At 33.1% G+C, this 124,078-nt stretch overlaps 9 protein-coding genes and 3 long non-coding RNA genes across 13 annotated transcripts; 7 read left to right on the top strand and 5 right to left on the bottom strand.

The window, feature by feature from the left end:
- Positions 1-1,059: 1,059 nt before the first annotated feature.
- LOC122586012 (protein MIZU-KUSSEI 1-like) lies at positions 1,060-2,005 on the bottom strand. The gene has a single exon (XM_043758128.1). It carries the CDS (start codon positions 1,915-1,917, stop codon positions 1,207-1,209), a length of 711 nt encoding a protein of 236 aa, XP_043614063.1. The 5' UTR covers positions 1,918-2,005; the 3' UTR covers positions 1,060-1,206.
- A 4,106-nt stretch (positions 2,006-6,111) lies between these two features.
- On the top strand, positions 6,112-10,027 carry LOC122578425 (RHOMBOID-like protein 2). The gene is made up of 5 exons (XM_043750389.1): positions 6,112-6,741; positions 7,686-7,849; positions 8,712-8,875; positions 9,081-9,331; positions 9,753-10,027. Exons 1-5 carry the CDS (start codon positions 6,431-6,433, stop codon positions 9,865-9,867), a joined length of 1,005 nt encoding a protein of 334 aa, XP_043606324.1. The 5' UTR covers positions 6,112-6,430; the 3' UTR covers positions 9,868-10,027.
- A 1,080-nt stretch (positions 10,028-11,107) lies between these two features.
- On the bottom strand, positions 11,108-14,953 carry LOC122594146 (protein IQ-DOMAIN 22-like). The gene is made up of 4 exons (XM_043766621.1): positions 14,588-14,953; positions 12,031-12,234; positions 11,839-11,916; positions 11,108-11,760 (listed from the first exon to the last, which is right to left on the bottom strand). The coding sequence occupies exons 1-4, from the start codon at positions 14,951-14,953 to the stop codon at positions 11,140-11,142; spliced, it is 1,269 nt and encodes a 422-aa protein (XP_043622556.1). The 3' UTR covers positions 11,108-11,139.
- A 15,936-nt stretch (positions 14,954-30,889) lies between these two features.
- On the top strand, positions 30,890-33,119 carry LOC122581086 (scarecrow-like protein 28). Its single transcript, XM_043753237.1, has one exon. The coding sequence runs from the start codon at positions 30,922-30,924 to the stop codon at positions 32,836-32,838; it is 1,917 nt and encodes a 638-aa protein (XP_043609172.1). The 5' UTR covers positions 30,890-30,921; the 3' UTR covers positions 32,839-33,119.
- A 20,257-nt stretch (positions 33,120-53,376) lies between these two features.
- On the top strand, positions 53,377-57,548 carry LOC122607726 (protein Mpv17). 2 transcript variants are annotated; one of them, XM_043780763.1, is made up of 6 exons: positions 53,377-53,711; positions 53,947-54,099; positions 54,392-54,524; positions 54,617-54,656; positions 55,572-55,725; positions 57,237-57,548. In XM_043780763.1, exons 1-5 carry the CDS (start codon positions 53,448-53,450, stop codon positions 55,657-55,659), a joined length of 678 nt encoding a protein of 225 aa, XP_043636698.1. In that variant the 5' UTR covers positions 53,377-53,447; the 3' UTR covers positions 55,660-55,725; positions 57,237-57,548. The 2 variants fall into 2 exon arrangements, with proteins under 2 accessions (XP_043636698.1, XP_043636691.1); XM_043780756.1 differs by having other exon boundaries at positions 53,378-53,711; positions 57,339-57,548.
- A 12,269-nt stretch (positions 57,549-69,817) lies between these two features.
- On the top strand, positions 69,818-71,686 carry LOC122585840 (F-box protein PP2-A13-like). The gene is made up of 3 exons (XM_043757964.1): positions 69,818-70,204; positions 70,930-71,048; positions 71,148-71,686. Exons 1-3 carry the CDS (start codon positions 69,818-69,820, stop codon positions 71,539-71,541), a joined length of 900 nt encoding a protein of 299 aa, XP_043613899.1. The 3' UTR covers positions 71,542-71,686.
- Positions 69,963-75,260, bottom strand: LOC122585841. Its single transcript, XR_006321793.1, has 5 exons — positions 75,114-75,260; positions 74,173-74,253; positions 73,923-74,076; positions 73,310-73,440; positions 69,963-70,040 (listed from the first exon to the last, which is right to left on the bottom strand). It is a non-coding gene; the product is annotated as an uncharacterized LOC122585841 (long non-coding RNA).
- Positions 75,261-78,826: 3,566 nt separating this feature from the next.
- LOC122596606 lies at positions 78,827-80,606 on the bottom strand. The gene is made up of 3 exons (XR_006323345.1): positions 80,411-80,606; positions 79,633-79,688; positions 78,827-79,231 (listed from the first exon to the last, which is right to left on the bottom strand). It is a non-coding gene; the product is annotated as an uncharacterized LOC122596606 (long non-coding RNA).
- Positions 80,607-81,707: 1,101 nt separating this feature from the next.
- LOC122580716 (lysophospholipid acyltransferase 1-like) lies at positions 81,708-86,343 on the top strand. The gene is made up of 8 exons (XM_043752957.1): positions 81,708-82,085; positions 84,210-84,265; positions 84,521-84,741; positions 84,823-85,228; positions 85,370-85,455; positions 85,622-85,685; positions 85,803-85,921; positions 86,010-86,343. The coding sequence occupies exons 1-8, from the start codon at positions 81,787-81,789 to the stop codon at positions 86,145-86,147; spliced, it is 1,389 nt and encodes a 462-aa protein (XP_043608892.1). The 5' UTR covers positions 81,708-81,786; the 3' UTR covers positions 86,148-86,343.
- Positions 86,344-92,311: 5,968 nt separating this feature from the next.
- LOC122604442 (BAG family molecular chaperone regulator 1-like) lies at positions 92,312-95,031 on the top strand. Its single transcript, XM_043777338.1, has 4 exons — positions 92,312-92,877; positions 93,942-94,198; positions 94,317-94,463; positions 94,582-95,031. Exons 1-4 carry the CDS (start codon positions 92,631-92,633, stop codon positions 94,798-94,800), a joined length of 870 nt encoding a protein of 289 aa, XP_043633273.1. The 5' UTR covers positions 92,312-92,630; the 3' UTR covers positions 94,801-95,031.
- A 2,377-nt stretch (positions 95,032-97,408) lies between these two features.
- LOC122585027 lies at positions 97,409-109,365 on the bottom strand. Its single transcript, XR_006321641.1, has 13 exons — positions 109,213-109,365; positions 107,504-107,587; positions 106,864-107,050; positions 106,743-106,797; positions 106,191-106,317; positions 105,903-106,055; positions 104,985-105,267; positions 104,251-104,309; positions 103,446-103,538; positions 102,110-102,158; positions 101,872-102,012; positions 99,087-99,481; positions 97,409-98,165 (listed from the first exon to the last, which is right to left on the bottom strand). It is a non-coding gene; the product is annotated as an uncharacterized LOC122585027 (long non-coding RNA).
- Positions 109,366-118,628: 9,263 nt separating this feature from the next.
- Positions 118,629-119,446, top strand: LOC122585185 (ethylene-responsive transcription factor ERF025-like). Its single transcript, XM_043757294.1, has one exon. The coding sequence runs from the start codon at positions 118,756-118,758 to the stop codon at positions 119,293-119,295; it is 540 nt and encodes a 179-aa protein (XP_043613229.1). The 5' UTR covers positions 118,629-118,755; the 3' UTR covers positions 119,296-119,446.
- The last annotated feature ends 4,632 nt before the right edge of the window (positions 119,447-124,078 follow it).

Here is a 124,078-nt window from a genome sequence, read left to right as displayed (position 1 = left end):
GGTCCAGAAATGAAACTTAATTATCCTTGACATATATACTCGTTGATTATATCAAATAATGTGCGTTGTTCCCTCACCTTCCAGAAATATTTTCCTTACTACAAACCCATAAACATCATGTAACATAATTTTTCCTTCACGGGTTTGCTTAGCATTTAGAGAGGAATTTCTTCTTGACGGGTTACTTTCAATTTAGGAGGTGGTTGTTTTCCATGATAATTTTAGAGAATTTTATATTAATCTGTATTACGAGTTCACTTAATATTGTTGTGCATTATATATTGCGTTACATTCTTCCTTAGTGCTTGGCTGCTTGCCCACTTCATAATAATGATGATGTCAAAATATGAGATACTCAGTAGTCAAGACTCGAGCAGCATTATAAAATGGCAATACACGGAAAGTTTATCAAGGGAAACGAGTATTGTCTTTTAGGGGATACATCGTATCCATAGCTTTAATAATTGGCAATCTGCCTACTCAAAGTACAGGGATTAAAATCATTAAGCATGTTACAATTTTCCAAAATAAGTAATCTGTTACAACTGGGTTTGATTTGGATCAGTGAAGTAATTTCAACGAGATCAATCACGTGAAAGCGCGATTGGGGAAGAGACTGAATCATTAATTGGGGTTTTGAATTTGCAAAGTGTGTTTGTGCAAAATCGGAATCATTGAATGTATGTCATTCCTTTGAAAACTCTGTCATTTCTCAAATGTCATTTAATCCATAAAAAAAACAGGCCATCCATCCATTCATTCAATAAATGGTAGAATTCAATCAAGATCATATGTGATAATAAAAGCATTGGGGCATAGCAACCTTGTGAATATATGTAACCATCTTGTTTTCTTTTTTGTTTCTTGTGGGATTATCGATCAATAAATAAATATAAATACATCTATATATATATATATTTACATAAATAGAAACTTTACCACCAAGGTAGAAGATCCACAACAATTAAGGGGAAAAAATTTTTTCTCTCAATAATGATCTTCAAATCTTTGTTGTAACAACATTATATTAATTAACAACGTAATTTGTGTGTCTTATGATAATCTTGGATCTTAAAAGTGAAATATTCTTCGTGCTACATTTCGGTTGAATCCCTTCGATCTCCTAAAATATTTATGAAAAATTCTTGAATTATATTACAAAGTTAACATTGAAAATTAATATCAACTCATTTGATAATCCAATATTTATACCCTTACAAAGAATATACTTAATTCTAGCCCATTATTTCGATCCGGGCTCATCATATAAAGTGTTTCCGAATCCTTACACCCCACCACACGATCAAAATGCGCCCTAACATATGCCATGTCACTATTTGGGCCTTCGACCTCAGGATTTCCTGGCAACATTCCGGCACCCATCGATACCATCCGGAGCATCTCAATGATACGCAAGTCATCCGTTGTCGCCTCTCGTTTCACCCCATTCCCACCCTTCTTTCCATTACAAAACACTTTCCATGACGGTTCGTCAACAATCTTTATCTTCTCCTTGTCGGGCCTTTTTTCACATTCTAACACTATTCGAACCAACCCTTTACCCATTTCTCTTTGTAACATGGTTGTTTCGAGCCCGAGTTCCAAAATTAACATAGGAAATGTCCCGGGGGTTTCTTGTATTGAAAGGCTAACAAGGCCTTTTTTGTACCCAAAAAGTGTTCCAGTAACATGATTACTGGAACAACTTTCTCGGTGTTTGTTTAGCAGAACACCGGTAGACAATTTTAATGCGGATGGGTTGATGACCGGGAGGGAATGAAAAACAGAACGAACAACTCGGAAAACCTTTTGTTTGTTTTTCTTTATAGACCGAGATTTAGACGGTGGAGCGGGTGGTGGAGGCGGTTGTGATATTGGTGTTGTCATGCCATTGCTAGGATTCCTTGGCTCTCCCATTGCCGAACACCCCTCCTAGATTGGAGATTTCCATGGCTTGACACACCAACAGATAGAATTAGGTTGTTTTTATGTATTTTTGTCTTCATAAAACTAGTAGCTGAAAATATGGGTAGGTTGTCAAATGAAAGTATATATTTGTGGCTTGTCTTGTTTGTTTTAATTTGAGGGCTATAATTTTAAAAGAGCTTTAAAAAAATGCCAAATTGGTTAATCTAAGCCACAAATCGTGTGTTTTTTTTTTTTTTATCGAGCAACCCTACCTTGAAATGTGCTCATAAGGTCAGCTTTTAGCAAAGTATAAACTCGATCTTAGAACTAAGGTTAAAATATAAAACAAATTAACAAATACGATTTTTACTTTATCTTGAAATGAATTCATGCTGTGACGTTTTGTTATTATGAGTTCTCACACGTACGTTTTAATATGTTATTTTATGGCGTTCATTCTATTGATATCTTGTGAAATACAAATTGTTTAGTCTCCATTCGATTAGATGCCTCGAGCCCTCGATGCTTCCAAAATTCACATGCTATATCCTACTTTTGAGGTCCATGCGGGTATCTACGCTTTATTTCAAATGATAAAATAGTTTTTTAAAAGACCAACTAAACAATTATATCCCGAACATCGTACAGGGTGCCAATGGCTAAAAGTTACGGTCAGTTAGCCAAATCCAGTTGAACAGAGCCCAGGCCTGTTAGTCCTACAATACAGGGAAAATTAAACCCGGCCATCAACCCACCCGTACGTAAACATGACGACAAATTAATAGTAAAACTCACAAACCGTCCACTTGGAGACACGGCTACAAACTAATGATAACATACTTTCAAAAGCAAGAATCAAACATGTTTAGTTGTTTACCTTAATCTTTCCAAATGGAGGGATCGCCTAAACAATATTTGTTGGTTGGCCGATTGCCCCTTTTTGACCCCATTATAATAATTTAATAGTTGAATTGGTTTATACATTTTTTTTGTTATTAAAGTTAAGGTTAGTAAGCCAATTGGAAAGTTTTAAACAAACAAATAAATAAATTTTCCCACCACAACCTCAACGTTTAGCTGCACTACAAGTCTACTACCCTTTTATTTCATTGTTAAAATCCATCCTCTAAAAAAACGAGAATGTAATTATTAAGTACTATACATTTATATATACGAGAGCAAGTACCTGCGCGTTGCGGCAGTGAGATGGTGATGGTGATGGTGATAGGTCATAGAAGATGATATGTCATAGAGTGTCATAGCCAAATATCTTAGTCGTACGGGCTCCGACCTCAGATTTAAAAATTCGTCGAAAGTATATCGAATGACATCTCTAATGAAAGAGCATGAAATTTTAAGAACATCTATACAATTTTTATAATTTATCGATGTACGGTTTTTTAGATAAAAGATTTTGAAAGAATTAGAGGAATAAAATTATTTATGGAGGAGAGGGAAAGTTGTATGCATTGATGTATGGTACATCATGCATTAATATGTGTATATTGTTGAAATTGAATGTTGAAAGTTGAAAAGTGGATTTGTTTTAATATAGTATAGATATGTGATTCGATATACTTTCGACGAATCTTTAAATCCGATAATGGAGTCCGTACGACTAAGGCATTTGGCTATGAAACTCTATGACTTATCACACTTTATGACCTATCACCCTCATCATTTTATCGCCACAACGCGCAGGTACTTGCTCTCCTATTTATAATCACATTAAATATAGCTTTTAAGTCCCTCACAAACTGTTATTAAATTAGATATATCAAGTGTAACAGCGTGTTATGAACTTATGATATGCATGGATGGAATATGATTTTTGTTGATAGTTCTTGTTGGAATTGAATGAACTTGATCAGATCCTATATGAATTGCACACAAAGTGACTTTAACTGTTATAACCATCATAAAAACATGTTTTTTGGTGGAATTGTATACAAAGGTTCCTCTTTTAATTTTTGAGATGCTAGTTAACCAAATAAAAAACATACACTGAAATTCACATAAAAGTAATAACAAAGAGGATTCTTTCGAACTTTTTTTTTTTTGTTTTTTGTTAACTCTACGACTCAAGACAACAAAGGATATCTAGATTGTGAACCTCGAAGACGTTCCGTTCATAGTCATAACCCCATTCGACGATATAAACGACAACCTCAGTTGTTTCATCAATTCGAATTCATGCTGAGTAGTATTGAAAATCTAAAATTTAGTGGACTATAATAATGGACTTTCTCTTATGTAAAACAATTGGGCTAGGTCATACGATGTATTTGGAAAGGGGATTTTAGGTATACTTTGGGAGTTTAAAGCTGTGGAACTTGGGGGGACATTTCGTTCAAAATTATTGTTCTAGTACGAAAAGCTCTTGAAATTTTTAGAAGTTTTTTAAAGGTATTTTTTTAATTAATTCTTAAAAGTTTTCTAAGGGTGTTGGCAACGATAAGTGTTCCCGATAGTGAGTGGTGGGACGACCCACTCGCACACCGCCGTTATCACCTAAGCACTCACGCGTGAATGAATTTGAGTGGTCCGATCACATCGGGTGATAAGTGAGTGGAATGAAAATCAAGGACATAAAGGCTCATTTTGTCAGCAAATTTAATTTTCTTTTTTGTTTCTTCCACCCAAATAAAATTGTTTTAATATATTTTAAATATATGTAGTGAGTGGTGGCAATACCAACAAAAATTGAGTGAGTGGTGAATGAGTGATGCATTTGAGGTGCCACAACGTGATTGGTTGGAAGTGAGTGATGAGTGAGTAGTGAGTGTAGCAGTTGCCAACACCCTAAAGGTAATTTTTTATTTTAATTTAAGGTTGAAAAAAACGATGAATGTTATATCGAGTGTTACTTTCAACCAATTTCAGCTCAAGTATTAACTAATTTTGACAAACATGCCTATATCTATGTAATCCTACACAAATTATTATAATTCTTTCAGATTTTTTTACTTTATTGGGTTGTGATATGATTGGATGTGTTGGTGGATAGGACTGTATGCAATGTTGTTAAAACATGATATTTCAAGATTTATTTTGTTTTTCTCATGGGAATGTGTCAACCTTTTTCTTTGAAGTATTTTGTTACATGTCGAAAAATATTGTATATTAAATCATTTTTAAATAAATAAAAAAAAAGCAACAACCTCACACTAATACATTACATTTCTCTGTATTTACAGAGAGAGAAAAAAAAACACAACCGTAAATGCTAATATGCTATAATCAGAATAAGAGTAAAGAACTAATGATATATATACTTAAAATATAGGCCTAAAAACATATCTAATACGGAGTATATTCAATTGATGATCTCTAGGTTATACTCATTCTCTTTCTTAATACTAACCTTCAATCATATCATACATCAACATTAATTTTTTTAAGTACATCTTTAAGCTTATTATTTAGACATATTAAATTATTGTTTTTTTGAATAATATTGCTTTAGAGTTTAGATTAACTTAGTACACAATTCAAGAACTTCACCCAGCATCGTTGATGTTCACCTATTTTAAACTTCACCCGATATGGTGAAAACAAAAGTTAAAGCGAAACACATGCAATAACTTTATCACTCTGAACAAGTAATTTAATACTCACTAAATGGTGAAAGTAATAACCACTTTGATTACAATTTAAACATTTTAAGCTTTTATACTATAAATGTTATTTAATAAATGGGTTTTTGCTAAACGCAGTCTTTAGGGTTGTAGATAAAGTACATTAAATAATTGTACACTTACTATAAAATTCAGGATTTAAGCTTTTTATATAAAATGTATAAATTTTTTATGCACGTTAAATGTAGCCATTCGTTTAACATTTTTCTTTATAAAAAAGCTTTTAAAACTATGCCTAAATACTAAACACTTTCACATATTACCATGTCACCAATACTTAACATAAGAGCATCTCCAATGATGTTTTTATAAAGCTTTTTCTAAGACTTGATACTATTACAAAAACTTTTTATAAAGACTTTTTATCATTGAGAGTAAAAACTTTTTTTCCAATGACTTATAAAATTTTAAATTTTTACCCTCTCTCTTATATATTTTATTACAATTTAAATAATTTAATGCTAGTTTCAAGCTTTTACCATTGGGTCAAAAACTTTTTTATAAAAAGCTTTTGGAAAAAGTTTTGACATTGTGCCTAATAAAATCACAAGACAGACAGACAAGCAACAGCATATCTATCTCACTCTTTCTTTCACCACCTCCACCGCGTTTTCTGTCCATTCCGGCCAACATATTTTTATAAGTTGTTGCCACCATTTCCATAGACATTCCTTACAAGCTACTTCCCAAAACCAACAAACCCACCCTTCATATACACATACTTACATCCAACACCACCAAACCCCCATAAAAAAATTAGTGGATTTTAACCAAAATCCCCCAAAAAAATTCTGGGTTTGAACCAAAATCCAATAAAGATTCGGGGGTTTTAACTAAAATTCTAAAAAGATTTCTTGGTGTGAAAAAAGATCAAATTTTGAGTTATGGGAAATAGAGATCTTGAAAGCAGGGGAAGGAGTTCAAAGAACAGAGTGGGTGTACAACCATCATCAAATTATTACACATCAACATCTCCATACTACACTGAATCACTAGAAACACAATGGACATCTTGGCTTGTTCCAATGATTGTTGTTGCAAATGTAGCTATGTTTGTTGTTATTATGATAATTAATAATTGTCCCAAAAATCATAATAATACAAATGTTCAAGGAAAGTGTGTTGCTAGGTTTTTGGGCAGGCTTTCTTTTCAGCCACTTAAAGAAAATCCACTTTTTGGACCTTCTTCTTCAACGTAAGTTTTTCAATACTCTCTTTTAATTTTATTTTTTTTTATGTTTAGGGCTTGTTTTGTTAGTATTGGAACTGATTTATCGCATATTTTTTAGTTAAATTCTTTATGTGAGGTGTGATTCTTGATTATGATTTGGGGTTTGTGTAAAAATTGATGCTTTCTTCATATGTTTACTCTTCCATTGATTTTAGTTCTAGTATGGAATTTTTTTATATACTCGTATTATTTTAATTAGTGGGAATTTTCTTGGATACTCTTTTTGGGCATCTTTAATTTAATGTACTAACTGCTAATGATCATGGCTTCATGTATTTTATTTTATTTTTTGAATTGATATCGACAAATCAATAACTATGATTTGGGATTTTATTGTTTTTTAAATATGATTTTATATTTATTCTTAAGCATCCAGTTAACATCTTTGAATGAAAGTTAGGTTAATCTTCCGGGTTTCTATATACAACGAATTAGGGGTTTGTGCTATTGTCGATTCGTATAGGGTGTTTGCCTGTTTGCAATTGCTTTTCTTTTTGTGTATTAAAGCATCTTTATTAGTGCTTAGTAAATAGTGCTTACTTCAACACAAAATTACAGATGCTGATTCTCCATCCAAATATTCGAAACTCAAAACTCAAAACTCAAAAATGCCTGTTGTGTTTAATAAACGCAATTGCTAATATTCTACTGATCACTTTATAAAACGCAATCAGAAATTGGTTAAAATTGTAATAATCATTTTATAAAGTGCACTCAGAAATTGGTGAAAGGTATAAGCTTTCAGTTTTCAGCTACGAGATTTCATGAATTTTTGTTCCAAGTTCACCCAATTTATTCAAATGTATTAAAGTCTTGTTTACAGTAACATTATTGTACTAGATTTTATGAATATTATTATGAGTCATTTGAAAATGGATACAACGTTATGAATTTTTGATCTTTTGCAGACTGGAAAAGTTAGGAGCTCTTGAGTGGAAAAAGGTGGTTGAGGAAAATCAAGCATGGAGACTAGTCTCATGTATCTGGTTACACGCTGGAGTTATTCATCTACTTGCAAACATGTTGAGCTTGATCTTCATTGGGATTCGTCTTGAACAACAATTTGGCTTTGGTATGTTTTTGTTATTTCTGTGTCCATGCATTATGCAATAGATGAACGAAAAAACCTAAAATAAATTTCTTGGTCAACATTTTCTTACAAATTTGAAAAGGGTTTGAATTTAGTTATACTTTTCAATTTCAATTTTCAAGATATCGAATTTTTCTATATGGCTCAAGTTCAAAGTAATCAATTGTATGTCATGAGAAAAGAATTTGTAAGACTGAGTATCAAAGGATTTTAACTCTACACCGAATTCGAAGCTCAATGTGAAAACGTTTTGAATCTTGCCATTTACTATGAGGCTCTTTCTATGGGGACTAAATAATATATAAGGGTGCATTTGATGTGTGCTCAGTGCTTCAATTTCAAGATTCAGATTCCAGACGGTTGACTACCGGCCCACGTCAGACTGTCCCAGGCGCATCCCATAGGCATTTGATTGGCGTTAAGGATAGTTAGATCAGTTGTCTTTTACCATAATAATTCGGTTTTCGTACAATAAGTTCTGATCATGTTGACCCTAAAAAGTACCGAGTATAGAAACAGTTCTGTCAAACATTAGAGAACTCATAAATTTGGAAAAACATCCAAGCACCAACATATGAGTAGTACGTATAGGGGATTGATCTAGAAGGGAAGGCGATATAATTAAAGTGATCTTTGCATAACTGCTATCAAGGGAAGGCTATGTACCAGGACTTCTTCCCTTGCGCGACAACCTCAAAGTTGAACACTCTTGTTGTCCCTGGGACATTTCCAATAATAATTTTGGTTGCTCATATAGATTTATGATTAAAGTTTTACATGCTTAAAACGACTTTCGTGATTTTTCTATGCGATGCTGTGTTCTAATGTACTAAACTTATGGCAGCACGGGTAGGGATAATCTATATGCTGTCTGGAATTGGTGGGAGCATACTATCAACTCTATTCATAAAGAGCAACATTTCGGTCGGTGCTTCTGGTGCTCTTTTTGGACTTCTTGGAGCAATGTTATCAGAACTTCTTACTAACTGGACTATTTATGCCAACAAGGTATGACAAAGGTTTATATTCGTGACAGCACCAAATACGTAATATGGCTCATTATACCTAGAAAAGCGAACATTGCAATTGACACAAACATCTCTAATTTTAACAGTTGCAACTTGTATGAGACATAGGGAGTATAAGTTGTATCCGCGTTAACTTGTAAATATTGTAAGCATACATAGTCTGAAGTGTATATTTTTTGTTGAAGGCTGCAGCTCTGATCACACTTTTGGTCATCATTGTGATCAATTTAGCAGTGGGAATTCTACCTCATGTTGACAACTTTGCCCATATTGGAGGTTTTTTAGCCGGATTCCTTCTTGGTTTTATACTGCTTGTCCGTCCTCAATTTGCTTGGCAAGAACGCCGCCATCTCCCTGTTGAGGCTCGTGGAAAATCCAAGTATACAGTTTTCCAATATGTTTTCTGGATTCTTTCCATGATCTTATTGATTGCTGGGTATGCTTTTATTAACTATATATATTTTTTTTATAATTTGTTTTGAGCATGATAACGTGGACTCTGATGTTCAACCTACCACTTAATAGTATCATACTGTTTAATGCAGACCTTTTAGAATCTGACACAGGTGTTTTTCTGTAGCTATAAACTGTTTTAAAGTTTGTGCTACCAAAAGTAAATCTGAATTTGATATACTCCATACCCCCTTTTCTGGAGACCAACGAAAACATCAGTTCCGAAGTCTTGCACTCTTTGCCTTTGCCATTGCCATTGAGATCCCAAAACATATGGATAACAATGGTGCTCCTACATATATAACTTTTGATTGCATTAAGCTCATATAACCTATTCTAGAAAGAACGATATTATCGATGGAATTTTGTTAACAGCTGAATCACATTGTTCATTTTGGTTGCAGATTTGCCGTGGGATTGGTAATGCTTTTAAAAGGAGAGAATGGCAATGATCATTGCAGCTGGTGTCATTACTTAAGCTGTGTGCCTACCTCAAGATGGCACTGTAACAACCGATAATCAAGATTGAGACTTCCATTCGTCATCATTTTTATGATTTTATTCTTTTGTTCTTATACTCGGTAGTTACTATCTGATCTGACACTGCTTTCGGTTTTCTGTTGTGTAAAGTTGTAGATTTTGATGTTTATGCTGGTAATTCCTATGTCAAATTCTGATTCGTATTCGGCTTCATGTCCTATAGATTATGAAATATATTTTCTAAGAGCTATGAAACAAATAAAACAAGGAACCTTTTCGATAAAAAGGGGTAGCCAAGTTAGACTACTAGAATTTATGGAGTCCAGGAATAAAATAAAAAAAAGTTGCTAAAATTAAGCGAGTTTGATCCTGTATACCTGGGGTATGTGCAATTCAGCCATTACATCAAAATCTAAATGTATTGAAATTATTACACGTATGATCCTTTTTTTTTTACTGAAATTACAGTGGTAATATCTCATATGATGGTTAGTTGCACTTTAGAGCACCAGGTAGGTCGCAAGGACACGATCATCTTTTATTATATACTCGTAATAAGGAAATAAAAAAACCAACTGGGTTGGATCAGTGGTTGGAGCTCATGCCTCTGAAAACAGAGGTCATGGGTTCGATCCTCATGTCCAGCAAGGCTGGAGGTCCTTTTCTATAGAACCTAGTAGCAGCCTCTCTACCTTTGGTAGGGGTAAGGCTGTCTACATATCAACCTCCCCCATACACCGTCGAAGACGGTATTGAGACCCAAAACTCGTGGAAGACGGCATTGAGAGTTACTTTACTTTTCGTAATAAGGAAATAAAGTAATTAAGAGGAGCAACTATCAGGAAGAATGGGTCTAGGCTTTCGAAAACAACTCATTCTATTACCGAACCAAACAAGATACCTTCTGTTCCGCAACGAAAAGGGCATGGGGGTTATTTGGATAGTCTTCCTTGGTTCAAATCTGTAAAAATTGATAAGTGGAAAACCACGGTAAAGAAGGTAATTGAGTTTGATGTTTGGAGCAGATTTCACATTAAGCTCGGCTGGACTCGAATTATAAACGAGTCGAGTTCAAGTACTTACAAAATGCTACAGCAATTGCTTAAGATGATCAAGTATGAGCCACTTAAATGCCATATTAAGCTGGATTAAAACATTAACCTGTACTATCACTTATTTCTTCTAAGAAAGTCCCATTAGATTAGTAAAAAAAGTTAATATCAAGTGATCAACCCCAAGACAGAAAACTACAACAAACTTTCCAATAACAGTGAGACTACATAAAGCTAACCAAATTAAAGATCATCCTTGCTAATTCCAATAACCACCACTAAAATCGCTTTGGAAACCCATACCCCCAACTGGCATCCCAAGTCGATCGAGCCTACCCGACCCTGGATATGCTTTGCTCACAAAACTATCCCGCAAGTTTGAACTTCGTGGAATGCCTGAACTGTATCCATACACGGAATACCTCTTTGTGGTGCTAGGAAAGTCAATATGAGGCCTTTGTCGAGGTGCACTTAAAGACCTAACCTTTGCTCGTGAAGACTCGGTGTACGACATGTAGTTAGGGTGGTCTGAGTAGCCACTGAGACAGCTTCGTGAGCTGTCACTCTTAGCTGGGGTAAACGGGCTCACTCTCATGGAGGCATTGCCCTTAGAAGAAACCATGTAAAAGGGAGGGCTATTTTGGCCAGTGTAGAATGAAACTTCATCCAAAGGGGCAGCAATCGAATTTACTTCACAGGATTCACTTGGGCTCAATCCTGGTGGCTGGATCGTTGATCCCCGAGAAGTGGTCAAACTTTGACTGTGGCTGTAACTGATCTGGTCTGGTTGGAAGAGGCTGCGTCGTCTTATGTGGTACTTTGTGTTGTCTACTTCAAGGATTTTCTCATTCCTTTCTTCATACATTCTTGAACCATTATTCTGCATAGATGAACACATAAGGTTCAAATCTACACCGACAAAGAAAATGATTAAATATTGTATAGACAGGTATCACACCTTTCTTATGGATGGTTGATTTTGTTTTGCCATCCTTGATCGCACCACATGCTCAAACTTTTCTGGAGTTGGAGGAACCTTCAAAAGTAGATAGCGTTAGCTACTTCTACAGAGCTAAAAATGATAACCATAGAGCATATATTACATATGTGCACGTCTTCACAAAATATAACCGGCATTTATCCAACTTACATTGTGATGAATACCAGAGGCACCCTTGGTGGCGGACTCCGGTGAATTTGCAATCTGAAGCTGGGTTGCATGGGCCCGAGCTTGAGCTCGAACCAGAACCTGCAAACGTCGCAATTTATCTGCAGTTTGCTTCCTTACAATGTAACCTCTCACAAGTGCCTGAAGCTTCACCAATGCTTTCAATGCCCGCAAAGCTTTTCTTGACTAAAAATATTCGCACAAGTCAATTCATAACTCACAATAATATTCAAGCATGTATATTATCAACCAGCAGTATTATATGGCCTTTTTTAAGGCAATAATTTACCACAAGCCACAAGGGATGGCTTATGTTGTATAAGGTACAATTTTTTTTTATAGATATGTAGCTGAAAACAAATAAATGAGCAACAGTTTAGGGGCATGCTAACATCATGTCTACAATAAACCAAACAAATAATGTGCCAACCCATTGTACCATTTATCCTTAACAACCATAAACCAAGCTTTTTCTTTGTGCATTCGGATTTAATTTTGTTTACTTCGTAATATTTTTTTGTAAAAGGGAATTTAGCTCATACGCCATCATCACTTATATAGAAATTTCTCCTAGGGTCACCTTGCCAGTTGCCAATGCCCCTTTTGTGCATTAGCTGCTTACACATCGTACCATGTTGTTAATCATCTCGAGGGACAAACTAATATGTATGATGCATTAAGATGTCGGATAATACTATAGTTGTATCAATATTTATTATTTAAACAACTACAATATGCAATCAATGTATGCACATAATGTTGCCATCAGTACAACTTTAGGTTCCCCATTCCAAATTGACATATTTAGGAAATTGATATATAAGTTTTTAATTATTTTTACCCCACCCTCGAAACAAAAAGGACATTACTATGAAAAGTATGTCCAGCTTAAGTATTGTCAACATCCTAACGCCTATCACCTTTTATCAGCTATTTTTCTTTTCTTATTTTCTGATATGCCTTTTCATAAGAAAAAATTTAATCACGGACTACACAGTCTCTCACTCTAAAACAAGTCATTTCTGTTTTTTACTTTTATCTTTTTTTCCGAATCTTATGCACAATTTTAGATGCACATCATTTCACCAACTATTTCATACCATATTCTAAATTTATATATATTTTCATTTATTTGTTTAGATGCAAATCATTTCGAGTCTCACACATGTATTTTAGAGGAAGAGCTCATTAGCTTTTATTAACTAACATGTATTTTTTGGAAAACAAGGTACTATGAAATAAATGGCATTAGGTACACTTAATAAATTATACTCGTAATATGTCTAAGTGCAGGGTAAAAATGTAACAATATCACCTTCAATCCTAAATGCCAACAAAGACATAATGGAAGATTTTCATTATGGTCCACACATGGTTTCCACAACTAGTTTTTTTTTTTTTTTTAAGTTTCTACCGACCATTCCCCTTCCTTCTGCTTACGTTGTCTTATATTCTTCGTACCATACAAATTATTGATATGATTAAATTAAAAGCCCATTATTATTTTATCCCTTGTGTAGTACAAGTTCACACTTATTTTGTACATTACCTCAGATTTAAAGCCAAAAACAACACGTTTAGACAAGTTAATAACCTTTTTTAATAGAAGTTTGACTAGTTCCTTGTAAATCCTAGAAACCTCATCTTTCACACTCTGATAGTCTAATTAGCAAGTGGAAACACACATAAGCAAACTAGGGTAAAACTGGTACTAAAGCAGTTGGTTTTTTAGGCAATCAATACTAGTACTTGTAATTTCATGGGTTGTACCTTCGCCACCCAACGTTTTATGCCGACAAATGAATGAATAAGCAAAATGCGAAACCATTCCATAGAGAAAATAATTTGTAGACATTATCATAAACCACTATATTAATTCTACTCGAAAACAAAGTCTCCATAAAATATATATTAGGCCAAATGCAATATAGTTGCTGTATTATATTAAATTTTACTATTACTATATACCAACACTTTTCCTATAATCCAATGTATGTAACAAACAATAAACAATATTACTTTCCTATAACACTTTTTATACTCAAACTACGGAACAATAACTTGCTTCTAGCTATTTCAGGACAATGATGATGCACAACTATTTTTATCCATACACCACACTATTTTATTATTTTATATACAATATGCTACACCATTATATGTACGTTGTACAACCTCTTATAGATCACATACACCAAAATATTCATGTTTTACACCATTAGATGTACAACATCTAAGATTACATATAATAAAAAAATATATATTTAAAAAGGTAAAAATACTTCATATAATTATTTTATAACTTTTGGTCATGTTAAAATATAAACTACTAGAAATAATAAATTGTAGTTAATTGGAAGTATTAGATATTTTATATTGTAACTTGGATAACGTATCAATTAATCTAGATTTCATTTTGACCAAAATATATTCCGTACCTCATTGAGTTGACAATTATCTAAGAAAATAAACGACAATCCATAACCAAAAGACTATAATACCCTTTGAAAAAATAAACTGTAAAAAATACTGTAATTACCAGATAACCCCTGAAGTATGCCTGGATTTTAACAGCAGCCCATTCTTCATGAACCACACCATAATAGTCACCGGCGCCGGTACCGGTAGGCTTGCTGGTCATCCTAACAACCTCCGCAGCTGCATGGGCAGCAGCCACCGCAGCCTCAGCAGCCGCGGCAGTGGCGGCAGCAACCACCATAGCATGGTCGGTTGGGCCAGATTTACTGATGAGGTCAACGTGGCCGGGTGTTTGGTCAAAGGAATGATGATGACGACGACGTGGCGTGTGATGTGGATGAGAGAGTGGTGACGTGTCAAGTGTGTTGTGGGGTTGGGTACTGAAGATGCCACAGAATGAGGTGAAGAATTTTGAAGTTTTTCCCATTTTTTCGGTGGTTGTGATGTGGTGGGGTTGCGGTGGCTCCGGCGATCAATAATAAGTGGGTGTATGCATTTTTGTAGGAGGGGCAGGGGGAGATTAAATAGAGAGGGAAATAAGTGTATATGTATATGTATGTATAGGTGGGGGTGGGAAGTTTTAAGGGAGAGTGAAATGATGAGATACTAGCTAGCTACAAAACTGTAAGCTATATATACTACTAGCATTGCACTTTTTTTTTCTTACTTTTTCAGTTATAAAATGGTTTTTTTTTTTCCTTTTATAAACGGCTTCAAGAATGCATTATCGAAAGGATCATAAACCACCTCCTTTTCAGATCGATTTAAAATTAACGAAATGTAATCTATTTAACACTTATAATTTAACCTTAATTATAATTTAGCCTTTGAATTTCTAATTTTATATCCCATAATTAATATTTTTTTAAAACAATAAATTTTATATCTAATCTAAACTAATCTATAAACTACTCCATGATATAATATTACTAAGATTTGAACTTTGATATTTCTCCAAAAGACATAATTAATAATTTAATTTAAATTTTACCAACCATCTATTTTAACAAGAGACAAATCTCTTGAACAACATATGTATATTAACAACATATTATGTCCATAAAATTATTATTTATCTAGCTAGTATTATTAATAAACCAAATAACAAAATTTTAAGACATGAAATTTGGTTATGTTTGATATATTTTTTTTTTAATGTATGATTGGTTATCACATGTAAAATAGTTACAGTTTTGTATTTTATTCTAATAAATAATTTTAAAATATTTTTTTTCTTAATTATATATTTTTTCTAAATAAATATAAAAAATATTTACATAATGATTACTTTAAAATGCTCGTGTTTTAACACGAGTCCCTAATCTATTTCTTTTTTAAGATTTATGATACATTATATACATCCTAGCCAATTTCTAAATAAATACGGAGTATGACTTTTTATTTTATTGATCCATCGAGATTATTTATTTTCTTAAATATTTCAAGTTTTTTAATATCCTCCATCCATCTTTTAAACAATCATTTATTTTAGTTATAACCTATTTTGTGCATCAACTATAAAAAAGAATGTTTGGTTTCTAACACAAAATTATGATGGAGTTGGATTTTAAGTGGGGATGAAAAACAATTCAAAACCCACCGTCGGTTTATATATAATGACAAACATTTTCTTAATAACAAATATATTCTTAGATTATACTTGCTTTATACTATGAATAATGTCAATTAAGGTTTTAAGAGATGATTAAGAATTCCATAATGTAGAATTAAAAGTATAATATACTAAATATTTAGAGAAAATGTTTATAGGATCCCTCCAAGTCCCGTATGTGGCAACTTGGGGGCCAGCAACAATAATCTACTCGTAAGTCATAATCTTTAAAATGTACAAGAATGATATCCACCTAATACAACGTAGATAACAGAAACAGCGGTTTAATTGTGAAGGCGATTGGTTGTCGGGATATTTTAGAGAGAAAAAAGTTATGGTATAAATTAGTAAGATATTCGTTTATGATATAAATTGGTTCATTAAGGGTAAAGTGAGAAATATCTATAACTTAAAAAAATCATTAAAGAGAATTAAGTCATTTATAATATTCTATTTATTTTTTTTATTTTCTTTAGAACAGCGAAGGGTCAGGCCATGGGTATCCGGGCTGAATACCGTAGGCCTACCCGATCCTCTCCCCCCGCCTGCCCCACCCGGTAAATTCAACTCGTTCCGTCAAAAAAACCTAGCCAGCCACAACGCTCGATATGGGATTCGAATTTGTGACCCCCGCTCCAACTTTCGGGTGTCCTACCACGGCGCTAGCAACTAAAGGACTATTATAAATAAAAAGGGTTAACGCCACTAAGGTGTCTCGTTGAACTAGTTTATGTTCTTAGTTTCATACCATAACTAGCCTATATGTTGGCTCTGTCTCTTTTCCATCCATCACATGACTATATATAAAGTGTATAATTATGCGTGTTGTTACAATGAATTAGTGTGATTTTTTCAGTATAGCATTAATAGAAGCTAATTATGAGTTAACTATGAATGAATAACTATTTAAGTACTTCAACATATAGATGTGTGAGACTTAAGTAGTGTTTGTTAAATGTCTTAATAAAAAATCACAACTTAATCAAAATCACTTAATTAATTAGGCCATAAAAAATGTTTTTTTTTTTACTTACTAAAAAATATAACTATATTGACTTAATAAAAAGGGACTATTCGAACTTGGGATTTTATTTATTTATCTATTACAAATAAAAAGGGTTAGAATTATTAGCGTGGGGGAGTATTTCCCCGCCCCTCCCCGCTTTTTCTCTTCTTCCCTGCCCACTCTTTAAATGCACGGAATGCTTCCTCGTCTCTCCCCACCCTTTTCTATTATATAAATTTTCTATTTAATTTAAAACAAATATTACTAAAACCATAGACTAATAATAATACTAAAATCATTACATTACATTATACAACTAACACTACTAAAACATGTTACATTTCATAATATTACTAGAATTATTAAAAAAATTACATAAACCTAACACTCGTAATAATCCAAGTCCACAGTATTGTCGTCGTCGTTGCTATAAATGTATCGATAGGCTTTAGGAGACCCGGTAGCGTCCTCAGGTTGACGAGATATGTACTCCTCCTCCGGGTCAGTATAATAATCTACATGCTGACCACCACCAACATTGCCTTGTGAGAATAACACGTGGTCAAATGTGGTTGTGAATGTGGAAGAGGCAGCGGTAAGCTGAAAAATAATTTGGTTCAGCTAGTCGATCTTCTGCCGAAGATATACTACATACTCAATTTCGGTAGTGTTTAGAGCCCAATTGGGAGCTTCTATTCGATTGATTTTGGCTTGGTAAGTCGCCTTCTCGTCGGATAAACTCTGAATGACGGTGTTCACTTGAGATCGGTGCCTGTCGTGGTTGACCATGTGGGCTTGCATCACCATCTTAACATCCCTTAGATTCATGTTTGCCATTTGTGTGTGTTGTGTGTTAGAAAGAGTGAATAAAAAAGAAAATAAAATGGCAAAGAAGAAATAGAATGCAGGCAATAAAATGAAGCAAAGGGAAAGAAAGAAGGGAAAGAAGACCGTTCGTGGGCCCCACCTTTTTTTTATAATAATACTTGTAACGGTCAAAACAATCGAGAGAGAACCGGGGACAGCGGTCTCCATGCCGATCACCACCGAACCGGTACCGGTACCGGTACCTCGGGGCGGTGTTCCCCCCGGTACCGGTATGGTGCCGCATCCACTCCGTCCACCCTTATAAGATTGTACTAGCATGGTACCAGCGCGTTGCAACGGATACAATTGACATCCCAACATCATTCGATGTACACCTATTTTTCCTCGTATGGAGCATTTTTAAATCGCAATGGTATACATATACTAACATGGGGTGTGTTGTGTATGTTCAAGAGATGGGTCGTGTGTGTTCAAGGGATAGATAATAAGGAGGGTATACGTATAATTTCGTCATGTGTGGCTTTCAACATTTAGAAAAAATGGTGTTATTTTTTTTAAAAGAGTATAGATAAGTAATAGTAAAGTTAACATCTTATTTCTTGAAGCAAACATTTATTTTTGAAGACACGAAAACAAGAAAATGAATACAGTAATTGTATTGAAACGGAATATTTATGTTTATGACACTTGCACTTTTGGAGTTAGTGGTGAGTAATTCTAAAAACGAATTAATCGGACATTGCAAAGCTGATATCGACCTCCCTTGTAGAACGCAAGGTATCCCATACAAAACATTTGATCAGATTTGTCATTATGCAATAGCCTTAGACCTTAGGCCAGGCCACACCATTCCCTGTGAACCGTACCGATCCCCCCACCTTGGCTTTCCTACCCTCTCTTTTTCCTTGTGATTCGACTTATTCTATTCCATTAATCCCTTTCATTTTTTTATGTTTTATGCTACGTACGCATAACGCATTCAAGTGGATGGCTCAATTACGACGAAGAGTTTAAAGTCGTTCAATGATTAAGAAGTAGTGATAAGTAAGGGTTTGTTATGATTTTTTAATCATTAAAAGACGATTAATAAAGTAATGTATATACAAATTAAGTAAATATAGTTGTTTTTTTTAATAAGTTAAAAAGCAAACATTTTTTGTGACCTAATTAGTTACTTGATTTTGATTAAGTTGTGATTTTATATCAATACATTTAACAAACACTACTTAAGTCTCACACATCTATATGTTGAAGTTCTTAAATAGTAATTCATTCATAGTTAACTCATAATTAGCCTCTATTAATTTTATACTGAAAAAATCACACTAATTCATTGTAACAACACATAATTATACACTTTATATATAGTCATGTGATGGATGGAAAAGAGACAGAGCCAACATATAGGCTAATAGGCTATATAGTTATGGTATGAACATAAACTAGTTCAACGTACGAGACACCTTAGTGTTGATAACTCTTTAATTACACAAATAACTAATGTGCAATGAGTAAATAACAAAAACATAATAAGTTTATTTTAGGCTGATACACGGCACCTCAATATTGTCGAGAACTCCAACCCCTAGTGGCAACCCGTAGTCTTTTTTAATCTGCTTGGTTCGATTTCGGTCCTTCGCCTACACACCTCTTACACACATATTTATCTATTTTACACACACTTATTACTCGTAAGTTGCATGTTTTTAAAAAGGTTTCCTAAACGCTTATGTAACACCATGTAGTGACGAAAGTAGTCCCGAGTAGCTCACTCCTCGTTTTACCATGGATGGGGTCATTTTCAATAATACAACAAAAGTGGACCAATGATGGCCCTAGTCGCTATCTAAAAATCGCCATTTGTCAAAGTGGGGATCAATGTTTCAGGACGACAAAGTGGTCCATGAACTGTCCGAACTCGATCATCCAAGTCAACAGATTGGTTCTTTGGGAGTTTACTTGCATATTATGATATATGACCACCTCACTTCCTTTCTTTATCAACGGGTCCAGTAATTTCGATCATCATGGCGAGAAGTTGCATAGTCGGTTAAACATTTTTTTTATAATTTTTTTGAACAGCTTTTTATGTGGTTTTAACACTATTATATGTGTCGATGATAAGTGATGATGGTAACGTTTTGTTCTTTTCGATGCTATTTTATTTGTAGTACTTATACAATTTATTGTTTGACGTATATAAGTTCAAGAGTATTAATAATGGTAGATGAAAATGAATTATTAAGTTTAGCAAAAGTATTGTACAAGTAATCTTTATACTAAATAAAAAAAAATTGTTGTGACATCATCATTTAATAAAAATTGCTTATTCGTCAATTCTAAATTTTTTCTTAAAGGTTTTTTTCTTTTTTATTTAATTTATTTATAATGTCACAAACATTTTCCTTCTTAAAATTTATTTCATTTGTAGTTTGTTATTTTTTCAAACAAAATGTTTTCATTTTTTTTTCAAAAGCTCTAATATTATAATTTATACATGGTCTTTTAATTTTCATCATCTGAATAATTTTCTCATAATATATTTATAAATTATCCGTATATTATGCGGGTTGATAAGTTAATTATAAAGTACTATTTCGAGGTTATGAGTACCATTAGACTGTCGCAACTTCAGTGACGAAAATATGTTTTTATAAAATTTTTATGAATATACCCAGATTGAATCCGGGTTAATTAGTTAGTGTAGTATTAAATCTCAAAAGTAACCGGCCCTATTGTCCACGACCCAACTAAGAAAAATTGGAGAAAAAAAATTAAAAACTCCGGAAGGGATAGATCGTGACAAAATTGAGCAATTGTGACATAAAAAAGGGGATAATTGGAAGGAAAATTTAGAAAGTAGAAAAAGGAAAAAAATTAGGGAGAAATCAACTATAAACACACCAAGTTAATTGCCACATATCGAGTCTATCGTGCAATTTAATTAAGTTTCATCATTTTATTTTTAATTTCTTTTTAAAATATATCAAAAGGACAAGAAGAAAGATAATTTCATGAATTTTCTTATTTTGAGAACCATTTTTTTATAAGAACCATGAAAGTTTTTAAATTATATATTTGTTCACATGTTTTTTTGTTCATTCACATATGAAATGATATAAAAATATATGTTGTAGAAAAAACTTTTTTAAAAAACCTTCAAATTAGCCTTTTATGAATCTGTGAATAAATTTGTTCACGTTTTTTGTTCACATGTAACTAACGGCTATATATAAGGTTTGGAAAAAAAAAATCTTCTACAACATATGTTTTTACAACATTTCACATATGAATGACCAAAAAAAGCGTGTGTTTCAATACGAAATTTAAGAGTTCTCGTGGTTCTTACAAAAAATGGGTTCTTAAAATAAGGGTCCTCATTAGGCCATAACTTATTTGCGTCTATTTACATATGATTATGACTAGCATGATACCTGCGTGTTGCAGCGGATATCGTAGTACATGCTTGTGTATGAAATCATGCAAGGGAGCCAGTGTGTGTGAAAAAGAGAGTTTTGACGGTTGTCATGTTTTAGATTTAGGGTTGTTTTTCATGAAGAGAGTAGTGTAGACATTTCCCCATGTAACTTTCAACACGGGAGACTATTTCTTTTATTATATAGTATAGATTATATAAAATGTTTAATATAAAACTTATCTGCGTCTATATACATGTATACATATATGATTATGATTATACAAAATGTTCAATAAATAAAACTTTTATTGAGTAACAAAATAATCTTATGCAAAAGGTATTAGTATTTAGGACATTATCAATGGTAAACATTTTAAAAGTTTCATAACATTTTTTACTGTTGCGGATATACAGTAGAACGGACGAAAACAGGATAAATAATTCAATCTCCGAAGGCCAGATTGAACTAATTCAGTGATTCACCCCAAATTACTCAATCAGATACAATCAGAGATTAGAGAATTTTTTATATGTTTTTGTGTTTGAGAATGTATGTGAAACGAGAGAGAATTCTACGAGAATTCATAACAACAGAATAATGAAATCAGGGGCCATTTAACTGCCTTTATGGCAGTTAAATTCGACTTTGCAGAGTTAGCAAATTAATCCCTCAAGTTCCGAAAATAAACTTTCTGAGACTTTTTGCCAGCCAGGGGCTGCCGCCCCTTGGACCCCGCTCCCGGGCGCGAAGCCCCTAAGATCATAATAAATTCATATAGCGTGCATTCTGCACTACCATACTTATATGATGTATTATTATGATTAAATAACCAATTAACCTAGTTACACTAAGATATCCAACATTTACGTCAATGATTCACATCACAAACTAATTTTTCCCATTGTCATATTGAAGAAAGACTAGTCGAACCCATCACAAAATTTGTAGAAAATGTTACATTAGATATGTATTTAAATTGTAGGTAAAAAACAATTGAATAATAAAATAGTACTTTGCTAACGATATTGTATAGACTAAGGCCTAAGGTCATGTTTGATAAAAGAAATTGAAGACTAATCATTTCATTTCACCCATTTGATAGACTGATAGAGCACAAAAAGGTAAAACACGGAGAAAATAATTTGTAGGGAAATCAAATTGTACATGCCCAATTTTCCCATTTTTAGTATAGAAAACTTTCTCTATAGTTTAGCAGTCTAGCTTTTGAGAAACACCACGGAGAAAACAAATCTCCACTAAAACAAGCAACTTTCATAAAAAAAAAAAAAAAAAAGCATTACTTTGTTTTCTTGTTTATTAATAAATTTTTTGTTTCATGTGATTGCTATATATCTAAAACTAAAATGATTTCATTTAACTATATTAAAATTTTAATTCTATATTTTAGCTTTTATGATGTCATGTTCATTTAATCATTTCTTAGGTCAAATTTTCTGTTACTATCAAAACAAAAGAATTTATTGATTTTTTCACCCGTTTTTTTTTTTTCCTATCTTTTTTCTCTCTTTCATTTTATTTCATTTTATTTTCTGTTGTGTAAGTAGGTTTGGTGCTTTGCACTTTTTGCCATGTGTAAGGGTGTTACTGAGTTGTTGACTTGTTGACATGACTTGCGATTTCAATTATTTGACTTTTAAAAGATCTAGTATATAAATATGATCATTTTTGTTAACGTTCCCAAACGTTTGATACATTTGCGAGAGAAATAAATTATGGCTGTGATTTTTCCAGGAGGGGAGTGATTGAGTGAATGGGGTCATGCTTATGCATGGACTATTTCGTTTTTTATTATTTTATGAATGACAAAGTGCAGTCACAATCAACTAGGAAAAAGTTTACATTATTATTTTATATTATTCTTGAAGTACAACACCTGCTCTGTCCCCCTTCCCCTCTTTCTTTTCTTCCTTTCTTTTATTATAATAAAATCAAGCATAGAGGTTGAAAATTGAAATACATACATCAATACATACATCATTTACGGTTTTATTCAAACTCAAGAGTTTGATCTTTAGATATGACGAGAGTAAGTACTTGCATGTTGCGGTGGTGAGATGGTGGGATGATAGGTCATAAAGTGTGATAGCCAAAGGCCTTAACCGTACAGGTTCCGCCCTCGGTTTTAAAAATTCATCGAAAGTATAGCGAATGACATCTCTAATGAAAGAGCATGAAATTTTAAGAACACCCATATAATTTTTATAATTTATCGATGTACGGTTTGTGAGATAAAATTTTTTGAATGAATTGGAGGAGTAATGATTTATGGAGGAGAGAGAAAAAAAGATGATTGGTTGAGATTTGAGGAGAGAGAAATGGTGTTTAGTAATATAGAATTGATGGAAGGGGTATTTTGGAGAAGTAAATGTTAAAACTTAAAACTTTAAACATGGGGAATCTGCTTTATAATATAGTATAGATATAGATAAGTTTTTTTTTTCTGAATATTTGTAACAGTTCATTGTACATCTCCTTATCTAGAGTACGTGTAACACTTCACTATTATATTTCTATGATGTCGTATCTCGACTGAATTTTTGAGAAAAAATTATGTACATGTGATATTGCTAAATAGATGCCTGCATGATACAATGATAATGGTGATGACATCGGCGGTGTGGAGTTTTGTCGGGGATCGGAGGTGGTGGTGGGTGTCGGTGACGGTGAATAGTGGACACTATTGATATAATTATGTAAAAGTAATTAATATAAAAATGTAATAATGGGGCTATTTTAGAAATTGATAATATAAATTAAGGATATTTTTAATGAACCATGTGTTTTAGCTGTCAAAAATGTTGATAATTTGACGACACTTTAAAAAAATCAAAACTATTGAGAAGGGGTGAAGAATTAAAAATGCTTTATAAAATAGGATAGATAATGCATTTTTTTAAAATCTTGTTTAGTTTAGAAGTGAAAAACGTGTTTTACATCAAATTACAAGTTGTCCAGAACATAATACAGTATATAGTTTTACTTTACATTTGAACATCCGGTAATAACTAGCAAGTGCTAGGATCAACTGATCAATGCTTAAGACGATATTGTGTACGTACTTGAATTTTGTAAATTCTTAGAACTAGAAAATTTTGGGTCCCGCGTTGCGGGGTCTCAATTCCTTTGTTGAAACGGTTCGTTATTTTAGTATATATGCCGTGAATTTTTATAGTTTAATAGAAATAATTTTGTCATTAATATGTTTGTTTAAAAGTATACAAGAAAATAAAACGTAACCCGTAGTAGAAACTTGAACGGGATGTGATATGACAAAAATATTAATATATTAATTCAGATATCAGGTAGATACGATATAGCAAAATGCAAGTAGTGGTACGGGGTGTATCACAATAAGGTTGAATGACAATTAAAAAATGTGAAAAAAACAAAAGAAGTAACCCGTAATAAAAAATCCGAAAAGGAAAAAGAAAACTAAAAAAGAAAAAGACGTGAAAAAATCCGAACAGGATGCAATGTGGCAAAATCCAAACTATAGGAAACGTGCGATGTGTCACTTTATAGCCGATGCGACGTGTCAAGTTTTAATAAGCATGGTGACTATTGATAACCATGCCAACAAAAATGAAAGAAAAAACTCAAAATGGGATCCGTAATGTCAGAATCTAAATAGTGATGCGGGGTATATGATGAACCAATAAAAGAGATCATATACGCAAAAAAAAAGGTATCAAAAAACCAAGAAAAACCAAAAGATAAATAACCTTAACGAAAATAGAAATAACAAAGGAAAAATTAAATTTTGTGTAAAAGTTTCTAATATATTAATTCAGAACACAGAAGCCAAAAAACTAAGATGAACACCAAGAAAAAACCCCAAACGGGATCCAAAATGACAAAATCTAAATACTGATGGGGGGTATACGATGAACCAATAGAAAGAAAACATAAAAGCAAAAAAACTATGTAATAAACCAATAAAAACCGAAAGAAAAATAACCTTAACGGGATCCGATATAGCAAAATCCGAAAAAACGCGGGGTATAGGTGGACCAATAGAAAGAAAACACGAAAGCAAAAAAAACTATGTAGGAAACCAAAAAAAACCGAAAAAAAAAATAACCTTAACAGAATCCGATATGACAAAATCTGGAAAAAACGCGGGATACAGGCGAAACCAATAGAACAGCGCCATGTGGCACTGTTCATAAGGCTCGCCATTAATGATATAGTAATTTGGGTTACATTGGTGGTGTTAAATGCAGATCCACCCAAAAACAAATTCATGTACCAACTACCAAGGTTGAAGAGTTGAACGCCGAAATGATTAATTGGAGGGATCTGTACACAACCAGATATTAACCGTACATCACCAGATATGTTATATATCAAAACACATTTAGTGGTATACGGTCAAAAACAGATGATGTATTGATCATCACCCATTAACTCATTGTGTTTAAGTATTTGAACTAGACCAACACAAGTTATGCCGCGAATAACTTAAATACATAATCCGGTCAACAACTTATACACAACGTGTATATAAAGCCCAATAACCTAAACAACGAGTCAAATATGATGATAGCTGATCGAAATTCAAGATAATAATATTTATAGTATCAGCAATTTTTATTTTATTTTTTTATAAGTGAATTTCGCTGGAAACTTCTTGTCGCGGTTCGACAGCGGGAGGTCTAGCATACGTTGTTTTAACCAGGTTCGCGCCAGAGAGCTACCTCGAAGTAGAAATGCCTATTTCAAATTACCGATAGGGGAAAACCCTCTACTAATCCGCTCGAAGACACGACGTTAACAACAAACAAATGATTCTAATTTTCTAAAACATATAAACTAAAAGGTTAGAATTTCTTAAAGTTGATTAATAACATAATCAGTGACGGAGCTAGGATTTTCATTATGAGGTCGCCGAATATTTTTCATGATATTTATAAGCGTAAAACCTATATTACAAAAATAAGTTACACCAGTTTAGGGTTGTCAGTTACCTTTAAACTAAATAAACATATAAAAGTAGTACTAGAAATATAAAGTTTTATAAATATTGTAGAGTTGTCATGGACTCATGGCCAAGTTCCCCCACTGAACATAATACATTAATACTAACTAGGGTTATCTATATACTATATTATCTATACTACATTATAAAGCAAATTCCATCTCTTTAAATTTTAATTTTTAACATTTACTTTCTCAAAATGCCCTCATATCTATTCTATATTTACCTAAAATAACCATAATACTCTTTCTCTCTCCTTAGTTCTCAATCAATCATTTTTTTCTCTCTCATCCATAAATCATTTATTCTTTCAATTCATTCAAAAAATTTTATCTCAAAAACCTTACATCGATAAATTATAAAAAACTATATGGGTGTTCTTAAAATTTCATGTTTTTTCATTAGAGATGTCATTCGATATACTTTCAATGAATTTTTAAATCCGAGGGCAGACGACTAAGGCATTTGGCTATTGCACTCTATGACCTATCACCTCCTATGACCAATTACACTCTATGATCTATCACCCCACCATCTCACCGTCACTAACTCGCCAGCCGCCGCAACGCGTGAGTACTGTTCTTAGTATTAACAAAATAGAAAGTTTAGAACTCTGTCACTGATAATATGTTGAAAAGGGGACACGATTCACGACAGTTATAACCTATAAGAAGCCATGTCTAAGTGGAAAACATGATAAAGTCCGTCGTCCAAGTTTTTACGAGACTCGACCCAACCATGTTTGTTCCTTTACATCTAAAGTGTATGACAACAATATTAATACAAATTTTATATCAAACATATTAAAATATATAAACTTGCCTAAAATTTATAACACCTTAGCTGCATGCTACACTCGATATATAAAACCCATCATAGAAATCAAATTATAATGTACATGCTACACCTACAGTCCTACACTCGATAAATTTATACCACTTTTCCCGGGAATTCTTGGGAATAACTCACTTACTAGAAAATTTGGGCTTCTTAATATCCTAGCCATTATAATGGCAAGCCTTGAAAAGTTTAGAACAGGCCTAGGCCCAACTGTGCCAACAAGTCAACAACATGATCAAGTGTATCAACAAAAGTCACACCCAATGCCACAAACTTGCAATGCAACCACACTCACAAAGTCACAATTGTTGGTATTTTTATTTTATTTTTTATTTTTGGAAAAGTCACAATTGGTTGACCTCACCGAAAAACCCCAAGGTTATTGCCGAATATTCGGAAGTTCTATGGAATTTGATCAAATAAGTCATTTTGTAGATTTTGAGTTTTAGGTCAAAGGGCAGCTGAGCTCCCTTCTAGTTGTGAGGATTGAAGTTGTAATAATGTAATGTGTTTCCATTTGGTGTTTATGGGTTTTGTTAATTGTTACTAGCATTGTACCCGTGCGATGCGGCGGCAGTGACGGCGATGGTGGTTTAGTGGTGTCGGTGACGGCCGGTGATTGATGACATCGACAATTGGTGTCGAGTGATCTAACCGTATAAGTTGATACAATGGTGATAGTGATATTTTAGAAGATAAGGGTTTAAAGTGTAAAATAATTCATTAAGGGTAATTTTGGTAATATCTTATAACCATTTCCTTAAGGGTTGTTTATTAAGGGCAATCTAGTAATTTTCCATCTAACTATTTTCTAACTCTTTTCTAAAATAGAAGGGTGAATAATCATTATAAAGGAGTAGTAGGTGGACGTTATGGTTATTATCGATCATATCAAAAATAAAATGTAATCTATCTATATCTATACTATACTATAAAGCAAATCTCCCCTGTTTACATTTTAAGTTTCAACATTTATTTTTTCAAAATGTCCATATATCAATTATATATATACCTAACACCTTTTCTCTCTCATCAAATCTCAATCAATCATTTTTTTTTCTCTCCCCATAAATCATTTATTCTTCTAATTTATTCAAAATCTTTTATCTCAAAAACCGTACATCGATAAATTATAAAAATTATATGGGTGTTCTTAAAATTTCATACTCTTTCATTAGAGATGTCATTCGATATACTTTCGACGAATTTTTAAATCTGAGGGCGGAGCCCATACGACTAAGGTATTTGGCTATCACACTCTATGACCTATCAACCCCACCATCTCACTGCCGCAACGCGTGGATACTTGCTCTCGTTCATTATAAAGATAATCTTCTGATTATGCATCATAGTCCTTAACTTTTTTTCACCTCTCTATCTTACCGATAAATTTTATAATATGTAATGATGTTATTATTAAAATATGTATAATCATTTAAATAATAAAAAAATGCTATTTATAGTCCTTAAGAGTCAAGACCATGAATATTAAATAGCACGTGTATTATTAAAGAGTATTTTTCATTCCTCATTTATACATGAAAAACTAATAGTATAATATAATACTCGTAGATAGTTAACTATGATAGATGTTACCAACGAGTAAATAGCCCAATGATACAAAGTATCTCACACAAGTTTATGAGTGATGGAAGACCTAGGTTTAAGTTTTGTTGAGAGGACAAAGTGTTTAGGCTGTTTAATTGGGAGATTTTTCTACTACAGGATATTGAAAGTGAGGAGGTTCTGCGGACCCGATTAAGATAATATAAGTTAAATATTATATTAGATGATCCATACCTTAAAAAAAAAAAAAACTATAATAGATGTTAGTTCTATATGTCACTTCATAATATAATGTGCTTTTTCATCAATAATAATAGAGGTCTATTTTTTTTTCTCTTTCAAACAAAACACATTAAAGAAACCCTTCTTAGATAATAGAAACGGAGACATACATAAGAGCCATCCTTCAAATAAGATGATATTAAAACTCAAAAATTATATTACTAGAATAATAATAATAATAATAATAATAATAATAAAAAGTGTGTTGACTATAAGTAAATCAATGAAATAACATAGATCATTCCATTACAAAAACTTGAGCTATGTTAAACTATAATAAATCAGTAAAACCACTGCATTACACAGATTTTGAGCTAGTCTATACTCTATATAGATCATAAAACACATTGCATTATATATATGTAAGCTAGTCTATGTAACTAAGACTATAATAAATCACTAAAATTAACCATTATATTACACAGATTTAAGCTAGTCTATATAACTAGACCAGGTAATATTATCCGATTGCTAATCTAGAAATATTTAAAGTACGAATAAACCAAAGGACTTAGCCAACTAGAAAACAAGTATCGCCGACCATAGTCTTTACAATCATCATGTACTTCTTTACACTAGACTCCATTTTTTAATCATCTTTCTAGAACAAATGGTACATAAAAATGAAAAAAAAGATTCACTAACGGTCAATTCAAACGGGTCTCAGGAGACAAGCACGTGACCACAGCTTACGTGCAATTTACCAAAAAAAGAATATTAACTCGGACTTACTCCCACTTTCCGTACACCCACAACGGTCACAATTTCACCGACGAACCCCACCCATAACGGTCATATAACCCCACCATCATTCTCCACCGTTAGATCTTCATCCTACGGCCCACACCCACCTGCTTCCCCTGACAAAAATAAAGAAAAAATAACACATTATTTTCTTGATTTATATAAGAATAAACTTGTTCCTTAATGTGAAAATTTTTGGCTTGTTTTACTGTTGTTTAGCTTTGTTCACTTCAGTCGAGTGTGTGTGAGTGAGAGGTGAGGAGAGAAAATTTACTCAACAAAAAACACAATCTATTAAAAATAAACACACACAAACTTATAAATATAATATATAAAAAAACACAATCTGTTTTACTATCAATCTACAAAATTTTGATTTGTGACATATGGGTCTCAAAGGGTTTTTCATAAAAATGGTGGGTTTTCATAAAAGTTCATAAATTTTTATGGTTTTCATTAGAATTTGAAGAAAATTTGAGTTTCTTGATTATTTATTTATTTTTTTTAATTTGTTGTATTAGGGTCTTTTGAATTTACTAAAAAGAAATTTGGGTTTTTTGGTAATGATTAATATGGATTTTTTAAAAGTTTTGATTTGTAAATTATGTGTTTTAAATTATAGATTTTTTGTTAGCTTTGTGTTTGATCAGGTTATGGAAGTTGAATTGCATTCATGGTAAGTGTTTCTTCAATCAATCATCATTTTCATCATCATTTCAGAGTGTGTTCTTGGTCCGTAATTTTCGGAATCCGATGATCATTTGGAGGTAAAGATTTTAACTTTTTTTTTAACATAAAATTCTTTGATTCTTTGAATTGCTTATAGATAGATATTGGTTATTCTTTATTGCACATACATATTGATCTATACATATTACATATTCTTTTATAAATATTATTCTAACATTGGATTCCATTTTTTAAAAACCTGTTCTGTTTTTTCAAAATAGATTCATACACACTCTTGATATTTCTTAAAATAACAAATTTGATTAAAGATATTTTAAAATTTATCAAATTGGATTATATATATATATATATATATATATATATAGTAAACCGAGAGAAAAAGTTAACAAATTTGGTAAGGGTTTAAAGAATGTTGGCTGGGTGTTCATCTACATTGTTGTCACCAAGGCATACTAAACCAACTGCACAGTTTCAAGCTTGTCATTTCCCTTCAATGAGCACACAGAGATTGGATTTGCCATGTAATACTACTAACTTCCCAAGAAAAGAGTCAGCCCGTTCGCAGCCTGTTAGGCCCGTTAGCAGTCTATCAGTCGACAACAACAACGCGTTAGAAGCCCGAACCAGTAGCTGTTCACTTAAGCACAATGTGGTGGAGAAAAGAAGTGAGATTTGGGAGAAGAGTAGCAAAGGATTGAAAAGACTTTATGAAGAAGAACAAGGTGAGTCTTTTCGAGCTAAGAGGAAAAGGGGTTGCAATAAAGTCGAAGAATTTGGGGAAAACGAAGAGGATTTGAGATTAGGCCAATTGGGTAGTGGGAATTTTTGGTGTCCTGTTACTTCACTTCCATTTTCATTAGCTCCAAGCAATGTAATTTCGCCTAATTTAAGAACCAGCCCATGGAGTTTTGTGAATGAATTAGCAGATTTAGGCGAAAAGGGTGTTGCTTCAAGTAGTCATAGGGAACAGGTTGTTAAGGAAACTTCATCAGGTTCGGGTTCAAGAAGCAGTTCACCCGAAAGTCAGCAAAGTTTGGATCCACAAACGGGCGGGTTAAATGGTGTAGGTGCACCAAACCCGAATCAAAGTTTGGATCTTTTGGCAGTTGGGAACGAAAGGCATGATGAAGAAGTTGGATTTGAGCTCATAAGCTTACTTTTAGCTTGTTTGGAAGCCATTAGCACTAAGAACATACCTGCCATTAACCATTTCGTCTCCAAGTTAGGCGAATTAGCATCACCCAGAGGCGATTCATCAATCACTCGTCTTGCTTCATACTACACAGAAGCATTGGCTCTAAGAATTTCAAGAATTTGGCCCAATATTTTCCAGATTTCAACCCCTCAAGAGCTTAACCAGATCGAAGAAGAAAATGGCGTAGCTTTACGCCTTTTGAACCAGTCAACCCCAATTCCCAAATTCATTCATTTCACATCGAACGAGATTCTTCTAAGATCATTTGAAGGGAAAGATAAAGTTCACGTTATAGATTTCGACATCAAACAAGGTCTTCAGTGGCCAAGCTTTTTCCAAAGTTTAGCTGCAAGAAACAACCCTCCAAGCCATGTTCGTATTACAGGTGTTGGAGAATCAAAACAGGATCTTATCGAGACAGGAACTCGACTTTCAGGATTTGCAGAGGCTTTAAACCTTGAATTTGAATTTCATCCAGTTGTTGATAGATTAGAAGATGTGAGACTGTGGATGCTTCATGTTAAAGAAGGAGAAACTGTTGGTGTAAACTGTATCTTGCAGCTTCATAAAATGCTGTATGATGGCAGTGGAGGGGCACTTAAGGATTTTTTCGGGCTTATTAGAAGCACGAACCCGAGCATTATGGTGGTGGCAGAGCAAGAATCAGAGCATAACGACGCCGTGTTGGAGAAGAGGGTTTCTAACTCATTGAAGTACTATTCTGCTATCTTTGATTCCATTGATACTGTTTTTCCATTACAAAACAGTTCCCGTATCAAGATAGAAGAATCATTCGGACGTGAGATTAGAAACATAATTGCATGTGAAGGACTAGAAAGATTCGAGAGGCACGTTGGGTTCAATCAGTGGTGGAAGACAATGAGGGAGCTAGGCGGATTCAGAAATGTCGAGATCAATGAGAGGGAGTTTCTTCAGAGCCAAATGATACTCAAAATGTACCAACATCCATTTGGTCCAAATTCATTTAAAGTAGAGAAGAGGCAGTCAGATGGTGGGGCCACAGCCGGTATCAGTCTAACCTGGGCCGATCAGCCTCTTTACACCGTATCAGCATGGACTTCAGGTGATCTCGCAGGAACTTCTTCAACATACCAGCAGCAGCAGCAGTAGCAACCATGATGTGAAAACAACACTTATTAGCTCAGATCATTGGTATAAAGTTAACAAATTCTTTGTAGGGGTAAAAATTGTTATCTAGATCATTCTTTCATTCATTTGTTGCAGATAGAAATTTGTTTAGAAAGGTCATATTTTTTTTATCTAGAATTTGGAGGGTAGAATCATTCATTTGTATTAGTGAGTTCATGGAGTCATTTTTTTTACTACTATAAATTCATATGTGATTCTTTGGTTATTGAAAGTGATCAATGCAACATTTCCTTGTATCTTCATTATTATCTTGTCACTTTTTTGTCATCATGTGATGTTTTTCTATAAGGATACCTTACGCTTTAACTTTTTATTAAGACTTGATCAAACATAACATGCTTAGCTGTAAAGAATCAAGTGACAAACTTATATAGAAGTTTGAGACGGGGCGATACTCATCAAAAAGTTTCGCTGAAACTGCGCAAGCTCAAGGGCTAAAGATGTTTGTTGCTGATGTTTGGAAGTATTAGGCAAACGGCTCCTACTATCTGGCAAGCATTTCAAGTATGTTTTTCAAAAGAGTCAAGTAAAAGATTATTGATTGTACAAGATGATGTTTTAAACTCTGAAAGGAATCTTGATCAAAGTTGAGTGAGTATATACAGTGTATACTGGAGATACTGATGTCAAACAATTTGCGTGTTCATTTAAGGGAAATGGCAAGCTTGGCAAAGTCTAGTTGGTTCTTATTGGATGGTTCCCCTATATATAGATATAAATATGTTGTAAACCAAGCAAAAAAATCAACAAATTTGACAAGGGATTAAAGAATGTCGGCTGGGTGTTCATCTAAATATATACTCGTATATAGAAATATCCAATTCAACTAAGAAAACAGCTTCACAGGAAGAAATTGAAAGAAAAAAGGAGGGGAAATGGAACTGGTGATGGGGCATCTGTTGTAGTGGAACCATCGAGGTTTAACATTGCAGGTAAGAAAACAATATCGAGGCAAGAACTGGCTACTGCACTTAACATTTGGGCTTTTCAAAAAACCACAAGGTTGACCCGTTGTGATGTCAATGCCCTTAAAAAGGAAATGAACGAAAACGAGACTCCATTGGTGTATTCATGCAATGGTTTGCCTGAAAAATCTTTACACAAGGCGTCTTTAGAGACTGTTCGTAGAAGGCGACTTACCTTCTTAAAGCCCGGAACTTTTATAGGAGCTGTGAAGGCGATCAACCACAAAATCCTCACGATAGTAGATAAACTGGAATCGGGCCCGGTTGATTTGGGTATGTTTTTTAAGATGCTAACTCCTATATGCGGTGGTACACCAGACAAACAAAAAAGAGTAGGGCTTGATTCACTTCTTTGCGACCAAACCAAGAGGGAGCTAACGGGATGATTAAAATTATTGATGCTTTTACGCTATATAAAGTTATTGCGTGCAAAGAAGTCAGTATAAAACCATTGGAATGTTTGCATCTTGCAGTATAACAGGAGAGGACCTCATCCGGACTATATCAAATAAGTCTGTCAAAACTTTTTTTTATTTCTTTGTCTCCAAAGTAATTTAGGCAATAGTCCACCACATACTTTTTTGGCATTACAGAATGATTAGAAACCTTTTTTTTTTTTTTTCCCTAATAGTTATGTCATATGAGCAGCTGTTCCTGTTTTCTGATAACAAGTCAAAGGGTTGTTCCATAACTGTTGCAAGACTTTTTAGGAACACTTCGATCAACATTTTTAAACAACCGGGTAATAAACCTATATATAAAGATCCAATTCGATTAATTTAAAGGCTGGGTTGGACCTATCCGTAACAAACTTCGTAAAGTAAGGCATGAACTTGTAAAACCACAAGAAGGCCATAGTATAAATGAAATTGGGTAAACGACATAAATTGCATATTGCGTATCATAATGGTAACAAGAACCGAGGATATAGATACGAACTCTTAACCCTCTTATTGTTGGCAACAACTAGAAGACCCAGACCATGAGGTACATGTAAGAAATTAAACAAATCGAAACACTTGCGAGATGTTAACAAATTCATGGAGTGACACGACAAACATAAACAATTCGACAGCATAGACATGCATTAAAATGAATAAAGCAATTAAACATTAGAGATTGCCTTCCTCTTGCCCAACAGCTTCACCCCTGTTGCTGTTTCATCATGATTTCTCTTCGTGAGGAGACGGGGAGTGTCTCTTAGAATATACTAGAATAGGGCATCGCGAATAGAAGATCCAGGTTTAATGTGTGCAATGTGGCTGTTGTGTTTAGACTTGGCAGCACCAACAAATGCATCAAGCTCCACCCTCCCAAATTGGTGTGCTATCCTCATTTTTATAGGTATCCCCCCTAGATAGAAGTTGACAACATCAACAGCTATACCCAATTCTTTCAATTTTGATCCATACTTGACCGCATGGCTACCATCCATGTCTACAAGACTGGCAGCAAAGAAATGCACATAATTAATTATCACGCACAAACATGTGTGTGTACACATACATTTAAAAGCATAGAATTAATTACGTACCTTCCAACAAGAAAAAGCATCCTTTTTTGCTTATTTGGGGGACACCCGTCAAAACCAGCCTGGGCATACTTGATTGCACTTGCAAACCACAACGTGCCTGCTTCTACATCTATATCTGTGAAACAAGCAGAAACCCATTTTTTTTTTTTATTAAGTTAAGCACTAGAATTAAAATCCTACATATAATATATGTATATAAATGAAACAATGATATGATATATTAAGTTTCGCTTTTGGGCTTTACTGGATGGGTTCTGGCTTATATGGTCATCGAATTATTTGTTGTGTGTGTCATGATTCTTGGGCTAAGTGCAGTGACCTCTTCATTCTTATATTTTCAGGTAAAATCCGGTTTCTATTGTCTCCAGGGTATTAATTTTGATTCATAAACTCATTAATGAACTTATTCATATGTTTCTATCCCTTAGATGTCTACCGGGTCAGCCCGGTAGTTTTTGAAAACCAGCTTAAAAGAAAGTGGGTCAAATTGGCTTGAAAGTAGCTTCAAATATATCCTATCGCATAAAGGGTGAAATCATATTTGACTCATTTCTTATTTATAAGTAATTCGACTTTTATGGACAAAAAGTGTTTCCTATGAAAGTGAAAAAATGGTGAGTAAGGTTTAAGAAAGTGTCCCAATGGATTTCTTTGACTATATATGGTGAGTAAGGTTTAAGAAAGTTGCCCATGACTATATATTGAGTGTTTTTGAAGTGCAGGAGTGTGTGCTTTATAATTGAATAAAAGGAGTTTTGGTTGTGACCCATGTCACTTTCCAAAGGTAGGCATCTATAGTAAACACTTGGCCACTACCGTGGCTGCTCTTAATATGAGTTTTACTTGAGGGTTATCTTTTTAAAAATATTGATTTAACTTCAGGGGTTATGATATGGAAGAGAAAGCAGCTCGAGTGAAGCACTTAAATTTTCACAGTAGGAGTACACAACTCAGATTCTGCAGGGCCTGACAAGTAAGTGTATGATCTCTTTTTAGCTCTTCAATTTTCACGTGGGCTTTAAGTCTAAATGAGTTCATCTATGCACATAATTCAAATAGAACAGTTCTTACTACTATATGCATTGACTTGCTTCTTATGCTGCTTTTGCAGGTTGTATGACATAATTTGGTACAGCACTTAGATTCGGACTTCAGTTGTTGGAAAAGGAAAATTATTGGTAACCACATTTTATTTATGACCTTTTCTTCATATTAATTAAATAGCTGGCGATCTTGACTTTTATGAAATTCTACAGCGTCTCTAGGCTGGTTTGCCCATGACTAGAATGGTTTGAAGCTATAGATTTCACATTGACTGTTCCACCAAAGATAGTGCTTATCTTCAAATGGAGTTTGCTTACAGTGAAATGACATACTTTTTATCCTTCTTAGTCCAGTGGATCAATTCACTATGTTCATGTTTGGTTGAAATCATATTGGACTCATTTCTTATTTATAAGTAATTCGACTTTTATGGACAAAAAGTGTTTTCCTGTCAACCCAGCCTGCATGACTGTTTAGGACCGTAGAAATAGTGATCTGTTTTCACCCAATCCGTTGTTAACCATTACCCACCACGGTAACTGCTCATCGTGCAACCGTCCTGATTTATCCCGTTCTTTTCAACTGCAGAAAGTAACAGTGATTGCCTTCACTGCCACAACCCCTACTGGAAGAAGGTGACTATTTGCACAGATCAATAGTTTTCTTGCTGTTTTATCCTGGCTGGCCAGCTTACGTTAACGGTATGCTATTTGTGAAGTTTAACTCTCCGGGTAGAATTCTTACGAATGAACATATATTTAGGCATTTAGCTACTAGAACACATGTATGCTTCTTAAAGACCGACACTTATCCACCTTTTAAAGTTGATATATTGATCTTATATCCTCGGGGTTTACAATTTGAGTGTAAATCCAGTTAACATACATCTTCACCTGCTCCTTCGTTTTTGCATACTTGCATTTTATTTCTTCATTGAGATGATTCAATTATGTTATTATCTTGTCATTTCTTTATTTCAAGTTTAACACATGGCTGGTATTACAAGTTTATTCCTATTTTTGTGGGTGTGACATTGCCGATCTTCATGTGCCTTTTTGTTTGAGTCAAACAATTTATTCTTTTAGATTTTGTTCTTTATTGTTCAAGTACCAAAAAGAAGTATATCTTATATTATTGTCTTTGTATATATAGGTGAAAGCCGTTGAATTTGCAGTTGTGATGGGGCTTTAACTGCCAGGTGAATGGTGCCTTGACTGGTATATTTAGGATGGACATTGATAAGTACTCGGTTGGAAAGATGAGATACCATCCATACAAGAGGACGAGCAAAAGGTGGACCTTGCAGATGTTTCAAGTATAGAAGAGCAGGTACACGTAGATGTAATTGTAAGATTTGGTCAACTAACTTTTCATGGCAGTGTGAACTTTTAGTCACTGGTAATGCTAATACAGAGATATATGGATGCATAAAAGAATGAATGAATGAGACAAGAATTGACATATTATTGTTTTCAGAATTGATAATGAGCCACTTTAGGTTTCTATTTCACACTCTCATTTTTTTTTCTTTAAATTTGGGTATGAACATTTCTTTTGGAATGAAAAATGGAGTTCTGTATGAAAAAAAAGGAGTTCTTTGTTTGATAAGAAATCGTAGATATGAAAAGACAGTTGAAATCTAAGAAAAAAGAAGGCTCATTTGATCTGTTTGAAACACTTTGTTTTCTCTAAGATAATGATAAAAGAAGGCTGATGCGTGATTCTTGCTTCGGTATTAGATGTTATGTCTCAAAGGAGTGGTTTAAGTTGTAACATGTCATTCTTAGTAAAGAGTTAAAATATGACCAGTCGGGCTGGATTGATTTTTAAAAGTTTTCATGACCAGTCTGGCTGGATTGATTTTTAAAAGTTTTCATGATCAATTTATAGTGTTGTAGTTGTGCAAGATGTCATGGAGAACAGTTTGGATTCTGAAAAAGGTCTAAAAGGTTTCCCCTAAGTGTCTCTGTTCCATTGAACGTCTATACTTAATGACGTATAGGAAGTGTGTGTGTGTGTGTGTCCTTTTTCCTTAGGAGGTTTGCGTTTATTGTTATGTCAAAAGATGTGAAGCAATATGGTTGTATTAACTTTTATTTGAATGTTTTTGTGATTTAGGGCAGTAAAGATGTGAAAGGTTTTACAAGTATTCTGGAAGGTTCTACAAATATGACAATCAAATTAGATTGAATGTGAATGAGCTTAGTGCAGAGTTAGATTGGATTTGGGTCAGCTTATAGTTAGATCAGCTTGGAGTTTGGCCAGGTTAGGGATAAGTTTAACCTAGCTTAGGGTTGAATCAGCTTAAGGCTGGGTTTGCACTGAATCAACTTGGATTTGAGTTTGCATTCACAGTGAAAACAAGAAAGGGTGATGCTTCTTTAGCCTTCATCCCAGAGCTACAACTGATGCATTGAGCTTGCATAGATACTGCCGGTCATAGAAGGTGAGAAATTCTGCGAAAAAATGAAACCATGTTAGGAAATATACAAGTAGTTATGTAGTAACTAATTACGAATATACAAGTGGTGTGTAGAATTGTCATTTCGCATTCAGCTGAACTTTTTCATTGTTGTTTTAGCATTAGTATTTTTATATAGGCGTTAAAGCTGAGAATAGAGTAATAGTAATAGTAGATGAACAAGTAGTGAATCATATCATCAATAACAATTGTGTAATCAGTAATCTACAGATTTTACCATTTACTCCTTAAATGAAGGTTCATGATCTATTCATATAACAATTCTGTTGCATCTATTATGTCATTGCCAGAATCTTGCTGATCTTAAAGAGGTGTTTGTTTGATATATTTTATTTTCTATGAAGTAAAAAAAATATTTATCCACAAAGTAAGGTTTTATAAAGGATGTGCAGTACGATATCATCATTCTATAAACACATCCAAGTTGAGCTTCAAACCTTCAAACTTCAAAGCATCTTGAAGTCAATGAAGCAGGCTGCAGGGGCATAATAATTTTAAAATCCATACCTATAAATACGGAATGTGCTTTTTGCAATATGTAAATTGCGAAATTGAAGTTGGAAAATGGAGAATATCTCAAATGTTTTGTGCATGTTTGGTTTAGAGAATTATGGACCAAGGCAGACGAAGATTTTAAGGCAGTGGGCTTCAAGAAAGTTTTGGAACGGATGTGGTTTTGTTTTGAGTTACCTATAGCATTAGGCCATTAGTTGTGACTTATATTAACTTTGTGAATAAATTTCCATAATAATTCTTTAATTTCTCCTAATACTTAATTAAATGTAATGATCTAACTTAATTCTTATTCAATTTTATTAAAATAATACTATTAAACTAAACCGCGGTTTTTCCGCAGGATAAAAATCTATAGTCAACTAAAATTGGTTAATTTAAATTTACAACAACATATTCGAAATTTGAGATGACATATAATCATAAATCTTATGTTGTTACAAGTGCAACTATTTACAAAATTTAATACACTTTTCATTTTTATAACATTTTTTACAAAAAATTCCATACATTTTACTAAATTCTATTCAATTTAATATTTTTACTTTTTACAAAATTTTATTAAATTATTTTTTTATAAACTAGGCCCGCAGTTTTCCGCGGAATGAAAATCTAGTTATTAACTAGAGTAAAAGTCAGTGACGTCGTCATGCTTTGACTTTCTATAGTAATTAAGCGTAGATCATTTGGGCGTATTTTTTTTAAGGGTGCTGAATTAATTTGATATATGCATTTTACGTTAGAACTTATATTAATATGGACTCTTTTATGAATTTATATCTTAGATATTTGTATTCAAAAGAATATATATATATATATATATATATATATATGGGGATGGGAATATAAGGCTGTCGGGTATATTTAAGTTTAGGTGTGGAACACTCACATATTATTTTTTTAATCCATAAAAATCATGGGGGCTCATGCATTTATTCATTAAACAAAAAATAATAAAATATTAGTATGTGAGGGGTTCCACACCTAAGCTTAGGTGTCGGACAGCCTTATATTTCATTTTCCCATATATATATATATATATATATATATATGGGAAAAGTGAAGGTGTGAGACAACACCACCCAACTTAGATGAAATCCCTCTCACATACTAATTTTTTAATCTAAAAATATATAATACATAAACAATGGGCCCCCATGTTTTTTATGGTTTAAAAAATTAGCATGTGAGAGGGATTTCACCCAACTTAGGTTCCTAACAGCACCACCTTCACTTCCCCCTATATATATATATATATAAGGGGTGAGATATTTTTAATCTCCATTATGCTTGTAGTATCAAAGACTCTTTAAACCAAAAACTTGAAAGTAAAATCAATGAATTAAACGAACAAATCAAATTTTACCAAGTCAAGGTTTACAAACTTGATCAGTCTAACAAGCAAATTTTTCTACATAAACCTAGAGATTTTGATTCTAACTTTACTCAAGGGTTGGGTTTCGAGAAACCCAAAAACCTTCTCACTGGCAGAACTGAAGTCCCTTCACTATACGATGTTGATCTTATGAGATATGGCCTAACAATTCAATATGTTCGACCAAGTTATGGTGATTTTGAGACTGATGAGCATCTATCCAAAGGTTGTAGAATTAACTTGGATTATGATCAAATCAATGATTCTTTCGATCTTTTCAATCCTCCACTTCATTCTAAAAACTTCCCAAAATCTATCATCATTGAGGAAATTGATGAAAAGTCTGAGGATAACAAAGTTGCTATCATCTCGAGTACTCAAACACCCAAGGTCGACATTCCTGTACCTAAACCAGCTCCAGCAAGACCTTATATTCCTCAAGTAGTTTTAGAAAACCAAATGGCCGACTTGAAACAAACCATTTTGGAACTACAACGTGTGATAGATGCTCTGGTGTCTTAAGGTCATTGTAACTCAAGAATGCATGACAACCCTCCTACCTCTTCTGATAATTCTTCTGACTGTACTGATCCTAATTGTCCTGTCTGTGATGTGTTGAAAACCTCTTCTACTTTCTCTTCTACAATCAAATCTGTATGTGAACTAGTTGATGTTACTTTAGCAACGGATAGTGATTCTGATCCCCTGTCTGATGTGGATAGTCCCACAACGTCTCGAAGTGTATCCATCCAAACTGACCATGATAATGAATCTGTTGAACCGAACAGTGAGACCAATGACCCATTTTCTGATGTTGGTAACCCCATTGAGACTCGTAGCATTGCCATCCAAACTGACAATGACAATGACTACAATGAATTCTACAGTGAGACCATTGATCCTTTGGTTGAGTTTGAGTCTGAGAAGAGGGTCAATCAAACTGATTCATTTGATAATTTCTTTCCAAATAATGATGAATCAGACAAGTTTTCTGAAGAAACTCAAGCCTATTTCAGTGAACTTGATACCTTAACAAAGAAATTTGAAAATGAAAGAGATAAACGATTGACATTGCTTTTAGATTTCAACAAACTTAAATTGGAAATGGAGTATAAAAACATCATACTTCAAGCTTTTGTTAACAATAACTTTGAAAAAGCTTTCAATTTGCTCAAATCATGCAACTTTCCAATAAAGCAACATGTTGTAACTAAACCAATGTCTTCAAGTTCTTCAAACTCAACCACTGACAAGTTTTGTCCTTCTGCCTCTGTTGTCCCCACTGTAAACTTGGAATCAAAGTCTGTGTCTAAATCTGTAAAAATGGATTTTTCGACCTTACCAAATCTGAATAACTTTCTTGAGGAAGATCTAGTTTTCGATCCAGTTTTTGAAAAACATTTTGAACAAACAAAAGAAAAGGTTCATTCTTCCAAACAAGAACAACCTTCTGTCTCAAAACCAAAGCAATCCCCTGTCTCAAAACAAGGTACTAAAAAATATCAGAAAGTTTTTCAAAAGAAAGAGGTTTCTTCAACTGTTAAATCCTCAAAACCAAAGAACAACAATTCTCCTTCTGTTGTTAAAGATTTCAAGTTTGTTAGACCTTCCACTAAGACCACTCCCAAGTCTCCATTACATAGACCACCTCTGAAAGGCAGTAATTTCTCTCATCAAAGACCTAAGGTTCCACTTGATCATTCTGTTTCTACCCAACCTAAGTATCACAAGTACTCTAGCTTCTCTAAGGAATCATTTGTCATCCCTAAATGCACTTTTACTGTTGTTAGAGATGAGACCTTAGGATCAGCTAGATACCATGATCAATATGGTTGGTTTACTACTACTTCAAAGAAACCCGTTAGAAAGACACCTGTGGCTACTTCTCATAAGAAAACCCCTACTAATAACAAACATTTTCATGTTTCAGGTGACTTGCGCCTAGACACTATGAGTAGGTGGCTTCCTAAGGATAGATTTTTGCATGCTACTAGGACTGTCAAGACTAATGGGAAAACCACCTCTGTGAAACAAGAATGGATTGCTCGTGGACCTTATGTGTCTAGTTCTAGATCTGATAGGACTAGTTTTTCGAAACATTAAGTACTTTGGATGACTGTAATTTGTCTTTTATGTTTGAACTTGTCTGTGTGATGTTTCCTTTATTCTCAATAACTGTACTTTTATGCTTAAGTGTTTTATCTTTTCTTGTTTGTGTGTGCTTGCTTTTATTCTGCATTTTCTCTCGTGATTCTTTTCTTTTTTAATAAATGCTCTGCATATGCTTCCCTAACCCCCATGGACCCAATTTACCATGGGTACCTAAAACCATATTCTCAAACCGTTCAGGAATACTTTATATGTGTTTGGTACGTTGATTCCAGATGTTCGAGGCACATGACTGGAAACCGTTCAATTCTAAGGAACTTTGTTGAAATTTTTTTGGGAACTGTTCGATTTGGTAATGATAACATTGCTCCTATTCTTGGGTATGGAGATATTGTTCAAAATGGGATTACCATCAAACATGTTTCTTATGTTGAAGGACTTGGACATAACTTGTTTAGTGTTGGTCAATTCTGTGATAATGATCTTCAAGTTCTCTTCCGTTGATATGAATGCAAAGTTCAAACGGAGGACGGTGTTGATATTCTTACCGGAACCCGTGATGACAACTTGTTCACCATTGATCTCAACTCACTTCCCACTCCTTCATCTGAAATATGTCTTGTGTCCAAAGCTTCTGCTCAACAAACCTGGTTATGGCACCGTCGTTTATCTCATCTCAATTTTCACACCATTAATGTTCTCACAAGTAAACAATTGGTTGATGGTCTTCCTGATGCTAAGTTTGAGACAAACACAGTTTGTTCCGCCTGTGCCATTGGTAAGATGAAGAAAGCGTCGCATCTACCAAAGAAACACCTAAGTACTGAAGCCCCCTTACATCTTCTTCATATGGATCTGTGTGGCCCGATGCGTATTCGGAGCATTCATGCAAAATGTTACATTCTTGTCATTGTCGATGATTATTCTCGTTATACTTGGGTTTTCTTCTTTCGAGAAAAGAGTGAAACTCCTCAAGTTATCATCGATTTCATCAAAAAGACTCAAGTCAACATCCAATCAAACGTGAGAATCATCCGTTCTGACAATGGTACTGAATTCAAGAATGTCACTCTTGAAGCTTACTGTTCCTCCGTTGGCATTACTCATCAGTTTTCTGCCACCAGAACTCCACAACAAAACGGGGTTGTTGAAAGACGTAATCGGACTCTTGTCGAAGCTGCACGTACTATGCTTGCTTACTCTAAGTTACCACAAAATCTATGGGCTGAAGCAATTGCTACTGTGTGTTTTACACAAAATCGCTCAATCATCAACAAGCGGTTCGACAAAACTCCTTACGAGGTGATCAACAAAAGGAAGCCCAACGTGAATTTTCTGCATATTTTTGGTTGTGTTTGCTACGTTTTGAATGATCGTGAAAATCTTGGTAAATTTAAACCCAAAGGGAACGAGGCCTACTTCATTGGGTACTCAAAAGAATCCATTGCATACCGTGTCTACTTTCGTCAAACAAAACATATCATGGAAAGCATGAATGTCAAATTTGATGAACTATCTGATATGGTTCTTGAACAACATGGTTCTGACTCTTCCCTCAACTATCCATCGAATTCCGCATCTTCCACTCCATCTGTTACTCATAGGTCTTTTCCTACTCCTACACCTGCTGAGTTAGACATTATGTTTGATGAATTTTATCACGATCATCCTCCAAGTCAACCAACAAATTTGATCACTCCTGAGGATTCAACCACGACCACATCTCAGTTAGATTCATCCAGCTTCCATCAGCATAATACATCAACATCTTCATCTTCTGAATCATCTCCACCATCTTCGCCTGACTCTCCTTCTGAATCCCCTGCCCCAAATAGTTCGTCTCATGATTCCTCCCAACAAAGTTCCTCCAGCTATTCTCATCATCCTTCTGACAATAACACTGATCCTGATGCTGATTATGTCCTTCCGACTGAACCTTCTTTTGAACAAATTGTTGATCAACATTCTGCAGGATTTTTGAATCCTGATGAAAATAATGAACCTGCTTCACCTCATCCTCACTCTGGTAAATGGTCCCGCTCTATGCTTCTACATCCTCCATCTCAAATCATTGGTGACCCAAATGCCAAAATGACAACTCGCTCAGCTTCCGCCAACGAATGTTTATTCGTCAATTTTCTAAGCATTGTAGAACCAAAATCTGTTAACGAAGCTCTGAAAGACCCTGACTGGGTTCGTGCAATGCAAGAGGAATTAACACAATTCAATTGTCTGGAGGTATGGAAACTGGTTCCCAATCCGAATGTCAACAAAGCTCCAATTCCAACAAAATGGATTTTCAAGAACAAGAAGGATGAAAACGGCATTGTTGTCCGGAATAAGGCTAGATTGGTAGCTAAAGGTTATTCTCAACAAGACGGCATTGACTATGATGAAACCTTTGCTCCAGTTGCTCGAATAGAAGCCATTCGCATTTTCCTTGCTTACGCGGCATTCAAGAACTTCACTGTTTACCAAATGGATGTCAAGTCAGCTTTCCTTAATGGAGTTCTCAAAGAAAAAGTGTTTGTCGGTCAACCAGAAGGTTTCATGGATCCCAAACACCTGAATCATGTCTACCGACTAGATAAAGCATTATATGGTCTCAAACAAGCTCCACGTGCCTGGTATGATGCTTTATCTACCTATCTTCTGAGGTATGGCTTCACAAAAGGTACAATCGACACGACCTTGTTCATCAAACGACAAGGAAGTGACATCATTCTCATTCAAATTTATGTTGATGACATCATCTTCGGGTCTACCAACCCCAAATATTGCAAAAACTTTTCTGCCCTTATGGTTGACAAATTTGAGATGAGCATGATGGGGGAGTTAAACTTTTTCTTGGGTTTACAAGTAAAACAACTTTCAAATGGGATTTTTATTTGTCAAAACAAATACATACAAGATATGTTGAAAAAGTTTGATATGCTTAATTGTCAACCAATTGGTACACCAATGGAAGCCAGAACTAAAATTCATGCTGACCTAAATGGTAAACCCTTTGACCAAAAACTGTATCGAAGCATGATTGGCTCATTAATGTACCTAACTGCCAGCCGTCCCGACATTATGTTCTCCACTTGCATGTGCGCAAGATTCCAAGCGGACCCTAAGGATAGTCATGCACAGGCTGTCAAGCGCATCTTTCGGTATCTTAAGGGCACCATGAATCTTGGTTTATGGTATCCAAAAGATACTGGATTTGAACTAACAGCTTACTCAGATGCAGATCATGCAGGATGCAAACTTGATAGGAAAAGCACTTCTAGTAGTGTACAGTTCTTGGGAGATAAGCTTGTTGGATGGTCTTCCAAGAAACAAAATTGTGTTTCCACTTCAACCGCAGAGGCTGAGTATGTCGCAGCTGCTAGTTGTTGCTCTCAAGTTCTGTGGATGAAAACACAACTATCTGACTTTGGCTTTAACTATGATCGGATTCCCATATACTGTGATTCCAAAAGTGCTATTGCTATTTCATGCAATCCAGTTCAACACAGCCGGACAAAGCATATCGATGTGAGGTATCATTTTATCAAGGATCATGTGGAGAAAGGTAACATCGAATTATATTTTGTCCCGACTGACTACCTGCTTGCTGACCTTTTCACTAAACCTTTGGACGAACAAAGGTTTAATCTATTGAAAACCAAGCTGGGTATGTTGAACTTAGATACTTAACTGCTTCTGTGCCATTCATTCTAAACTTATTTGGCTTGTCAAACAGTTGATGTATGCTTCTATGCTCTTACATGCAATGTTTGAGGGGGAGAAAAAGGGTAGAATGCATGAATTTAGGGGGAGTTAACTATTTTCTTTCTTGACTGCATGCTTCTGTCTAGGGGGAGTTTGTGTTCTTGTGCATAGTTTGTCCTCTTGAAAACTTTTCCAAAAATCACGTTGGCTTGCAAGTTTTTCTACAAACTTTTCTTTCCCAAAACTTTAAAAACTTTAACCAAAAAAAAAAAAACCGGGTTTCAAATCAATACCGGATTTCAAACCAATACCGGGTTTCAAAAAACCGGTAGTCAATTCCGGTATTGACCGCTATAAATACCGGACTTCGACCCCCAATATAACCTTTCCAAATTTTCTCTAAGTTTTTTCTTTTCTTCACTAAAATCGGCATTCTTACCGGCTTTCCTTCAATATTTGTATCAAACTGATTGATTACCGGCATTTGTTCTTCCTTTCTCGAAAACCGGCTTTCAGGTATTTCTGCTTTTAATAACGTTAATACCGGTTTTCAACCCAAAAACCGACATTCCCATAATACAGTGCTAATACCGGGTTTCTTTCTCAAACCGGTATTCCCATTTTTATATGCTTTAATACCGGTTTTCACTTACACATGTTTGGAATTTGTAAATCTTTACTTTCAGGTCTGATTACGTGTCATTTTCGTGTGCCCTTACTTGCCTTATTTACATATTCGGGTATCTTATTTCATTTTCATTCTGTTTTCATGCTTACTTGCCTTTCATCTATATTATCTGTTGTAGTTAAACTGCTTACTTATGTGCTATATTTGTGTGTTTACCTGGTTATACTCTGTCATGCTTACATACTATGCTTTCACGAAATAAGCAAGTGCATCGATCTCAAGTTTTCACTTGATTTCTTGATGCTTTGCATATACTGGTACTTTTTCCTACCAGTATTAGTTCTTGAAAACACAATTTTCCTAAAGGGACACTCTATCCAATTTTTCTCTCAACAAAACCCATTTTTCACAAATTTTCAAAAATAAAAAAAAATTAAAAAAATTAAAAAAAAACTTCAATAAATTAGAAAATTCATGAAATATTAACTTAGAAAATTCTTTTAAAAAATGTTTCTTCATGAATTCCTATATAAATTTGTGCTTCCTTGATATTTCGTGTTTATGAACAATCTAATGTTCATGAATCTTGATTGGACTCACGAACAGCTGTTGCCTCATTTTCCTGTGAAAACCGGTGTATAATCAACTGTGATTTCTTGTACACTTTTCTTTCAAAACTTATCATACATCGGGTTTTCCTTAGAAGCAAGGCATCGAACGCCTTGATGTACTGCCTTTGCATCTTCTGCAAAACCAGTTGTATGATCTGTTTCTTTAATTTCTTTTTTTTTTTACTAAATATCTGTGAGCTAATATTTATCATACACTGTTTTTCCACAAGAAGTGAGATATAGAACGCCTTGTTGTACTATCTTTACGTCTTTTGTGAAAAACGGTGTACGATTCATTTTTTTAAAAATAAAATTAACCTTGGAAACAATGTTTCCTATTCGCATACTTGTCAATCGCATAATGAATTTCCTCGTTGATGGTGTCACTGTAAATATGCCAAACAATCTACAACTGATGATACCATTCTCCTGCCAACATGGCATTATCCCGGTAATGATCGCACATCATCCACTACATCGTGCTTTCACCATTACTGTTTCGGAAATCGAAGAACAATTACTGTTTGAGCTATGGCGCACGATTCAATTTGTACCGGGACGTGGCAAAGCCGTACCTTTCTTTAAGTTCTCTCTGCTAACAACTGATGGTGACAGACAAGAGTTCACCTTCAATCTTGAAGAATTCAGACAAATTCTCCAGTTCCCTACTGCTGATTCAAGGGAAGGCTTCACTGATTTCATCGACTTTCCTCCTCTGATTGAAATCTTGAGGAGAGTCCAGGACTTGGGATATGATGGCAACATCTCAGCCCTGAAAGATGTAAAGAAGAAGAATTTTCACATATTGTGGCACACTTTATGTTGCATCATCAACAATTGCTTCACTCCCTCAAGGAAAGGACAAGACGACTTCACAAAGGCCACCATCACATATCTGTTTGGCATCGCATTTGATCTTCATATTGATTTTGCTGCCGTGGCCTTTGATCATCTACGTCTTCAAGTAAATGGGAAGTTTACTGCTAATAAGAAATATATTGCTTTTATTCGTTTCTTATCTGTTATCTTGCAGAATTTCATCACCAACAATAACAACATCCAAAGATTCCCCAATTCTCATCGCATCGCTATATCAAGCTTCCGATCGGTTTATGCAAACGATCGTCTTTCTCATCTTCCTTTCATGCCAATTCCTGAATCTCTTTTGAGCCGGGTGCCCCAAGATGATCCTGACCTAAGGATCTACAGAGTGTATATAGACGGGCGTATGGCCGCTCAACACCGAGTTGTGCCTTCCCCACGCCCTCATAGGTCGCCTAGTGATGTTCCTGTGTCAAGAAAAAGAAAAGAGGGGTTTGTTGATGTTTCAGCATCTGGCACTTCCGCTCCATCTCAATCCACCGACATTCCTCCTCAGTCTCAACCAAAGAAACAGAAAACTCACCACTGCGCCAAATCTATAAGGAAATCCAAGTCAAAATCTCGTTATGCTTCCTTCACTGCTCCTTCTCCTCTGACTCCATCTTCTTCATCATCATCATCATCATCATCATCATCATCATCATCATCTGTTGATCGCCCTCCGATTCCAAAAATCACCCTAAGGGTAAGGACTCCTCTTAATCCAATTCCTGAGGATGTTCCAGAATTTGTTCCTTCCACACGTCATGACGATTCTCAAGGTTCTAATCCTTTTAATGACGTTGTGTTTGACATTCCGGAGAGACAAGGTGGTCCTGAGGGAGGGGTTGAAAAACAAACTGGAGAGGATGTGAGGTCTGGGCTAGGTTCAGGGCAAAAAGAAAACGATGGCCCTCCGATAGTTGAAACAACTAGCCGGGAAGCCACCAATAGGATAGAAGCCGAGGACTCCCCACCCTCGCATGATTCACCTTCCCGCCACTCTGGGTTCTCTCTGCAGGATCCGGTTTCATCACTGTACAGGCACCAACCACGCCCACTATCAATTCCTCATTCGGAGGATGTCGATATTGAAGCCGCGGAGACTCTTGCCTCTCTCCCATTTTCATTTGCTCACACTATCGAGTTTAGATCGCCATTAAGATCACATGTTTCTAAGCACGCACATTCTTTGAATGATGCAACAACAGACCGAGAGACGGTGATTCCACCTTCTCAAGGAGTGTCTGGAAGTCCTGCTCATGTTAATATGATAGGCGCTGGGGATACAATTCCCAGTTCAACGGGCAATCTTGGAGAACCCGGAAGTCCCACCATCCGGAACATTGTGCCCGACACTTGTGTTGAGCCAAGAAGTTCTGAAACAACCAATGTAGAGCTTTTGCTTCATAAATCATTGGGAAGTCCTGATGGCCAACACCATTCAGGCCACACTGTAAACCCAACGGAGCCTACAGTTGTGCAAACGACATCTACGTCGGTCGCTCCTGATCTTACAACTCAACCGCCACCACCCGTAGTGCTCCGTCCTCCAATGGATAAAGGAAAAGCCCCTGCCACTTCTCAATCATCTTCATCCACTTCTAGTCCTCCTCCAAATCCAGATGGCATTCGGCTTAAGGCTAATCCTGAAGAAAGACAACTTTTCCAAGAGCTTGAAGCCGTTGGACTTCTTCCTCACACTAATCCTCAACCATCACCACAACACTCTTCACCTTCCATCTCATCCTCACATCATAACCATTCTCCTCATCATTCAACTCCACATCTTGATACATCAATTCGCTCCAACGTCAATTCTCTATATAATGATCTACATGCTGCTCTTCTTTCTCTAGACAATCAAGCCAATTCTTTTGATAAAGCCATTCTTGCAACTCTTCAAGCCCGTTTTGACCATCAACATCACCTACTTCTCCAAAAACAAGAAGCCGAACATCAACAGTTTATTACAAAAGCACAACTTGAAACAGCGTTAAAGAGAATCGCGGACTTAGAAGAGTCTTGCAAACAAGCTACAGTCGTCCATCGCAGACGTGATGATCCTGATGATCAGGATCAACACGAGGGGGAGAACAGAGATTCTGAGACGACTGAAGTAAGAGCAAGTGTTACCACTGAAGTTGTTGGTGACAATGTTGATGTTGAAGATGAAGCACAGACACAGAATGCCCCTCATGATGCTCAACAAGATGTGGATGAAAATATGGCCAATGATGATGTTGTGATGACCGAGGAGTTAAATGTAGAAATCACAGAGGGTCAAACAAGGAATGCTACTGAAGTTGTAGAAGATGTGGACTTGAGACATGATGCTCAATCTCAGGGCTTTAATCTTGACTCATCAGTAATTGTTGAAGATGTAAATGATAATGATGAATTTGATGTACTTGACATTGGTGGCAATGATATTGATCCAAATGACGATAACGATTCTTCTGATAATGATGATCTTCCCCCTCCTAGCTATGATAACTATCCATCTATCCCTCAACCAAATCCTTCCTTAAGCCATTTAAACCTATACCAGCTCGCTCATCACCTCAATCATCCTCGCATTCAAAACACCACCATTACACCCAAAATCAATGAAGGAGGCTTCAGGACAAATGAAAGAAGCAGAATCAATTATCTGGCCATTCCCTCTCAATTGTTCAAACTTACAAGATTTCTAGAAGAAAAGGCATCCCAGATCTTTTCAAAACAAGAGGAACTAGAAAGAATTGACATTGATGTACTAAGAGCAAGAAGGGCTTATGATCTCGAGCATCAGAGAATGGAAGTACTTGAAAGATCTTGTTGATGCCAAAAGTAAAAAGGCAAACAGAGAATGGAAGAAACAATTTAAGCTGAAAATTGTTGATGTTGTTGGTATTCATTTTAAGGAATGGAAGGAACCAGGGTTTGCAAGACCTCCCGGCTTGATTTGGTTAGTCGTTAAGAGAGAAGATGGTCGGCAATACATGTTTACTGAGGCTCGCTTCAATCTGTTATCTGCGGAAGATCTCATCTTTCTTCTTCACCACTTTGCTCGAAAACTCCTTCAGCCAGATCCAGAAAACCAAGAGGCCTACTATGCTATCAAAAGATATATGGACAGTCTTATCCTCAGCCAAACACAAAAAGACTTCCAACTAGCCATCGAAAAAAGAAGAAAGAAAGTCAACCTGACCGCTCCAAATCAAAGAATAAGAGGCATCAACCTCGATAACTTTCACATCGGTGCAGTGTTTGATAACCCGAGGGGTTTTGTTTTCATCAGCGATCAGGGACATAAGATATTCATCCGACTCGACGAGCTGTGCAAGTATTCTGACGGCACCCTCAGACAATGCTTAAGAGTCATTGAAAGTCTGCATGAATTTGAAGAATCGGATAAAGAAAAGAGGAGGTTGTTGAAGGTGATCAAAAAGATCAAATCAAGGATTGAACACAGAGGTTGTTGAACAGACAGGCGTCATTCACTTACCAGAAGGGTCTTGGGTCATCTATTCACCAAACAATGAGCCTGGTCTACACAACATGCCTCCAGTCAACTTCGCCGACAACATCATCGAGCCACCTAACCGACCTGCTGATCCAAGATACCACTTTGTCCCAAGAAAATATTGGAAGGAAGCCAAGAGCCGATACGAGAAAAGAGCATTCAAATCTCAAACCTTCTTCAAAGACAAACCTGAATCATCAACAAAGAAGAGAAATAGATGTCAAAGGAAAAAGAAGAAGGCTCAACAGTGATCAATCACAAAACGGCACTAAGGGGGAGATTGTTAGCTTTATATTTTGTAGTGCTCGTTTTGTAATTAAGTAATTATGTTGTCCTTTGAGTCTATTATGTTTTAGATAAGGGTTTATCATGTAATTAGCCATGTACTTATTTGTAATTATGAGAAGGGGTTTAAGTGCAATTTATATGCCTATATAAACCTCCACATGGAATAATACTCAACCTTTTTGTACCAAATTAATAGTAATTCTAATACCTACATTCCCTCAAATACCTACTTTCCATTATTTCATTTAAAGGTTCACTACACAATTTGCATACATTACAGGTTCTTTGTTTTAGGGCTGCTAAAGTTCGAATATGTGTAATCACGGTATTGTTACCATTAAACTCCGTAATTATTATCAAATAAATATGGATTTAGTTGCAAAATGTATTTGTGGATCAAGTGTCAAAAATCTTTGACTTGCTTAAGGCCCAGCCCATATACCCCTTAAAAGAGACAACTTATGAGCCCATCCAAAATCACAACACAAATATCTGCATCTATATCTACATCTATAATATAAAACACATTTCCATGTTATTTTAACATTTACTTTTCCAAAATAACCATTCTATCAATTTTATATTACCAAACATCCTTTTTCTCTTCTCAAATCTCAACTAATCATCTTTTTTTTTTCTCTCCCAAACCGTATATCGATAAATTATAAAAATTATATGGGTGTTCTTAAAATTTCATGTTCTTTCATTAGAGATGTCATTCGATATACTTTCGACGAATTTTTAAATCCGAGAGCAAATCCCGTACGGTTAAGGCCTTTAGTTATCGCCCTTTATGACCTATCATCCCACCATCTCACCGCCGCAATGGGCCCTTACTAAATCTCGTAAAAGTAAAAGATTGATTAAGGGAGTAGAGGACTACTGTAAATTTAGTATTTGAAGAAACGGAGGAGATATTAGACTAGAGGCACAGAAAGAAGAGAAGAGAAAGAATGGGAACAGTGGGTGGTGGGGGTTTTGGAATGTGGAGAATCCCCCATTCTAATTTTGATGAAAATGGAAAAAGAATCAGAAAGAATATTCCCAATTCATCATCTGGGTCATCACCATCATCAGTAGTTGTTGGTGGATGGTTTCCATTAAAGCAAGCAGTGACAGCCGCCAGTCTTGCCCTAACCGGTGACACCATTGCTCAGCTCCGAGACAGATATCAACATCATTCTGATAGTAATAATAATGATGATGATCCTCATCAGGTCTCTTTTCTTTCTCTAATCTTGTATTTATTTTACTGTTTTCCTTTGTACTATATTAGTAGTGTATGTATATATATATAGGAATTAAGTTGGAGTTTAGCTATATATATTTTGGGAACATATTAATATCAGAATATATTGATGGCAGACAAATTCTGCAGCTTTATATGTTTCGGTATAAAGAATTGTTTAGTAATAACTAACTAGCATTTTTACTCTCCTGGGCCATAATTAGGATGCCAGATGGAGTCTCATGGACCATAATTGGCTTAGAGCACTAAGAATGGCTTCATATGGGTTCCTTCTCTATGGACCTGGTTCTTATGTCTGGTACCAGTATCTTGATCGTTGGATGCCACAACAGACGGCACAAAATGTCTTGATTAAGGTAAAAGCATGTTCTTTTGTTACCAGAAATAGAGGTCATGGGTTCCATTCTCATGCCCAGCATAGCTGGAGGTCCTTTTCTACCTTTGGTAGAACCTGGAAGCAGCCTCTCTACCTTTAGTAGGGGTAAGGCTGTCTACATATCAACCTCCCCCATACACCGTCGAAGATGGTATTGGGACCCAAAACCCGTGGAAGACGGCATTGGGAGTTACTCATGTTCCTTTGTTACCAGAAATGAAGTCTTCAGAATCAAGAAAGATAACCTGTATTCACTTTTTACACTTATGCAGGTAGTGTTGAACCAAATCGTACTTGGTCCCTCTGTTATTGCTGTTGTTTTTGCATGGAATAATCTATGGCAAGGGAAGCTTGCTGAACTCCCAAACAAGTATCAGAAAGATGCTCTACGTACCTTGCTTTTTGGTAATTCTTCACTTATAACTCATTTTGCTTGATTTTGTAATAGCATGTGTTTAAAGCCATTTCGATTAAACTCTGCTCTCCGATTCTTGCAGGGTTCAGATTCTGGATTCCTGTTAGTGTGATTAATTTCTGGTATGCTTTTTTTTCTGCTTTCTCGTCTCTATACGCATCCAACTGTGAAATAACCTCTCGATTGAATCCAATATATTGTGTGGTTTGCTAACTAGAAAAGTCTGTTATGAGAATCAAAATCAAATAAAGTATAATCAGATTCAGGAGCACCAAAGTCAAGTTGAACACACACGGCCTGCCGAGCGTTTTGTTATCTCTTTCTTAACACTGTTTTTAACAAATTTTTTGATTTTTAATCCTTAAAATGGAGCTCAGATGGTCACTACTTAGTTAGTGTAGTTCATTTCTGTATGTATTTTTTATGTTTCAACAATAATGAAATGCTTAGTTAGTCTAGAAATGAATGCAAGTTAGGAAAAACTGGTAATCTTAAAGCCTGGAAACTAGAAAGCTTGTGGGATTATGTCCCAGAGTTACTCTCCGCAAATTCACAGGAATACGCTGTTCGGGAGATGCAGTGTCAAAGAGTTAAATAATATGATAACATTAATACAGATTGAAGTTTTTTGTCTGCAGTATAGAAATAATGTCATTCTTAAATTTGTCTGGATTTAGATTCGTATACATAGAAACACATTTCTGAATACACAATTCTTATTCCCAGTCTCCTAGAATCTCCAAATCTTGGCATCCACATATCATACAGCCAGTTAAGCTGACGGGTGTAGGCTGTGTCCGTGCAATATTGCTTTAACCGTTGTTGTTAAGATTTAGTCAACAATGAACCTCTGTTATTTTTTGGATCACTGACTCACTGTGTTCTCAAACTATTTTAGAATGATAAAGAAACATTTTCTGATTGCTTGTATTTATATGGGTTCATTCCATGCATATTTATTCTGTCGATACTAATGTCTATACCACTAGGGTAGAATAATAAAGCCTGATTCTAAGTTGCTGTCGCATATGTTTCAGGGCAATTCCTCTTCAAGCCCGTGTTGCTTTCATGTCATTGAATTCTATATTCTGGAATTTCTACTTGTCATCGACTATGAGCAAGTGAGCATGTCCATGCTTTTCCTTTGAGGCTTGTCTTTGACCAGCAGGTGGTTCCAATCTCCATCACCAGGTAATTACTCGACAATTTTCATATTAATAATACAGCTTACCATTAGAATGAAGTATTCAGAGTTTTGCTTTGTGGCTTTGAACCTTTCCAACCTTGGAAAGCCAATGAACCTTGGTGCGCTGTGTTTGCTTTCTGTTTAGCAAAGTAAGAGTAGTTAGACTGAAACAAAAACCAAAAGTGATAACTTCTATCAAGCTTTATTTGTTCAGTTGTATACTTGTATCCGCACATTACACTGTATTACAGCTGAACATAAAGGTAGCAATTTTAACCCACATACTTATGAAACACTATTTGCTGATTATTGGATCCTAAACAGGTGAAGTAGAAAACGTTAGCTAAAATTGAACATTTTGAAGTTTCTTAAAGTGTAATTTTGGTGCATAAAACCTCCTAAACCCCATTTATTTCATAAATTATTCTATTAATTATATTCTTTTCAGTTACATAAAAGACGGAAACAAAGCTTCTGTAAGTCAAATTCAACTAGACCCACACAAATTAATTATTTACTTCAACTTTAACCCATTTTGACTTGTTATCCTTCTGGCTTGGCTTGAGTTGATCGGTAACATTCTATTATTTATACTTTTTAAGCACAGGCCATTTAACCCGAAGAACGGCAAGTTTGGCCGAAGTTTTGGGTATCCCATAGATCACATACATGTACTTAATCAAACTTGATAAAATGAATGGTTGCATACTTTAGCTATTACTTATTTTGTAGATTATATATTTGACATGATTTTCGTTATGTGACGTGTATAACTTGGTTTAACAGTTATAGGATTTTTACTTATAGAATGATTATTTGGATGGGACAAATATATTTTGGCTGATTCTGTTAAACACAGCAAGTGTTTTTAGAATGATTTGGATTTTAGAAGTTTAGGTAAAACTTTCGGTGAGTGTATAAGAGCAGATAAAAATCTAATATAGCACCTTGATAAATTAATGTCATACATGATTTAAGGTGGCAAAGTTGAATGTATGATAACAATGAGAATAATAGGTGAAGCTATAACATAAATGTGCATGAATCATTTACCTGTGAGACTGTGACATTGGATAAACACTACATGACTATTACTATATGTGACTCTTACGTTTGGGAAATTAGCAATAATTGTTTAGTATGGACTTTAGTGAGCAAAGTGAGTCTTTTCAAACACAGGTAAGAGAAATAGAGAAAGTCAGAAAAAAATACGGTAAAAATATGACAAATAGTGTCCTCTAATCATAAACAAGTATGGTTGCGCGACATGTTTAGTGCTCAAATGTTGAATTTTACATGATTCACTTGATTAAGGAGCACAGCACTTATTATGATACAAGTCTTTGACTATATGGTTATTGTGTAACCGAAGGAGTAAGGATTGATTGTGTTAATTCACATTATGACTGGGTTAGTAAAGTGGCCACCCAAAATGTAGCTTACGTGAAAGTTGAACTGGGCGGTTGAGTACTTTGATGGTTTAATTGTCGGGTATTTTGCACATCATGTCTAACAGGTAGCTGTTGCAGTTTATTACTCTTAATAAGTGGGATCTCACCATACACATTTATATCTGTACACGAGCTCACTAGGCTTACACGTTTACGTGCATTTCCAGGCTCTCAGATTTAGGTGCAACGTGCAAACCATCTTGAAGAATGAAGTAAGATGGAACTGACAGAAAGACGTTCATATTCCCCATTTATTTATATATTATGCAATCGTTAAGGTTTAAATTAGTGATTTGGTAACTTACTAATGTTGTGACTTTATGTAACTGTTTAAGCTTCCTTTACTTCTTATATGGAGACAAGGGTGTTTTACGTTATGTCAATGTTCTGAGAACCGGTCTCAAACTCTCAACATGTCATGCTACAACAGTAGATTGAGATTATCCAAAGTGAACCCATTTTAGTACCAAGCTTTTTATCCATGTACCATTTGGTACAACTGTAATAGCAGACGGTGCAAGCATAATATGCACATGATTGGTAGATTAATTAAAAGTTATGGTAGGATTATCTTGGAGAAAGCTTGCATATATTTATCCATCAAAAGTCGACTGTTTTTTTATATAAAAGAAAATAGATCTGTACTTGTTAAAACTTTAAGGAGAAATTCACCATCATCAAACCTTTTCCTCTTATTATTCATATAACCTATTTTAGTCAGTTGTCTAATGTGCAGACATGGAGAACCACTTTGACACTTAAAAATGAATTGTGAGCCAATGAAGAAATTAATAATGGTGAATTACAATATCTTCGAAAAATTGTTGGTTACAACTTGCAAACAATAGCAAGCGAAAAAACATTAAAACAGTGAGATGCCATGTTTGAGGAAGCTGGTATTATTGTAGAACATCGTAGTACTTTGATGTGACAATAAACTGCAGAAGTGCAGATAGTAATCCTAGTATGACATTTTTTTTTTATCCTTTTTTATTTTTTATTTTATTTATTATTGGGTTAACAGGGGTTTTGCTTGTAAAGGCTTTCCTCCTTGGGAACCCGGGTTCGAACCTTACAAGGTGCGATTTAATGGGGAGGCACCCTCTGGAAAGGTTTGATTGCTGGGTAAGTATGGTATGTTTAGTCTTACCTTCAAGCCTTGCAAAAAATAATAATAATAGAATAAAATAGCAAAACCCTTAATTAATTAATCTTTTTAAAATAATTAAAAACAATGGAGTACGTATTATTATTATCTATCCTACTATAGGTTAGGTTCTGTCGCTACTTAATTTTTCAATTCGACCATAACCACTGTGATACTTATTTGATCCTAATTATTCAATTCGACCTCATCATGTTGAAAAGTCAAAACATATCCAAACACTTCCTAAAATGACATATAAACACCATCATTTGATTGAGATGTTAGATTTAATCAATTGATTGTTATAACATGTACTTTTGATAAAAGCAAAAATATTTACGCGTGTATATATAACCCAATATAATTTCGGGAGGTTGGTTTAGATCAAAATTATGTGATCCTAATCATTCGATCACCACCTAATCGTATTGAAAAGTCAAAACCCATCCAAACACCTCCTAAAATGACATTAGATACCATCATTTGATAATCAACATCATTTGATTGTGTTATAACTTTGATAGATACAAAATTATGTACGCATGTATATATAACACAATCATAAACTTTGAGAGGTTTTATTTCTTTATATATATATATATATTTAAAATCCATTAACAAATACCACCAAGTACTATATTTAATTTTCATAACATATATATATGGGCATACATTCATCATCTTTGTCTTCCCCACAACCCATTATAGTCACCCATCACATCCAACCCACCATCATCAATTACCTTTTGGCATCCAAAGCAATTAAGGGCACTTCAAACACACAAAATCACATAACAAAAACAATTACAATTCAAAACGAATATCGACAATCAAATACCAAGACAAAAGCCCAAAAACCGAAACAAAATAAAAAATAAAAAATCAACGCCAACTAATAACAAAAACAAAACATAAACAACTAATGTCAAAAACAAATATCAAATATAAACGTTTGAGCTTGGTAGGTAACTTATGCTGTTCTAAAAAAAACTTATGTAACACAAAGTATATATGCACGCATGCTATATATATGTAAGCATTATTTTAATACCAAGACATAATCCTAACTATAGAACGTACAATATCTATTAATTCAAAATTGAAGACGTACTTTGAACTTAATGATCACATGATTTAGTTAGTTACCAAACTTTCAGGTGTTAATTTGTAAGTACAATTGATGGCCTTAGATTAAGATTGATTTGTAGTATAAATATTTCATTTATTTAATTTTGGTTTCCGTTTGCCTGATATTCAATGTATTTGGTAGAATGGTAGGTATCTTCATTCGGTTTTATTATGAACAAACACAGAGTAAATTTAGTCGTGTGTCTTACATATTGCATGGGGCATTATTAAATAATATTATAAGACTGTTAAGTACGACCTATATTAATCACGTACAATCACAATAAATGATATAATAGGTAGAATTACATACAATTAAATATGACGTCGGGTATTCCGACCATATTTTTGATAACCCAACCAGACTATTAATGACAGGGATCACTTTTACTCTACCAGATTTACCATTACAGATAGGAGCCACACTATTTTGGAACGATATGGTCGAGATACCAAAAATGTTACTCAGGATACACCAGCCTTTAAATATTTAAAATAGACATGTTAGTTACCTGCAATCCTGCATTGATTAAGTTGTACTAGTATATATATATTTGATATGATTTTTTGTTAAAATAATCAATTAATCATATGCGTTAGGTTCGTTCATGAACATATATAGACCACACAAAATCAAATTAAGAGTTTCATATGTACTACTCCAAATCCATATGATATCATTGACGTGGATCAATTGATGCATATACGGCTTATGTGATCACCGGATTCAGGAAAAAATAATGTTCATAAACCAATTAAGAAGGAAATTCAATAAAAAAAAATAGAAAAAAAAAAATAAAATAGATTTGAATCCAAAACCTTATGGTTTATGGGCTTTATCTTTCCAACACATTGTCACTAGGCTATTAAGCTATTAAGCCATTGGCTGGAAGCCTGGAAGTTGGATTTAATTTAGAAAAAGGAATGAAGAAGTAAGTTTTCATGAAGTAATCTAAACATTGGTTAAGAATAGGCAAAGTACTTTTTTTCGTCCATGTGGTTTTTTAAATAAATATTTTTCATCATCGTCGTTAACTTTTGGCTAAAATTGTCCTTGTAGTTTGCATTTCGTCTCTGCCGTTATAACTTTTCCATTAACCCCCTCACATGCAAGTTACGTGAAGGATATTTTCGTCTTTTTATAGAGCTAAGTGCAAAATTGTCCCTGTGGTTTATCGTCTTTGCATTTTTCATCCTAGCCGTTAACAAATCTAGGAAAACTTTTCAAACAAAACAAACAAAAGTTACCGGTACTAATTTAATCCAAACAAAATAAAAACCTATATACCTACATTTCAGGATCTGCTCAATTACTTTCAAATGTAAACACGTTTTTAAATACCGGTAATATTACCCATAATACCGGTACGGAGGATACCCCGGTACAACTATTTCTGATATTTTCGGTATTACCATTCCGGTATTTCCGGTATTCACATTTTTTAATTTTTGAATTTTTTCAAAAATTATTTTTATAATACTTTAATGTTATTTTTTGTAGTTTTTGAACTTTCTTATACGAAGTATTTTGTTATAAAGTACCTATTTGTTTTATTTAGTGAATTGTAAGTATATTTTGACTATTTTCGTTAAATTGTAGTAAATTTTATTACATTTTAAAAAAAAATTAAATTAAATTAGTTGTACCGGCCGTATTAAATTAAATCCTCATGTGTAGTTGTATATATAGGTTTTTGATTTGAGTTTGTTTTGGTTTTTGATTAAATTTTTCTTTGGAGGTCTGTTAAATACAAGGATGAAAAATGAAAAAAATGACAAACCATAAGGACGAATTTTGCACTTAAACATAGGGACAAATGGGTGAAAAGACCTAAATGCCCTCACGTGCAATGCACGTGATGAGTTAATGGATCCAAAGACGAAATGCAAACTACATGGACGATTTTAGCCAAGAGTTAACGACGAGGATGTAAAGTGCTTATTCAAAAAACCATATGGACGAAAAAAGTACTTTGGCCTTAAGAATAACACTATAGAAATAGAACTATATATAGAAGTAACATAATTAAGTAGTAAGTAGCAGTGTTGTTAAAGGCGCTCGCCTGGTCCGCCTAGGCGCAGTGCGACGGCGAGGCACACCTAGGCCACCTAAAAACCTAGGCCCAGGCGTACATGCAAATCAGGCGTTCAAAAATCTAATCTTACCCGGTCAAACGACGGTCAACAGTCATAGTTGACCGGATCTACCTCACAACAGGTCTGGAAATTGGATCTTGTGGCCAGAGAGGGTGGTGGTGGTGGTGGATGGTCGCTGGTCATCAATGATGGTGGCTGTTGTGGATAATATGGTTGTTAGGGTTTGAATGTGAGAGATGGAACAAGGAAGAGGGATACTAAAATAAAGAGAGTGAGAGAGAGGGAGAGTGACAAACAGTTGTTTTTTTTTCTTGGAAATAGCCTGTACTGTTATTTTTTCTTCTTGGGACGTGTATTGGGCAACTTGTTTTCTTTTTTTTATTATTATTATTTTTTGAACAGAATACATAAACAACTAGATATTGCTATTTATTACTCTCTTATACACTTCACGACCACTCTTTGACCTTTCACATTATTATTATTATTATTATTATTATTATTATTATTATTAAATTATTATTATTATTTTAATTAAATTATTATACCAAAATCCCACTGAAATTTCAGTCATTGGTAACATAGGTTTAAACAATTTGTGTTAAACTTTTTGGTTGAATGCATTATAGGTTATTTAGATGGTATTTAGTAATTTGAAAGACATTTGGTTCGTTTTTTACTTTAGTGCGCCTTTTTTTATTCCGGGCGTGCGCTTTTTTTGCGCCTCTCGCCTTCGCCTCATTTAGGGTCTTTGCGCTTTGAGTTCGCCGTTGCTTTTGACAACTATGGTAAGTAGTGAAGTACGTGGTGGTTTTTCTTTTTGGAGTTTGCTAAATACAACCCTAAGGACTGTGTTTAAGGTGCATAAATTGTTTGTACATTTACCATGAAAATCAAGGGGCGGGCTTTTAATATGGAAGATACAAATTTTTTTTATGCATGTTAAATACAGCCCTTAGGGTTGTATTTAGCATTTCCTTTTTTTTTAATGGACATTAATAAAATTACTCACGAAGATTAAACCCAGCTCTTTATGACTTTATGTAACTAGTCGTTATCAGTTCGAACATAACTTAAAGGCAAATTGATTATAGCATTCAAAAATAAAAGTTGATCGATTATTTACGACAGGTCACCCATTATTAATTGTTTGGCGTGACTTTAATTATTCATTATATGTACTTGGATAGTTAAAGATGCATAGTATATCAAATTAATGAGCTTTTGTTTTAGTGTTTTTAATAAAAGATGGAAGGTTTTGGTTTCTTAAAAGGTCTTAGGGAGGCGTAGTGGTAGGAGTTATGGTGAATTTATGGGCTTATACTGGCGGTAACATTGCCGCCGGTAGTGAATTTATGGCTTAGAGGGTTGGGTAGAAGGCTTATTACCCTTGGAGCATAAATATAGAGAGAAGCGAGAGTGTGTGGGGACTAATGCTTTAAAAGATATAGAGTGTGTGGAGATAGGAAAGAGAGAGTGTGTGATTGGTGAAAAATTTGGAAGGGTTGAAGATTTATGGGACACCAGTAAAAATGGTTGGAAGGGTTGAAAGATTAAAACGAGTTGGATGGATGTTATTGGATGAATTTGAGAGGGTTAACAAAAAAAAAATATCCCCACTCCGCCTCCCCTTAGTTATGCATAGTATTTTTCTGAAGGTCATGTGTTCAAACCTTGAAAAGGACATACGAAGTTCCTTTATGAAGGTTTGGCTTGGGTAGTCCAAGATTCAAGTGATTCAAGTATTGAAGGACATGGTTTACCCCAATTAATCGGCGTGCCTTTGGGGGTTGATTAGTAGGGAGTTTTCCCCCACCGGGTATTTGAAATAGGCGTTTCTAATTCGAGGGAGCTCTCTAACGCAAACCAAGTTAAGACAACATATACTAGACTTTCCCTTATCAAATCGCGACACAAAGTTTCAAGCGAAATTCACATTTCAAAAAAAAAAGTTATATTCAAACATGAACGGCAACGTAAATGTTTAATCATTGATTTTAAGTTTAATGAAATTTTTCGTTAAATATAATTATATACACAATAATAAAAATACACAACTATTATTGTTACATTCTATACACGGTTCAAAGATATGATTTCCACATAATGCCTTAGTTAGCTTTGGATATCTTCGCACTTTCTAGTCTGTTTCTTTGAAGAACCTAAAATCCAAATATGTCGCTATACATCTCCTGGCTCAGAACCACCAATGAGCACACAATCTCAGCCACCAGTTTTATATATAAAAATTCAGGTCTTGGCAATGTCATTTGGCTAAGAATGTTGAAGCACATAACTTGAAAACTCATTTTTTTTTTATTTACTTTGGTACCACAATGCACATCACCGCGTACATACATGATACATGTGTGATTGTGTGCTTCGACTTTTTACCAAACCCCACGGCCTTTCTTTGTTACAATTATATAAATAATAATTTTGTATCGTACAAATAATCAAATATTGTAATGTGTAATAAGAACCCGAGACACGTGAAACTTAAATATATGAACCAGATTGATTTTATTCTATGATGAAAATAAAGTGAAACACATATGCATTTGATTTTTTGTTTTAAAAATAATAATAATAAGGGTTAAATGTTAACAATTCAAACCCAAAATGATATATATAGGTTTAGCATGCTTCTAGTTTAATGTAGCTACGTATACTACTTATCAGATGTGACCACAAAACTAAGTTTACTGTTTACAGGGGTGTTCCAGGTGAAGGGTCTGTTGTTTATGTTTATACTTATCGATTGCAACATTGATGATTATATACTTATTCCTTTAAATTATGTTTATGTTTATCGAGGAGCGTATGCCCACCAGGTTAAAAAAAGTCAAACCCGACCAGGAAGTATTAGCGGCGATGTCGCCGCTAATACTGCGGGCTCCCATGTCTGTAATGGTAAATCTGACAGAGAAAAAAACGGGTCCCCTGTCAGTGTCAAAGTATTAGCGGCGACGTCGCCGCAAATGCTTGGTCGGGTTGACTTTTCCCCTGGTGGTGTTACCTTGTTCCATGTTTATATAATGTTTAATTTATTTTAATAAAAGGTTTAAGTTTTATTATAAACGTTTGATTAAATTAAATAAAATAAAAATTAAAAATTTTTGGAAGAATTGATGAAAAATGTTATTGTGAGAATCAGAAGGGTAGAAAATTTGAGTTTCATGACTCCTCTCCCCCCTTAGGTCATAGTGTTCATCTTATATATTTTTAAATCTATCTCTATCTCTATCTATATCTATACTATATTGTAAAGCACATCTCCCATATCTACATTTTAATTCAACGTTTACTTTTTCAAAATGTCTATATATCAATTCTATATTTACCTAACACATTTTTTCTCTCTTCAAATCACAACTAATCATTTTTTTTTTCTTCATAAATCATTTATTCCTCCAATTCATTCAAAATCTTTTATCTCAAAAACCGTACATCAATAAATCATAAAAGTTATATAGGTATCCTTAAAATTTCATGCTCTTTCCATATAATGTCATTCGATATACTTTCGACGAATTTTTAAACCCGATGGCGGAGCCCATACGGCTAAGGAATTTGACTATCACACTTTATGACCTGTTACCTCCTATGACTTATCACACTTTATGACCTATCACCCTCACCATCTCACCGTTGCTAACAAGTAACTCCACGGCCACCGCAACACGCGAGTATCGTTAAAGTTATTCAAAAAGTAAAAGTAAAGAAAGATTTGGTAAGACGGATTTATGTAAAATGTAGGGCTGGTAACGATCCAACCTTAAAAAATATGAAAGTAATAGAATATTAGTACAATGCTAAGGTTTTTTTTCTCTCTCATATCTGTAAGTTTTGACTTTTGACCAACTGCAAAACAAATGAGTAAATGACCATATACTAGATATTTATTGGTCTGATAAACATTTGGCTCGCCATTTATTTACGCCACTTTGCCCCAAAACAAATTCGTTTTTCATTTTTAACAATGAAATTCGTACGAAAGTGTATTTTACAAGCCTTATCAAAAAGGTGTTCTTTATTATAAGATAACCTTCTTTTTCGGTGATGTTAAATCTAACGTTAGATTTCTTATTAAGTAATTGGGTTTAGATTGAGCATGTGGTTTATATAAATCGAAAAGCTGTGTTAGAAAGAAGTATGCATTAAAATATAGTGGATAAATACTTCCGTATGTCCAGTTTGGAATTGCTTTAATTTTGTAAATATAAGGAAATAAATGTGTGAAAAGAAATTTCCAAAACAAGAAAGAAGAGAACACAATAACGTGGCGACACATGTTCCAACAAAGACGAACAATGGTTTTGTGTTGGTCTCGTGGCGCTGACTCATACACACGTTTACGTTTACCAACTTTATCTTTCGTTTTCTTTATATACTCCATCACTTGGTTAGTAGAAGTATTTAATCATTTCATTTTAAAAAACCAGATAAATATCTTGTAACTATGTCTAAGAACATAAAACTAATATGACATATGCAGAGCATAGAAAAATATTTTAATATATACTAATGACTTATTAACCAATCAAATTGTTTAATCTTATAAAATTGACTTTCGTTTATGTCATCATTGAATTTAATTATAAATTAAAAATTCTAATAATCATTATCCAAATATATTATTATATTAGTAATTGTCGAAAAAGTCTCATTAATTTACACTTTTTGGTTTTCCATCAATAATTTACACTTTTTAACCCTTAATACTTAATTTATACTTGATTTAGCCATCAACTTGAAAAGGATATTTAAAAAAATTTAATCAGTTAATTAGTTAAAACAATTTCAACATATGAAATATTATGTACAAAAAATTATTTCAAAAGATGAAATATAATATATGTGTTTAATGTTGTATATTCTTGTAAATTTGTTTTTACTTACATTTTTACATTTAAATTTATATATTTAATAATTTATCTTATCTTTAAAATGCTATAAACAATCCGTGTAATCACATCTCTTGACTTTCTCAAGATTTCAATTTTGACTTTTCTTGACTTATTATTATATAAAATTAAAATATAGATTTACACATATAAATATCAATGTCGACTACATGACTAAAGATAAATATTTATTATAAAAAAATATTATAAATTGATACCTATATGAATCACAGAACATGATACGATCACGAAACAAAACACGATTTACAAGAGAGGGTTAGTTGAATGATAAATTCAAATTAATATGAACCCCATTAAAAATTCATTCTATCTCTCAATCAAAAAGGTACAAAATTTTCTTTTTTTATATATTAGTTTTATGTATTAATGTTTAAAGTTACTATTATCACTCAAATCAAATGTCCTAATTGTTATCAAAGAATTAAAAAAACAATCCTAATTGTTATCTAAGTTATCATAGAACAAGTGATTGAAATAAACTTCTCTGTGTTATGACCCCACATCATAATTAAAAACATTTACTTGAATGTCAAGTACGAGATCATAAGTATGTTTATATTTTAATTTTTAATTATCTTTTATAATAATATTACATTATTGGTGCAACTGTTTTAAAAAAACTCTATAATAGAGAATGACTACGACAAACAATTCCAACAATATGTCTAAACTAATAATGACAGTGACGAACTTGTGATTATTGTACTATTACTTCCAAAATATATCTTCAAGATTATAAGTTTTTATGACTTAAATGTATGAAAAATTAATATTGATAATATCATAAGCTCGTGTCCAGTGTTGGACACGGGTCTATAATCTAGTAAAAATCTATATATCAAGATCAAATTTTATTCTTTTATTTATTATAAACAACGAATAAAGCTCAGCTATCCGGATAATTTAATCACGAAAAAAACCTCATACACCGTGAACAAAGACAACATTGAGTAATCCAAACTTATTATGTGCTTTCATTCTAAGAAAAACCTAATAAGATTACAGTTAGCGTTTAAAGTTTTGACTTCATAAGTAAAACTTAGACGTTTCATCACTCTATTTATGAGTCACTGGTTTATTTTATTGTGTTCTTAATTGAATATAGTATTTGCTCGGTTTATATTTCTGAAAGATGGATGGATACGGTCAAATCAAATGTTTTTCTTTAGTCTTAATTGAACATGGTTTATACATATATCACCAGCGTATATATGTTACCCACATGTATTGACGTATATCTTTAGTTTGATGTTTGTTACAGGTTTGACAATCAAGTCAAAGTTCTATTTGTATGTATCTTCATTTTAACTCGAGTGATCATTTAATTAAGTGATTTCCAATTATAAATATATCTAATGTTAAATAAGGTTTTGTAACGACAGAGGATTGCCAATAAACACCAACTTGGTGTAATTCAAGTGTGACTTCTAATATATAATGTATACATTTTTTTTAAAGGGTTTATCCTGATTAGATTAATGTATACATTTTTAGGATATAGTAACTTATTAATGACCATTCCTAAGCTGTCATTATCATTTTATTTTTAAAATATTAAGAAAATAGCCCACACTTTAATACTCGTAACATATCTGTTACAACAACAACTCGTAGCATATTTGTGCACATTCAACTATTGTTTTAAAACCTTGTTTTAAATTATTATGTTATCTTATTTTAATTTTTCTCAAACTAATTTATTAAAATTTATATAAATATTTTTGTTATCAACTTATTAAAAAATTCCTAAAATTATTATTATCGTGGCATCATATGTGTATATATAAGTGTTAATCCAAATATATGAATCTATACTACTTATTTTTTAAAAAAATATATAAAAAAATGATAAATACCCATTTGTTGAAAGTTACATGAATAAAAATATCTAAAATGATCTCTTTTTATGTAATATTTTCAGCTAGCATCTCTAAAACTTTTTTCACATATACTATTTCCTTAACATTAATGTTTAGATTATAATATTCATTATTTATTTTAAAAAAATATCATTATTAACCCTTTAAATCAATCACCTTTATATCTAGTGACGTAACCAGGATTGAAATGAACGAGTAGCACAAACTATTTATCGCCGGCTTTATATCAACATAAAATGACGATGCCGACTAAATTCTTACGATTTTTAGTATTTTTTTTAAGGATTTTTGGCTATTATTTTAATGATTTTTAAGAGTTTTTGGCGCTTTGGTTGTTTTCACTTATCATTTTATTGCACAATTACGTCTTTATGAGTTTTATTATTAGGATAATCATTCAAAAGTTTATAATTAGTTACATTAACGGGTATCTCATATTTGTATAACTCGTAGCACCAATAAAAAATATATCATTTTTTAAAAACACAATAATCTAGCGAACCTATAACCCGGGCTAGTCGTAGGTAGTGTGTAGTTTCGCCTATGTTTATATAATTTACCTTTATACGGAGTATCAATTAACAACAGTTTCTCCCGCCACCAACATTCGTCATCATCACTACAGTGTCGCTATCACGACCACCGTGGGAAAATACTATTTTATATGCATGAAAAAACACTTGTTACAAGAGCATTAGTAATGGTGTTACCACACCAAGATGATAGTGCCACATCATCACTCCACCACAACCACACCAAAACCACACAACTTCTATAGAGCATTAGTAATGGTAGTGTTACCACACCAAGGTGATAGTGCCACATTATCACTCCACCACAACCACACAACTTCCATAACAATAAGTCAAAAAATTATACCCCATAATATTAAAATAACCAATCAAAAACAAAAGAAAACAATAAAAAATTAACCACACCACCACCACCCAACTCTTCTCAAGGTGGACACACCCACTTTAAGGCTTCCACATCACAACTACATCAACTCTTATAATGTACCATCTTGATGACACCAATGTAAAAGTCTTCCACCTTATCCACCCAAACACCGTTACAAACACTCTAAAGCTTTCAGTCTTTCACCATCATCGACATGTATACATCAAATCCAATTCTCAAGGATATCTGATTAATCATCATAAGAGAAACTTCTTATCTCGATTGCTATCTTATATACTATTATCTTATTCAAAAAATAATATCTATATACAAGTATACATACAAAAAATACTCAATAAGTCTTTCACAATCATCCACAATTCCACATCTATAAATCATTAGCCATTTCACATTTCTCTTCCCCTCCTTATTTCCCACTCTCATCACCCCCAAAAATCCATCCAATTTTTTCTATATCTAAATCCAAATCAAAACCAACAAAAATTAACCAACAACCATTAAATTAAATTCAAAAAGTTTACATTTTTAACTATTAATTTCAAAAAATGGGTTCTGGGTTTTCTTCATTTCTTGTTATGTGCAACATAGAATCATCATCATCTTCTCCGGTGACGGGGTCTCCGGAAACTTGTCTTGGTGATTTGCCGGAAAGTGTTGTGGGCAATCTTTTGGTGCACTTAACCCCACAAGAGATCTGTAGACTTGCAGGTCTTAATCGTGCATTTCGTGGGGCTTCATCTGCTGATTTTGTTTGGGAATCTAAATTGCCTGAAAATTATATGTCTATTATTTCAAAGGTGTTTAATGATGATAATAATAATAATTATTATGATGATGAAAATGAATTGAATAATAATAATAATAAAAGTTTGTGTAAAAAAGATATTTATGCAAAGCTGTCCAGGCTTAATTCTATTGATGGAGACACAAAGGTGAATTTTTATGATATTTTTTTATATTATTTTATGTTTCAATCTATAAAGTTTTAAAATTTATTGTGGTTAACATTCGGAAAAATGTTGTACATAAAAATAACTGTCCTCAAACCGCCATGTAGAAAACTATGCAGCTATGGTTGACAAAAATGCAAAATCTGAGTTTTTAATTTGCTGTATGGTGTTTTATGGGTTTTGATCAAGAAAAGATTTTGACCAAAGAAAGAGAAATGGTAAACACAAAATGTGACATTTTTAAGATTTTGGTGAAATCTTTGTGTTGTTTTTTAAGAACTTTATTGACCTTTTTTATGACATGGGGTTTGTGGGTATATAAGATGGTTAAAATGTGAGATTATGTGAAATTTGCCAAACTTGATAGAAGATTTTAGCTTGTTTTTATAGGCTTTTGTTATGTAGTTTTGTGAGAAACAATGAGGTTCAACATAAACATAATGCAAATTTGGATGATATAATATCCTGAACCTGATTAAGGAGAAATGTAGTAATATAGTATTGCTATGGATTTGTGAGGATCAAAGGTTTTTGCCACAAAAAAGAACACTAATTTACTTCATTTTGTATGATATTTGCTAATTTAACAATGAGTTCCAATTTAGAACCATATGATCTTAAGACATGTGTCCCTGTGTGTGTTTTGCTTTCTAAATAAGTTGGTAGTTGGCTATGGAGTTTATTGATTTGATTTTGAATTTGTGCAGAAAGTTTGGCTACATAAACGCACAGGAAAACCTTGTGTTTCTATATCTTATACCGGCTTATCAATTACTGGCATTGATGATCGTAGATACTGGAGTCGTATTTCCACCGATGAATCTAGGTAAAAATTAGGAACTACTTATATTGCATATGTGGTACTACTATTAGCAACTGTTGCATTGTATGAAATACTTAACTTGTTGTGTTTCTTTGGATGTAGATTTCATTCTGTGGCCTATTTGCAACAAATATGGTGGTTTGAAGTAGACGGGGAGGTTGAGTTCCCTTTCCCGGTTGGAACCTATAGCCTCTACTTCCATTTACAACTAGGGAAGTCTGGAAGACGTTTTGGACGACGGGTCTGCAATTCAGACCACATTCATGGATGGGACATTAAGCCAGTCAGATTTCAGCTCTCAACTTCAGATGGTCAACAAGCAATATCTCAATGCTATTTGACCTCGCCTGGGGTGTGGACTCTTTATCGGGTTGGAAGTTTTGTGGTTGAGGACTCAAAAGTGCCGTTGAAAATCAAGTTTTCGATGATGCAGATCGATTGTACACACACTAAAGGTGGGCTCTGTGTGGATTCTGTGCTCATATGTCCAAAGTGAAATGAGTTTTTTTTATTTTTGTAGATATGTGAGAGGTTAGAAGCAATGTTTTTGATGTGCAAATAACCTTTTGTGTAGATATAGAGGGTATGTAATGAAATTGATAATTTTAAGTGTATGAAGTATCAGTAAATTTTTGTATAAATATGGGAAAATACATTTTGGTGCTATTGAATGTCAATATATTTTGCTGTTTCTTTTTGATTTCAGGATGGCAAGACTTGCTTTGTTTTTTTGTTATCCGTAAGGAGGCAGGCTTTACTTTGCTGACTGCCCTGACTAGTTGCAAAATAGTAAGTTTTTGGTGGCTAAAAGTTATACAAGACTTGATTCATTTGAGTTTTGACCTCTGGTTCCAAAAAAATTTCAATTATCATTGGGTATCACCATACGGATGGAAACGGAATATGTGAGTGTTTCTTAACGAAGGCTTCTACAGTAGTCTATAGCATTTATGCTCGGAAGATAATATCACTAAGATCAGAGTCTTGACGTGACATTAACCCTTTTTATCTAGAAAGATTTTTAAGAAAATCTCTGTTACAACATAGGGGGAAAAATCAATACACTTAAAAGGTTGTGTGTATGATACTCCGGCAAATTTAAACCATAAACTTCTGGGATCCTCATATGTAAGAAGTTAATGGCTATCACCTGGTGCAGTCTTGAGTACAGTAATACTTTTCCAAATCATTTATGCTCATGCTATTGCAATCTTGCACACGAATAGGAATATCTGTATGAGGGCAAAAGGAAATAGAAAAAAAGAATCGTTGGCTTTGGGTAAGAGGGAATGAAGGTTGTAGAGTGTACTTATATTGACTTATCATGTCAATGATACGTGAATCACTGAGACTGTGTGTTTTTAGTGTTATCGTATTTACACGTTTACGCAGTCCTAATCATAAAGGAAACCACTTAGACCACCAGTCAAAAAGTCAAAAAAACAAGTGCATTAGCAGAGAAGAATGCAACTGTTGAATACCGACTATAAGGAACACACCGTAAAGCAATAACGAGAACTTTAAATCTGCATATGCTTTCATGCTTTCTTCATTTGATAGACTGCTCAGCAAAGGTGGCTGTGAAATGTTTTGCAAATCTTGGCAACTATGTTTGGTCTAAGCTCTACCATGGAAATCAGTTCCTACCTTTGGCAACTATATTTTACAAATTTTACCAGACATATATTACAATGATTATTTTAAGCCAAATTTTCTTTTGTACCAGGTTGTCAATATTTTCAAGTAGTAACCATTAAACCAGTAACTTGGGTCATGGTTCAAAAATAATTCAAGTACATAATCAATAGTCAAAAGTCAAGACTTCTCTATTAAACTAGAATAAACAAGATATGAAGATAACATAATATTCTACGAGTATCTATTTAACTTCAATACAGTTGTAAAATCTCAAATTTGACATTCCCATGCCTCCATTATTTGTAGATAAATATTTTATTTCAATCAGACATTTTAATCTACTAAAAGGAATATATACACATTAATGTTCTCTATGCATTTTTTGTGTTTTAAAAGGTGTGCTAATTATCCATTAAAAGATGTTAATAACATATTCCTGGAGATTGACATATTCCTGGAGATTGACATATATGTGAACAATTGTCAAATATTTTAATCAAATTTTCTGAATAACACAGCTTACAAGAATATGTAACCAACTCGGTTTAGCTATAGAATCAGAAACAAACAAACTACTCTTATAAACTTGATTATAGATCTCAGTTATAAGTTTAAGTAAAACACACCTGAAGTGTAACTTTAATGCTAGATGCATCAGTTTAATATTATTGTTGACTCTTAACGTGGGAACAATAATGACATTTCTGATAGCAGCCGGGTTTGTTAGAAGCATCACCAGCGTATCAATCCCGAGTCCCTGTAGTAAAAAAATTCCCTATCAAAAGAATCTTCAACCAGTAATGTTTCAATATTAAGAAGACATGTGGTAGTATTAGCAATTTTTGACCACTACAAAAAATGAGTCCATACGACTGTGTTCCCATCAAATAAAATAAGTAAAATATGAGAATAGAATAGCTAAAAAAGGAAAGCAGGAAAAATAGCAGGAACAAGTTAAATGGGGTTCAAATGTGGTTAAAGTGTTTTTACTGCATACAATCTCCTAAATGGTCTTACTAAAAAAAAACAGATTTATCGATGTAATAAAATGATATATAGTTTTACATTCACAGGTGATGCATCCCTTATCCATGAATTATTTAATAGCTGGACAAATGTAGATGGATCAACCTAATTAATTCTACCCACTCTTAAAAATACCTGTTTTGACCCATTACTCAACCCGCCCAACCTGCCTTTTTTTAGGCAGATCTGCCTAAATGGGAGTTGGACTTATACCATTGCTGAAGCTGGAGGCACTCCATATTCCAGACCCATTAGAAAATCTTCATCAAGAATCACTTCATAAGACTCCTTGTCATCACTTTTTGAGGCTTTTGGAGTTACAGCCTCTTTGATTATGCTGCTTCACCTGTTCTTCCAACTTTGCTCTCTGTCATAAGTTGTTAATTTCGTAACTTTTTTGCGCTTCTAAATAGTCTATGATACCAAAATAAATAATGGTCAAAAGCAAGTGTAGAGAATGTACCTGGTCCATTGGATCAGTTGAATGCATTTCCTAATTCTCGACCACAAATGAATAATTCAAATCTTTGTTAAGCCTGCATGCCTGTGTGGATGCAGAAAAAGTCCCACAAATGTTAAATAATCATATTTGGCAATTCAAGGAACCTGGAAACCAATCTTAGCCCATAGATAAAAAAATGAAGGCTCAAGAATGGATAATCACATTTGATAATACAAACAATCTCATATACATTTTCGAATCCACCTACGTAGAGTGCAATCAGAATCCTAACTATATGAGCAGATACACAGAGTAAAATAACACGTTTCGGTAGAAGAAAGACTAATTAAAACAATATATAAGCATCTTGTGGGATAGTGCTTAATATCTATTAGGTACACACGTGTTTTTATATTTGTCCCCTAAAACTTAAAATTTTAAGTTTTTGTGCTTGTTTTGGACTACCTCCGTACAGGTACTGGTGTGATGTCAATTTTACAAACATCTTTCTGGACCAGAAATAGGCAGCTAAAATTTCCAACTTCCAGCAACTAGTAATGTTTGTACTTGTGAGATCACAGGCACATGCTACGTATAAGTAGTAGATTAGTAGTACCCTTTTTATTGGGAGAATGTACTAATTCTTGGCCCATCGACACAAGTAGGCTCCGATTACACTTTTGGACAACTTGCTAACCAAATCAACCCTAACTAAAGCTTATTATGTAATGTTGCAATACTATTTCGATATCAACATATCTGGTTAGAAGCATATATAGAATATATGCAAATAAGTAAACATGTTCATTTTGACCCTAAATTCCAGTGTCCTCTGACAATGCATGTGTCAGCTAGCAAAATCTGAACTTGTCTATCACATTGTAATTATAACTATTACAGTAATAATAAAAAAGAAAATGCTAGATAAGTAAAATTAAAATAAATATATAAAGGTACAGTACCTTACTGAAAACGGATAGAGCGAATGGCATCTCTATCAGAAGTTGAAGTGGTGGTGGATGTTCTACCGCCTTGTTTCCGTACGCTGGTGGCAGCGGCTGCTAAAGGAAAAGAAGCTGAATGAAAGAGGTGCCAGCGCGCAATGACTAAACCCGCATTAAAACCCGAGGGTAATTTTGTTGTGGCATAATCGGGCGGTTTAGCTAAATATCAAACCCGCATTAAAACCCGTAAACTTTTTATTAGCATTGGGTTATTGACTTGTTGGACGTCTCTATCATCCTAAAGTTTGTAGTAACAAAGATTTCCATCCGGGCGTTGTTTAGAGAGATAAACAAAACTCTCGTGAAAAAAATTACAAAATATTAGGTGACTTCGCTAGTCGATTTGTAGAAAATCTCTAATTTTTATGACAAAAGTTAAGAAAATAAAAGTTGTGGTGAAAAGTAAAAAAATAAAACTTTGGTAATAAAATTTAGAAACCAAAAGTTATCGGGTAAAAAGCAAATAAAAGAAAACTTTTAGCGCGAGACTTAAAAAAAGTAAAGTTATGTGGAGAAAGGTACAAAGTTAAAAAATTTAAACTAGAAAACAAAGTTTGTCTGACGAAAGTTTAAAAAATAAATAAAAGATATATGGCAAAAAAGTAAAAGGGAAATGTAAAAAAAACGTTTCCATGACGAAAGTTTAATAAATAAAATTTATGTGGTAAAAATAAGAAAGAAATTAATTTTTGATGGAAAAGCTTAAAAACCAAAACTTATGTGGCAAAAAGTATATAAAGCAAAACTTTGTTGGCAAAAGTTAAAAAACTTAAATTTAAAAACAAACTCCGTTAAATACCCTTTTGTAACTACCGTTTGTTAGTCAAACAATACTTATACGGCCGTTAAGACCGTTAATTACTTTGGTTGTGCAACAACGTGTTGTACTTTATGCATTGAGGGGAGTATTCTTAGGTAAAGTACTCCCTTCTCACACACCGCCCTTACCGTTTAGTAGTATATAAATAATTTCTTTTTTGGTGGTGAATTAAAATCCTTGGCGCAATACCAAATAATTATATGGGGTACAATTATATCGAATTTTGTTACGGTAATCGATCCTAACAGCGAATAGTACCTAGTTGCCACTTAATTTTTCACTTGTATTTTCCTTGTAAACATAAGACAAATAAGAACAAAACAAAAACATAATCGTTATATGTAATTACAGTAAAAATATATATATTCTAATAATGATTTTGATATAGGACCCAACATTATTTTAATAATAATAGCCATGATTTCCTTATAGTGATCGTTACGTTTGCTCAAAATCTAAAATAAATGTTGAAGTGTTCTTTGCTAGCACCTCGCTAGTTAACAATCCTAAATCCTTCCACTTTTACTTTCTTGTATGCTTAACAATTTAATTTAAACTAGCATCTTGTTAGTTAAATTTTTAATTAAAGAAGTTGTTCACACGCAAACAAAAATGTCATCTGCTAGCAAAATATAAACAAATTTTTAATGCGTAAAAAACTTCAACTATGATAAATTTACACTAAAAAATATTGAAAAGTTTGAGATATGTGTGTTTATAGATATATGTGTGCGTAAAGTAAAGTGATTAAGGAAATGTGAAGACGATGTGAGTAAGGTATGTTAAATTGGTGTGTCGGTTTAAAAACTTGGACGTGTCATACTCGTAATTGATAAATGAAGTAAAAGTGTTATCCTTGAAAGTTGAAAATAGTTGATAAGATTAGATCCATGTACAAATTATAATATATAAGTATTTGTTTTACATGTGTGCATTACGAACAAATTAAGGAAATGGATATAGGAACCACTAATCATTAACGAACATGAAGTTGTCTTGGAGTGGAAGATGACCACCCGAACACAACATTTGACTTCTTATTTTATAGTTCAACAACTTGACCAGAAATTAAATCTTCCAACTACGCTCTTGATTTGTTTTGTATTTATAATTAAAAAAAATTGTTAAACAAAACCCTTAGATCACTTAACGTGCATAAAAAGATTGTACATTTCCATATAAAAGCTTACTCCCTTAATTTTATGGTAAATGTACAACTAATTAATGCACGGATTCGTTTAGCAAAACCCTTATAATTAAGGGGGTGAGTTTTTAATATGAAAATTTACAATCTTTTTATACACCTAAAGTGAAGCCCTAAGGGCTTTGTTTAACATTTTCCTTAATTATTTGATTTTTATGTACACATAACTAATATATGGAATAGGGATGAGAAAAAAAAAAAGACCCGTGACCCGCCTCGCCCGAAGGGATAATGGGTCGGGTCACGGGTTGTGCGGACCGGGCCGGGTCAAGCCAAAAATCGAAAAAAGGGAAGGAAACCCATGTTCTTCCCGCGACCCGACCTGCACCGAACCATTACGGGCCGAGTCACGATTCCGATATTCATGTACATGTGGGGAGTGGGGCAGGTGGGTGGCCTGGGTCGGGCCATTTACACATCCCTTATGGAGGCCAAAAATAAAAAATAATAATGTCTTTCGTTTCCGATTAGAATGACAACTGGTTATATCTATTCTAATAAAAAAATTAGAGAACCTTTTTAAAAAACATATACAAATATTTTAATAACGTTGTACAAAATGTTGATTTGATTATCATCAAACTAAATAAATGCACTTAAAACAAATGGTACAAAATATAGTTGGAAGATATTAATTATCATAATAGCTACATAGTACTGTCTTCTTTTTTCTTTCGAACATTACATAGTACTATCTAGTTAATTACGTAAAACGTTACAGTATTAGTATCATATTATCTTATGTTTGGTGTTAGAGTTATTGTATCTAATATAGTAGCAATAATAATAAGAAAATGATAAATTCTTCTAAACATTAGCCAAAAAATTCTTTTAAAACTATAAGAAGGCGATATGTGATATTCTATTAATTCTCTTTTCTAATCTTGTCCTCTGATTTTTCCACATGTCATCATCCCATTGTTAGAAAGATTATTAGGTTATTTAGTTAAGATGATTAATATCCCATAATAATAAATAAAACTCATTCATAGACATCTATGTGTAAGGAAAATGTTAAATTTTTCTGATCAATCATTCTAAAAATCTTCCTAATATGGTTGACACATGCAATTTATTAATTCTCTCTCATCATCTCATTCATTTATTTTACTATACGTAATGATTTTATTGTTAGGAGGATAATTCTGAGGATATTTTCGGAAGATATTTGTCAAGTAAAGTAACATAGAATGGTATAAACTTTTTTTTTTTTATCATCATCAAATCTTTTTTAGACTATGCATGTTTTGAACTAGAAGGTTACTCACGCAATACGACGGCGACGGTGAGTAATGGAGGCGGCAATGACGGGTGGTGCCGATGACGATGACTACAACTATAAAGATTTAAGGATAGTGATCGTCTAAAATTAAAACTCAACTTCATAGGTAAAGTTGACATTTGACCATTGAATTAAAATCAAAGGTCAAGATGTGAAACGCCCCAAGACTCTAATCAAGAAAAAGACAATTTTTTTTTTTAACAACAGACTAATACTCCACATATTAGTCTACAACAGACTAATACTCCACATATTAGTCTACAACAGACTAATACTCCATATACTTCTGCACAAACCCATTTTGACCCAAAAATCCATATATTCGCATTCCAAGCTTCAAATTCTTAAACCAAAACATCAAGAAGTGTAAAATCACATATTACAACCTAATTGATACATTCGAAACTTTAACCATTGAAATTTACATTAAAACAACCAAACGGGTCACTCGCCCGCAATTACCCAAAGTGACAAAATGACCAATTTGACTCCAAAATGACTTATACTTCCATCCACCATAATAGTCAAGACTTCAAGACTTAAAATATATCAATATACAAAATACCATGACTCCAACTCAACTTTTTGCATAAATGTATAAAACAAAACTTTACTAAAAACACTTCAAATATACCAAGAGCCAATAGTCCAAAGGAGTCACTATGGGTTCTAACCACAACCAACGTTTACCGCATAAGTCAACATTTCCGCATTTCCAAATCAACATAAATCTTTGAAGCACTTACTCTTGTTTCCACTTCTGGGACAACCTATAAAAATGGTGAACAACTAAAAAGTAAGCAAAGCTTAGTGAATACTATTGCATACGCTTATACACACGAAGGAGAGCAAACACACAAAGGACTATCACATGTAGCCAATGGCATCGTCATACCATCACTTGCATACTCACCTTTGCGCTAACAAAACATACATGGATCCACATACGCTAAACAATCATCAACATGATTAACTATCGGGATTCTTAGGCCCCGGAGGTTCTTAGGCCTCATAAACACTATGCCCCATATGGGCCTACGCCGAATCAATCACCACACATGGATAAATAAACTTCAACATGATGTGGTCAACACCACACATGGACAAAAGGCTTCAACATGATGTGGTCGATTGACCCAACGTATACATAAAGGTATGCAAGAGTACTCACCTTCATCGCGACAAACAAATCCATGATGACCATCTAACAATCATATTGCTTTCCACCTAGCAATAATTCACAATTTACATACATATAAGGTCATCAAGCTCAATTACTTCATACACAAGGCTAACAAGCCATACATTACTATCTTTTCTAGCATCTCAATGCCCACCCCAACTTTTACATAATTCACATTCTCACCATTCTCTAAGGTTGGCTTCTTTCAAACTCTCATTTTACTTTCACAACAACATGGCCATAACACATTTTACTCAAAAATCATCATTTCTATCTTTTCATAATCATCATTCTCAAATCATCTTTCATTTACTAAAAATCTCATTTCATTCACCATAAAGTGGCCATGCCATCTCATTATTCAAATATTACTATATTCTCATTTTGACCATAATGATCACCAACATCTTTAAATCAAAACACTCAAAATATTCATTTTCTTGGTTTAGCTAGCCATAAAAACCATCAAAAACACTTTTATCAAAATATTCATGCAATCACATATGAATATGCTTCAATACAAACAAAACTTTTAGAAAAGCATTACACATAGACAACTCACCTAAAAATCCACAATTTTATCAACTTCCATGAACCCCCTAGCTTTATTTTAAGCCAATAATCCATTTTTAAGAAAACCCCTAATTCTTACTATCTCAAGAACTCTAACTTGTATTAAATTAATTTAACTTATATAAAGAAAACCCCCAACTTAATTACTTGCATGAACCCTAATTTAATTAATAATAGATAACTAAATTCATACCTTGAATGAAGAATATAAGATGGGGAGAATGAAAAAATCACTAGCTTTTCTCTCCTTTTTTTCTTGTGTAATTCGACACACACACACATTCACACCACCAAAACCCCAAAATTTTCCTTGTTATTAAAACACTTGGATAATATTATTTACTTGAAGAATTATTTGATTATGGAGGATGAATCACACTCAATTTTAACCTAATTTAATTGCTAAGAAGATAAGAAGAAAGATTATTATTATTATTATTTAAGTAGAGAGGGTTTCATGAATTTAATTGAAGATAAGCTTTGATTTGAGATGAAAAGTGAAGAAGCTAGAAGAAGGTTGAAGAAGAAATGGTGGAATGATGACTAAGGATAAAGATGGGAGGCTGACACCCTCCTCTAATGCCACGACCCATTTAAAATTTAGTGGGTATTTTACTTGATATCCGCTAAAGTTTCAACTAAATTAACACCGTTTTCAAAAATAAAATCTTAGGAAACTATTATAATGCCAAAACTATAATAAAGGTTAATTTTCATTGGTCTAAAAATTTTAGGATGTTACAAGATGTTCTTAACTTGACAATTTCACCTATGAAGTTGAAAACAACTTTAGAGGATCTCTATCTTTGATTTAATGGGGGTAATGTAGTTATTTTGAGAGTTGATGGATATAGGTTGTAAGTAATTTCATTATGTAAAAATGTTTAAATTAGTAAATAAAATAGAGGATAGTTAATGTATTTAAAAAGTTGAAAAGAGATTGGTTTGTTTTATAAAAGATTATAGTCATACAGAAAGATAGGGATAAATACATAAAGTAAAAAATATTTTTGTCATATTATCATTTATAAAAAAACAACTAATTAAAATTATCATTAACTAGACTTATGCCTGTGCAATGTGGCGGCGGTGAGGGTAGTGATGACAGAGGTGGTGGGGGCGAAGATGGTAGTGAATGTAAAAGTAATTGATGTTAAATGTGTTATTATTGAAAAGACCTTTATGCTAGTCGATATGAGTTAGCCTTGCAATGAAAAATATGAACAGTTGACGGGAACTAAGCACTTATCAGTCCCTCTACTGGTTCTGTCCCTACTTAACGGTACATTTATTCATATATCAACTTTAATTACCAAGAAAACCATAATGAAAAAACTTTTGTCTTCATTCGTGAGAACATTTTGTTCTGGAAATTTGATAAATTGTTTTTATTTTTATACATAATACAATGTAAATAAAGTTGGTTTATATTTTATCCATATTGAGTATCCACATCTATACATCTATCTATCTATATATATATACAACTTTAACTAAACTCAAACACCTCGTAAACTCAGTCACCCTGCCCGCAGCTTGTTTGCGTGCACCAAAAACCATCATCAAACCATGGAGATGGAATCGATGGCGTCGGCGATCGGAGTATCAGTCGCGGTACTCCGATTCCTTCTCTGTTTCGTTGCCACCATCCCCGTCAGCTTCTTCCACCGTTTCATCCCCGGCGGCCCCACCGGGAGACACCTTTACGCCGCCGTCACCGGTGCTATCCTTTCTTACCTGTCCTTTGGATTCTCATCCAATTTGCACTTTCTTGTGCCTATGTTGTTCAGTTATGCTTCAATGATTGTTTACAGACAACGTTGTGGCTTGATTTCTTTCTTGTCTGCCATGGGTTACCTCATTGGATGGTATGCTCCTTTTTCTATTTTATTTATTTATTATTATTACATTTTAATTATATTTTTATTGTCTTTTAATCTTAACATTTGGATTTTTAATTTTTAATATTTTCTTGTTACACAGTATAAAGTTTGGTACTTTACATATTAAGCATAGTCCATTAGTCCTTGTTTAGCAATCTCCAAAATCTTTCATTTTAGTAGTATTAATTGAGCTTTTTTGTTGTTGCATGTACTATATCTAATAAATATAAGAAAAAATGTTGTTGGTACTTGATGTGTAGTACAAAAGTTGGATTCTTTTTTAGCTCTTTGATTTTAGTTTATGGTTTTGAATTTATCTTTTTTCTTAAATTAACGTTGACCGGGGCAGAGCGAGAAGTCTTTTTTTGATATTAGTAGTTTATATTTTGTTGATCTTTTAGAAGTTGTTAGTTTGTTACATGGGGAAAGGTATTGAATTTTTGTTACTTAGTAGAAAAATATGCATTGAGAATCCTGTGTGAGTAGCTGCCTAAAATGCCTCCAAGCCGTTGCCACCCCCATGGCCCTGTGTATGAGAAATGTTTAAGATTTATATGTGTGAGAAGGATTTTATTCAAAAAAGTTTAAAAGTTATTCTTGCAATGTATATTATGATAAATGCTTGCTTTGCTGGTAAATATGAACATACTAATTAATGCTTGTGTTAGTAAAGTCCGGTTTTATTGCATCGTTATGATATAATTTGATAGAAAGATTTTCGTATTTCTTCGGTTTTTGCCAGCATTGATGCAGACATGCATGTGAAATGTGCTGTGTTCGTATGTTAGGAGTTATTGTTTAACAAAGTCATGATCAAAAAGCTTTATGGTAATCACATGTATATGTGCCTCTTAATGCTGGTCTTTTCCATGTAATAGAGTGGATCTAGGAAGTACGGAAACAGCTGTGTTGGTTAGTCGTTTTGGAAGTACTAAGGGTGCGTTTAGTTGCATAACCATGGGTTAATTTTACTAGAAAAGCTTTTGGAAAAAACTTGATAAACAGAAAGCGTCAGAGAAAGTTTTCATAGAATAGAGAAAAATCAGTTTTTAGTTTTATACTCAGTTCCCGAATAGTGACTTTTGTAGTTTTGAACTATTTTCTTTCCAGAGGTAGAATATTCCTCTTGCGTTCTGAACTGGAAAATGAATACAATTGAACACTTCCTCATTTTAGCAGTAAACTTTTTTGAGATGAAAAATACCCCTCATTTTCAAGTATAAAAGAGATGAAGAGTGAGGAAAAAGCTTTTGCAGCTAATCGCAGTTTAATCTTCGAGTATAGGGTGCACATGCACAAACCCACATTTAACAGATATGCTACACAAGCATGTGCAAACATGTACAAATATAACAAAATTACATACAAAGGAACATTGTCAAGGCATTAAAACGATATACCAAAATAGGTCATCAAAGCACATGCTGATTGAACTCTATAACTATTTGGATAGACTATACTTCATCATTATCTGTTACCTTTGTGTTCGTTATGACTTTGAAACTTATTGCCTTCATTGGCACTACACAACTCCTCCCTCATATTGTATTTTACCATGCACTATGCTTAAAGTTAAAATGTGAGATAATACTGTATCCGTCCCAAAGTTATAAGAGTGGCATACAGTTTTACAATAAGATGCCATATTTACTTTTTAGAAATGTTTTGGTTGGTTAAATCTTGAAACTGGGCACTAATTTTGGGACAAAAAATATCGAAATGCGGACAATTTTGGGATAGAGAGAGTATAAGTTAGCAAAGTCCTCCACATTGGGGAAGATTCAGTCGGGCCCAAAGGATCATTGGGTTAGGGTTTCTCCGCTGTTCTAAACCTTTTTGCGAGAATATAATGCATTTAATGCATTGGCTCTCTGCTTAAAGTTAATCTTTTTTCTATTTATGTTATTGCTTTTGTTAATGACAGCCCTCTGGAGTTGTCATTAGAAATTTATGGTGGTTGATAATTTGAGTTTATAATACAACTTTATATGCATGTTGTTCTCATGACTCTGTTCGAATTAGTTCACCTCCTTTCATTTTAAATAAAATGGCAGCTAAAGTTCTGAAATTTTGAGGATTAATTATTATCAACTATTGTGAATTTTGTAGCCATGTATACTATATGAGTGGAGATGCATGGAAGGAGGGAGGAATTGATGCTACAGGTAAGCATCCACAGCCTTTTTTATTTTTGAACAACGGTCATATATTCGAGGTTGGCAACTCTTAACCAAATAGATTAATGTAGTAAGATAAGCATCCACGCTCTTATTTCATCCCTAAATAAGAATGGGCTAGATATAGAAATATAACAAACAGTAGATTTATATAACAAGATCTAATCATTAAGTTGTTATAGTTTCCTTTTGAAAAAATGCTGGATTTGTAGGAAACTGATTTGTCTTCTACCCCCTTTTTAGGATCACTCATGGTTATAACATTGAAAGTGATTTCATGCGCTATTAATTACAATGATGGATTGTTAAAAGAGGATGATCTCCGTGAATCCCAAAAGAAAAACCGCTTACTAAAGCTGCCATCTTTGATTGAGTACATTGGATACTGCCTCTGTTGTGGAAGTCACTTTGCAGGCCCAGTTTATGAAATCAAGGATTACATGGATTGGACCGAAAGGAAGGGGGTAATAAACCGAGTTGTCTACCTTTTGCCGTTGTTTTGTAATGAATCTTTATAATAATTTATTGTTAACCGTTATTATCAGATTTGGACGAAATCCGAGAAAGGTACACCGTCACCTCTTCTGCCGACACTAAAAGCTATACTCCAAGCGGGTTTCTGTATGGGTTTATACTTATATCTTGTTCCCGATCATCCACTTTCAAGATTCAGTGAGCCAATCTATCAAGAATGGGGATTTGTGAAACGTCTAAGCTACCAATACATGGCCGGCTTTACAGCCCGTTGGAAATATTATTTCATATGGTCCATTTCAGAAGCTTCTATTATTGTCTCGGGACTGGGATTCAGTGGTTGGACCGACTCCTCTCCACCCAAAGCCCGATGGGACCGTGCAAAGAATGTTGATGTTTTGGGTGTTGAGTTTGCCAAGAGTTCAGTTGAGTTACCTCTTGTGTGGAACATCCAAGTCAGCACATGGCTTCGTCATTGTGAGTCTTTAAAGTTATTATATAATATATATATATACTAGTCACATATGCATGGTTGGTAAATCCATATTTATGGAACCAAGAGAAGCAATCAAGAAATAATCTGCATCTATATTATCTAATATATATGTGTGTTATCAGATGTTTACGACAGACTTGTACAAAAGGGAAAGAAGCCTGGTTTTCTCCAATTGCTTGCAACGCAGACTGTTAGTGCCGTCTGGCATGTAAGTTTGAATCACGTTCATTCTTTTAGTTTCTTTATCTAACAATCTAAGCTTACTCTTCCCTAAAAATCTACCATGTCCGTATCAGTCTTCTGTATAAAAAAAGGATTTTTTTTTTTTTTTTGATGTGGAATTTGACTCTGGTCAATATTTTATATTTTGATAGGGATTATATCCCGGGTACATGATATTCTTTGTTCAATCTGCTTTGATGATTGCTGGTTCAAGAGGTAACAAATCCGCAAACCATTTCTGCATGACTTGGTTCAATGGTTAATTTAAATATATTAATCTTTATAGTTATTTCCAACGGCTCACAATCCTTGTTCTTGTTGGTCTATGAGCAGCCATTTACAGATGGCAGCAAGCAGTTCCACCAAAAATGGCGATTGTTAAGAAGATATTTATGCTCATGAACTTTGCTTATACACTTCTTGTTCTTAACTACTCCTGCGTTGGATTTATGGTTAGTCTGGGAATTCGATGCTTTTTTTTTGCTCTTTCAATTGATTAGTACTGGGCAATTCTAATCTGTGCTGGGCTTTATGACACAGGTATTAAGCCTTCATGAAACAGTTGCTGCATACGGAAGTGTGTACTACATTGGAACTATCATTCCAGTCGCTTTGATCCTCCTTGGCAACATAATTAAGCCCAAGCCGGCCCAATCCAAGGCCCGAAAAGAACAGTGAGGTTTATAAAACCATCTCTCTCTCTCCCTTAATTCCCAATGAAAAAGTAAAGGATTGAGATTTTCCATGTGACATTATTTCTTAGCTAGGATCAATGTCAATCAAATTTTCTTGTTTTTCTCTTTTAGTTTCCATTTCATGTTTTTGAAATACTGTAATGTGTACTTCATGATTATCCAAGGTCAGCATTATGATATCTGTCGTATCTCTTGCCATTTAACATGTTAAGTTTTTTCGTGGGGAGCATCAACTGTCTTATGTCGACGTGGTCTGCTTAAATAGCACATTTCCAAAATAAAAGGTAATTGGTTTAAAATTTTGTAGGGTCTTTTTTTTCTTTGTATGTTTAGTCTTCATGCTTGCACTTATTAGTCTTAAAGAAGGCAGCTGGAATACTGCTGACCTGTAGACAAATTATTGAGAAAATTCCATTTTTTCTGCCTTGTTATGGCCCCCACAACTATCACCATGACTATCGCCACCACCACTATCAGCATCAGAATGCCCACCACCACTTCAGTATGTTTGCTCACCTGCAGCATCCATGCTACCAGTGAACATTGGCTTTGTTTGGACAGGGTTTAGGGTTTTATACTAGTCTCTTGTTCTTTTTGTGAGCTTTAAGTGACGTCTAATTGAATTTGTAGATACCTGCCCGCAGTCAATTTTTAATGCATGCTACCTCCAAAATAGTGTTACCCCGAGATTCATATTATCACTGTAATAACAATGTTCTGTCAACTTGTTACTAAAAAATAAATCAAGGTAAGCCTAACCTTGCTTGTTTCCATCTTTACTGAAATGTGAGTCGTTGACTTGTTACCCAGCCCGTCATAAATGCTTATCCCACCATATCTTCCATGATCAGATTGTTCATACCAGTGTTGTAGCTCATAATAAGAGTTGAGGGACATTAGGAAAAGAGAACACTATGCATTTCTTCCAGGTACCTTAAATTCTACATATGTTCTCATTGTTTAGGTTGGACCTGGTTTATTCTTCAAAGAAAGGTAACTAAACATATGTGAACTGTCGAGAAGTTAACCATCATAAATCATCTGTTGTTGGTTTTGTCTTTTAGTACTTAAGCAATTATAGTGGTTTAAGGTCTCATTCTTGTTCTTCTCTGTAAAGTGGCATAGAAGGTCCCATGGAGTAGTAAAGCCTAGAATCAAGTATAAACTCACATGTGGTGTTCCTTGTTACTGAATTTATTGCATCTTATATACTACCGTCTTCATTAATAATCACCATTCAGGATACCATATCATGCATTTTGATTCAATTTCTTGGTATATTGATTATTAAAGTTGATTAAATCTTTAGTTTACATAAAACGTTTAATTTGGTTTAGATAACACGTACTAAACCTGTTTTAACATCCGGCTGGAAGTACTTGTATTCAATTTGCACTATTAGTATATTTAGCAAAATTAAGATAAAAATGTTATGGCATTATTTATGTGTGTTATATTTTTAATAAATATCTTGTTTTGCATTACCATCTCATATCCATGAGCTAGATGCTAGCTATTCTTGTATATGTTCACTTTACATATGGGCACTTCCAAAATAGTTGTATTTTTGAAGGAAAAAACAGAGTTGATTTGACTTTTGAGTATAATATATATATTTTTGTTTTGAAACTGGATTTATGTTAGCACAAATAAATAATTGATACATTGTCATGTGAACTCACATGATATATGGTTGTAGGTTCGTAGTTCAGCATATAAATGACAATCTGGCATTGGCACATAATGCACGAGATAAATGGACTCCAACATTGTCTGATATATGTTATATACCAATTCCATGTCTATCTAGAACTCATATAAACCACTTATAAGAAACGAGAGATAGTATCCGTGTGTTGCAGCGGTGAGATGATGAAGGTGATAGGTCAAGTCATAGAGTATGATAGCCAAATGTCTTAACCGTACGTGCTCCGCTCCCGGATTTAAAAGTTCGTCGAAAGTATATCGAATGACATCTCTAATGAAAGAGCATGAAATTTTAAGAACATCCATACAATTTTTATAATTTATCGATATACGATTTTTTAGATAAAAGATTTTGAATAAATTAGAGGAATAAAATGATTTATAGAAGAGCGAAAAAAAAATGAGTGGTTGAGATTTGAGGAGGGAGAAAAATAAATAGTTGAGATTTAAGGGTATTATAGGTATATTAGGTAGAGATGTTTAAATTAGTGAATAAAGGGGGGAAAATTTAGGTAGTTCAATTACTTAATTGTTATTTGAAAAAAGAGCAAAATGTTTTATAAGATAGTATTAGATATTAGATAGGAAAGGAAAACGAAAGCTTGTTTATTTCGATACCAAGGTTTGTCGACCACAGATACTCAACCTTAACAAGGTTTTTGGTGTAGCTATCATTTTGTCCAATGCGTTTTGTATCTTCTCAGTTTTGTACTTTACTTCAATAATAGTATCACAATATCATATACGAGTATGACTTAACCATTATTGCGACGAGTTATGTGACTATCCAATTTTAACAAGTTCCGAGCTTACTACCATCGCACAAACTTGAACATGAAAAAACTCTCGAAAAAAGACTCGGGTGACCACACAATTGATCTCTGATTTTACAAACTAGTGGGTTTATAAGCCCGCGTTGCGGGCTTCAACTATCGTGTTTACGTGCACAACTATGTTCAAATGTTTGCGATATAAAATTAAAAGACCAAACATGTTGACAGACAACTAAAAATATAAAAAAGAATATATATATATATGTCTACGTTTGTTATATCAAACATAAATAAATATGATAAACCCGCTTAATAATTTGCATATTAAACACATATGTTTTATTTAATTAATAAAAAAAGCAAATTGACAGGCAGCTGCGCAGGAAAAGCCAAAAATGATTACGACGTGGTAAAATCCGAAATGTAATACATGGTAATTGGTGAGACATAAAAAATGAAATGTAAAAAAAAAGCCATAAAAAGCAATAAAATAACCCTGCTTAAAACTTTGTCATATTAAATATTTTTAAAAGAATCTAAAAAACAAAGCAAATATAACCATTATAAAAAATATGGATGGGCCAAATAAAAAATAAAGATGGACGAAATCTAAAAAACCTTTAAATAAAAGTAATATGAGCTAAAAAGTTTGACATATTAAATATATATGTAATTAAAAAAAAAGCAAGCTAGCAGGCAGTTGCGTAGCTACCTGCCAGCCTGCTTCATTGTTCATCATTTCATTCCTCTTAATAGAGATATATAATCTGATACCGTGTTCGCGAGCCATATATAACTCAAATAGCTCGAGTTGTTTTGGATACATTATTGGAGTTTTGTTGTTCAACGTTTGAATTATACAGAGCAAAATCCAACCCCAGATAGTAAGGAGGTTAATCTTGGATGGTTGTCAACTGTTAAAGGACAAGACAAGATAATAAATAAGAAAAAAATATATATATCTATACTCCCTTATAAAGCATTTTGAAGTTTTATTTATGGCATGTCTTAAAAAATTAAACATACTTTTTTTTCTTCCAAAAAACCTCTTTCACTATATATATGGTTTTCAAAATGGTTCTCCGTACACTACAACACTGATTTACCGTATCCACCCTTATAACAAATTGTCATTCGTAAAACAAAATTCCGCCGCAACGTGCGGGTATATGCTCGTATACGAAAAAGGGTATCACATAACTTTGGTACATTTAACATTAGTGTAGTTGCTATTATGGGCTCACAAAGCGAAGCGAAAAACATGGGATGTTTTAAGACTAAAAATGACAGGAGTGGCTAAGCCTATGGTCCTGGAAACCCCTCAACAAGTGACCTGGCTGGCTCACTTGCTGGCTGGTGTGGTCATTGGTGAATTTTTAAATTTTGTCATCTTTGTTTTGGTTTTTCCATCGACTTTTTCAAATTTTGCCCCTCTTGATTTTTTATCAAATACTGCCCCTGCGTATAATGCAACAGAATAAACATTTTATGTCTTAGAAATGATCACCAATATATATTGGTTTTTGTTGATACTAAAATGGTTATTGTACCTTCACAAAGTCGATCACTTGATGCAGCATAAAATTTAGACATTTTATTGGTTTTTATAAGAGTGCCATCAGCCTTTTGGCCAACAGTTTAGTTGCTTTGATCGCTTTGGAAGAAAAGTTTTGCTCTTTAAAAAAATAAAATGAAAGTGTCAGCTTAATTTAATAAGTCATTATAGATTTTTTAGTACAAAAACATAAATAATTAACTTTTAGAACCGGGTAGTAATGCATATTCTATGGTTTCATTTAAAGGTGAAGCCGTGAAGATAGAATATAATTCCCATTTATATTAAGATTCAAGATAAATGAAGTATAATTAAATTGAAAAGTAAGAATTTTATACGAGTAGTAATTTTATTAGTTTAAACATCTGAAGTTTTCAACCATATATTTTTGAAGATAATGATTGGCAAGAGAGAAGGTGAAGCACATAGCTGGCTTCTTTTTTCTTGTCCTTTTCATCTTTGCTGGTTGTTGTGTTTCTTTCTTTTCAATTTTAATTTTAATATGAAGTGTGGGCTGTTTGTTGGAGAAGCAAACAAACACTAAAACTAAAAAAATAGTATAGGAGTTATAGAGTTATTTCGATATTTCTTGGTTTTTTGGGACAAAGATATTTGAAAATATGAGTAAATCCATACAGTCTTTACTAATTAATATATAAGATCTAGGTTAGGTGTTCATTATTAAAAGATTATTATTCGATTTTAAGAAATGTAGTTAGACTGATAATTAAGTAATTTTAGCAGGATAATCTTCTTTTAGAAATTTAAATAGCCATATCGAAAATGTAAAGACTTTTACCATCGATATATTCTTGGAACTTATTTATTTAGCAAAACCCATTCGTATTATTCTGATTTTATTGCACATGTGCATGCTTTTATCAAATCTAGCTTGCAAGTTACGTATATTATTTTCTGTTTTTAACAAACTATATATCTCATAGGCAAGAACTTCTAGCTATTTTTTTTAAAAATAAATTAAAAGGATAAGTATCTTACACACATTCATATATATAAATTCAAAGAAAGATTTCGATAGCTTTTTAGTTAAGTGGTTAAGATAGATTATCTTATTGCAAATGTACCATGAAACATCTACATTTTAGCTATCATTACAGTGAATGCTAACATTCAAACAGTAACTCATGTGATCGTAGATATTAAATGGAAGAGATTAACGATCTTAATTTGTCCATTATACGCCCTAAAGTTAAATTAAAATTAAATATAAACCTCTTTTTAAATTATTAAAAATCAAAATATAGGAAAAGTATGTTACAAGCAAAGTCACATAATTAGTCTTTTTCTTAATTGATCGTTGACTACGTACACTTTACAACGAATCACCTCGTTAAACGTTTACAATGTGATTCATTAATTTAATTATACTGAAAAGATTTTCAAAAGCTACATGTCCATATCTATATTATTAGACTTTATATTTGATAAACTCATTGTAAAGCTCATAACTTTGATAATTGTTTAAAATCAAATCTTATAGAATTTACCAAACTCTACATTAGCATATGCAATAATAATTGTATCTGGAGTATATATCTAAGGTATAAGTTCTAAGAAATTCTAACCAACAAGTATTATCATTTAATGCATATATATTTTTAACGGTAATTTCTTACACTACTCTTAAATAATCTTGAACACGTCTTTGTCAGATCGAGAGTGAATTCTGGATTTACACCCTATATATATGTAGCAAAAACCCATACCATGATAGCTAGTATAGCCTTCATTAACATATAAATAACGAATATATTAAGCACAACCTTTTAAACTTTCAATAGTTGAAACAAAAAAATCTAATAAAGAAACAAACAGTCAAAAACTACACTACGGCTATAAAACTCTTAATATGTTTACTAAATCATATTTTATATGATTCCTCTGATACCATAGGAATTGAAATTAACGATTTTAATGATACAATCATACAATGTTAGTTTAAATCACAAATATATAACAATTTTCACCAAATATATATAGAAATATATTTTAAAATGTATGTTAGTGTGGACACCATTTCTTTTCCATGACCATTCCTTTTATTCCTTCCTTCTTCTTATATATACATATACATTTTCTCTTTTTCTTTTTCCATCATTAGATACACACACATCGTGTGTTTTTCCTTTGAAACACAATCTATATCAAACCAAACTACACCTGATTTTGGTTGCTTTGTTCATCGGTTTTAGTTATAAAAAACAAGCAAGCTATAGGAGGAGGTCATAAAAAGTGGGACAAAAGAATCTTGGTTCTTTCTTCATTCATGGTTTTCCTCATTCTTAAGTTTCCAAAATCTTCATGAACACTTCTTAACACCCTTGTTGTTTACATTTTCCACTTGTGGGTGCATTATTGATATTTACATATATTATATAGTGTTACATTTTGACTTGAATTTACAAAGAACATGTTGGGTGTGAAATCAAGAAGTAATCTTGGAACATTTTCGGCGGCAAAAGGCAGTGCTTACAACACCGGTGGTGGTGGTGGTGGTGGTATGGCTGCTTGGGAAATTAGACCGTGTGGAATGTTGGTGCAGAAGAGGAATTCGGATCATGTTAATCAAAGTCAAGCACTAGTTAGTACCATTAAAGTCAAAGTTAAATATGGTTCAACCTATCATGAAGTGACCATTAAATCTCAAGCAACTTTTGGTAATTTCTAACTATGTTTTCATTTTCGTTAGATATGTCTCTATTCATATATATATATTTTTTTAACGACAAATTTGGGTTCACCGATATGCATCTTCATATATCCAACTCTAATTCCAGAAGAAACCCATTATGGAAAAACCCATGTCTCCATCCTTAAAAACATTTTTACTCACACCAGAATTTGAACTCAAGATCTCTCAATCTCTAACATATACTATTCTATCTATTCATATTTATTGGTATTCAAATATATGAATTAGTCCATTGTGGGGTCGTATAATGGAACAATGCAAAATTATCTTTTCTTCAATTTCAATATTATTTTACTTTTAAACTATCCCAAATATTTCAAAAACAAGTAGAAATATAATATATATAGACTTCCTCAAGAGCCAAAAAAATTATACAAGTGGGCTAATTTCACATTTAAAGTATCTATGCATATTGTTACTCCGTATTATATACTTCGTATCTTTTTTTCTTTTTCTTTTTGTTGCCATCATTTTGAAAATTTAAAATTTTCTTTTTTTAATATTTTTTTAATTGTCGATTATATTTTATATATATATAAACCTATATAAACCTTTTCATCTTTAATTTTGTAAAATAGTTAAAAACTTATGTCTAACTTTCCCAGCTTATCATTAACTTATTCATAAAAAATTCATTTTATAAGTCAACCAAACTTTAATTATAAAGATTAAAAAAAACTTTTTATTAGTTGACTATCACATTATATACATATATGTTTTTCTTTTTATTTCATCAACCGGTACCGCCACCATGTGACCAATGGGGTCACATATGAAGACTGCAAGTCGCATGTCAAATCTTGCTAAAGACAAGTGGAAAAACTATTTCTTGTGATAAATATAGAAGACGAATAAACAATATACAACAAGTTCATGATTTGCGTGGTTATATACTACCATTTGCACCTGTGTAGTACGTATGATTAAGTAGTGAAAAGATGAAGAAAAAAAAGAGGAAAAAAACCTTCTTGATAATGATTGTTGTGTAAAATATGGTTTGCTAATTGGAAATTCGATTATGGTATTTAGGAGAATTGAAGAAAATGCTAGCCGGGCCAACGGGGTTGAACCCTTTGGATCAAAAGTTAGTATACAAAGACAGAGAAAGAGACTCGAAAGCCTATTTGGATGTAGCAGGAGTCAAAGACGGATCAAGAATGGTTTTGTTTATTGATGTAATGAATCAAGAAAAAAGACTTCTTGAAAATGTTAAAAATGCAAAAATGGATAACGCCAAAAAACAGTTAGCCGAGATCAGCTCAGAAATAGATAAGCTTGTTAAACAGGTAAAATTACTTAACACATCTCTAGTTATTTTGTAAGGCTAATTAATTAACTTGATTTAAATTATGTGAATCATGAATTAGTTAAGTTCTAACATTTTGTTTTTGTAAAAATGGGCAGGTTGGTAATTTGGAAATAGAAATTTATAACGGAAAGAAAGTCGCCGAAAAAGTCTTGTTGAGTTTGATCGAGTTGTTGATGTCACAATTGATCAATCTGGATGGAATTGTAGCCGATGGAGATGTGAAGTCACAGAGGAGAATGCAAGTACGTCTTTTAAATTTGATTACTTGTATATGTTACAAAAAATGTACACATTTCATTAACATTATGCATTAAAATGACTATTAATATCAAGTTATTAACCTTAATAAACTTTTTGTAGGTAAAGAGAGTGCAAAAGTATATCGAGGTTCTAGATATGTTGAAGATTCAGAATTCCAAGATTATTATCAGCAAGGGCAATGTGGGTAACGTACGAGCCCCATTGCAGCAATGCGTGAATAAGATTTCATTTGAACGAAAACTTGTATCGCCTATGGAAAAAAACCGTGACTCAATGAAGTGGCCAATCGTGGCTACGAGTGGATGGGAGAAATTTTGATTTGCGATCTTCAACGAATTCTTGAAGAATGTCACTACTATACTTCGTTTTCTTTTGGGATTTCAGATACATAAATGTTTTATGTCGCTACTCTTTTGGTTGGTTCCTACTTACGAGTCTCTGTTTTGTATATATGATATATATAGTCCGTAATTCGAATTACTCTTCCATCTTTTGTATCACGAATATAGCTTAAAGCGACTTATAATCATCGTATGTATTCATTGTTTATTTTTAAGGGAGAAACGCAAATATTCCCTTCCATACTTCGAAAATTGCATATATACCCAAAATATACGTCATAATGCACAATCCTCTTTGTAAGTATAATTTGAAGATATATGTAACTTGCGATCAAAGGGTTTTCAACATATCGACTAAATCATTCTGGAAATGTGCTATGTGCACAACACACATATGCCACTAACAAATATGGGTCATCATCGATATTATAAAGTGGGCGGGCACTAAAGAATGTAACACGATAAAACATGGCACAACAATATTAAGTAAACTTATAAAGAACTTCATATGATATTGTCTATTAAATTATTATGGAAAACAACCACCTCCTAAATTCAAAGTAGCCCGTGAAGAAGAAACTCCTTTCTAAATGCTAAGCAAACCCGTGAAGACAAAATTATGTTAGACGATGTTTATGTGTGTATAGTTGGTCAAAAAGAAAACATTTATGGAAGGCATGAGGGAACAATGCACATTGTAGGGAGCCATGGCTAGCCTCACCAATCATTCGTTCTTTGATAAACATATATATACCCATAGAATTCTAATGCTTTCTTCACAAAACAACAAAAGTCCACTTATGCTACTCTGGATATAGTCAATGGACAGGACCACTTCATCTCATTTGAGGAAATATGTTAATTAAGTTTCATTTCAGGACCAAGTTCTTCACGTTTGAAAAATTAATAATTTATGAGATATTAGCGATGATAAGGTTTATAAATTGATACATATAGAGTTAAAATGAACATATGCAGGATGATACCAAAAAAGAAAGAGAAAAAATCTTATAACCTCCATCTCTATGCTTTGTCATCTTTTCACGAACTATTCATAATTCATCCAAGAATTTTATTATACTAGACATAAGCCTCATGGTTGGTCTTTTTCCCCAAAAACATTCCCAAAGCCAACTTCGTTAGCATATTCCTTCAAATGCACGTTACATGCAAAACTAAAGTTTCAGATAAGAAGTTTGCTAGTCATAGCCCTTAAAGCCGTAAGAGCTATGACTAGCAAAATCTTTTAATTGATATAGATCCTTTTTTCTAAAACTGATTATCAATGCAAAGGACTTGTCAATTTCCATATCCCATATGAGAAACGAGAAGGATTCATGCTCAATACCCGCCGAATGTCAATAATTTTTCATGCATGCACTCTTACCAGGGGACAAAAGTCCTTTTACTTCACACTGAGGAACAGTCAATTGACATATGCATCAATTATGTCATACACAACATAGATGACTCCCCGCAAAGTAAATGGCCGTCCTAGGATTAGTTCACTTGCTAAGCGGGTGGATACTTACACAAAAGAAGCCCAAGAGAGTTCTTAATACATACAATGTATTACAAGTTGATGTTAATGTGCACACTCAAGCAAGTATCCAGTTTGAGCTAAGCCATTTTCAACTACTAGGCATGTAGAGGAGAGCCTTCAAAGCTAACCATGATATACTTCAAAGTCAAGCTCACCATATAAGTGCATTGTTAGTTACATTAAATGAATATATAACACTTAAAACTGAAAAAGAGATTGCCGCCTTCAAAACATATATGCAAAGAAGCATACATATTCAACAAATGCAAGAAAACCATTTACACTCTATTATTTAGTTTTTGTTAATTAAGAAAGTAAAGGAAAGGGCGGATGGGGAACAAATCTGCCCATTTTTGAACGGAAAGATGTTGAAACAACTTACACTATAAGTTCTCCTCTCCTCTCCACCTTTTAAAAAATTTTAAGAACACATTTTATAAAGTTTCTTTTCCCATTCCTTTCATTTATTCGTTAAAATTTTTTTAACAATACAGCGTAAGGTTCTTCTCCAACTATAGAGGACCAATATTGTTTTCATCTTGTCCAACGCTCACCTTATGTATGTTGGAAATGTCTGGCCGTGAATCGTCACTCTTATTGTGTCAGTGAGAATAAGAAAAGTGTGGGGAGTATTAGTTAGGCCCTGGGCCAACTTGAATTAAAGATACAAAACCAACATACTTTCCATAGAACTAATTTTACCACTTCAAACACACAGAGCAAAAGAGTAAAACATCAGGTAAAGAGCACAAGAAATTAGACTAAAAGCAAAAAAGGCAACTTTAGAGTGTTACATTAGGAGCTTCTACTATACCAAGTTTGAACTGAAATTTTCAAAAATGAAGAGTGTGTTTCATGTTTGTGTCATATATATTCAAACGTCTTATAAATTATTATCATCTATTTCTTTTGAACTTTTTTTTCACCTAAACGTTTATGTAACGTAGATAGGCATATAAAGGTTTGTATGGCGTTGATGGGTCACATGGCATATATATCTTTATAAAGGTTTATCAAGGTTGTTAGTTGTTACACTAATATGTTTGAGCAAAAACAAAGAGCCATATTAAAATACTTCTGAGGTATGCGTTCTCCTACAGAAACGAGTAAATACTACCTCAACAAAAGGGTCTAGAAGAAATGAAAACACCATAAATGTCTCAATAATGGTCACCAGCATCATTTGGTCTCACTCTTCATCACTATCTGTATTATCAGTAGTGCCCAGATTCACCTCTTCTACCAACTTTCCTCTTCCGACCATTATTGATCGCTGGTAGTCAGTTATTCATGGTCATTCTGTCGCAAAAACCACTGACTACAGTAACCATTATAATCACTACTCCAAGTGATTCCTAGGGTTGTAACAGACTCTCTACCATTGACTTTAGTTATGAGTCATGTTCTATAACAAGACGATGCAATTTCCCAAGTTGTCCTCCATGGCTCCTTAGCTATTTAGATGCTATATTGATAAAAAATTAGAAAACTACTGAACCAGGATTGTTCGCTGAAAGAAGAAAAAATATAGGAACACAAAGATGGAAAGTTGGAAATTTTAGCTGAAAGTTAGAAATTGAGCATGCTTATTCTTCCCATCTTTTACTTAAACTGCTATTTTATTCTCGGTAACATGACTCTTACAATTGAGCTAATCAATCTAATATTATACCCAGACAGTATAACTGTTCTGGTTAAGTTAACAAGCCCATTCAACCATGCCTTGCATAGAGCGATCACCTGAATTGGGTTGTATTGGGTACTACTTCTGAAATACTAAAGAAGCTTTGTGAATTGCACTGAAATGCAAACATAAGACTATTGGGCACCAGCTATAATATAAGTAAATAAAAAAGAAAAAGAAGCTAGCCATAAAACAAAAGCAGGGAATATGGATTCAAAGATATTTACCTATGGATAAGTTTACCAAACTAACATTTAGGTTTAACTACTGTATGAATAGTAGTTTCAGGACTAACATGACAGGTAGAGGTGGCAAGATGGTTGAAACAGGTCGTTTACAGTATTAGCTAAATTCCGAAAGAGGCATGGGTTGACCCATAAGCACCTTATAATCCTTTTTTTAACCATAAAGTATATAGGGCCTTACTGAATGATTGACATTAAAATAATAATAATATACTATATTGTTAATACTCACATATCGGTTATAACGGTCGAGAACTCATATTTAAGATATTGGTTATGGCGGTGGTATAACGGTGATTATAAATTAAAATAATAGATTTTGTAAGTTTATGTAATTATTTAAAAAAAATGTTGAAACTTAAGTAAATATAATAGCCAAAATAAACAAAAACCAAGATTTTGGGGGTTAACATGAGAATTTTGTATTGAATCTTAGAAAGTTGGAAGAGAGTTGATATTATTGGTAAATATCAGTAAAATATCGGAAAAATATCAGTAAATATCGGAAAAATATCGGTAAATATCAGTAAAATATCGGTAAATATCGCCGATATTATCGGAACCGATATTTTGAAGGACCGGTAACCGTTATACCGTTGTTATACCACCAATATACCACCGTTATTAACAACATAGATAATATAAATCCATAACTACAATGAACAGGAGGAGGTTGTATGCAGTTCAACCCATTTAACATGTTACCCTTTTACCTAAACAATTTGATTGGATACATTAGTGGGAAATCAGAACCAACCCATTCATATGTATAAGGCATGAAATGGCCATACCAAATTACGCAGCAGGGAAAGGGCTTAGTTGGATTTCATCTCCCTTTTACAGAATTACTTCAATTCTCCCATTCAAATCCAATACGAGGCTCAGACGACACCGTCATATGCAACAGTACCCAACTGCTGCCTGAGCATGCAATTGCATGTCCAAAACTAGACTATCATTACCCATCAATAGTGTTTTAAATGAGCCTAACTGGAACAAACAGCCAATCCCCACTATGTTCCACAAGAAAGGTCAGCTATATTTTCTGTATCATGTATACCAAGACGCTGCTGACAAGTTTCATCTTAAATATAAACAGCAAATAGAGAGGATCCACGTCCAATACCTGCCAACCCGTCAATAATTTACATTGCATGCATTCATGCAGGCGAGATGATCCAATTACCTAGCATTGAATAACTCGGTTAAAAAACAACTATACCGGGCTGGAGCATGATAATAATGTATTTGCAAGTAATATGCAGGTACTGGTGCATGAAGCCCATATTTGGCCTACATTGGCATATCATAAATGCATAAAAAGACAAGGACGCTACTTTCAAATCCCGACATTCACATGTTAAGAGCAACAAACGATTTCCAGTATCCCAGCAAATAAATCAGTAGAAGGAAATAAACAAACTCATGGCAGTATTTCCCATGGTACAGGTTAAAATAGTCCACGCACCTCGCATTGAAAACAATCTGGACAAAGATGGAGCTTTATGATCATGTTATTGCAAGTTAACAGTGCACGAAATCCATATTGTGGCCTAATTGACATGCCAAAATAACTCTGCAGGTGTCTTACATAAATATCAAATTACTAATTTCTAGTCAATCTATCGAAACCAATTCCATATCCATGTTAACTTGGTTTACATTATTTAATTTCTAAGATTCGGTGTAGTACTATAAAAAAATCTAGATATTGCACAGTCCAATTTTACACTAAAGATTGCTAGATCTTGAATAACAAATAACCAATTTCCAAGCTTCTTATGTTGTTCAGTTCGAACAGATGTTTATTGTATCTTATATAACCTGATCCCATGTTCATGGGTATACCATAATAGATAAACTTGCCTAATTACAATTTTGATTTGGCTTATTTTAAAAGTAAGTCTAGATGATATCAGTAGATCTCTAGTCTAAATGTTTCAAGACATTTGACAAACTACATAGTTACTTCTAGTAAGGGATTTCAAAAGCAGAAGAAAATTTTAGTAGCTTCTATAAACCCAACAAGGAAACTATCAAAATCACATAATGCAGGAAATTTCAAAAGAAAATGCAATTAATCAACCCTGAGGTACAATCCTCAAAGTACAAGAGAAGTTGAAACATGTGTTCTGGGGATACGGGGCTACAAAAGCAATTGGAAAAATAGAAAACATACGTAATCCCATTATTGAAAACATCAAACACACAAAGTAGGGAAGTAAGAGTTAAAGCAATCCTTACAGCAACCACATAGATACAATCGATCAACCCTCAAGTACAAAACTCAAAGTACAAGAGAAGCTAAAACATGGGATCAGGTGTTCTATGGTAGAGTTGATAAAACAATAACAATTGAAAATTACAAGCAACTAAAAGTGTCGAAACATAATAAAGTAGAGGATTGAAAAAGCTAAAGCAATTCCCACCAAAACAACCACCTAAATACACACAATCAAGCACCCAAAGTACAAGCCTCAAAATACAAGAGAATCTGAAATGGGTGATTGAGTGTAATAGTAGTTGGAAAATACAAAAGCAGTTGGAAATTATAACATATGTAACCCTACTATTAAAAACGTCAAAACCACAAAACCTTAAGAATTTCAAAATCTAAGGCAATCCCTGTTAAAACAACAGCCTAAATACACACAATCAAACACCCAAAGTACAAGCCTCAAAGTACAAGAGTATTTGAATGAGTGATTAGGTGTTATAGGTATTTGGAAAATACAAAAGCAGTTGAAAATTTTAACATACGTAACCGCGTCCAAATCATAAAGTAGGGGACTTCGAAAGCTAAAGCAATCCCCACTAAGATAACAACCTAAATACACACGATCAAACACTCAAGTACAAGCCTCAAAGTACAAAAGCGCTTAAAACGAGTGTTTAGGTGGTGTTGTGGTTGGAAAAAATAACAAAACCGTCACAAAGGGAACGACAAGTGAAAATAACACAAGAACTATGTTATCAATTTCGGTGAAATTTCGGTGGTATACCGGTTTTCGGTAATGGGACATAATTTCGGTATTGAATTTCGGTTTTGATATCGTTACCGAAATTTTCGGTGGTTTTGACCGACATACCACCGAAATTTCCGAAATTTGACCGAAATTTCAGTGAATTCTGTTTCAGCACTTCCAAGTTTTATCTTTTACTATTATTTATGTATTTATATATAAATATATATATATAATATTAGAATAACCGAAATACCACCGAAAAAAACGATATTTCGTATACCAGTCCGTGACCGAAACACCGAAATTTAAGTCCTTGACTACTTAGCACAAGAACATGTTTGGAAGAAAAAAAAGAGAGCAATGATGTTGTTAGGTGTATGTTTGCTTAATTGCTACTAATATTAACATCATGTTAATTTAGATTTATAAAAATAGCAGCATAAAGATTAGCGACCAATCAGTGTAGTCTTCCTCCGAAAAGGTTAAGGTCGTGATAGGAACAGAGTAATGCCCAGACAATTAACCGGTCCAGGGGTAATTGATTTTTGCAATTCTAACAAATTAAATAAAAATAACCATCAACAATAAATTTAATACAAGTGGGGTTTACCATTGCATATCGAACGCCCGCAACCCAATGAAGCACGTGCGTAGGATAAACCATCCGGGAAAGCTTCCTTCACAAACCAGCGTCATCTATACCCCATTAATAACAAACACACTAGTTCGATCAATAGACTGTAGACAAACCCTAGGAGGATAATGAACAGGCATATCAACAATAAATAAAAATAATAACAAGAAATAGTCAGATGTTTTAAAGATAAAGAAAATGATATTGTGGGTACCAGATTATCCTCAACCGAAGATGTTTCATGAGAAAAATATTTGGGTACCCTGTTCACAATGCACATGGGTAAGTTTCCAAACGATCATTTAAAAGAAACTACCGCATGAAAAGTAGTTTCAGGACTAGCAAGACAATTAGAGGTGGCAAAATGGTTGAAACAGGTTGTTTGATAGTATTAGCTGAATTTTGAAACAGTTTGGGTTCTGTTCACCCGAGTAAATCCATAACAAAAATGCCTCAGTAAAAAAATATATATATATAACATACATGCCTAAATTGATAAGCATGTTATTTTAAAACTCCCCAAATTTTGAAGCAGAATATGCATAAAACGATAAGGATGTTACTTTCAAACTCCCCACATTCACAGTAACTCAGCTACAAATGAATTTCCAGTATCCCAGCAAAAGAATCAGTAGAAGGCAATTACAAACTCATGGCAGTAACCTCTCTTTCTGCATTAATGTTTTTAGCATATTCTGGTTCAATATCTTAATAAGCAAACACAACCCACATAACCCATTTGTTTAGACCATAGTCACAGGAAACGGGTACGAGCCTGCGTTTTTCGTACGGTACACTCTGTACCAAAACGCGGTACAAAGTAGTACCGAACGATGGGAAAACGCGATCCAGAACATGAGATTTAGCGTACCTGATTTGATGTATTCAGCTTGAAATTCGTGTTCTAAAAGCTTTGGTTGGCCCTACCGTTTAACAGAAATCGTTTTCAGATGGGGGGAGAAGTCAAAAAGGAGAAAGAGATAGAGAGAGATAGCGGCTGTAAGTGTGACCTATTTTTTATATTAGGAAAAAGATATTTAGGAACAAGGGAATGGGCTTATATTGGGCCTTTTTTAAAGTCTGGACTCTTTTATATTCAGTATCTATATATTCACGTAATAAGAAGACATAAAATATAATTCATTCACAAAATCCATTAGTTATACAAAATTCTTTTATTTTAACAATGGCTTTTCGTAACTTGGAGGATCGAGCAAATTTTATTATATATGTTATTTGTTTATATGTTTTGTAAAATTTACGTCCCTAGAATGGTACATCGTATCATGTACCGAGTTTGCGTTCCGAATGAACCTACCCCCCTTAGTACCGGATTTTGGAGACCTACGAATCGCGTACCCGTTTTTGTTCTGCGTAGCGTATCGTACCGCGTTCCATGTGACTATGGTTTAGACAGGTCAAACATGGTGGCAGGCTAAGTAGGTTGTAAATGGGTTGGGAAACTAAACAGGTTAATATCATAAATTTAACTTTATGTAGAAGTTCAAGGCCGACAAAGTCTCACAATGAATAACAGCTATAATAGATACCTGTAAATTCTGCACCACCTTCTTTAAATGTCATCCTCGAACTAAGATTACTGATGAAAACATGATCTTGGAAAACATGTCCTCTAGCGAGCCCTTGTGTAACAATGCATGTACAGCTCGGTTTTTAGCACCAATATTATAATAAAGCAAGAACAAACAATAAAGATTAAGCATTTCTAAGGTTCTTTTATGTTATATTGTTCATTCAAGCATTTCATCCAACATTCGGTGTGCATCATATAGTTAGTGTTCAACTGTTCATCAAACAACCCTTTAGTTAAAACTTGCACGCCAACCATGATATTACACCACGGAAAAACAGCTCAAACATGGTTAAATGTGGTCTAGAATACTTGTTAAAGAAAGAAGATTAATTGAGATTTTGAATTCTTGTTTAAAGAAAAATATTGTGTAAGAAAAATTGGGGAGTTTCAACCAATTAGAGAGAAGCTTTTGATGAAAGCTTCAAGTGAATCAAAGAATAAATGAAAAACAATACTGCATGGATGGAAAGCACCAATGGCAGACCCATCTTGAAAGACCCAATCGAAATCAAAAATAATAAAAATCCAAAAGAGGCATATAGCCTAATTGGAGCATACTTGAACATCTTTATATGTTGACACCTTGAAAAGATGAGATCAGATGAAATTCTCCTTTAGTAAGGTAAGAAATTTGATTTGATCCATTTGAGGTAAATCAGAAGTGAATGGGTCAAATGGGCCACAACTATTAATAAAAGATATAGATGCTAAAGGAATTAACAGTTTATGCAGGAGGCAGGTGACTTAGAGGGGTTTCATACCAGCAGATATAGAACTACTTTCATAAGGGTGATGATTTTGACAGCTCAACCAAAGTAACCTGGACACAGTGAAGATACATAAAATACTTGTGCCACCTTAAGTAGAAGTGGCAAAACGGACTAGTCAAGTAATAGTATAGTTCAAAACAGATATAATTACTCTCTGTCCTAAATTTTCTTTGTTAACTAGTGTCAATATACGACTACAGAATAATAAGATTATAATATTACACTAATTTTAGCATAAAGTAATTTAAAAGGTTGTATGCACTAATAATATACTTTGGGAGACTTTTGACCCATTTGCCTGTTATTCATTTTAACTTGACACTTTAAAGTACACATATCCCAAAGGACTCTTCAACTTTGACCAACAAACAGAACCCTTCTACTTTTCAAAGTTGAAATAGATATGAACTTTTTGACACCTGAGTTTTTAGTCTGTAATGGTACGCTGTTCCCTCCCTGTGAATACTAACATTACATTTTGGACCACCAAACTAGTCAACACTAAAGTCTGGAGAGAATATTCTGGATTTCTAATATGACAGCCTTCTATTTTAAACTTCTGAAAGCAGCAAGTTTCATGAAGTACTTTTGTTTTTAATAAAGTGCATCATGATAGAATTTGTGGTTTGGGTCTTTATTATGATATTAGGATTAGCTTTTTTTTGTTCATCCATTCTAAATTATCTGAATCCTTCATAGCAAACAACAAGCACAGTAGAACCAACCTGTTTGTCCTGAGCTATGTTTGCCTTCTGTTTTGATATGGCAATAGCCTGCGAGAACCCTCCAATTGCATCTACTAAGCCCTGTGAAGCAGCATTCTTTCCAGTCCATTCTCCCCCTTGAGCAAATTCCTCCATCTTATCCATTGCAGGCTTGCAGCACAGTAGAGTGACCACATACACTGATACAGTAATGAATATTATGGATCTTGAAAATGCTGCCTTGTTATGAAAGTGTTTGCTAGCATTCTGGGGAGATTCGGCAAAAAATAATTCTTCATCGGGTCTGAAGAGAGGTTTACAAGCAGTTCAAGTCACAAAAATGTAAATTTTATTAAAAATGAGACATTTACTAAATGCTAATGAACAGGTCTTTTATCCGTTTACAGTTTACCTAATGACCTGGTACAAGATATACAAGGTCCGCAAAACCTTTAACCAATCAGATATGAGTAGTGGTAGCATCGGGTCAAGATGTAAAAAAAACGAAGGTTGGACAGGTTTGGTAACTCGAAAAATGAGAAGGTTAGACGGGTTGATCCGAAACGCTTTCTGTCTAAAGATTTTCGAACTTTTGCTTCTATGCATAACTTGTGTAATACATATGACCAACACTATACTATTCCACAGATCAATAATGATCTAACTTTCGAACCTAAAAAAAATTTATAGGATCATGTACAATAAAAACACTTTAGGTAGACTCTCGACCCATTTGACAACACTGTATACATGATCCACTAACAATTGTAGTTAGAGACCATCTGGCTAGAATCACAGCAGTAGAAAAGGTTAGACATCCAATGAAATTGCAACCAGGTTTTAATATTCTGAGTCAATTACTGATGCCTAAACATCCGATGAAGTATTTGGAAGACATAACTCAACATTCCAGACAAAAGCTAAAGATAGTGTGGGCACCTGGGACAACACCGATAGAACCCGTCAAATTAATGTTCTCGGAAACTATAGCCTGTGCTTCCATGACCATGTAGTGTCTTCCGCAAGCGACCACATCTACCTAATGCGATAACAGGCTTAGATTCAGCCAATAGTCTAATCTCCCTCCACATCCTGCACACAAAAAAAAGCTAGCCACATGAAAGATCAAATAACCTTTTACTATTGTATTCTATTTTTTCAACTTCACTCCGGCTATTGACTAAGGAATATGAATATGAACACAGAAGATGAAGAAGAACAACAAACCTCAAGTGTTTTTGGGAGAGAAGAGTAACAAGTCATAAATACTTCTCATGTGCTTAGCAAACAAAGAGGATCCACGTCCAATACTTGTAGTTCCCGTTGCATGCACTCATAAAGCGAGATGATCTACCTAACACACACAAAAAAGATTCTGTTAAAAAAAAGTAGACCGGGTTGGAGCATTATGATCATGTCTTTGCATTCCATGTTTTGGCCTACATTGGCATGTCATAATGTAAACAACTTAGCAGTTGCCTTACATAGAACAAATAGTCCAATTCTAGTCCACCTATTGAAACCGATTCCATGTCCACGATTATACAAAAAAACGGGCACTTTTATTGAACTTTTTGATTCAGTCTAGTTTTAAAACTAAGATTAGCTGATATCAGATAGTTTTAATAGAAACTGAACCAGTATTCGTGTGTATACCGGTGTTCGTCTGACTGATTAGCTTCACATCGCAACTTAAAACAGTGAAAAAGGATCAAAAGGCACAACCAAAAACCTCAATTTTCATATCAAAGTGAAGACAAGTCACTCACTATTACGAACCTTTTTAACAGCAGCTTTGGCACAGACTTGATTTCCTTCTTGAAGCTGTTCACTCCTATAAATCTATAATCATTAATTTGTAGAAGAAAACTATAAAAGAAATTAATATATGTGCACATACCATAACGATATTCTTATTATTAATGTTACAAACTGGAGAAGCTTTAAAACTTTTGTTACTGCAGCACCTTTATCCGTCTTCTTATTTTTGACCTTCCGGTATGAGATGCATCACTGTTAGTCTGTTAACATTCTCATATTCATCATCCATATCATCATCCAACACCTCCAAGCAAAGTTTCTTCTTCCTGTTAATCAAAAACCATAAAGCAAGCGACAGATCGAAACAAACACCAACCAAGACTACACATTTTATAGTAAAGGGGGTGTATGGGAATTTTGAAACCGTTCACTCCAACTTGAAATCATAATCAACTTTCAATAGTTCTCTTCTATTATTAGGGCATCGAAATAATCAATTGAAAAAAGCTGCTTATCTTATTATTACAACTTCAGAAGGCAGAAGTACATCCAAACACCATCATGTATGGATTGTTTAGTTACTGGTGTGTGCTAATTATTTGAGTCTACTTATTCAATATCATAAAATCACTTTCAAAAGACATATCCAAACACCCGCATAATTCCACGGCAAAAATGCCAATATTTATGCATAATAAGATAAGGATGTTCTCATGAAACTCCCTACATTTTGAACAAGAATATGCATAAAAAGATAAGGACCTTACTTTCAAACTCACCACATTCACAGTAGCTCAGTAGAAAGCAATTATCAAACGCATCGCAGTAGTTTCCCATGGTACAAGTTGAAATAGTCCATATACCTCGCATAGAAAAAAGTCAATTAAAAAACAATCTGGACCAGGATGAATCTTTATAATCATGTAATTGCAAGTAATAACCAGTAAACAATGCGCGAAATCCATATTGTGGGCTAATTGACATGCCATACTAAGAAGATAAAAAAAATCTGATGGTGTATCGATCTGTAAATCTCTAGTCTAAATGATGGAAGATGTTTGACTGACACGGACTACATACATACTTCTAGCAGGGAATTTCAAAAGCAATTGAAAATTTTAGTAGCATAGGTAATCCCAACAACAAAACTGTCAAAATCAAAAACAAATGCAACGCTCGCTACAAGAACAGACAAACACGTGATACAGGGCTACCAAAACAAATAATTCTTTTTAAAACAGATGTAATCCCATTATGGAAAACATCCAAACCACACAAAGTAAGAAAATTCAAAAGGTAAAGCAACTCCGACTAAAACAGCAACCTAAATACACACAATCAAGCACCCAAAGTACAAGCCTCAAAGTACAAGAGCATTTGAAATGGGTGATTAGGTGTTATAGTAGTTGGAAGATACAAAAGCAGTTGAAAATTCCAACATAAGTAACCCCGCCATTAAAAACGTCAAAACCACAAAAAAGTAAGGGAATTCAAAAGCTAAAGCAATCCCCGCCAAAACAACAACCTAAATACACACAAGCAAACACCCAAAGTACAAGCCTCAAAGTACAAGGGCATCTGAAATGGGTGATTAGGTGTTATTGTAGTCGGAAAATACAAAAGCAATTGAAAATTCTAACATATGTAACCCCACTATCGAAAACGTCAAAACCAAAAAATGTAGGGAACTTCAAAAGCTAAAGCAATCCCCGCTAAAACAACAACCTAAATACACACAAACAAACCCCCAATGTACAGGCCTCAAAGTACATGAGCATTTGAAATGCGTGATTAGGTGTTATAGTAGTCGGAAAATACAAAACCAGTTGAAAACTTGAACATATGTAACCCCATTATTCAAAAAAGCGTACAAACCACATAGAGTAGGAGATTTCAAAAGCTAGAAGCAATCCCTGCTACACCAACAACCTAGATACACACAATCATACTGTCAAGTACAAGAATCAAAGTACAAGATAAGCTGAAAGGAGTGATCAGGTGTTATTATAGTTGGGAAATACAAAAGCGGTTGAAAAATTCTACATATGTGACCTGTCGAAACCACGTAAAGCAAGGAAATTCGAAAGCTAAAGATATTCCCACTACAACAGCAACCTAAATACACACGATCAAACCCTCAAGTACAAGCCTCAAAGTACAAGAGAATTTAAAACGAGTGATTAGATGTTCCTTGTAGTTGGGAAAAATAACAAAACCGACACAAAAGAAAACGACAAGTGAAAATAACACAATAAATTGTTTGAGGGAAAAAAAAAACAGACAGCATTGATGTTGTTAGGAAGATGTTTGCTACTAATATTAAAATCATGTTGAAACTTATTTAGAATTATGAGTAATCGCAGCATAAAGATTAGGGGCTAATCAGTAGGGTCTTTTTCCGAAAAAATTACTTTAATATACAATGGAAACTAAGAAATCAACAATGAATTTATTATAAAAAAGAAAAGTGGGGTTTACCATTGCATACCTGACAAAAGAAGCACGTGCGTAAAATAAACCATCCCGAAAAGCTTCCATTACAAAACGGCGTCATATATACCCCCAACAACAACAAAGCACACCATTCCGATCAAGAAAATTGAGTATTTCTTGAGAGAAATATCGTAATAGTTGTTCAAGATTATCAAGATCCAAAACGCCGTCGTCGATTAAAGAAACCCTAATACAAAAGTAAAAAGTATATATACACTATGTATATAAATTGGGTTACAAATAAACCCTAGGCGGATAATCAACAGAATATGAATAAACAAAAAAAGAAAGGAAGAAATAATCAAATCAGATGTTTTAGAAATAGATGATATTTGGGTGGCGTATTTGATGATTCTAAATCGAATAAGATGTTTATAATGAGAAAAAAAAAAGATTGTGATTTTTGGGCGACGGTGTACGAATTTATATTGAGTGATGAAAGAATTATAAGATGGATGTTATGGCGATGGGGATTCGGCGCGTGTTCGTTTATTGGATTCTGATAGCGTTTCAAGTGAGCCCGCGTTTTTTTAGCATCGAGGGATTTTGATGCTTAACGGCCGATTATTTTATTTTGAGTTTTGTTGACTGCAGGTATCAGGTGTCATTAAAATTTGTATTCCCTTTTAATTTAAGGAACATTATTAATATATTAATATATAGTACTATTTTTTAATGATATAATAAGCTTTTAACGACAACCCTTATAGCTGTTATTATCATTTTCCTTTTATTTTACCTTTGTTTTATCTTTAGGTGTTAGTGTGTTAAGAGTAATTGCTATCATAAATCTTAAAATAAGGTATGATTATATGAATAGTTTTTTTTCCTAATATAAATTCAACTCTTCCAAACCTGTCTTAGCTGTGTATTAATATTTTTGAGTGTTTTATCATCAACGGACATGTAATTATAAAGTGCTTGTTTTTTAATTACCATAATTATAATCTTTAGGCTTCACATTTTTATGTTATCAAAATTATATGGGTTTTGTGGTTATTTTAAATTTAAATCTAAAATTTTTTTAAATATATCAATTTATCTTTTTTTGAAAAGTAATTATATCAATTTATCTTTTTTGAAAGGTAATATGATATTAATTTATCTCAAATTATATGCTACCTTAATTAGATTTGAACCTAGCTACATCTAGTTATTTGATCTATGTTAACAACTTTTTTTTTTATTAACGTGAACAACTTAATTATCAAAGTGAAAGAAACTTACTTGCTAATACACTTGTATAATATTTTGCATTTTCGATTTGAGTGTGCAAAATATAATGGTTCTATGTATTAAATTATAGATTATTAACCCGCGTAATACACGGGGAACATATTAAAAATAATTATTATTATTATGAAATCAAGTATCTAAAAATTTTGATTTATATTGAGGATTGGATAGATGATAAGACATATTACGTATTTACAAAATACCGTCTGGATTCATCTTATTTCATCAGATTCAAGATGTGATATAATTATGCATGATAAACCGTACATGGACACTTCCAACAGTATTCCATTCTTGAACAAAAACCTATTTTTTAAAATTTATTTCATCTATTCCATGACCGGAACAGGGGAGGATACACGTTATAACACAATTTTGAATCAAAAGAAAAATTTTAAGAAATGGCAAATATATTCACTTGATCAATAACCGGGCCAAATTTGATGTATCATAAGAGATTTTTCTTTACTATTAATTCCTATGGATCAGATCTAAAACAATTCTTGAATCTTGAATGTGGTATTCAACTCCTCGTATAAATGGAAAACGATATCTTTTTTGGTTTTATCAGTTTTACTTCTTATTTTTTATAATGAAAATGAATCTTTTTATCGAAGGATCAGAGGAAGAAAAAAAACATTTATACCTTATAATATAATGTATGTATATTGTACTCTACTAATAACATTATGTATTTTTTGTATATATATTAAAACAGTATTTATTCTAACATTGTAAGTTTTTTTTCAATTTAAAGATATCTTTAAATATTGTCACATAACCATATATGGTATCTTTATATTTTTTTTTTTGACAATATATATATATCCACAAAATTATAATCTAAATATATTAAATTAGATAAAAATAAAACTAATATATAAAAAAATTTATAAAAAAACAGTAGTAAAAAGTCAATCCTATATCAAAATATAAACCATATAAACTTAAATTCTATTTTTAAAATCGAAAATTATTTCGTTTTTAAAATATTTATATGTAAAAGGTCAATTCCTATATCAAAATATAAACTGTATAAACTTAAACTCTATTTTTAAAATCGAAAAGTATTTCGTTTATAAAATATTTATATCATATTCTACCATCAAGGCATCAACTATACGGAATCAATAATCAATCTATCTATTTATACTATAACTAACAGATGATGTTAGTGGTATACTTGTTACCCCTTAAAGCTCTTTTAAAGTCTAAAACACCCTCCTAATTATTCTAAAGCTTTATCCTTTTTTTTATATAATTTTTATTTGTTTTTAAGTAGAAATTATATTTAAGACTTTAACATAAATTTTGTTCTATTCAAACAAATCTTTTTAAAATTTAAAGATATATGATATCCTTAAAACCCTTCCGATAATTTATTATTTATACAACATAAATGTTTGTTAATCATTTTCATTCATATCATTCATCTCCTTTTTAACTTTAATAAACAAATCAAGGTTAGTAAATTTTTTAACCAAAAAAAAACATACAATGTTTTTAATATCACTTTATCTTATTTTTGGTATTTTATTAATGTTTGTTTATTATTTGATATTGAATTGTTATTTTATTGTTATTTTTCATTTCTTTTAATTTAGTTTGTTGTCAATTGTAGTTTGATTATGATTTCTTATTCTACTGTACAAGGGTTTATTCTATTAGTTTTTTTGTTTATGTTTTGTTATTTTTCACCCGTTTTCTTATTTAGTATTTTGATATTTACTTTTGGTATATATTTTAAGACTATCCGTCCATCGGACGGGACTGACGACTATATAAATATAAATGTTTAATATATTTTATTTGAATGAGTATGATGAAATTAATTCTAATAGATCACATATATGTTTGCAAAAATAATGAATCGTTATGGTTCTAGATTACATTACATCTTAACTTAATTTTATGTTTATTAACATTGTATGATGTATATTTATATGAACATTCGATAATGAATTTTTATAATATATTAAATTATAATTACTTATTAATTGACTAATATTTAAATAGGTTTTAGGTAAAATAAAATAACTATTAAAGTAAGATAAATAAAACAATATTCACTGAAAATTACCGCGCATCATGAAAATCACCGTGCATCAATTGTTTCATGAATCTTCGTGCATCAATTTAACCATGGTCTAAAAGTCAAGATCTTGTCTTATTTGTTCTAATTTAATACTTGTTTTACAATATCCAACCAATATGAGTTATACGTTGGACTTATTTATTTCAATATGAGAAATGGTCCCTACACAACACAATTTTACCATTCACAACAATATATGCATTAAAAGGTTGTACAATACAACTGTCTGATGCATGTATTGTTGTGTATGACAAAATTGTGTTGTGTAGGGATCACCTCTCTTTCAATATATGTAAAGATCTCGAAAGGCCGAGTAATTATAGATTTATATATACATGTTTAAAATAGAAGCATTTATAATCGTTAAAAGTTATTATTAATTAATACTCATATAACAACTTTATTAATACTCATACAAGCACACTTGTTATTCTTGGAATGTAATTTCAATAAAGTAATTAATTACCTAGTAATGGTAAAACTAAATTAGGAAAATGAGGTCATCATCTAATCTAAAGGTCACTATTTAAGATTAAATTTCATCTAAGGGCTGAGGCTTTTTCAAAAATGAATTTTAAATGTTGTTTTATAGTTATTGGGAGATTGGGAGATTTGGTATTGTAAAATTTAATAAACAACGTATTCATTAACTGAAACTTATAAATTTTCCTGTCATACTGATAAATTGTTTATTGATAATTTAAGCATGCGATGTTAGGATTACAAAAGGTGTCAACATTTGTGTAATTGTAAAGTAACAATTGTGCCTAATTTCGTTTTCCATGACTTCTAAACATACTTTAACATATAAATATTAATTCCACTTATCATGTAGTAGACACTTTTATTTTACTTTTAAGAGTTATCGACATAAATCGTCCCTATGGATTACTAAAAAAATCACGTTTCATTCCTGTGGTTCAATAACCTTATTGACAGTCCTTTATAGGAAGATAAGGTTCATGCTTTGTCCTTTAAGTTCACGATCGTTATCTCTTCTCCGTTAACACCCTCACGTGCCTCCCACAAGAGGGTATTTAAGTACTTTCCAAGCCATTAAGGACTGAACTTGATCTTTTTATGTATTTATGTTTATCATCATCATCTTTATCCATAAACCCGTTTCCCATTTCCTGTGTCTACAACTCTACATATATACATAGAAGATAAATTACACCCCAAAACCCCATTTTCTTATATTTATGTTTACATTTATATCAATGTTCAAACATCATCATCTCCCTCTATATAAAAAATAAGAACAAGATCTGCTAGACTATTGTATATATGTATATACACACGAACAGATTCCTAAAAATTTGTAGATATAGATGATTTTGAATTTATAGATATAGATATATAGATCGACAACATAATAAGATTTGTGGGATATATGAGTGTATATAATCTTTATGCAGTAGAAGAATTAACATATATGATTTTGAATATGTAGATATAGATATCTAAATGTATATATGTATAAATGTAGACATAGACATACAAAAGATATAGATTTGATATATATAGTAGATATAAATAGATAGATTTAAAGAACAAGAAAATAATCAGTCCTTTATGGCTTGGAAAGTACTGAAATACCCTCTCGTGGAAGGCACGTGAGGGTGTTAACGGAGGAGAGATAACGATCGTGAACTTAAAGGACGAAAGATGAACCTTATCTTCCTATAAAGGACTATCAATGAGGTTATTGAACCACAAGGATGAAACGTGATTTTTTTAGTAAACCACAAGGACTATTTATGTCGATAACTCTACTTTTGACACTAGGTTTAATACTTTCTACACTTTTACTTATTATAATCTGATTTTTTTTTCGAGTGTGTATTTTCTGTTTGTTTGCTTTAATCTCATGAAAATATTTTCAATGATTATATATCTCCTTTAAATTATTAAAACAAAATAAGTCTTGATTCTTTTTATGCGTTTTTCAACAACAAAAAAAAGTAAAAATAAAAATTTACGCATTAACAAATAATTGTCATATTTGTTGCACTGGATTTTTACAATTATGAATATAAAAAGTTATGGAACATAATAGATAAACTTATAACATTCATCTTTATCCATTATGTCACCATTGATGGGAATTAGGAAGTGATAATATTATCATTGACGGATGTATAACATTTAAGTTAAACCTTTCAATCTGTAGAGAGGACCAGAAAAACTGGACTTTATTTTTATACAAATGCTTCGACGCAAGAAGGTTAGTAAAAGAATGACCAATCACAAGGACATTTTACGTAATTACTCTAATAAATTTTATTTGCAACAATTTTCTCAGTTACGAGTATAATAATGCATGCAATATGTGACATATATCATAGACTTTTCATTTTAAAAATGACCTCTTTTATAATTATTGCAACCGACTTTCAAAATTCATGAGATTGGCTTCATTTGACTAAGTTGATAGACTCTAAAAGTGGAAAAGATTGGGTAGGGAAAATTTATCAGTTGCATTTTTAAGATTTTTTAAAAGGTGGAAAGGAGAAAAGAAGGAGGAGAAGTTATAGTGTAAATTGTTCCAACATCTTTCCTTTTAAAATTGGGATGATTTATCCCTTTTCCTTTCCTTTATTTATTAACCAAAACTAAATAACACAGTTAGTTAGTATATATACACATGTAAAAAAAAAAAAAACTCATCCTAATGACATATATATCCATTAACTATTGATTGGGTAAAAGTGATCGACCATATATATATATATATTGTTAAGCCATAATTAAATGATTGACTACCAGTTTATGTGTAATTAGTTAGATTGATTACATGCAATGAATGGTCAATGTACGTAGCATCCAATTATATAATATAAGACCGAACACCTATATATGATATATACATAACACCTAAATAACATCAATCACATCATCTAAGTAATAGACTAGCCAGTAGCCAGTGGTCGAGTGTTGTCCCGAGTAATAGACATAAACTGATAAACATAAAACAATGTTACCGGCCTTATTAAGGTACCAATAAATTAATAGCATGCATATTACTATATATGTAGATCGATATATATATATAACGGTACATCATAAAACGTCATCATATTTTATAATTTGGATCTTTACAAAAGATCATAAGTACAATGTCTAATTTATCAGTATAATTTATTGAGCTAAAGCGTATTTCAGTTTTATGCATATATTTCATGCATATAAGTTATAGTTAGTACTACTAATTATTCAGTTTTACTAGCTAGCTGCCGTTAAAAAAAATAAATAAATAAATAAAATTCAGCCTTACTAGCTCTAGGCTATAATCATTTATTCCAAACTTCCTCTAATTTTCACTACACTATCTACCTCCATGGCTCTATATATGCATGGCTCTACAAATAATTTGTTTCACGTCTAATTGTCTAAACCATCTTAACGTTTTTGTCTACGTACTACCAAAATACACGTACGACAAGTCGACAAGTATATATATGATTCTTGTAAAGTAGTAAAAGAATTGCATAATGAAAGAGTAGTGATTAAATACGTACTTTAGATTGTGTTCAGAAATAATAAAAGGTATTAATAGAAAAAAGCTGCTAAGTGCTACTACCAAACACATACTAACATGAGGGCTTAGACATAGGACGAAGTGGACGACCTTCTAAGGTCCGATTTCTTAGGGGCACAACTTTTTTATTTTTTTAAATCTATATATAAAAAAATATATGTTGTTAACTAAGTGCGTTACAAATTTTAACATTTATCCAAAAATTAAACAATAGTACTTAACAAAAAAAAGTTCATGTACCAATTTGCTATAACATTTATCATCGTTGTTATATCTTAGTTTATATAATTATATTTATTGCACATGCCAATCCTCCGGGCCTTTCTTTTTTTCTTGGCCGAGCTGAGGTCCATAAATCCCCACAGACGGCGCTGTATACCGATAGGATTGACCTACATGCATTATATATTGACCCTATAGCAATATTCAAAAGAGAAAATTAAGATGGTGTCAACTAACTCAACGGCCTGCAAATAAATGAGAATGTCTGTTCACCCAGAAAACTTGATTATATTATATTTGCAAATTGTTCTCTATATACTTAGCTTTGAGTAATGGAAAGGGGTCCAATTTCGATCAGATCAGCTATATATTTTTTTAAAAAAAAACTAGCATGGTATCCGCGCAAATGCGGCGGCGGTGTCCACAATGCGATGGTGACGGGTGGCGGTAGCGACTGACGGTGGTGACGACGAGTAGTGTGGGCTATTCTGTAAATCTAATTAATATAATGGTTAGTATAGTTATTTTAAAGGTTGAGGGACTAATGGTGTTTTTGTTTCATTTAGAGTGAGGTTGTATTGTATTTAGAAGGTATTGTTTTAATGGAGGACAATTCTGACATTTTCTCCTTCTAACTTTCAACAGAGGTCTATTCTTTTTAATAAGAAGTATAGATGTGCATCAATTGATCACATGAGGTATATATGGCACTAATTAATTAAGTGGTATATACATGGATACTTGTTAATAGTTTTCCCCCGACCGGCCAATAATTAATCCAAAATATTTATGCAATAAAATTCAAATTATATGAATCTCTATTTAACAAGCTAGTTCAATTCTCTGCGCGCTCCAAAACCAACTAATACTTGAACCACACGTACAGATCGTGTCATTATATATGACAATTAATGGAGCTTATGCATGATTCCTAATTTTAGGTAAGTAAATGACTAGTCAAGACATACTATGTGTGTCTTTTTTATCATTGATGAAACGATAATGAAAGTATTAGCTAGTGAAAAATATAATACTGTAACATATTTCTAGTACTAATAATACTGTGGTGAACTGGTGATCGATCAACCTTGAGTAGTGCTGTACTAGTCAATCTGGTGTATGCGAACCAAATTAAAAGTAACCCGGCCAATAATACTTTTAACGAAAAATTTATATTAATGATATATTAATATATATATTGAAAACAAAGGTACGAAAATGCGTGTAAAGAATAGTAAGAAGCCATTTTATTTTTCTGGACCCGTTTTTATTTTTTTAATGGGCTACTTCATTTTCTTTTGGACCCATCTTATATTCTTAATTTTGGACTGTGCAAAGAATAGTAACGGGCCATTTTATTTTTCTGCGCCCGTTTTCATTTTTTTTAATTGGCTACTTCATTTTCTTTTGGACCAATCTTATATTCTTAATTTTGGATTTACAAATTATGTTTCGATCTTTTAAATTGCTTCTAATTTGTTTACAAAAGATCACTTATTTTAATTGCATATTATTATATGTTAAGTTTGTAACATTTTTAAGATAATCTCATTTTATTACAAATGAACTATTACATAGTATATATACACATAATAGTAGGGTGTATATTTGGAATATATACACCTAACCATCTTCGAAAAATTTGTTTGCAATATTTATTAGTTTCAATATTATTTCTATTGATGTTTTATTACTGTGGATTTTTTTTTCACTTTCTATTTTCAATGATTTAGGAAATTAGCTTTAATTATGTTTATTATTAATTTGTTTTTTTATTTAAATATTCTACTTTCATACTTATTATCTTTTAAAATTTATATAATATATTAATCTGTTATAAAATTATACTGTTGATTTTTTCTAATTTATAATTGCTTACTTATTAAAAAATCAATATTAATTCAGGTTTTGAGCTATATAATGTTTCTAAAAGCATGTGATAATTTTTACATAGTACGGAACACAAAAAATATAAAATCTCCTGGGGCAACGCCCGGGTAACGTATCGCGTATATATCTATATATATATAAGAAAGAAAAGTATTTATGTCATAATTAAATTAAAAAATGTATGAAAGTACCACATATAAACAATTTATAAATTATTATCATATGTCATAATAACTTTTCTATAGATAGATTTTCTAAGTGCATAAAATTTTATACTCAGCTCACATGTGTGAACACGACACGCACGACTAATTGTCCACGGTTGCATCAGCAATAATCAACCTTATTAACTTCTTTTACACGTTGACCCTCAATGGCTCCATTTGTGGGCTTGTATCCATATTCAGTCTATATATATGTCTTACAAAGTAACAAAAGTTGATCCTCTTATAATTAATGTGCGTCGTCAACTAGCTAGCGCTAGCGAGACCAAAAATCAAAAGCCAAGGCCGCCGGCCAGGTTCAATCATCATCGATCATATCCATCACATGCAATGAGCACCTCCGGAGGCTCCTTACAGCACACCACTGGAAAACACCCAACCTTACATGGAATACGTAGCAGGAACGGGAAATGGGTGGCTGAGATTCGTGAACCGCGTAAAACCTCACGTATTTGGCTTGGAACTTACCCAACGCCCGAGATGGCTGCAGCTGCTTACGACGTGGCAGCTTTGTCCCTCAAGGGTCGTGATGCCATGTTGAATTTTCCTGACTTGGTTGGATCATATCGCGTCCCCGAGTCCCCTGAGCCAGCCTTGATAAGGAGTGCGGCTGGTGACGCTTCCGAGTTGGCGAAACAGTTCATGGAGAGGGAAACCCATCACCGGACTCATCATGTACGTGGTACTTATAATAATGAGAATAACATGAATGATGATCAGTTCATAGATGAAGAAGCAATATTTGATATGCCGAATTTGTTGGTGGATATGGCGGAGGGAATGCTGGTGAGTCCGCCACGACAGATCATCACTACGGATGATCGCTCGTTAGGGGACTCTTCTGAGTGTGACAACTTATGGAGCTATTAATTAATTAGTCGTACGTTTCAATTGGTTGTTCATATTACACTTTGGATAAGACATTTTTGTTGTTCTTTCATGCATAGATGTTGTATCATGCATATATATAGTCTATAAATAAATAAGTCCAATTTAATGATACAAAGGTGGTTTAAGAAAATGCAGTTTATACATATACTTAATAATTATGTTCATTACTAGCTACTCGTAGCTTGTAGGATTTTCTTTTCAAAGTTATCCAATAAAATGCGTCCTAGCTAGCTTGATACTACTTTTCGGAGCTCGCAAAGATAAGACAAAAAGCTTTCTGTTAAATTTAAGAAAAGGAAAATGAATAATAGAAATAAAACATAAACCTAATTAATACAAGTAATTAATATGTCTAACGTTTTAAATGTTTGACAGATGTATCATGATTTTTTTTAATTTGTTATCATTTTATTCTTAAGCTTATTTTTATATGCTTCCAATTAAACTTATTAAATCACATGCATTTAAGTTTTAATGCAGTAGTAATTTAGAAAAGAAAAGAAAATGTAATCTTGTCAATAATATATATGGTCATAGCCTCATAGTAATTGTCTATTACGATATTCTAACATTATCGCTTTATCTGTAATCGACTTGTTATCTTCGAGAAGAAAAAAATTTCCCATCCTTGACAAGAATGGTCAAATAAAAAGGTTACAAGGATAAAAAAAAAAAACAGTTACGGTACTTTTAAACGCCTTATGGTAGAAAAACACAAAATAAAAAAATTACAGCACATGGATAAAGGATAAGAGAAAAGTCACAGTGGTTCAGGAATATTAGAAGATGCGCATGTCATATAAACATTACATGTTAAGGAGATTTTTACGGCCATAGAAAAAAACAAGTTGACAACGAACTGCTGAAGTGACATTACGTTGGCATGCTAGCTTGAAACGGGAGATAACATGATGACAGCTTATTTTGGAAGACTGCTAACATATATGTTGCTGATATATTTTTTTCCTTCTATATACAGTATCTCAACATATAAGGCCATCTTATGTTACACGTACATCTATTTCCGTTGAATTGGGACAAATTTTGGCCTTTTAGAAAAACATGCATATGGCCACATCTATCATATAAGTGACAAGTCGTGCCTTTTTAGTTGGGTCGACATGCATGTTTGATGGAAAGTTTCAAGCAAATGGGCCGAATTCAATAGTATTTAATAACCTAGCTATGTGTTGTTATAATCTAATTGTTAAACATTTATATATATACACCATACACGTACGTAGCATGAATAAACAATAGATTATTTAACTACAATATATTTAAGAAATTAACCATATATAATAACGAGTGAATATTGTTTTGTATGTTGTGACATGAGGTTGATAGTTTAGTGTCGTAGCATGAAACATGGGGGGGAAAAAAAGAGTGATTGCTGGGACCACGCATCTGAAATAACTTGATATGTTTAAGTTTCACGAAACACACCATTTGCCTTTGACAAATGAGTGGGACTCACTTGTGCGCCCATCATGTCATACCTCAACTCCCTCCCCCGATCCTCTTTTTCATACTAAGTTAATTTGAAAACAAATACGAGTAATTCATATTCAATTCGCTTGCAACAACTGCACGGTTATATATACATCAACCTATTTACACATATCCGATCGAAAGCGAATCATGGATATATGTTTATGTTTATGTTAGTCTCCAATCCAATGGACGAATAGATTCAAAACTTATGTTTTCTATAATTTGTTTTAGTATATTTTGGAATTTTATTCTAAATTATATAATTTCTCATAACTAAATATAAATTGATAACATATAAACAATTATATAATAAATTGTTTAAAAATATTCAATATCACCATACAATGATGCATAATTAAATTTGAAAAATGATAAGAAAAATTTAAATAATCCTTCTAAAAATTATGATACCTGGTAAAATTAAATGATGAAATTAAGTAAGAAAATAATTAAATTACACTGATTATATATTAAGAAGATTATTAGATTAATTTTTAAAATGATATATATTAAACTTAGTAACAAAGGGAACGACAAAAAGGTCAAAGAAGTTATAAGAAGACGAGAGGAATGGTCAACGTAAACACTTTGGACATGACTGCACAAAAATATTTTATTAAAAATCTAATTCCCTAGATTGTTCCATCACTTCATCGTTTTTGAAAGAGAAGGTACTTGGGTCACACTAATTTTATTAGACAGGTATATTTGTTTCATTACTTTATAACCATTATTACCATAGTGTACAGTACTATGTCAAAATTGTGTATCTAGTTATCTACTATGATGATTGGTTAATACTATATGAGACTACAAACCTTTTATTTATATTTTTTTTCTATCACATCAGCATTATCCTTTCATTTTCTTTCACTTTTTATTTTTTTTAACTATTTACCTATCATTTGGTTCCCACTTTTATTTAATTAAAAACACAATACATTTAAACTAACTAAAACATATTTAATATCCACTATAACTCAATGTACCTAATCAAAATTGAACAAAATAACACAAATAATATAAATAAATTAAAATGGACTCACATATCATCTTTCACATAGGCTAAACCATTCACTTATCAACTCTTCACCTTCTTCTATCATCTATGAGGCTTAATAATTCACATCTTTTTTTACTTATAATCTTCACCTTCCCTCTAAAAATGGTCTAATGGATACAAAAAATTGGTGTGGGTCAAGAGTTAAAGGGTCCCGAGGGAAGGACATAAAATTGCCAACAGTGTCAGATGTGTTTAAGTTGATTCCAGAGACTAAAACAACATATGGAGGAGTGGGTCTGGCAAATATCAAAACCATTCATTTTTTAGTCATTCTTTCCTGTTAACCCATTGGGATAATTAAATAATAATAAAAAAGCATTCACTCCTTCCAGAATTACATCAACTTAAAATTCGTTATAATAATAGTATCTCTAAGAAAAATGATAAATTCTCCTAACCAATACGCGTAAAAATTCTCCTAATATATCCACTTGTTAACACATGTAATCCACTAATTCTCTTTTTAATATCACCCCCTGATTTTTCACTTGTCACTATCCTGTTAATTAGGATGATTTTTAAGCTAAACAATTAGGAGGATTGATCATTACCCTATCTCTAAATATATATATAAAACATAAACCTTAATTCATAACTAAAGAAGTATGGACCCTTAGATGAATGTCAACTTTTAATCAGAGTCATTAGATCAAATGATGATTTCATGTACCTTATTTAACTTTTATAGATTTAATTTTATTTTAATAAATTTAAATAATTATTATTTTTTTATTTAAGTTTGTAGACATTAATGTTTTTGATGATATAATATGGAAACTAATAATTTTATATTTTACATCATTTTTTATTTTTAATATTATTTTATATTTTAATTTTTTTAAAATGTAATACGTTTTAATTGAATTATATTTTTGCATAAGGTTTTTCCCGAATAAAATTTGGTTATAAGGATTTTTGTATAGGATATTTATCATAGAACACATTTTTATTAAATCAATGTTTTGAAAACCAAATTGGTTGTCAAACCGGCCTTTTTTAATAAAGAGCTAGAAAACAAATATGGAGTCTATAGCAAGCTTTTACAATTATATATCAAAAAAATAATTCGATGAAAATTGCGATGATGTTATGCATAATTTTAACTTTAGATCAACACAACATGCGATATATAGATTAATAATTAAATTGCTTAGAAATTTTAGTGTATAACTAAATATTCAAGCAAAACTTTAAAGCACAAGTACAATCACAATGCAGACATATCTGACTGAATGAAAGACATTCAAATAAATGAAAACCTTACTTAGCAAGACCTCTAATAGATGATATATTAATTTTTCAACTGTCTGATCACTGTTAACCGAAATCTAAATGACCACTAATGTAACTTCATGTTTTTTAGTGGTTTAATTCTTATCTGGTTAAATATTTATCAACTATTGATATTATAAAAATTGAACATGTCATTAATTATATATGTTCCCCGCATATTACGCGGGTAATAATCTAATATGTTAGTTATAAAGCAAAATTTTTAATACTTCTAACATTTCAAGATAGTTGATACGCAATCTATTGCATATAAATATATGAGCTCGTTTAGTGTTAATCTTTTTTATAAGTTTTTTTGGTTATTAAGTTATATGAGCTCGTTGATCAACTGCATCAATCTTTTTAGCTGTGAAGTTTGAGTATTTATATTTGCTTTGCTTTTATATATGATTTCATAAGAATTCAGTTTACAGATGAAAATGATGTCTTTTCTAATCTGTTTGGTGATAACTTTTTAACAACATGATGTTGGGGATGTTACAAAAGACGAACAAAACTACATACTCCAAAAGACTGTAATAACTTTCAGGTTGAATCAATTTGACGGTTCAACTAAAATGTTTAACTAGATATTTCAAAGAATCCAAAAATATGTGTATGTGTGTTTGAGAGCGTATGAACCAGGAAAAAAAATTGACTAGAAGAACATTATATCGGTGTGAAGGTTTTAGGCTACCCAAAAGGAAGTTATTTTCGAGTTTCATTAATTGCCAAAAAAAAAAGTTATGGATTTTTCAAAACAAAGTAATTAGTGAACGCCAATGGGGTTGGTAAGTATGACATTGGATATTCTACTAGCGTTCGAATCTCACTTCTTACATTTGAAGGGATGAATTATTTGAGGTTTATACATTATACATTAAAAAAAATGAAGTTAATCAATATAAAATCTTTACTTAAAAAAAGCAGCTA

Source organism: Erigeron canadensis, chromosome 1 (assembly GCF_010389155.1).
Source record: "Erigeron canadensis isolate Cc75 chromosome 1, C_canadensis_v1, whole genome shotgun sequence".
In the NCBI taxonomy this organism is placed as follows: Eukaryota; Viridiplantae; Streptophyta; class Magnoliopsida; order Asterales; family Asteraceae; genus Erigeron; species Erigeron canadensis.
The sequence above is the reverse complement of the archived record's forward strand: the minus strand, read 5'-3'. Positions and strand labels throughout refer to the sequence as shown.

Coding starts and splice junctions, on each gene's coding strand:
- LOC122586012 (XM_043758128.1), bottom strand. CDS start 1,917: ATGGGAGAGCCAAGGAATCCTAGCAATGGCATGACAACACCAATATCA.
- LOC122578425 (XM_043750389.1), top strand. CDS start 6,431: ATGGGAAATAGAGATCTTGAAAGCAGGGGAAGGAGTTCAAAGAACAGA. Junction 6,742..7,685: donor TTTGGACCTTCTTCTTCAAC/GTAAGTTTTTCA, acceptor GATCTTTTGCAG/ACTGGAAAAGTTAGGAGCTC. Junction 7,850..8,711: donor TGAACAACAATTTGGCTTTG/GTATGTTTTTGT, acceptor AACTTATGGCAG/CACGGGTAGGGATAATCTAT.
- LOC122594146 (XM_043766621.1), bottom strand. CDS start 14,953: ATGGGAAAAACTTCAAAATTCTTCACCTCATTCTGTGGCATCTTCAGT. Junction 12,235..14,587: donor CATACTTCAGGGGTTATCTG/GTAATTACAGTA, acceptor GAATATTTTTAG/TCAAGAAAAGCTTTGCGGGC. Junction 11,917..12,030: donor CCTCTGGTATTCATCACAAT/GTAAGTTGGATA, acceptor CTACTTTTGAAG/GTTCCTCCAACTCCAGAAAA.
- LOC122581086 (XM_043753237.1), top strand. CDS start 30,922: ATGTTGGCTGGGTGTTCATCTACATTGTTGTCACCAAGGCATACTAAA.
- LOC122607726 (XM_043780763.1), top strand. CDS start 53,448: ATGGGAACAGTGGGTGGTGGGGGTTTTGGAATGTGGAGAATCCCCCAT. Junction 53,712..53,946: donor ATGATGATGATCCTCATCAG/GTCTCTTTTCTT, acceptor GGCCATAATTAG/GATGCCAGATGGAGTCTCAT. Junction 54,100..54,391: donor CACAAAATGTCTTGATTAAG/GTAAAAGCATGT, acceptor ACACTTATGCAG/GTAGTGTTGAACCAAATCGT.
- LOC122585840 (XM_043757964.1), top strand. CDS start 69,818: ATGGGTTCTGGGTTTTCTTCATTTCTTGTTATGTGCAACATAGAATCA. Junction 70,205..70,929: donor CTATTGATGGAGACACAAAG/GTGAATTTTTAT, acceptor GAATTTGTGCAG/AAAGTTTGGCTACATAAACG. Junction 71,049..71,147: donor ATTTCCACCGATGAATCTAG/GTAAAAATTAGG, acceptor CTTTGGATGTAG/ATTTCATTCTGTGGCCTATT.
- LOC122580716 (XM_043752957.1), top strand. CDS start 81,787: ATGGAGATGGAATCGATGGCGTCGGCGATCGGAGTATCAGTCGCGGTA. Junction 84,266..84,520: donor GGGAGGAATTGATGCTACAG/GTAAGCATCCAC, acceptor CCCCCTTTTTAG/GATCACTCATGGTTATAACA. Junction 85,456..85,621: donor CTGTTAGTGCCGTCTGGCAT/GTAAGTTTGAAT, acceptor ATATTTTGATAG/GGATTATATCCCGGGTACAT.
- LOC122604442 (XM_043777338.1), top strand. CDS start 92,631: ATGTTGGGTGTGAAATCAAGAAGTAATCTTGGAACATTTTCGGCGGCA. Junction 92,878..93,941: donor TAAATCTCAAGCAACTTTTG/GTAATTTCTAAC, acceptor TATGGTATTTAG/GAGAATTGAAGAAAATGCTA. Junction 94,199..94,316: donor TAGATAAGCTTGTTAAACAG/GTAAAATTACTT, acceptor AAAAATGGGCAG/GTTGGTAATTTGGAAATAGA.
- LOC122585185 (XM_043757294.1), top strand. CDS start 118,756: ATGAGCACCTCCGGAGGCTCCTTACAGCACACCACTGGAAAACACCCA.